The 144,179-nt window shown below is 38.3% G+C and overlaps 6 protein-coding genes across 7 annotated transcripts; all 6 read left to right on the top strand.

Moving 5' to 3' along the window:
• Positions 1 to 10,346: 10,346 nt before the first annotated feature.
• Positions 10,347 to 32,997, top strand: slc30a5.L (solute carrier family 30 (zinc transporter), member 5 L homeolog). Its single transcript, XM_018245195.2, has 16 exons — positions 10,347 to 10,678; positions 13,163 to 13,285; positions 14,286 to 14,352; positions 15,236 to 15,321; positions 17,145 to 17,232; positions 17,709 to 17,796; positions 18,622 to 18,698; positions 19,744 to 19,914; positions 21,171 to 21,459; positions 24,800 to 25,008; positions 26,250 to 26,407; positions 26,786 to 26,915; positions 28,967 to 29,210; positions 30,123 to 30,349; positions 30,502 to 30,630; positions 32,718 to 32,997. The coding sequence occupies exons 1-16, from the start codon at positions 10,608 to 10,610 to the stop codon at positions 32,886 to 32,888; spliced, it is 2,328 nt and encodes a 775-aa protein (XP_018100684.1). The 5' UTR covers positions 10,347 to 10,607; the 3' UTR covers positions 32,889 to 32,997.
• A 10,827-nt stretch (positions 32,998 to 43,824) lies between these two features.
• Positions 43,825 to 48,841, top strand: ccnb1.L (cyclin B1 L homeolog). The gene is made up of 9 exons (XM_018265649.2): positions 43,825 to 43,961; positions 45,496 to 45,633; positions 45,716 to 45,802; positions 45,983 to 46,159; positions 47,065 to 47,223; positions 47,296 to 47,532; positions 47,665 to 47,805; positions 48,237 to 48,347; positions 48,654 to 48,841. The coding sequence occupies exons 1-9, from the start codon at positions 43,941 to 43,943 to the stop codon at positions 48,753 to 48,755; spliced, it is 1,173 nt and encodes a 390-aa protein (XP_018121138.1). The 5' UTR covers positions 43,825 to 43,940; the 3' UTR covers positions 48,756 to 48,841.
• A 22,567-nt stretch (positions 48,842 to 71,408) lies between these two features.
• On the top strand, positions 71,409 to 72,077 carry LOC108718053. The gene is made up of 2 exons (XM_018265629.2): positions 71,409 to 71,530; positions 71,642 to 72,077. Exons 1-2 carry the CDS (start codon positions 71,424 to 71,426, stop codon positions 71,895 to 71,897), a joined length of 363 nt encoding a protein of 120 aa, XP_018121118.2. The 5' UTR covers positions 71,409 to 71,423; the 3' UTR covers positions 71,898 to 72,077.
• A 19,024-nt stretch (positions 72,078 to 91,101) lies between these two features.
• LOC121400939 lies at positions 91,102 to 98,173 on the top strand. The gene is made up of 5 exons (XM_041585074.1): positions 91,102 to 91,186; positions 94,156 to 94,301; positions 94,877 to 95,045; positions 96,034 to 96,169; positions 97,927 to 98,173. Exons 1-5 carry the CDS (start codon positions 91,138 to 91,140, stop codon positions 98,171 to 98,173), a joined length of 747 nt encoding a protein of 248 aa, XP_041441008.1. The 5' UTR covers positions 91,102 to 91,137.
• Positions 98,174 to 102,756: 4,583 nt separating this feature from the next.
• cenph.L (centromere protein H L homeolog) lies at positions 102,757 to 118,609 on the top strand. Of its 2 annotated transcripts, none has more exons than XM_018265556.2 (9): positions 102,757 to 103,321; positions 104,698 to 104,753; positions 105,960 to 106,011; positions 109,289 to 109,360; positions 111,857 to 111,913; positions 112,679 to 112,742; positions 114,199 to 114,250; positions 114,673 to 114,833; positions 118,024 to 118,609. In XM_018265556.2, exons 1-9 carry the CDS (start codon positions 103,188 to 103,190, stop codon positions 118,117 to 118,119), a joined length of 744 nt encoding a protein of 247 aa, XP_018121045.1. In that variant the 5' UTR covers positions 102,757 to 103,187; the 3' UTR covers positions 118,120 to 118,609. The 2 variants fall into 2 exon arrangements, with proteins under 2 accessions (XP_018121045.1, XP_018121053.1); XM_018265564.2 differs by having other exon boundaries at positions 102,763 to 103,321; positions 105,963 to 106,011.
• An 8,817-nt stretch (positions 118,610 to 127,426) lies between these two features.
• cdk7.L (cyclin-dependent kinase 7 L homeolog) lies at positions 127,427 to 141,285 on the top strand (the record flags this gene model as incomplete). Its single annotated transcript, NM_001090892.1, is given in 12 exon segments — positions 127,427 to 127,522; positions 129,266 to 129,325; positions 131,262 to 131,295; positions 131,933 to 132,000; positions 132,642 to 132,710; positions 133,898 to 134,008; positions 135,057 to 135,175; positions 135,683 to 135,782; positions 135,900 to 135,986; positions 137,054 to 137,203; positions 138,782 to 138,929; positions 139,659 to 141,285. Coding segments are annotated over 12 exon segments (1,059 nt in total). The 5' UTR covers positions 127,427 to 127,438.
• Between the last annotated feature and the right edge of the window lie 2,894 nt (positions 141,286 to 144,179).

Genomic DNA, 144,179 nt, shown 5'->3' with positions numbered 1-144,179 from the left:
GTTGAGATAGCAAACAAACTGACAGACAGATAGAAAAAAACGAAAATAGAGAAAAAGAAAATGACAACAACAGAGGGAGACAGAAAGTAAAAAAGCTTTATATATGGAATACACTGAATATTGATACATTTATTCGGAAACCCGTTATCCAGAAAGTTCCAAATTATGGGCCATCGTGGATCAAATAATCCTCTTTTTTTTCATGATTTCCTTTTTCTCTGTAGTAATAAAACAGTACCTTGTACCTGATCCTAAGTAAGATGTAATTGATCCTTATTGGAAGCCAACCCAGCCTATTGGGTTTATTTAATGCTTAAATGATTTTCTAGTAAGCTTAAGGATTAAAGATCAAAATTACAGAAAGATCCATTATCTGGAATTACCCGTACCCTGTACAGTATTATGGTTAGTGGAAAATTACAAACCCTGGGCTGAATGAATCAGCAGAAAGTCAGGACTCCCCTTACAGGAAATTCCTCTTTTACTGCAAACCCAACAACTCTCCTTCACCTCCCCAGTCAGACAGGGAACTATATCCACTACATTTTTTTTATATGCAAACTGTTCAGGATTCTAGATTTAGCAAAGACCTTGTCTGCCTTCCTTTTATCAGACAATCTGTGGTGTTTACAGTAAAGACGTGATTTCAACAATGACACACTGTGTTATCTAGATAATAGCCCTTGTTTTAACTCCTCCGCTTCCACAGCCGTATCAGGCTTTTGCACAGGAAAATTCATTACACTCACAATGGAGCAGCAAGACTGTTACACAAAGGACATATGTACTACAGCTTAAAATAACACACACCTATATTAATGATGCAAAACAATATTGCAACGCATTGTACAAACCTAAATATGCGTGGCAGGCTTTGAATTTGTGGAAATTTCCCATTTATAAACCGTTTTCATACAACTTCATACAATTTTTTATTTCAACAACAAACAATATTTCTTGCTATCATTGCCACAGACCTCAAAATTAGTTAAATGAGATGGTAGAACTTATTTATGAAGTTGGGAAATGAGCCATCTTTTTTGCCTCCAGTGCGCTATGTGTCCAGTGCTGTAACATTCAACTTTGCATTAAAAAGATTTGTCACGTAAGGTAAAGTATATGGTGCAGGGGCAGATTAATGCAAAGACTATTCTAGGCTAATGCCTAGGGGCCCAGTGTGTAGGGCCACCATCAGGGGGGCACAGGGGTGACTCTCATCCCAGGTCTGGGGTATTTCTAGTTCTCAGGGGGGCCTGGCCTTGCTGCAGAAGAAGCCACTCTAGAGAAGAATGAAGAAGCTGCTCCAGAGAAGAACAAGAAGCTGCAACTGAAAAGAATGAAAAAGCAGCGACTGAAATGACGAAGGTCACCTGCCGAACTTTAAAAGTAAGTTCTACTGAAAACCAATGTTCTTTTTTATTAACCCCCTGTCCACCAATTAACCCAGTAGGTATCCCCTGGCCCAATAGGTTTTTTTTTTTTTTGTTTTTTTTTTAATCTTATTATTTATTGTGTTTTTTCAACAAATACATACATAGTATCATCATATATTTCTCTAAGGAGTAAGATCTAGTATTTTCCATAAATCTAACAAAACAAAACAACAGACAAAACAAAAAGGGAAAAAAAAAATATATATATATAATAAAAAGGTCCAATACAATGTAGGTTTTATGTTTTGGTCTTAGATAGCCAAATATTATGTGCTTCTTGTATTATTATTTTCTCTCTTAAACCTCTTGGTACTGCTTTTTCATATTCTAGATTATTTGTTACTTCTTGTTGTATTTGGTGTATATTTGGAACATCCTCTTTTTTCCAGTTTCTAGCTATTAGGAGTTTACAGGTATTTAATATTTGGAAAGTCAGCATTTCTAGGCTCTTATTAGGAAGTTGGTCATGTAGATTTCCCAATAGGTTTTTTAAAAAAAAAAAAAACTTGCAGGGGGCTCTGGCACCAATATTTTTTTTAATGTGTAAGGGTCCTTGGCACCAGTGTTTTTTTCAGTGTGTAGGGGGCCCTGGCACCAACGATTTTTTTAACTTGTAGGGTACTCTGGCACCAGTTTTTTAACTTATAGGGAGGCCTGGCCACCAATGTTTTTTTTTAAACTTGTACAGGAACCCTGGCCACCAGTGGGGTGGGCGGGGCCCAGAAAGCTTTGTCGTTTGGGACCCAGCGTTCGGGCCCTGCCAGTGTGATCAGGGGCCCATCAAGCTTTTTTAATTATTATTTCTATTATCGTTTCTTTTAATATTTACTTTTATTTGCATTGCTGGGTCTGGTCCAGCACACATGCTAGGCAGGCACCTGAACCTGACCCAACGTAAAGAGCTTGGGTGCACATGTGCCTAGATCTGCATGCAACTGGACCTAGCAGTAGCCTAGAAGGGGGGCCTGTGTGAATGTAGCCTAGGGGGCCCACATGTCATTAGTCTGCCACTGTATGGGTGCAAAATGGACATCCCCTTGCATGTCCCTTCCTTGCACATCATTCACAGCAGCAAAGAAGGAGTGCCAGGGAACAGGCATAGTCTTAGTCATGTACCTCCCACACAAGAAAGATATTGGACCTCTGAGTCAGATTTTCTCTCCAGTGCAAGGTGCAGATAGTAGTTTGCACTGCAAAAGAGGTTGTTGCCATTGTTTAGTATTTGGGTAATGAATGATGCAATTCTGTGTCCCCTTATGGCTCTTGAATACCCCATTGCCATTATACGGTTATTTTTTTGCCAGAAGGAAAGAAAGAAAGTAGAAACTGGTAAGCTGGGGTGCCAGCTAATCAGTTCTCCAATTCTATGATAAAATGCTATGATATAAATGACAATATATATATTATTTTAAAGACTATACTCATATATTCCTCTGTATTTTGGGGGGTCAACCACTGTCATAATCGCGAGCCTTGCACATAGCAGAGCACTGCAGCATTCGTATGCAGCAGGAATGTGGGAAAGATCAATAATACACAACAAAATAATTAATTGACAGTATAAGGAGCTGCTGCATGGACCCAACTTATATCTATATCCATCACATACAGGCTAGCCAGTGTAAAAAAAAAAAAAAAAACACTTTAGTTTGGGCCCATCCGGTCTACAGCTTGTCTGCGCTAAAATGCCTTAAAATGACTTATTCCAGATTGGCTTAATGGCACGAGGAAACATTACAAGTTTTATTTACCAGCATGGCTATCTACAAAACAGCAGAAGAGGGAAGTGCAATTTTTATTTATATCTGTATAGTGACAGCAGTTTTATGTGAATATTCTTCACAGACATTAACCCTTGGAAGGGTTAACTGACCTTACAATGAAGTTTTAGTATGATATACACAGTGACCTTCTAAGACAATGTGCCGATGCTTAATTATTTTCAGGTTTTCTGAAATGAGGCTTTATTTGGCTGTTCTCCTGTTTGGAATTTCAAAAGCTATGTGGTTGCCAGGGTCCCGATTATCTTAGCAACCAGGCAGTGGTTTGAATGACAGAAAGAAAGATTAATGAGAAAAGACCTTTGTGGAATAAAGCATGCCATTATATGGAACATATATAGAAAGTACAATTAAATCATACTTATTTTCCCTTTTATATAGGCACATCCTTTTATAATAGCATTTACTAGGTGCAAATCATGGTACATAGTGCAAAAACCCCCACGCCACTTTTTTTAAAAACTTTTGAGCCCCACACTTAGCACCTTGAACTCTAGGACGGACAGCAAAGTCCCATGAATACAGTTAAGACCCACTTCTCTAATGAATACTGTGCTACATGCGTTCAGTGGTGCAGTATTTGTGGGTTGGGGTGGGGTGGCACATGGGAATCCACTATCCCACCGCCTAATTTGACATCAACAGCAAAGTTCTGTACTTACCACGTGCCTATGGCAGGGGTTAAGTACAAGGTTGTTGTACTTTCATTGGTCAGACCCTTGGGGTTGCTAAAGAGAGTTACTATCTGCCTACCCTGTCTAATTATTACGTACTGAATTAGTGATATAGTAAGATAAGTTGAAAAAAGACACATGTCCATCAAGTTCAACCTTTTAAGTCCACATATAACCTGCCTTCCCAGAGGAAGGCAAAATAAAACAATTTGAAGCCTCTCCAATTTGCCTCAGAGGGTAAAACATTCCTTCTTGACTCCAAGATGGCAATCAGACCGGTCCCTGGATCAACTTGAACTATAAGCTTTCTCCTAATCGGAATGGGTGACCTCTTGTCAGCTGAAGGACCTATTAGAAAATAAAGCATTAGAGAGATTATTATATGATCCCCTTATACTGTATATTTTTACATACTTATCATATCACTCCTTAAAAACCTCTTCTCCAGCGTGAACATCCCCAATTTGGCCAGTCTTTCCTCATAGCTAAGATTTCCCATACCTTTTACCAGCTTAGTTGCCCTTCTCTGTACCCTCTCGAATTCAATAATGTCCTGTTTAAGTGCTGGAGACCAAAACTGTACGGGATATTCTAGATTGGGCCTTACCAGCGCTTTGTACAGTGGAAGAATGACCCCCTCTTCCCGTGAATCTATAGCCATTTAAATACAGCTCAAGACCATGGTTGCCCTGGAAGCTGCTGACTGGCATTGCTTACTACAACCAAGTTTATTATCTACAAGGACTCCAAGGTCCTTTCCATTATGGATACCTATGCAGTCCCATTAAGGGTATAAGTGGCTTGCATATTTTTACATCCCAGGTGCATGACTTTACATTTATCAATATTGAATCTCATCTGTCACTTAGCTGCCCAGATTGCCAGTTTGTCAAGATCCTGCTGCAAGGGTGGATGGAATTAATTGGGCTGCATAGTTTTGCGTCATCTGCAAACACTGATACATTACTTACAATACCCTCCCCTAAGTTATTAATGAACAAGTTAAATAAAAGTGGACCCAATACTGAGCCCTGAGGGGCCCCACTAAGAACCTTACTCCAAGAAGAGAATGTTCCATTAACAACCACCCTCTGTACCTGATCCTGTAGCCAGTTTCTTATCCATGTGCAAATGACTTCATTAAGCCCAACAGACCTTAGTTTAGAAAGCAGTCGTTTGTGGGGCACAGTATCAACTCTTTGGCAAAATCCAAAAAGATCACATCAACTGTTCCCCCGCTGTCCAGCATCTTACTTACCTCATCATAAAACACAATCAAATTAGTCTGACATGACCTATCCTTCATAAAGCCATGCTGATTACTGCTCATAATGCCATTCACTAGGACAAAATTTTGAATGTGATCCCTTAACAAGCCTTCAAATAATTTGCTCACCACAGATGTCAAACTTACTGGCCTGTAATTGCCAGGCTGAGATCGTAATCCCTTTTTAAATATAGTAATGAAATTAGCTTTTCTCCAATTCATAGGTACCATACCAAATGAAAGATAGTCAGAGAAAATCAGAAGTAGGGGCCTGCCTAAAACTGAACTAAGCTTTTTTAGTACCCAGTGGTGTATTCCATCTGGCCCTGGCGCCTTGTTCACATTCATTTTTATTAAAGATTTATGAACTATATCCTGAGTCAGCCAATGACTAGGCAGTGGGCAGTGTTTTCAATTAAATAGCGGGAATTAGAATAGGAGAGGGCCTGAATAGAAAGACAAGTAATAAAAAATAGCAATAGTTTATTAGCTGCTGGGGTCAGTGACCCCCACTTGAACTGGAAAGAGCCAGAAGAGGGCAAATAATTCAAAACTATAATAAAGAAAAAATTATGGATAACTGAAAAGTTACTTAGAATTAGCCATTCTATAATATACTAAAAGTTGTTCTGAAGAACCACCCATTTAAGCTCCCCTGCATCCTTTACCCCTGGAAAACAACCACCCTTCCGGTAAGTTCTAAATCACATATAATGGGTTCATTGCGAGTGATCCTCTAAGAATCTGCAGCATCTTTTCTGTCTTTACTCAGTGTACAGTATCTTTAATTAAAGAAAATTATCGGCTCCACTGTGCCTGAAGCAGTTAAGCCATGGACCAAGTCATCTGTAAGCTCCTTCTGACCTATGGTTAGTCACTTTGTCTCTATATCTCCCTACATTGATGCACCAAAATGATATCACAAGCTCTGCTGGGCTGGAGATCAATATTGCAGAAAGCATTATGTATAACAGGTTAAAACTAGCTGAACTAAATAATCATGAAAATATTGTTGTTCTAATACCCAAATCAATCCCCCTCCTGCTGATGCTTACACATATCTCAATGAACTTTATACCTTTGATGTTGCCACTGTTATTGGCTGAATGTGAAATGACTTGGAAGTTGGAAGTAATCAATATTAGTTTTAATGCAATATTTAAAGTTTTTTTTTTATTCTGGTGACTATAGTCTTGGCGACTTTTTGTCCAAATGCATTAGTCATTGGGCGTTTTTTCTCAAGTTATTTCTCACTCAAAATGCATACCAGTAAAGTTTTTCGTTGCAGAGAATATTTTTTTGCCGCAGCTTTTTTGAGGCGAAATGCCGAATTTCATCACAAAGACAAGCCAGGGAAAATATTTGCTTATAACTAATGGCCAATTCTAAGCTATGTTTCAGTTGGTCTTTATTATTTCTTTTTCTTCATTTTTTTTAATTATTTGTCCTTTTCTTCTGACTCTTTCCAGCTTTCAAATGACCCATGTAAAAAAACAAATGCTCTTTAAGACTACAAATTATAGTTATTGCTACTTTTATTTACTCATCTTTCTAGTAAGTCCCTCTCCTAATCATATTTCAGTCTCTTATTCAAATCAGGGCATGTTACTGGGGTATTTTGGGCCCTAACAACCAGACTGCTGCAACTACAAACTGGAGGGCTGCTGAATAAAAAGCTAAATAACTCAAAAATCACCAATAATATAAAACGAAAACAATTGCAGAATATAAAAATTTCACTCTCTACATGATACTAAAAGTTAACTTGAATGTGAACAACCCCTTTAGACCAGTATATTGTACAGGTACTGTATTAGACCTATGCAATATAAGGCAACGCAGCCTTTTCTATGATATCATTAGAACATGATAAATATGTGAGGGTTTGGGAGAAGGAATGCAACGTTGAAGTAATATAATCCATGCACTGTGAGCGCCACCTAATGACAAGATTAAAAACATACAAAATCAAATATAAAATTGTGGAATCCAAAAATATTTAAAAAAAAGTCATTTACTAATTGCAGGACAGGATGAAAAGTGCAAAACAGTTGCAAATTCGCAATGCACTCGCAGCCCTGCGCTTTTTTGAACTACTACAGGACTCTGTATCGGAAGATGGGGTGCTAGATACCATGTTATAAAATGGTTTCTATGGATTACAGTACCAGTAGCAAACTATGCTCCTTTTATTACATTACCCAGTTAGGAATAAAGGATCTGCAGGGCTGCATAAAGACTGATTTACTTAGAGTCACTTTGCTAAAGCATTTGATACAGTGCCACACAGAAGGTTACTGGTTAAATTAAGGAATGTTGGCCTGGAACATTGTATTTGTACCTGATAGAGAACTGGCTAAAAGATAGACTACAAAGAGTGGTGGTAAATGGAACATTTTCTAATTGGACCAGTGTTGTTAGTGGAGTACCGCAGGGCTCTGTACTAGGTCCCTTGCTTTTCAACTTGTTTATTAATGACCTGGAGGTGGGCATTGAAAGTACTGTTTCTATTTTTGCAGATGATACTAAATTGTGCAGAACTATAGGTTCCATGCAGGATGCTGCCACTTTGCAGAGTGATTTGTCTAAACTGGAAAACTGGGCAGCAAACTGGAAAATGCGGTTCAATGTTGATAAATGCAAGGTTATGCACTTTGGCAAAAATAATATAAATGCAAGTTATACACTAAATGGCAGTGTGTTGGGAGTTTCCTTAAATGAGAAGGATCTAGGGGTCTTTGTAGATAACACGTCTAATTCTGGGCAGTGTCATTCTGTGGCTACTAAAGCAAATAAAGTTCTGTCTTGTATAAAAAAGGGCATTAACTCAAGGGATGAAAACATAATTATGCCTCTTTATAGGTCCCTGGTGAGGCCTCATCTGGAGTATGCAGTGCAGTTTTGGACTCCAGTCCTTAAGAGGGATATAAATGAGCTGGAGAGAGTGCAGAGACTAAGTGCAACTAAATTGGTTAGAGGGACGGAAGACTTAAATTATGAGGGTAGACTGTCAAGGTTGGGGTTGTTTTCTCTGGAAAAAAGGTGCTTGTGAGGGGACATGATTACACTTTACAAGAAGTGAAAAAAAGAAGACCAAATGCAAATTGTCAGAATATCACTGTCTGCATCATACTAACATTTAGGGGCATATTTATCAAAGGTCAAAGTTAAAAAAACTTCGAATTCAAAAAGACCAATCGAATGGAGGTTGAAGTTTTTTTGAGGTCGAAGTGGGCCCAATTCTGCCTACCTCGAATCGTACGATCATACTTCGATTCAAAGTCTTTTTAACTTCAAACTTCGATCTCCCAAACTCCCCCAATTGCCTCCATACAGGTTGTAGGAGGTCCCCCATAGGCTAAAACAGCACTTCGGTAACTTTTTAGGCGGCGAATGGTCGAAGTCGAAGTTTTAAAGAGAAAAATTCGACCTTCGAATTTCGAAGTATGTGGAAGTACACAAAAATAGCTCGAAATTAGTTTTTCACTTCGAAACTTCACCTTGACCTTTGATAAATCTCCCCAACCCTTAGTCAAAGTACACATATATATTAACATTGGTTGAAAAAAAGAAACACATCCATCGAGTTCAACCTTTTATGTCCATACAGAACCTGCCAAACTGTTAGTTGATCCAGAGGAAGCACCTCTCAATCATAGTAAAACATAACCCTAAACAATTCTAGGCTAGCACATAACCCCTACCCCCAGCATACTAAACATATCACTCCCATCCAATGCCCAGATAGAACTAATAAATTTCAATATGAAACAAACAAAAAAATCACACAATCACTGACACTTGTCAGTTATGGTTGTCTATTTACTGCACCTATGTGTATATACAGGATATCTTTTAAGCTCATAACAGATACTGTGCTGCCTTGATTTTTTTTTTAAAAAAAAACTTTCCAATCTGTGCCAGTCACAAAATACACATGCGTTAATAAAGGCAGAGTAAAAAAAAAGTTAAAATTTTTTTCCTCCTAAATGCACCCCCCAATGATTGCGCCCTAGGCAGGCGCCTACCCTGCATACCCCTAGTTCCGGACCTGATTTGAGAACATTATAGACAAATAGCAGGGGACCTTTTTACCCATAAAGTGGATCACCGTATCAGAGGCCTCCCCTTTAGACTAGAAGAAAAGAACTTTCATTTGAAGCAACGTAGGGGGTTCTTCACAGTCAGGACAGTGAGGTTGTGGAATGCACTGCCGGGTGATGTGATGCTGATTCAGTTAATGCCTTTAAGAATGGCTTGGATGATTTCTTGGACAGACATAATAGTTAGTATAGATATGGGTATATAGAATTTAATTAAAAGTAGGGAGGGGTGTGTGTATGGATGCTGGGTTTTCATTTGGAGGGGTTGAACTTGATGGACTTTGTCTTTTTCCAACCTGATTTAACTATGTAACTATAATGCAACTGGCAGGGTATCTGAGCGCTGGCATAACATACTGACAAGTGGACAGTAGAAACCCCATTTTACATCCCCTGATTTTAAGTTTTCCCTCGTTACAATGTTGTTTTGTGGTCCAACCTATATATTAAGCAGAATACATTTCCCTGATTTTACATTTTCCTGGATTTTACACCAGTTTTTTCTTGTCCCCTGAAAAACGTAAAATGGGGGTTCTACTGTATTTAATTGGTTTAATTTAATTTCATTTAAATTCTAAATTGAAAGATTAGATTTCCCATAAAGTGTTTATTATTATTATTATTATTCTGGTCTGCAGCTGAACATGCTATCTGATTGTCAGGGTCACTGACCCCCACAACCAAAAACACATTGACTGGATCTTCACTTCATGTTAATCCTTATTTTTTTCTTGATTATCTTTCTAGTAGTTGGTCCTATTTGTACTGTTTGTTTTTGTGCTAAGACTATCAAATTGTTTGTTAAATGCTGGGGCCAATAAATGAAGCTTCTGTGACAATTCCATGTCACAAAATCAGGTAAAAAAATACAAACATTAAAAACAACTTAAAATTCTGATTGGTTGCAGTAGATTGCTGGGTAGATAGATCTAGCAATCTAGCTGGGTGAGATTATAGTTAGCAGATCAGAGAGTAAACTTTCCTGGCCAGTAGATGTCACTGTCACTGCACGAGTATCCTTCATGGAAATCTGAGCTATAAACACCCAAACGCAAAAGAAGCAGGTTTGGATCAAATGGCTGCCTGTAATTTGGTGACATCAGCAGGTCAGGTGACTGTGACGGGGCCTGATCGTGTGAGACCGTCTAGTTGGCTGTGCTGAAGTGTGTGTAGAAGACAGTGCAGAAGTATGTGTCCCTGTTGGCAGTGGGTGCGCTGCAGCTTGACTGGTGGTCACTTCCGGGTGTAGCCTGCCCTCCGGTGTCTGTATAGATGAAGCTGTAGCGTTGTTCTGGTGGAAGCCTTGCCCTCAGCTCCAGCTGCTGTAGGAGGGAGAGAGACTCGCAGACATGGAGGAGAAGTACAGCAACAACGTCATGAGCAGCGGCCGCCTGGGGCCAGTGGATGCCCCAGAGTCCAGGTAATGAATTGGTCTGGAGCAGACTACTCTATCTATCTGGGGGTAATAAACTGGAGCAGACTATACTATCTATCTGGGGGGTAATGAACTGGAGCAGACTACACTAACTATCTTGGGGGGGGGGTGGCACACAGTTGTTGGTGTCTGTGGCTCAAGGTAAATCATTCTAGGAGCGGATTGTAGTTATTGTTGGGGGTGAAGATTTTACTCCTTATGCTGTGCATGTTTGTGTGTAGCAGTAAATGTCCTCCCCCTGAAGTTAAAAGAGGAGGTCCTGCTTCCCCACCCGCCAGTAATACACTCAGCATTGCCCCAGGGGTACTATCAGAGGTACTTGGGATACTACAGTCTCACTTAGGATACTTAGGATACTACAGTCTCAGTTACTCTCCTCTGCAGAGGCAAATGCCCCAGACTCATTCTCTGCCTGTGGATAAACACAGGCCATCAGCTCCTATGAGACTACCCCTGTGTCTGCACACACAGCCACTGCGTCGGCATGGCCCACTAAGTGGCACAGAAACATTTGTGTAGACATTTGGGTGCTGTGTGCCTGCAATCTTGTTTGCTGCAGTGGCTTTGAGTGCAGACACAGGGGTAGGCTGATCCAACTGTAGGGGGGCGGGATTCTTGGCCTGCGTTATCCACACGCTGAGACTCAACCTGGTGTGCCCATAACTACATAAAGTAGGTTTGCCACCTCTTTGGTTTTAACAACAGTATGTTTGTGTTTCAGCCTCGTGAAACCTGAACAATAATCTGCCCAATAACCATCCTGATGATGTGGCCTTTTCCCCGCAAGGCACAAACACAAACCTATGGAAAGTATTTTAGGACATGACGCTCCTGTATGTGCTCTCCTAATGAAGAAGTATACTGACTCGTCTCTTATACTCACTCAGCCCTCCCTCTGTCCTCAGTCCTCCCTCCGTCTTCAGCCCTCCCTCCGTCCTCAGCCCTCCCTCCATCCTCAGCTCTCCCTCTGTGCTCAGACCTCAGCTCATAAGCCAGGCTGATAGCTGAGGAGGGAGGGCTGAGGACGGAGCACTTTTGTAATGAGGGCAGAGGAATGAGACACGAGAGGGGGAGAATGCAACAGCAAATGTGGGTGGCACGGAGGTGTGACTGCAGTCTCTTCGGATAAGTGAGTATAATAAGAGGCGAGTCTGCATATTTCTTCGTTAGGAGAGCGCATGCAGGAGAGTGTGTTCTCCTGATGATGTCCTAAAATACTTTCTGTATGTACGCTCCCCCAAATGTCAACTCTAAAGCCAGCCATATACCAGCAGTTCCTAACCAGTGCATGCCTATCCAGCTTGGCCACACACATGCCTGGCCAAATTGAACTGTGTGTCCTCTAGGAAAACAATTGGATCCTAACAGGTCTATCAAGAGAGGAGCATATCAACACATGCCTTCTCCAGGAGGACAGTTCGTTTGCATGTTGATCAGTCTTGCAGACTGGGTCAGAACTAGGGCTAGGCAGAAGAGTCACGTCCTCAGTGGGGAGGACACTAGCACCCTAGTCACTTACCTCTCCTGCCGCCTCTATTTCCAGTCCTGCACATCAGCAGTGATAAAAGTAAAGGGAGGGTGGAGAGAGAAGTTGCCACAAGGGGAGTGGCAGGGACCATCAGCAGTGGTGGCTGGAGGAGAGAGAATTAGCTGAGTAGTAGTATGAGTTATGGGGGGTGGCGGATGAGGCCACAGGCTTGGCATGGGCATCCTTCTAGGTTGGCCTGGCTCTGTTTGTAGACCCTTTTCAGTGAAATGTGCTGCTTAAAGGTCAAGGAAAGGGTGTGCCAATTTGTTAGACACCCCACTAATTAGAATAGCTAACCCTGAGTCAGTGCTCCTCTTCTTATTAAGACGCTTATGCCCAGGATAGTCTTCTAGTGAGCGCCATACAACAATCTTTGTTACTTTCTTAGGATACTAAGTGAAGTTTGGGCTGTCAGATTGTCAGTAGAGCAGAAGTTTAGGTTTCTTATATTAAATTCCAGATTTACTCTACTGTGCATGCGCAAGGCCGAGACCAGCTATAAGGGATCCCTGTCAAAGGCAAAAATATGGTAATCACTAGAATAGTTATCCAGGTGATTTATAAAGGGTGCTATAACCTTTTTCATCTTCTTTAAGACAAAACACAGTTTTATTGAGGAGCCATAAGTATAATAAGCTGTTACTTATCATCAAAAGCTTCAGCTGTCAGAAGGGAGGGCTTTGTTTATTCAGAGGCTTTTTAAGCAGACTGGAAATGTTACTTTAACCACCTTGTAAGAACCAGAAAGTTGAAGTGGTTCCTACTTTGCCCAATTAATTTAACTCATGCAAATTCTACAACATAAAAACGATGCTTTAGCTTTCAATTAATTGTACTTTTGTTCTCTTATACAGATTATGTATACACCTCTTGTGATATTGCTTCTGCTAGAAATCAAGTCTCACAATTGTCTTATGGTTTTGTTTCCCCCCCCCCTGCAGGTTAACCCGATACATTGTGCTCCTGTGCTTCACAAAGTTTTTGAAGGCTCTTGGAATATTTGAATCCTATGATCTATTAAAAGTGGTCCACATAGTACAGTTTATCTTTATATTAAAACTAGGGTAAGTCTGAAACCTCTATGTGTGATGAAAAAAATACCATTCTAGTTTGTTTTTTTTTGTTTTTTATTCATTTTTTTTAATAGTATTTAATCACATTGTGCTCATCTGGCATATTTACCTCATGCTGACTCTCTCTGATTACAAGTGTGCAGAGGTTCTTATTGCGGATGTATATTGGCAGTAGGGGGCTCATCCTCAGCACACAATCACTGTATATATACTAATGCAAAGACATCACAATATCTACTTATGTGTTTTGGACCTAGTTAGGGGTTTCCTTAAAGTGGTACTTCACCCTTTTAGTATGAGGTAGAACGTGATATTCTAAGACCATTTGCTATTGGTTTTCATTTTTTACTATTTGTGTTTTTTTAGTTATTTAGCTTTTTATTCAGCAGCCAAAATTACCCTAGCAACCATGCATTGATTTGATTAAGAGACTGGAATATGAATAGGAGAGGCCTGAATAGAAAGAGGAGTAATTAAAAAGTACCAATTACAATACATTTGTAGCCTTACAGAGCATTTGTAGATGGGGTCAGTGACCCCCAGATTCAGAAGAAGGCAAATAATTCAAGAACTATAATAAATAAATAATAAAGACCAATTGATAGTTGTTTATAATTATCCATTCTATAACATACTAAAAGTTGATTTAAAGGTGAACCACCCCTATAATAGTAACATCTTTCTCTGGCTTTCTTGAACCTTTCTCAGATATGTACAACTAATTAAGTTTGAGAGGTTTCGTGTTAATGACTAATATGAACATCAATTTTGTTAAGTGCTTAGAAACAGAGGTGTATGAGGATTAAATATCTGAAGACAGCTCACACAGAAATTTAGAGGTGACTGCTTGCAGTTTTGCACACAAAGTTTCAATTTGCAAATTACCCATAAGATCTTCACTAGGCTTTAGATTGCAGTCTGCTTATGTGCCGCATATGTTGTTCATTATGCTGCTTTTTTAATGGTTCATTCACTTTCTTTCCTTTCACAGTTCTACATGTTTCTTGGTTTTGTTTCAAAAGCCATTTTCGTCTGGAAAAACGATTACAAAACGGCAGGTGAGTGAGTTAGCAAAGCTGTGCAAGAAGACTCTGCCTGGTCATGTTCTTGTATGTATGTGGAACTTTATTTGTAAAGCGCTGTTAAGGATCCGGGGCACCTTACAATGCATAAAAAGTACAATATATAAAAGAACACATGGGAAGGATGTCACATAATAAATACACTACATATACACAGTACACAGAGCTCATATATAAGGATACAGAGCTTAAAGGAGAACTAAACCCATGACCCTCTCGACCCCGCCACTGCTTCACTGTCCCTGCTCCAAGCTCCCTGTCACAGTATTTATTCTTTTTAGAAGTCTCCCTTCAGCTGACCGGCTATAAATTTGTAGAGTTGTGCAGCAGAGCTCAAATGCACAATCATCTGACAGGCAAACATAATTTTCTGCTTGATGATTTGCAGTGACTCCTAAGCTTAACTTCTCAGCTGACTAAAGCACACTGAGCATGTGCAGTGCCACATACACTCCTAGCAAAGCCCAAGGTAGTGAGCTCCTGTGAACACTTTAGAGGCCTGGAATATTACTGGTATAGGGCTGCTGAACCTCTAGGTTAGTGCAGTAAGTTCAGTATATAAAATATGGCATTGCAAGTCATATTCATCGTTAGGGTTTAGTTCTCCTTTAATTCTTGAATGTGTATAATGTATATTACTGTATCTATGTTCTAATAGATAAAGGCCAATGGTGGATGGGGGCATGGCTAATTAATGTAGAGGAAAGAATGCCTTGTGACTTATACTAGCATAAATAAGGACCACTGTACTTTATAGCTCATATACACTTTAGTTTATAAAAAAAAAAGTCTTATCATATTTAGTAATACGATGCTTACGTTGCTCTAATACGATTGTTTTGTATTTTCTTTCTTTCAGTGGGTCAGTATTGTAAAACATGCTTTTGTAAGCTGCATAATCTCACTCCTGTGGTTCTTTGGTCTGACGCTCTGTGGTCCACTAAGGTAATCACTTTATAATAACGGCTTAATACTTACCAATCTTTCAAGCAACTAGTTATAGTTTATAGGGCACTCAGTGTTGCATTCCGTTTGGGTTGAACACCTCTGCCTAAGTATATCATTGGTACTGCCTATTAGCATTTTTCCTATAAATCTCTGTGTGACAGGCAGCAGTTTTTGTTCAGAACCACTTTGCCCTCGATCTAATGAGGGTAATTTTACAGCAAGGGACAAGTACAGTATTGTTTCATTCTCTTAAGATTTTAAAAAGCATTGCTATTTTTTTAAGTGCACACACAGGTGCTAAAATATCATGCATACTACCACGGATGTACCAATGAGACCCCTGGCATTCAATTAGACATACATTCATTCACACACCTGCTCATTCTTGCTTTCATGTATCCACATTCATATTGCTGTTTACATTGTTAAGTGGAACACACTCACTTCTCTCTTTTTCAAAATACCGGTAAAATTGAAATTTGCCTGCCCATTTCAGTTAGTTAGTCAGTTAGCTATTTTGTTAGTTTGTTTTCTTTTTCATTTTTCTATTTTGTTTTACTTTTTATTCTACTATATGTGTATATGCTACCGACTTGCATTCGACACCAATTGAACAGGCATTAAAAATGACATATTGGGCCTGTATATTGTTGTTTATGCATTACCGATTTGGGATAAATGATATTTTTCTTTACGATGGCAGTATCTTACTTGTGTATGTCTGGTGTTGCATATAAAACTAAAATAAAGAATTTATAAAAAAAATATCATGCATACTGATAATTTGGGAACAAATGCAATGCAAGTCATCGGTTTTGATTGTTGGGATCACTCTTGATCCGGTGATTCTAATGACAGCTGGCTAGTCTGGATTACAACTCCTAGGGCAGAGACACACGCTCAGATTCGGAGAGATTACTCACACGGTGACAAATCTCCTCTACTTTGGGGCGACCCTGAACTGCATTCCCGCCAGCTAAAATGTAAATTGCTTCCGAAGTTTTCCAAAGTTGCCCGAAGTTGCCTCACAAGGAAACTTCAGGCGACATCGGAAAAACAAAGTGATCCGAGTGCCATTCCGCCGGCGATTTACATTCTAGCCGGTGGGAAGGCAGTTCGGGGAGATTGTCGCCCCCGAAGAAGAGGAGATTTGTCACCAGGTGACTAATCTCCCCGAATCTGAGCGTGTGTCTCTGCCCTTACAGGGGTGGTTCACCTTCAAGTGAACTTTAATTAAGAGTGACCAGTTATAAGCAACTTTTCAATTAGTCTTCATTATTTATTTTTCAAAGTTTTTACTTATTTGCTTTCTTTCTAGTTTTAACATGGGGGGTCACTGACCCCACCTAAAAACAAATACTCTGTACAGCGACATATGCCTTTCTATTCAGGCCTCTCCTATTCATATTCCAGTCTCTTAATCAAACCAATGGCATTGTTGCTAGGGTAATTTGGACCCTATCAACCAGATCGCTGAAACTGCAAACCGGAGAGCTGCTGAGTGAAAAGCTAAATAACTCAAAAACCACAAATAATAAAAAATGAAAAACAATTACAAATTATCTCTGAATATCACTCTCGACATCATACTAAAAGTTGACTCAAAGGTGAACATCCCCTTTAACCTATGCATTAGCTGTTGCAGCTGACATTAGTATGATTCCACTAGTTAGGGCACCAGTGAATGGCTATTGAATCATTAATGCTGTTCTCTCTATGCCAAAAGAAGTGGGTGTGAGTAGATTTTAATGGGTGCAAGTGGTTGGTAGTGCAGGGCTTGTGACCAGTGAATAAATCTCCTTGTGTTTCTTTGTTCATAGGACCTTGCTGCTGTTTGAACATAGCGACATTGTAGTCGTTTCATTGCTCACTGTGCTTTTTACTGGATCTGGAGGAGGACCGTCAAAGGTATGTGTGTTCTCTGTAACATTTTGTATACAGGTAATGTTGCTATATGTTACTACTGTTATGAGATCCGCTATCCAGAAACCCATTTTAAAAAATGTTACTGTAATAATAAAACAGTAACTTGTACTCAATCCAAACTAAGATATAATTAATCCTTATTGGAAGCAAAGTCGTCTTATCGGGTTTATTTAATGTTTGCATGATTTTCTAGTAGACTTAAGGTAAGATCCAAATTATGGAAAGATCCGTTATCTGGAAAACCCCAGGTCCCGAGCATTCTGGATAACCGGTCCCATACCTGTACTTGCTATGAGTTATAAGACTTGGACAAATGTTGCACATGTCACTGCAGTTCTGCTGTGTTCTATTGTAGTTCCTAACACATAGAGCTGCAATTCTGATACCGAAGTAGGATCACTGACCTAAAGAGATTTTTATTGATCTCTCTCCTTCTGTTTTTTTTTTTCCCCTCACAGACTCGAGGAGCTGCATTTTTCATTATTGCTGTTATATGCTTGCTTCTTTTTGATAACGACGATCTCATGGCGAAAATAGCCGAGCACCGTATCCTTTTCAGAGTCCTTATTCTCCAAAATTGTCTCTCTAAGGATTAGCCACTATTAACTTAATTTTCTTTTCTATGATTTTTTTAAATATATATATATATATATATATATATATATATATATATATATATATATATATATATATATATATATATATATATATATATATATATATATATCCAAAAGTTGCCAGCACTCTCGAAAAAAGGAATTAATTTGACTGGGTGCAGAAACAACAAAATATCTCCAACAACTGTAGAAAGATCCGCACTCACAGGACTTATAGAGAAAAATAAATAATTTATTAGTTACACAGGACTGACGTTTCAGCCTACCCAAGCCTTTCTCACTTAGGGGCCAATTCATTAACTTCGAGTGAAGGAATAGAAGAAAAAAAACTTCGAATTTCTAAGTGTTTTTTTTAGCTACTTCGACCATCTAATGGGCTACTTCGACCTTCAACTTTGAATCGAAGGATTTGTACTAAAAATCGTTTGACTATTCGATAGTCGAAGTACTGTCTCTTTAAGAAAAAACTTCGATCCCCTAGTTCGCCACCAAAAGCTACCGAACCCAATGTTAGCCTATGGGGAAGGTCACCTAGGTTAGGTTGCCTAACTTTTTTTGGTCGAAGGATAATCCTTCGATCGTTGGATTAAAATCCTTCAAATTGTGTAAAACCTGTGAGTGCGGATCTTTCTACAGTTGTTGTGTATGATATATATATATATATATATATATATATATATATATATGTTTCTGATTGTTATTGAGGCAATGTAAAGTACTGAGCTGTTTTTTTTCCTTATAAATTCTGGATTAGCTGAAGGGCACCATGACAGTGCACTCACACACTTCATGTACCGAGCTTTTTCCCTCTTGGGAGTTGCTGACCATAAGGTAAATGTTCAGAAGAAATACTGATCTGTATAATGATGTTACTCCTGTCTCCCCTTGTATATAATCTTGGGTTTCTTTATCATGCACAAAATAAGTATGTGTAAATGGCGGAGCTCATCCTTGTGTAGTAGCGTCTCCTGGTTAGTTGCTGCTCTCGCAGGAGTTTGGCAGCTTCAATCCGAATTTGAATCAGTGTTACCCGCAACTGGCGCTGACCAACATATCCAACAGAGTCGCTGCTATTAGTATCAATGTGGCTTTATTGAAACACACAACGTGACGTTATCGTGGCAGTGGGTGTACAGATAAACTAACGCGTTTCGTGCCTTCAAACTCGGCACTTCCACAGAGTCAAGTGTTCATCACATGCTAACAACTTTATATGGGCTCACCAATACGTGTCATTCAGAGTATTAAAAGTTAAAGTGCATACATAGTGATGAGAAAAATGTTGTGTGTTTCAATAAAGCCACATTGATACTAATAGCAGTCAGTTGCGGGGTGGTACACCTTTTAGTATGTTTTAGTATGTTTTAGTATGTTATAGAATATCCAATTCTAAGCAACCTTTGAATTGGTCTTCATTATTTATTTTTTATTGTTTTTGAATTATTTGCCTTGACTCTTTCAAGCTTTTAAATGGTTGTCACTGGCCCCATCTAAAATCAAATGCTCTGTAACGCTACACATTTATTGTTATTGCTACTTTTTATTACTCATTTTTCTATTAAGGCCTCTCCTATTCATATTCTAGTCTCTTATTCAAATCAATGCATGGTTGCTAATGTAATTTGGACCCTAGAAACCAGATTGCTGAAATTGCTGGCAAAATGCTGAGTAAAACGCTAAATAACACAAAAACCACAAATAATAAAAAAATGAAAACCGATTGCATATTGTCTCAGAATATTAATATTATATCATACTAAAAGTTAACTCAAAGGTGAACAAATTGCTTTAATCTCTATTATGGGCAAGTGTTTTTGTTAATCATTTCTCTTTCCAAATGTTAATCTAACTTCATTTGTTTTCTTGTTGCTTACAGGGAGGAGTACTGTTGCTTGTGTTGGCTCTATGTTTCAATGTTGGTTTTCACACAGCTTCCAGAAAGCTCTCTTTAGATATTGGCGGTGCCAAACGTCTTCAGGCTTTGTCTCACCTTGTCTCTGTAATAATACTGTGCCCATGGGTCATCATCCTTTCTGCAACTACTGAGGTAAAACCAATATCGGCTTATATTACAGACCAACCTCATTTTCTGCTTGATAATTAGTGACGAACCCTAAGCTTAGCTTCTCCACAGCCACTCGGAGCCCACTGAGCAGACACTTTCCAACATGGTGACCCCCCCTGTGACAAGTTTGAAGTCCTGGATCATTGCTTTTATTGACAAGCTGAAACTATAGGCTGGTGCAATAAGTTCAGTATATAAAATATGGCATTTTTAGCCACATTCATTTTTAGGGTTTAGTTCTCCTTTAAATTATGGTATTCAGTTTCAAACTGTGACTTCTTTAAACAAGGCACTCACCTGCAATATAAATAGAGCTGGAGAAGAACACTAACTTCTGTTTGCTTAATAGATTGAGTAGATTGGCTCCAAATTAAGGCAGGATACTTTATTTACTTTGCCTGTTTCACTTGTGATTCTATGGTTCATTGTCTGTTGGGAAAGTAGAGGTTTCACAGAGCCTCCAAACTTCCTGCAGTTCCCTTCATTTGCTGAGAGTATGTTGTAGAATTGCCAATTCTAAGTAACTTTTCAGTTGGTCATTATTTCTTTCTTATATTTTTTTTTAATTATTTGCTGGCATCTTACTCTTTCCAGCTTTGAAATGGGGGTCACTGACCCAGTCTAAAAATCAAATGCTCTGTAAAGCTTCAAATGTATTGTTATTGTTGGGGAAGTAGTAACGCTACACACTTACTATAATTGCTACTTTTTATTACTCATTTTTCTATTAAGGCCTCTCCTATTCATATTCTGGTCTCTTATTCAAATCAGTGCATGGTTGCTAGGGTAATTTGGAGCCTAACAGCCAGATTGCTGAAATTGCAAACTGGAAATCTGCTGAATAAAAAGCTAAATAACTCCAAAACCAGAAATAAAAATTGAAAAGCAATATTTACTCAGAATATCACTCTCTACATCATACTAAAAGTTAATTTAAAGGTTAACACCTTTAAAACTATGAAGTAAAAAGGAACTGCAGCCATGCACAGTTTAGTCCTTGGGCCAGTTGGATGGTTCATATGGGAACTTTAAGACATTTGCCTATTCAGTTTGGAACCTAAACTAATGACCCTGGCAACCAGACTTTAGTAGAATGTCATAATGAAGTTCAGCAAGACAAGGCTTGAAATAAGAAATTAAAAAAAAAAATGGTATTTTTAAGTATTTGTTTAATGGTTTTCCAGTTCACTTGATGTATTGCGCCATTAATGTTGGCTTCTATCTTGTATTTATTTCAGAGCAAAGTAGAGTCCTGGTCTGCACTCATAATGCCTTTTATGACTGTCATTTTTGCTGTCATGATTATGGATTTCTATGTGGAATCTGTTTGTTCGGTTAAAATGGAGCCATCAAAATGTGCACGTTATGGGTCCTTCCTCATTTTTACTAGCGCACTGCTGTTGGGTAATTTCTGGACCCATCCAATAACTGACCAGCTTCGGGCCATGAATAAGCCTGCGCACCACCAAAGTACTGAACATGTGCTTTCTGGAGGTGTAGTGGTCAGTGCCATCTTCTTCATTCTGTGTGAGTATTACCCTTTTGTAAACTGCATCAAATGATTGTCTGTTTGTGGTGAAATATACCCTGTATATTTCATATTTGCCTCATGTGCATGTGTGAAACTCCTGCTTGAAGAAAAAAAAATCCAGCTGCCTGGGTGCAGGATTCACAAAATTATGTAAACCAAACACTGTACAAAAACCGCACTCACAGGACCTGTTAAAGGTGCAAAAAAATATTTGTTTATTTCGACATTTCGGCTCCTGTACTGGAGCCTTCCTCAGGTGGTGGAAGGCTCCACTACAGGAGCCGAAATGTCGAAATAAACATTTTTTTGCACAAATTTTTTTATACAAATAAGGTCCACACTCTCAGGACGCAGGAGAAATTAAAAAAAACGTTTTAACTATTTTAATGGGGTAGAGCAGTGATCCCCAACCAGTAGCTCGCGAGCAACATGTTGCTCCCCAACCCCTTGGATGTTGCTCCCAGTGGCCTCAAAGCAGGTGCTTATTTTTTAATTCCTGGCTTGGAAGCAAGTTTTGGTTGCATGAAAACCAGATGTACAGCCAACCAGAACCTCATGTAGGCTGCCAGTCCACATAGGGGCTACCAATAGCCAATCACAGCCCTTATTTGGCAGCACCCAGGAACATTTTTCATGCTTGTGTTGCTCCCCAACACTTTTTACATCTGAATGTTGCTCACGGGTGAAAAAGGTTGGGGACCCCTGGGGTAGAGTGTAGGAGAGGTTGCATCTAAATGTTTGTGTGCTAAGTAAGTGCTTTAAGTTACACATTTTATTGTTATAAAATATGTGTAGGTTAATTATGTGACGTATACTGATAGTCATGCTGACACGTCTATCTCAATCTCACTAATGTTCCCGCCATTATCTGTGTATTTAAAACATTTCTGTAATTGCGGTCAGTTCTTTGAGAAAGGCCTCTGAAGAGGTCGAAACGTTAGTCTCCTATGTGAAAAAAAGTTTTTTCATTTCTCCTAAGTCCTGAGAGTGCGGGCCTTATTTGTATAGAATTTAATTTGATTTTGGACACTGCACCCAGGCATCTGTGAACTTTGTGACGTGAGTGCCGACTCCTCCATTGAATATATATATATATATCTAGCATCGAGCATTTTGAATAACAGGCCCCATATCTGTGTGTATGTGTGTGTGTATGAATATATATATATATATATGTATATACACACACATAGATGCACTATGACCTGCTTACTCTACCAGGAGCCAAGATACCTGCCATAATGTTTCTGGATTATCAAATTTTGTATACTATGAGCTCAAAATACTAGGGGCGCACCAAATCCAGGATTCAGCCACGGTTCGGCCTTGTTCAACAAGATTCGGATTCTTCCGAATCCAAAAAAATCATGTGATTTTTCGTCACGCAAACGAGGTAGTCAAAAAATGTTTTACTCTTTTCTTTTTTATTTATTCTTTTTTTTTTTTTTGCTCTCTTTCCCCCTCATTTCCCAGTTTTTTATATTCAAATTAGGGTTCAGATTCAGTTCGGTATTCAGGTGAATCTTTCATAAAGGATTCAGAATCGGCTGAATCCTAAGATAGGGCATTTGGTGCATCCCTACAAAATACTATATGATATATTATGAAGCAGGAAGAGGTGGGACCTTTAGTATCCGAGGGGGGTCAGCTGGTTGATGAAAACAAAATAAAAGCGTCGATTCTGAATTCATATTTTTCATCTGTCTACACAATGAGGAACTAATGATGCATGGTTCACACATGAGGAAATTCAAAAGAGACTAGAACATGTTAAGATAAACAAAGGTCCAGGGGCCAGACGGTATTCATCCCAGGGTAATTAGCGAGCTTAGCTCTGTGATTGCCAAACCTCTTTACTTAATTTTTCAGGATTGATTGAGGTCTGGCATAGTGCCGAGATACTGGACTTTATAGCAAATCATAATACTATGAGTGTTTGCCAGCATGGTTTTATGTGTAATAGATCTTGCCAGACTAACTTAATTTCTTTTTATTGGAGGGTAAGCAGGGACCTCGATTCTGGGATGGCAGTGGATGTGATTTACTTAGACTTTGCTAAAGCATTTGATACAGTGCCACACAAAAGGTTACTGGTTAAATTAAAGAATGTTGGCCTGGAACATAGTATTTGTACCTGGATAGAGAACTGGCTAAAAGATAGACTACAAAGAGTGGTGGTAAATGGAACATTTTCTAATTGGACCAGTGTTGTTAGTGGAGTACCGCAGGGCTCTGTACTAGGTCCCTTGCTTTTCAACTTGTTTATTAATGACCTGGAGGTGGGCATTGAAAGTACTGTTTCTATTTTTGCAGATGATACTAAATTGTGCAGAACTATAGGTTCCATGCAGGATGCTGCCACTTTGCAGAGTGATTTGTCTAAACTGGAAAACTGGGCAGCAAACTGGAAAATGAGGTTCAATGTTGATAAATGCAGGTTATGCACTTTGGCTGAAATAATATAAATGCAAGTTATACACTAAATGGCAGTGTGTTGGGAGTTTCCTTAAATGAGAAGGATCTAGGGGTCTTTGTAGATAACAAGTTGTCTAATTCTGGGGAGTGTCATTCTGTGGCTACTAAAGCAAATAAAGTTCTGTCTTGCATAAAAAAGGGCATTAACTCAAGGGATGAAAACATAATTATGCCTCTTTATAGGTCCCTGGTGAGGCCTCATGTGGAGTATGCAGTGCAGTTTTGGACTCCAGTCCTTAAGAGGGATATAAATGAGCTGGAGAGAATGCAGAGACGTGCAACTAAATTGGTTAGAGGGATGAGAGACTTAAATTATGAGGGTAGACTGTCAAGGTTGGGGTTGTTTTCTCTGGAAAAAAGGCGCTTGTGAGGGGACATGATTACACTTTACAAGTACATTAGAGGACATTATAGACAAATAGCAGGGGACCTTTTTACCCATAAAGTGGATCACCGTACCAGAGGCCTCCCCTTTAGACTAGAAGAAAAGAACTTTCATTTGAAGCAACGTAGGGGGTTCTTCACAGTCAGGACAGTGAGGTTGTGGAATGCACTGCCGGGTGATGTTGTGATGGCTGATTCAGTTAATGCCTTTAAGAATGGCTTGGATGATTTTTTGGACAGACATAATATCAAAGGCTACTGTGATACTAAGCTCTATAGTTAGTATAGATATGGTTATATAGAATGTATGTGAAAGTAGGGAGGGGTGTGTGTATGGATGCTGGGTTTTCATTTGGAGGGGTTGAACTTGATGGACTTTGTCTTTTTTCAACCTGATTTAACTATGTAACTATAGAACTGTGGCAGAAACTTTTTTTTTTTTACACTTTCCCAAATACTAATGTTGAGTTTTTGCAGCTGCACAAATCTTGGCATCCTCTTCAAGGAAAGGACAGAAGGGCACGCTGGTGGGTTACTCCCCTGAGGGCACACCGCTGTATAACTTTATGGGAGATGCTTTGCACAGCACTTCCCCCTCCATGCCCAGGTTCCTGAAAGATTCACTGAAGCAAATCCTGGAAGAGTACGACTCCAGACAGATCTTCTATTTCCTGTGTCTGAATCTGGTATGTTCTTCCTCTGGTCAATGTACAGTGATGAGTCTCCTATAGATGAGGGTTCAATTGAGTAGATGGTGTAGACTCCAGTCAAGTTTGTGAAAGCAACTTTCACAGGTATACAATATAATCGAATAAATGGAAACTAATAATGCTTTAGTATGTGCTTAACAACATATAATGGTTCCTAATTGAGCCAATCATGGACCCAAGACAATGGCTTCCCGATATAATATCTGATCAAGATTTAGGCCCTTAAAGGAGCCAGCCCTACAGAATGGTAACCACTGCTCTAAGGCTATGGGCACATAGGCTGAAGGCTCCAGTTACTCCCAGCCTGCATATTTTTGCATTCTGAGAGATGTGGATCTGCTCCATTTATTTGAATCCGATCAGCCTGCATGCGAACACACAGCAGAAAGAACTCTGCTTCTTTCTGTGTGTGCACACACAGGCAGATCTGATTCAAATCAATAGAGCAGGGAGCAGTTCCACTTCTCTTAGCCTGCACATTGCACATCACAGGCTGAGAGCAGCTGGAGCCCTCCGCTTGTGTGTCTATAGCCTAAGGGCAGGTACGGGACCCGTTATCCAGAAAGCTCTGAATTACAGAAAGGCCATCTTCCATAGACTCCCATTTTATCAAAATAATCCAAATTTTTAAAAAATTTTCCTTTTTCTCTGTAATAATAAAACAGAAGCTTGTATTTCCTTATTGGAAGCAAAACCAGCCTATTGGGTTTATTTAATGTTTACATGATTTTCTAGTAGACTTAGGGTACGAAGAGCCAAATTACAGAATGATCTGTTATCCGGAAAACGTCAGGTCCCAAGCATTCTGGATAATAGGACTTACTGGGACCTACATTGGCCTACCATGGGGACTCGAGGGGATATATTTTCCCCCATACCAAGTTTGAGCTAATAGGCTCCTCATCTTATATACACAACAGACTAGTTTCACACAGATTCCATTAGTGCGTACTGCATGCATACTTCTGTGTTGCATTTAGTTTTTTCTAAAGGTGCAAGCAGTATAAAACTGCATCAGGTTAGTTGCATGTACATTAAGTTGCCGTAAGCTGTCGGTGGCATGACCAAAGCAACTATATACTTGGTCATTGTGCTATGATTCAGCCAATTAGGCTAACTGAGTCAGTAGTTTGACTGTAGAGATAATATCTACTGCCTGCGTTATGAGTCTGATACTTGTTTAGTGGTAACATTTTAATCCATTCAATGTTTTGTAGGCTTTCACGTTTGTGGAACTCTTCTATGGCGTGTGGACCAATAGTCTGGGCTTATTATCTGACGGATTCCACATGTTGTTTGACTGCTCTGCATTAGTGATGGGCCTTATTGCTGCATTAATGACTCGCTGGAAAGCAACCCGAATCTTTTCATACGGGTATGTGCATGTATACAGTGATGGCCATTAATACCTCAGTTGCCTTGGTTGCTGCTTTTGTTATAGAAGATAATTCCCTCTATTACTTGTAGGAACTCGTACAGGTATCCTTACTCTATATGTTGCATGGCATCCAGTAGTACCCTGACTTTATTTCCCTCGAATGTACATTTTCCCACATTATTTACAGATTATTCGTGTTCCCAAGCTTCCTGAATTTCCTCTCATTTCGCGGAGTCCCTTGAGTGATGTGAAAGTGGGGTTCTACTGTACTTTAAGTATTGGCTTTAATGAGTGCTGAGATGTACCTGTAACCACATAATACAAGACACCCCCTAAAAAACACTACAATGAAAGTCTTCTTTTCTATTTTTTCAGGTATGGCCGGGTAGAAATTCTGTCTGGATTTATCAATGGTCTGTTTCTGATGGTTATAGCATTTTTCGTGTTTATTGAGGCGGTGGCCAGGATATTTGACCCTCCAGATATCAATACAGACATGCTTACTGTAAGTTGAAGAAGTGATTGTATGCACCCGTGTTTTAACAAATGGGGCTGAAAGTGAAAGTGCATATATCTTGGCATTTATAACCTATTATAATAATTTATCTATAAAAGATGGTAAAGAATGGTGTACATTATCAGTGCTGTGCTGCCAACTAAAACCATTAACCTAGCCATCAAACTGGTGTTTTGGGAACTGCTTGTGGAGCTCTCTTTAAATTTTTTTTTATTACCTCTTGATAAGGCTGTTTTATAGGGATACGCCAAATCCATTTTGGTATAGTTCAGTTCAGTAGTGATTCTATAAGGGCAAGGGCACATGAAGCATAATGCTTCTCTCCACCTGCGGATTTTAATGAGAGAAGCAGATCAACTCAAAATAATGACTTCTTCTATCTGCAATGACAAGCAGGCAATTTCTAGGCTGATTCCCGCTCCATGTAACTAAACGCAGACAGAAGATGTACTTTTCAGTCCAAACAGATGAAGCCGCTGATTTGAGCTGATCTGTTCTCTCTACCTCATTAATATCCTCAGAAGGAGAAAAACATTCTATATGCTTAGTGTGCCCTTGCCTTAAAGGGGAACTATCGTGGAAATTTAAATTTGATATAAGCTTCCTCATACTGAAGTAAGAAACTTTCTTAGAAACAATCAATTAATATTTCTGCATTGTTTCTGAAATAATTAAGTTTATATTCACTATTAGGGATGGGCAAATTTGACCCGTTTCGTTTTGCCAAAAATTCGCCGCCCGTAAAATGTCGCAGACACCCATTAAAGTTTATGGGCGAAATTCTTTTCACGCAAGTCTTTTTATTTTTACGGACGATGCCATACAAGTCTATGGGCGTCATTTTTCCGGCGAAACAAGTTGAAAAAATTCACCCATCCCTATTCACTATTCCTCTCTCTGCATCTGTTTATCTTCATTCTGTCTTCATGCAGCAGTTGGGTCTCAGATGACTGACCCAAAGCGGCTTCTTTTCCTAGCAGATATATTAGAGCTCACTCAAATAACTGATTCCGGTACAAACAAAATCTAACAAAATAACTGCCTTTTGCACAAATTCTGCATGTAGAGAGACATGATGTCTGGTGATTTTAATAGAGTGAGCTCTAATACATCTTCTAGGCAAAAGGAGCCCCCTATAATACATATTGGATCATTCATTTGACAACCAATTCCTGAATGAAGACAGAATGAGGAGAAACAGATGCTGAGAGAGGAATAGTGAAGATAAACTTGATTATTTCAGAAACTGCACAGAATTTTTAACTGATTGTATTTAGAAAGTTTCTAATTTCAGTATACTGAAGCTAATATTACATTTTCACGATCCTTCCTCTTTAAGAACCCTACATACATTATTGTGCTGAATATCAAACTGAATCTAAAGCCTAATTTACATGTTCACATTTTCACTAAATACCCAAAAGGTTGCTTTTTGCCTTGTGTATGTTTGTGTGTGAGGCACAATGAAGGAGAGGGACCATGTGAAAGTTGAGGGATTGGGATGGTGATGTCCATCGGTCTGTTCTTTGTTGGATCTACAGCAGCTCATTTTGTTGTACTCTGCCTATAAAGCATAAATAACGCCTTTAGTTACTCTGTAAAGGGACAATATACTCCCTTGTTCAGTATTCGTTCAATCAACAGAGCTTGTGTTGAAAGTTACTTTCCACCTATTGTTTTAATCATGATAAATCTATGGGGTTTTTTTTGTTTCTTGATTTAAAAATGAAAATCGAAGCTACACCATGTATGATCCTTGTGGGGCAGGTCATTTAGTATATTCAGCACAAGCCCTATTGAAAGAACTCGTATTGAACAAGTCGATATAGCTTGCCATGAATTAGGGTAGCTACTGATACTTCAGGAATGTATTCAGTGGGTCATCCACTACCTACATTTGGAGCCAAAATACCATGTGTGGAAATAGCCAAAGGCAAACTTAAAAATATTTGCTTTAGACATGTAGGTACAAATCTGTATATTTGTTGCACTATTGGTATACTCTTTGTAACTATGTGCTGTCTCTTTCTTCCTGATAGCCTGTCTCAGTTGGAGGACTGATCGTAAACCTTGTCGGTATCTGTGCTTTTAGCCATGCCCATTCCCATGGGGCTTCTCGAGGAGGGTGTCCTTCTCATGATCATGGCCATTCTCACCATGGACACAGTCATGGGCACAACCACTCACATAGTGACCATGGACATGCCCATAACCATGGACATACCCACAATCATGGACACTCTCATGGGTCTGCTGGAGTTGGGATGAATGCAAATATGAGAGGTAACTAAGTGCAGTTTTTCATCTCCATTTTAATCATGCACTTCTATCTAGCCTATCTTTTTTTCAGCTGATTTTTCAACAAATCTGAGCATCCTAAGGGTAAGGTCATACTGGGTGTTTCGAGGAGATTTAGTCGCCTGGCGACTAATCGCCTCGTCTTTGCGGCGACCAATCTCCCCGAACGCCTTCCCTCACTCTTGCGCTGGCTAAAATTAAAAATCGCCGGCCCTAAGCGCACGTGGCGATTCGTTTTCTGAAGTCGGCCGAAGTTTCCTCATGAGGCAACTTCGGAAAACGAATCGCCGCGTGTGCTTAGCGCCAGCGATTTTTAATTTTAGCCAGCGCAGAGTGAAGGAAGGCGTTCGGGGAGATTGATCGCCGCAAAAACTAGGTGATTAGTAGCCAGGCGACTAAATCTCCCCGAAACGCCCAGTGTGACCTTACCCTTAGCCGATTTGTGGTCCAGGTTGTACCTGCGGCTGTGGCATAGTCTATGATAAGGCTGTGGGATAGTCTATGATAAGGCTGTGGGATAGTCTATGATAAGGCTGTGGAATAGTCTATGATAAGGCAAGGTGGGATAGTCTATGATAAGGCAAGATGGTATAATGCTAAATGAATAGTTGCACTCTGTCAGGATAACCTGGGTACTCTCGTTTACCCATATCTGAAGTGCTCCCAAATGGATTATTGACAACGCTGCACCACAAATGGTATTTTGCCATTGTCTGCCACAACTAGTTATGGCTCTGCCCATTGATAGAACCAAATGAGTGCAAATGTTTATTCAGTGTATTTTGCCCTCTCTCCCAATATGATGTTGTTGTTCAGACCCACACAAAATGGAGCAGTAGAGAAAGAAAGTGCACAATGAGAAAATAACTTCATAAAAATTCCCTTTGTTTTTCCTAGGTGTATTCTTACATGTATTGGCAGATACGCTTGGAAGCGTTGGAGTCATTGTATCCACCATCCTGATTCGACAGTTCGGCTGGCTCATTGCAGACCCCTTATGCTCACTATTCATTTCTGTATTAATATTTGCCAGTGTTCTGCCTTTGCTTAACGATGCCTGCCAGGTGATTCTTCTGAGGATACCACAAGAAACTGAAAAAGGAGTAAACATTGCCCTTGAAAAGGTTAGAGTCCTGCATACCTCATGTTTTAATGTGACAGGATTATATGAAACAGGCTCCATGATTTTACCCTGAGTCCCTGCATCACTATTGTCTGTTCTGACATATGGTAACTTTATCTATAAATACATATGTCATTTTATCTTTTGTTCTAGATTTCTAACATTGATGGTCTAATCTCCTACCGGGATCCACATTTCTGGCGCCATTCTGCCTCTCTTGTTGCAGGGACTATACATGTTCAGGTGATGTCGGATGTTGTAGAGCAGAGGATCATCCAGCAGGTAAGTGCACTTCTGTCTCTCTGCTTATTATACTTCAAAGCATTATAGAATTAGAAGAGAATTTTTAATTTGGGGCCATCTAACTAAAGTACAGACCATGAACTAACAGGGGTTTGTTTATGTTAACACACTTTAGGTTGTGCCTGACTTGTCTTCCCCCCTCCCTTCATTTCCCTGGGGTATATAGGTAAAGGTGGCCATAGACATAAAAATAACAATCTTTTCTGGAAAATATCTTTCCAAGAAACAATCGTTTGTTTCAATACACACGTGTAGAGCTGAATCATCCGATATACAGATAGAAACAATAGAATTCTACCTGTATCTGACGACTCAGCACTAACAATGGCCGATGTTCAGGTGCCTTCAAAGTTCAAAATTAGTTTAGTATGATATAATCTGTGCATCTATGGCCACCTTAACAGTAATTTGAATGAAACTTCGCTAATATCTTAATTATTTGAGTGAAATGTACTGGGCCTTATTAACTAAGAAAGGTAAAACATGCAAGTAGTAACTCTGGACGTTGAACATGTTCAATTTAGAGAGTGTTCAGCAAGGAAGCCTTGTACTTCACACCTTAACTAAGTTATTATAGGTTCAGCAGGAGTATTGACACTAGGCACTGTATGTATTTTCACACCTATGTATGTCTGTTCATGTTATTTTGCCTAACACTGTGCCCACTGTTAAAGGCCCACTCTCTCTTTACTTAATGTATATGACCTAAAGTAATTCTGGGGCAGTAAAGAGTACATTTTACCTATAGTAGGGATTTGTATCTTTTCTATACCAGATGTAATCTATTAATGAATGCAGGCTCACAGAGGCTATAGAGATGTTTTTTTTAATCTCTTGGTTTATGGGTTATAGCAAAAAAAAAAAAAATCACCAGCGATTGGCCTTGTGGGGAAATATTCTATTCATGGAAAACATGGAAATACCTATTTTTGTCTTCAGGATTATTTGTCATCAGGATCTCACGACAAGCCTCTGGGTTTGTTGCAGGGCAGGAAAACACTGCCACCAGAGGGGAAATCATTGGCATCCTAATATGCTAGTATTAAATAACAAATGTTACAGAAAGTTTAGAGACAGAGGGAAATGAGAGTGTAGGAGCGAGAGGCATTCTAGGGAAGATCAGGAAGAGGAGACTACGTATGAGGAAGACATGGATGACTAAAGGAATGAGTAATATTTAAGTGAGACATGAAGGTGCAATGACATTGTAATACAGGTAAGGGACCTGTTATCCAGAATGCCCGGGAACCGGGGTTTTTCCATAAAACAGATCTTTCCATAATTTAGATCTTAATACCTTAATCTACTAGAAAATCATGTAAATATTAAATAAACCCAGTCGGCTGGTTTTGCATCCAATAAGGATTAATTATATCTTAGATTCGATTAAGTACAAGATACTGTTTTATTATTACAGAGAAAAAGGAAATAATTTTAAAAAATCTGGATTATCTGGATAAAATGGGAGACGGACTTTCCTTAATTCGGGGCTTTCTGGATAATGGATCCCATACCTGTATATTACAACTGGATTACCAATAGGACACACTCTGTTTTATTATTACAGAGAAAAAGGAAATCCTTTTTAAAAATCTGGACTATTTGGATAAAATGGGAGTCTATGGAAGACAACCTTTCTGTAATTGGGACCTTTCTGAATAACTGGTCCCATACCTGTACCCTCAGAAACTGGAGGACAAGGGGGTACAAATGAAATTGGGAAGCTGCAGTGGGCAGTTTTGGGCACTACTCAACATAAATTGATACCAGAAACTCTCAGTGTGGCTCATTTGTAAACAATGGGCAAAATTGCACCTGGCAACCAATCACATTTTGCTTCCATTGTTCAGCCTGCAGCTGGCTGCAAAAAAAGCCAGTCACTGATTGGTTGCCATGGGTTACTGCCCATATGCAAATATGCCCAGTCTTTATAAAAGAGCCCTAGTTTGCCTAAAAGTAGATCTGCTGGGAAACCCAGTTGACCATAAGTGGTGTATATAAAAACTGAATTCTATAATATAAATGACTTTCTGCAGTGAACTCAGCTCTGTCTGTTTGAACAACAGGTAACGTCCATTCTAAAGGATGCCGGAGTCAATAACCTCACTGTACAAGTGGAGAAAGAAGCTTACTTCCAGCATATGTCTGGCCTTAGTACCGCATTCCAAGATGTCCTTGTCATGACCAAACAGATGGACACTATCACATACTACAAGGATGGGACTTATATCATGTGACCGAAATCATCCAACAGTATTCATCCGCCTTTTGTCCAGGGAATATAAACACACAGACTTGTACATAATTGTACAGATATCAGACTTTCTATAGATTTGGATTTTATAAGTCACAGTTATTCTGTCTTTTTAATATATATATATATATATATATATATATATATATATATATATATATATATATATATATATGTATGTATTCTGGTAAGGACGGCTCTTTATTTTGAATTACTGGGATTGAGAGACGTGGGCTTCAATACTGTTTTGTCTTTGTATAATAAATCTTGTGTGGCCACTCCTAGAAGAGTTGGTTGGTTTCACCATTCCTACAGAGTTCTGTTTACATAGTGGGTACTAAAAGATCATGGGTTGACTTCTTAATAAACAAAGGAAACTCCATTCATAAAGTATTTTAAATAAACCATGAAGTCTTGGGTGCTTGATTTATGCCTCAATATATCTTGCTATGATGCTGTTTTCTCTCACTGTAGGCTGATGGCACGTTGGTGTTCATTATGGACTCCTCTCCATCAAACACACAATATGCAGCTACTGTATTTGTTACATATATTTCCCATTTGGCTGTGATTTAAAGGGGCGGTTCACCTTTAAGTTCACTTTTTAGTATGTTATAAAATGCCAATTCTAAGCACCTTTTCAGTTGGTCTTCATTGTTGTCTTTTTTTTATTGTTTTTTAATTATTTGCTGCCTTCTGACTTTTGCCAGCTTTCAAATAGGGGTCACTGACCCCATCTAAATGCAAATGCTCTCTAAAGCTAAACATTTGGGGGCAGATTAATTAGGGTCAAATTGAAAAAATTCTATTTCTTTTATGGTCAAAACTGTCAAATTCGACTAGGGAATTATCCAAACTCGATTAGATTTTTTTTAAAAAATTCTAATTTGATTTACAAAATTTATCATACTCTGGCTCTTTAATAATTCGAATTCGACTATTCACTGCCTAAAACCTGCCAAATTCATGTATAAGTCAATGGGAAATTCCAGGGATCAATTCGGAGATATTTGCAGCCTTCCTGACATTCCAGTTTTTTTCGGAGAAAAAACTCGAATTGAGTATGATCGAATTTGAATCTAATTCAATTCGAGTTTTCAGGTAGTTTAAATGTTTTTTGTCACAAAACAAGGAAGTAAAAAAATGTCCCCCTTCCCATTCCTAATTTGCATATGCAAATTCGGTTCGGTATTCGGCCGAATCCAAAATAGTGGATTCGGTGCATCCCTACTTGTTAATGATCCTTTTAATTACTAATCTTTCTATTTAGGCCTCCTATTCATATTTTAGTCTCTTATTCATATCAATACATGGTTGCTAGGGTAATTTGGACCCTAACAACCAGACTGCTGGAACTGGAGAGCTGCTGAATAAAAAGTTAAATACCGCAAAAACTACAATCTCTCTCTAAATCCATACTAAAAGTTAGCTCCAAAGTGAACAACCCCTTTAATTAAAAAAAAAAATAAGAGGAAGGTTTTTTTTTGTTTTACTATTATTTTTTTAACAAATGTATGGATATTATTTCTAATGTGCAGCATTAGTCTGTTAGCATTAGAAACTCTGACAGGTTGAGGAGGGACAGTCAGGTTAGCAATGCAGGCAAGGTTTTGGAATTTCAAGCATCGATTACTGACAAAAGCAGAACTATCCGTGAAAAACAGGTTACAGTAGTTATTTGTTAGAATGGCTAATTCTAAGCAACTTTTCAAGTGGCCTTCATTATTTGTTTTTAATCATTTTTTAATTATTTCTCTTTTTCTTCTGACTTTTTCCAGCTTTCCAATGGGGGTCACTGACCCCAATGTGTAAAGCTACACATTTATTGCTACTTTTTATTACTTATCTTTCTATTCAGGCCCTCCCCTATTCATATTCCAGTCTCTTGAAAACCAATTGCAAATTGTCACAGAATATCACTCTCTACATCATACTAAACGTTAATTCAAAGGTGAACCACCTCTTTAAGGTGCCCATTTACCTGCAGATATTGGCTTCGGACATGGGACACTGCAGCACTGTGTTACGTCCAAAATGATCACTTCTCCGACTGATATATTAGGGTGTCTTCAAATAAAAACCCAGGTAAGGATTGCCAGGATTAATATCTACACTGGGTGGTTATTGGTGCACCCACAATGAGAGACTGCCCAATGAGATGTAGAATTTGCTTAAAGGGGTGGTTCGCCTTTAAGTTACCTTTTAGTATGTTGTAGAATGACCAATATATATAGTTTTTGAATGATTTGCCGCCTTCTTCTGACTGTCTCCAGCTTTCAAATGGGGGGTCACTGACCTCCATCTAAAAACAAATGCTCTGCAAGGCTACACATTTATTGTTATTGCCGCTTCCTATTACTCCTCTTTTTATTCAGACCCTCTCTGTGGTTGCTAGGGTAATTTGGACCCTAGCAACCAGATTGCTGAAATTGTAAACTGGAGAGCTGCTGAATAAAAAGCTAAATAACTCAAAAACCACCAATTATAAAAAATTAAAAGCAATGGCAAATTGACTGAGAATATCTCTACATCATACTTAAAGTTAACTTTAAAGCTACTCCAGCATAAAATGCTCTGCTAGGTTTCTGCATGTGTCCTGTCTACTTAACACCAGCTTGTACATTGCTATATGGCTGCTCAGCACTTACTGCTCCATCTGAGAGGTTCTCTCAGCATTTAGCTACACATACAATATTAAGGTGTAAATATTATGGTAACAAACAAGGAAAAGTTGTGCTCACCACTAATTTTTAATACCATTAGGCGGGGGTGCAACGAGGCTGTGACCACAAAATACATATAGACAAATACAAGAGGCCTCTGCACTCAACCCATTATCAATATATTTAAGACAGAGACATACTGTACATACTGCTAATGAAAAATGCCTTACCCTTTAAACAAAACAGGAATTGTTTGTCCATATATTGCAATATATTTAAGCAGGCCAACTACGCAGCGCCGATCCGTGCCTTTATGCCGCCTGAGGTGGCCTTCCGTTGCCGCCCCCACCCCTCCTCACGGCGCTCACATTTTCTGCACAGGAGGGGGTCGAGGCGCTGCATGACGCATTTTTGCTGCCCCTGGTAACCAGGTGGGCGCTGCTGCATGAGGCGAGTGGGTCAGCTCGCCTCATTGGTGGAGTACCCCTGCAAATACGTCAAAGTCATCGCATATCTGGCCAGTCCTACGCTCAATTTTCATCTGATTCATTAAGAATTCTATTGCTTCATTATACATTTTACAAAGGGACTTAGTTTTACCTGCAACTTACTCGCTGCTTTCAAAGTAAAACTCCCAAACTTGGCTGCCCTTTTATTAGACACCAGTGGGATCACCTGACTATATTTGGGAAGGATGGGAGCTACAACATGGAGCTGGTCCTGTATAACTATAACAAATAACGAAAAGTTGTGCTCACCACTAATTTTTAAAACCATTAGGCGGGGGTGCAACGAGGCTTTGACCACAAAATAAATGTCTCTGTCTTAAATATATTGATAATGGGTTGAGTGCAGAGCACTCTAGTATTGCAACATACCCACAAGGTCACCTTACCTTGCAACACAATGTAGAATACAGCCATGAGTACAGGTGTTTTCATCCTTTATTCCCCATCTATGAGAGAATTCACTCAAGGGTTAAAAATGGTTCCCTGGTGACGGAAGCCATGAGATGGCAGCTGGGGCTTGGCAGATATACATTGTAACTTTTTTACTGAACATAAGCAGGATAGCGCTGGTTTGCACACTGTTTTATATTTGCGATGGGGATTTGCCGTCCAATGTTGTCTGAGGGTATTCTTGTTTTCCTCACAGGCTGCTTTATGTCGACTCCACAGGTAGGGAACGCTGATCCCCTTTTCTGGTGCCAGGTAATTGCGCTTAGCGCCATCTTGTGCCATTCGTGTGGTGCCCTCAGTAGGGTTGTGGGAAGGAGAGTGCTGTGCTTTTAATGGACAAATGCTCCCACAGGATCAACAAGTGCAACGCTTTCAGCCAATTTATCGAGTCTAATACACCCATATGACATATGTATTTTGGGAGTGGGGGGTGAAGGGTGTTAAAGCCGCATCCTTCAGGGTGAACCTGTAGCAGTGGAATGGATTCTGCCGCCTAAACATATTTTAATCCTGTGCGGGTTCGCTACATTTCCCTGTATGGCTGGAGACTCGAAGAACTTTATTTCTTTTGCCCTGTATTGTGCTGCGTGTGATTCCTCCTCACCCATTTTATCTCTAAGCTGTGCAATGAGTGGCACGTTATTACAATAATGTTGCTGTAAAAGTGATATGACGCAGCCATTTTGGGTGATGTGCAAATGAGCTTCGAATGAACGAGTCTGTGTCAATAACTGCTGTAGAGCAAGGCAGGATGGGAACTGGGGCAAAGGGAACTGTGGTAAAGGGGTTCTGCAGCAGCATGTAACAATGATGGGTATTGTGCCCACTACCAGGATTCATTTACAACTGTAGCAGGGTTGCCAGGTCTAATTTTTAAAACCAGAAGTGTGCAGTGAAAAAAAAGTATTAATAATAAAAGAATAGATGTGAAAATAGGCCTTTTTCAATTTTTCACTTATTTGCACATTTTGCCATGAAGCAATATGGGAAAGATTTGCTCCCTTCACCAGTGGCGTAACTACAGAGGAGGTATAGGGGCCCCATGTGACCCTAATACAGATACAATTTAAATATTGGTAAAACAAGTCAACCTCTAGACATTTTGGCGGCCAGCAGATTTGTGCCCCAAAATTGTCTGAAATCGAGGAAAGTCATCGAAAAACGCAAGAATGAGTGTCAGGAGAATGGGGTACAGAGCCCGAAATCTCTCGACTTCTACACATTAGTCCCATTGCATGCTGGCATTGTAGTCATACATTAATTTGGCTGCAAATTGTTAAAAACTACATTACCCAACATGCACTGGAAGACGCAGGTTTGGCACATTAGGGCTAGAAACTTTGGCAGGTTTCCAAAGTAAAAACCAGCCAAAGGCCCAAAAAGTAGCCCAAATCCATACCTTGGCTAGTTTGTACTTTCAAAACCCGCCTGGGCTTTAAATTAGTAGCCCAGCCAACCTGGCAACCCTGAGCTTCAGTCCCAAAATATACAGCTGGTTCCAACTGCACCTTCTGAAATGTTTCAGCCAGAGTAGGACGCAGGGAGTTGAAGTACAGCATGGGAGCAATGTTTGCCACCGAGATTAGATATTTAAACACATTTATGGGGCTGCAGCTAATAACCTATACAATACCAATTATATTTCACAAAGCAGAGAATTTAAAAATAAATGAGCTAAAATGGTACTGGCGGATGTTTATTTTTCTAATATACAATAGTCTGATGTATGTATAATGTATACACCCACTTATTGTATAGCAACGTATAATTTGTAGGCCTTTTGTAAGTGTTGATAATAATAGCAAAAATAATTGCTTATTATTATTATTAACTTCCCTATTGCAATGTAGCACCTATGTTAGTAAACCCGGTTCACTGTTATTTTGTGGTCTTCAAATAAAAAAGTGATTTGTGCTGCTCAGGGCACTAAGGCAGATAGCCTATGGGGTATTTTCAATGCTGTTTGTAGTTCAGCCAGAAGAAAAGGGCACAAAACTGCCCCTACTGCAGTCTCCACTTTAACACAGCACCAGGATTGTGCTTTTCAGGCTGAACATCCTCAACAGTAGAGTATTACACTAGACTAGCAGTTATACAGGTGTTCCAGAACTCATGGTATTACACATAAAATGTTATACCTTTTTCCTCAATAAAAGATGGTGGCAGGACCCACATCCAAATGCTATTGTGACAATAACAGCCTGTTTAAGTGAACTATTGTAGGGAGTGTTCTGATGGTCTGTGCAAGTTCCTCTGGCCTAATGCAGGAACATGGGGCATTAGACAGGTAATGTAAATGCATTGTGCAAATACTTTATGGCAAAGTTATAAGTTGCTTTCAAGGCCAATATTATGATAGATGTAAAAAAAAAAGAGTTTTATTTCTGGTGTCCGTATCTCTTTAAAGTATTTGCTTATAATGGAATCTATGGTGAATGTAGTTTGGAGCTTTCTGGATAACAGGTTTCCAGATAAGAAAATCCCATGGCTGTATGGCATCCACGCTATATGTAAGCAATTTTGCAAGGTTTATTAGAGAGTAGAGCCACAAGTATCGTCAATTTCTATTGCCACCCGTAGAGTGTAATTATGTAAAAAAATGACACCAGAAATTTTAGAGGGTGTGATGTGATGTCAGGTTTTTAATACAACCAAAATATATGAAATCATTGATAATTATTACAGAGCTGTAGAACATATTGGCACTTTATAAATACATGTTAATAATAATAATAATAATATGTGAAAATAACTGATACTGAAATTAGTCCACTGACCATAATTACATTTATTAATACACTCATAAATTGCTAGTAATTACTATTTTATGTAAACTATTTATTACTGGAGTCATTTGAGATGGTGCTAAAAAAATCTGCAAGATTTATAATAAAAACGTGCAAATTACAAGGTTTATCATTAAAATGATCTGTTACGTTTGCGTAAATAAGGGCAGTTAGCGAAAAACACATTTGTCACATTGCACTTAAGTTGTACATGGGAGCTGTGGTAATTCTGTTATAAAAAACATTTTCAACAGTTATAGGTGATAAAGTTTTAGACAAATTAGTACATGGACGGCAAGGTGCTACAGGAACCTGTAAAGGCTCTGCCTGCTATCTTGCTACACAGACTTTTTAGTAGGCATAGAGGACAGAGTAAATGTGCAAGTGTTTGGAGCTGTCTGTGAGTTCTAGCAAAAGTGCCCCTGGTAGTAACCCAGTGAGTAAGGTCTTTGGCCAATTTCTGGAGTGTGAAATTAAATTTGCAGCTCTATAAAAATGCTGTGTATGTTCATGAGAGGAGCAAGTCACAAAACTGTAAAATCAAACGCTGTAGTAAAAGTAATGAAAGCTTATTCTGATTTGTTGTCTGAAACTGTTTTCTCAAAAGAGGTGTGAATATGGGACTTATATACAGAATAGGGGTTAAATTGCAAATACAGTATAAGGATAGGTACGGGACCTGTTATCCAGAATGCTCTGGACCTGGGGTTTTCCAGATAACAGATCTTTCCATAATTTGGATCATACCGAGTCTATCAGAAAATCATATAAATATTAAATAAACCCAATAGGATGGTTTTGCTTCCAGTAAGAATTAATTATATCAGGGGTGTCCAAACTCTTTGCAACGAGGGCCAGATTTGTGTGAGAATGTGTGTGGGGCCTGACCATTCAGCCAGACATTCTTTGACCCATTAACATCATTTAACTCATTTAAACAAGGAATCGCGTAGCCTGATCGCACTGTGCTGGCAGGCCACATTATTATTAATTGCATGATGGAGTCTGAGTGCCAGTGTAAATTTGAAAACGGGCCGCAATTGGCCCCCGGGCCTGACTTTGGACATGCCTGAATTATATCAAAGAATGTACACGCACTCCTGCAGCCAGCCGGTGAGGTAAAAATTAAGTTTTGTTCCATTATTATTATTCCATTATATCTTAGTTTGGATCAAGTACAAGATACTGTTTATTATTACAGAGAATAAATAATTTTTAAAAATATGTATTATTTGCATAAAATGGAGTCTATGGGAGACAGACTGTTCGTAATTTGGAGCTTTCTTGATAACGGGATTCCAGATAACAGATCCTGGACACGCACAGATGTAATTTATAGTAATATGATTACATTAAATGCATGTACCAATCTGTAAGTAAGAACATTAAAGGTGTGTTTAGTGAGCCAAATGTTGAATATGGGTAAAGGTCCAGGGAGGCAACCAGGGCCGCCATCAGAAATGGCAGGGCCCCATACGAAAAAATTTCCTGGGCCCCCTGGGCTGCGCCCACCACAAGCCCCACCTACAGGTCCGCCCTCCTCACCCCACAGGTCCACCCCCCACCACACACTAAAAAAAAAAAAAACATTGGTGGCTATGGTTCCCACATGTTAATAAAAAAATATTGGTGTTCAGGGCCACCCCATTGAAAAAAACATTTGTGGTCAGGGCCCCCCCCCCATTAAAAAAAACGTTTGTGGTCAGGGCCCCCATTAAAAAAATATTGGTTGCTAGGACCCATGGGGAAAAAAAATTGGTGGCCAGCCCCCCCCCCACGTTATAAGAAAATGCGTGGCCAGGGGCCCCCCTTAAATGTCCATGTAAAAAAACTTGTACCCCCAGAAGTTTAAAAAAAATATGGTGCCCAGGGCCCCACCACACAACAGGGACCACAAAGGGTTACCTTTAGGGGGGGCCCTGCCATGTTGCACTTACTTCATTAGTGTGGCCCATCTGCTGTCAGTGAGCTGCCAAATACAGAAGGGAGGAGGGGAGCACAGGTGGCTGCATCTTCTTCCAGTGACAGCATTTTCTTCCCTTATTGGTCACAGAATTTAAAGTCCTGGTAAAGCTGCATGGTGATTGGATGAGCTGGAGGAGAAGATCAAACCTCAGCTATCCAATCCCTGAGCAGCTCAACCGGGACTTAACCTCAGTGACCAATAAGGGGAAATAATGGACAGAAGATACCTCTCCTTGTGCTCCCGCCCTGCCCTCCCGAATTCAGCAGCTCTCAGAAAGCAGGGGGGCCCTGGCTAATTAAGAAAGTGTGATTAGGCAGGGCCCCCCTTACCCTCGGGGCCCCCTACAACTCTCCCCCCTGATGGCCGCTCTGGAGGCAACCCACTAGAGCAGGGGTCCCCAACATTTTTTACCCATGAGCGACATTCAAATATAAAAAGAATTGGAAGCAGCACAAGCACGAAAAATGTCCTGGGGGAGGGTGTCAAATAAAGGATATGATTGGCTATTTGGTAGTCCTATGTGGATTGTTTGGCCATAAATCCGGTCTTTATGCAACCATAGCTTGCCTCCAAGCCAGGAATTGAAAAATAAGCATCTGCTTTGAGGCCACTCACTGGAAGCAACATCCAAGGGGTTGGAAAGCAACAAGTTGCACTAGAGGAATTACTGTCAGGTCCAGGGTTCCTTAGCACCCATCTGTGACGTTACACTCAATCCATCAGCATACTGAATGGGTGCATTGCCGCTCACAGCAGGTTGCTAGGGACATGTATAGACACACATACTTTTGGGAATCACATCAATTTAAGCACTCTGTTTCGCCTCCAAACTAGCGTCACTTTCTGCAATGGATTATCCTCAAAAAAGGGATAACCTGCAGGTTGTGTGTAGGACTTGTGGATGTGGGTATGACTGCAGGTTGGCAGGACGGCTGTACTACAGGTTGTGTTGCAGGTCTTATTATAAGCAATTTACTTCTTTAATATTCCATATAAATAAAATAAATATATGCATTTTTCACATGTAAAAAAAAACACAACTGTGTAATAGAGACTTAAAGCACCCACGTGCTGGGCCGGATCCCTTGGCCCACTGTATATCAAGTTTTTGGTGAACAGGAGAATGACAAATTAATGCCAAAAAAAAAAAAAAAATGGCATTTTTGCAAGAATAGCATCCTATTGAGTGCTGTTACCCCCTGTACAGTGACTAAGTGATGTTGGGACACATAACATAGGCACATAATAAGTGAGTGCCCAATTTGTTCAATATGCAAATGTGTATTGCTGGTTCATAACTCAACAGGGTGCTATTCTTGCAAAAATAACAATACATTTGTAGCCTTATATAACATTACATTTTTTAGATGGGGTCAGCGACCCTTATCTGAAAACTGGTAAGCTTTAGAGGAAGAAGGCAAATAAAAAACTAGAAAAAATGAAGACCAATTGAAAAGTTGCATTCTAGAACATACTAAACGTTACCTTAAAGTTGAACCACACCTTTAACACCTCTGTGAATTCCCTCTAAGGGCTCTTACACATGAGCGTTTTTACCTGCGCTCCCCTGCGTTCCGTTTTTCGGCGTTCAGCCGCAGGGGAGCGCAGGAATAGACGCATTTCATAATTTCAAATGAGGCTGTACTCACACAGGCGCGTGTAGGCGCCGAACGCAGGAAAAATGCTGCATGTTGCGCCTCAACCTGCGTTCGGCGCCTACATGCGCCTGTGTGAGTACAGCCCCATTTGAAATAATGAAATGCGTCTATTCCTGCGCTCCCCTGCGGCTGAATGCCGAAAAACGGAACGCAGGGGAGCAAGGGTAAAAACGCTCATGTGTAAGAGCCCTAAATGTCCAATGTAAAAGCCTAGGAAAAAAAATAAAATCAGGGAAAGAAAGAAAGAGGCTTACCTGCGCCAGATCACAAAGAAATGATGTCATATGCTGGAAAACTCAATAACCTGGTACTTAAAAAGTAGGGTTCCACTGTAATATATATATATACACACACACACACGTACGTACGTACGTACTGGACAATTAGTTCAGTTTTGTCAAGCTAGATGCAATCGCCCCACTGCAATGTGTGTGTGTGGGGGGGAAACAGAGACTGCATGTTAAGTTACACTTTGTTCGTGAATGTGCCCTTTAAGGAAACACTAATGGCTGCTATTTGCATTTATTTGCATTAAATTGCAGCTTCAGCTATTTTTCATTTTCTGATGGAAAATAATATTTAAGAACACAACACTGGCATAAGTTATTGGGGAGGGGGGTAACAATTCACAAAAGTGGAGTAAGCTTAAACCGTAGTAACAAATACTACTGGAATTAAAAGTAAGTCAGATTTACAAAAGACTTGAGCTGTTCCGCCAGCAGTTTCATACACTGAATTTGTACAGAATTTGGAGGGCCAGGTTTTTGGCGTTAACTTCATGTTGGTGGAGTTAATATTACATTCAGAAAGATAAATTGCTTTAGGCTAATTACACATCCCTGTAATTACAGGGGAGCATAGTAGTTAATTGCTAATTTAACAACACATTAAATCAGCTGATGTGATGTTTGGAGACAATAAAAAGGAGAGGCTGAGACTTTTCTAAGCAAAGGAGTTTTACTGCAGTTTGAGCAAGTCAGGAGTGGTTGTGGTACGCTTTAAAATGGCTCTGATAATGACCAGGGTAAGATTATTTGGGTGGTGTCTTTTTTCTATATATATATATATATATCTATACCGGTATAAATTCCCAGGCCAACTGGCACAGGCAGTGTTTTAGGTACAGAAAGTAATGCTTACCTCTTATTGTTTGGCTAATTCAAGCAAGCAGTTTACAATCTTTCTTTGTTCAACTGGAGCACTAATGGGCTGTTTCACTAATGTGTTTGGCAGGTCTTATTCCATTTTTTATTTGTGGGGATAAAAAAGTTCCTAGTTTTGGTATTCTACAGTGTATGAAAACTAGCTGAAGATCAGGCTTTCTGTGTAGCACCAATATGGCTGGCAATGTTTCTAACTAAAATATGTTCAGTTGGTAACACTGAGGGATAGTTGTCTGGTAACTGAGAATCTTATTAGGCTTAGTCTTGTGTATCAGTTTTTGGGGAAGCTCTAAGCCCTGTAATCAACTTTATTATCAAATCTGTACACTGATTTGGTCAGAAACTGACTTAAAGCTGCAGTTTTAGGGCTCTTACAGACTAGCGTTTTTACCTGCGCTCCCCTGCCTTCTGTTTTTCTGTGTTCAACCGTAGGGGAGCGCAGGAATAGACTCATTACATTTTTTCCAGTGGGGCTGTACTCACGTAGGCGCTGAACGCAGGTTGCGATGCAACATGCTGCATTTTTCCTGCGTTTGGCACCTGTGAGTACAGCCCCACTGGGAAAAAATGCAATCCGTCTATCCCTGCGCTCCCCTGCGGCTGAATGCAGAAAAACGGAACGCAGGGGAGCGCAGGTAAAAACGCTCGTCTGTAAGAGCCCTTAGGATGAAGACTAGGCTACTAGTAACTGCTACTTGTCACTGCTACAATATTCCAGAAAATACCCTGCTGTAGACCATGCTGAGAAATGCCTCTGCTAAAACACTTTAGAGACACTAACTGTAAACTATCAGCATTGCCAATATTTGTAACCATGACAAGTAGCTGCTAATAGGAGCTCTGTCTTCACCCTTAAACATACCTTCTGTGAAACCCCCTGTGCCTAAACTGCTTGAACTGCATTAGCATCAGACTAGTACCTTGTTCAAAATTCTGCTTAGAGTGTGGTTTGACAACCCACACAGGGAACCACTCTTGGTCCAAAGCACCCTGCAGGGTAACATTGCATCGGAGTGGCCTACTCCTGACTAAGTTTGCCCATGCTTGGTCAAATATTGATGTTTATTGTTGGTTATTCCAGTGCACTAAAGACTAGTAACATGTGTTTGCAAAGGGCTACAACACCAGGGTAGGCTTTAGGGCAATATAAAACTGGGTGGGAATCCCGATGCTAGAACTTGTTGGGTGTAGTGCCCCCCCTTTGAATAGTAAGTATTAACAAATCTGTATATAGATGTGATCACACAACCTTCATAAAATGAAGCATACTTGTTGTTGGCTTCTAAACTGGTTTAGACCTCCGCTTTATTACATACTTCCTTTGAAAGCCCTGAGTCTGTGTAAACAACTAGTAACTAGTTTGTATAAAGCATTGCTCAATTCTCTTCTGTGCAGAGTATGCGGCTCAATGTGGAAAATGTGGCATCAGGCATGGCTGGAAAGAAAGCTGCGGTGTCCAAGCCTGTATTGAGGCCTAGAAATGCACTGGGTGATATTGGAAACCAAATAAAGTCAAAAGTTCCACTAAAGAAGGTAATGCTTTATTGTATGGAATGTCGGGTTTTGCATGTGCAGGTTTTTTCTCTCCCCCTGGTTAATTTTATCTCTTCCTTAGGCAACAAAAGCTCTTCGGAAGCCCGCTGTACAAAAATCTGAGAAACTTGTTGCACTAGAAGAGAATGTACTTAAGGAAGCGGAGGTGGTGTGTATTTTATGCAGCTATTGGTGCCATATGCATGTTGCAGCCCATGTGGGCCTCTAGTTTAGTTAGTCCTAAAATCTGTATTTCAGTAATGGGCCCTGGATTTTTTTTTTATTTTTTTTTTTATCTTGCCAGCAATTGTGTATTCTAAACATGTAACCTTCTGTTATGTATCTGTAGCTAGCACCTCATTCCCCTAGCCCCATGGAGACCTCTTTGTGTGTGACAGAAGAGATACCTCCAGCTTTCTCCAGTGCCCTGATTCCAGTGAAAGATGTTGATGCAGAAGATTCCAACAACCCAATGCTGTGCAGTGATTATGTGAAAGACATTTACTGTTACCTTAGAAACTTGGAGGTAGACCTTGATTTTATTGTATAGGATCCCTTATCCGGAAACCCGATATCCAGAAATCTCCAAATTACGGAATGGCTGTCTACCATAGACTCCATTTTATCCAAATAATCCAAATTTTTAAAAATGATTTCCTTTTTCTCTGTAATAATAAAACAGTAGCTTGTACTTGATCCCAACTAAGCTATAATTAATGCTTATTGGAAGCAAAACCAGCCTATTGGGTTTATTTAATGTTTAAATGAATTTCTAGTAGACTTAAGGCATGAAGACCCGAAATACGGAAAGATCCATTATCCGGAAAACCCCAGGTCCCAAGCATTCTGGATAACAGGTCCCATACCTGTATTTGTATCTTTGAAGTCAGATGTAGTCTAGACAACTCTACAGTTTATCTTTTTATCACTTATATTCTGGCATCAACTTTATCTCTCTAGCACAGGAGTCTCCCAACACTTATTTTGGATTTTGTTTTTTACGCAACATATTGCTCAAGAGCCACTGGTTGGGGACCACTGCTCTAGCACAACCAGGGCTTATGTAATGGACCATGGGGTCAAAATGCCTGCTAGTCTGTGCCCTCTCAGTTCAGACAAATGTCTAGTTGTGACTTGTGATAAAGACCAAATACAAATCATTCTGTATCTTTGAAGAATTATGTCCAATAGTCTATCCAGCTGTAGTTGCCCTCTGCAATTGGGTGAAAATGTGTTGACTATCTGGTTGCTGTAGGGTGCTCACTTTATTAATGCAGACAGGTGTATTGTGCTGTCCTAACTGGAGGCCCAGGGGCTAGATGTGGTCCTCCAAAGGCCTTTTTTTGTTTTCCATACTGGTTGCATGTCTTTTGGATCTATATGTATTCAGTAATATAAGTGTGTTATTAATTATGTTAAAATGTTTACCAGGCTCAACAAGCAATCAGGCCACACTATCTAGATGGGCAAGAGATCAATGGAAACATGAGGGCCATATTGGTAGACTGGCTTGTGCAAGTCCATCTGAGGTTTAAACTGCTGCAGGAGACAATGTCTATGACTGTATCTATTCTGGATCGTTTTCTGCAGGTAAAAAAAAAGTTACCAATATGTATGCCGACTAGAAAAACCACCTGGCCTTTAAACTTGTGTATCTTATAGGAAAACTCTGTACCCAAGAAACTGTTGCAGCTGGCTGGAGTGAGTGCCATGTTTGTTGCATGCAAATATGAAGAAATCTATTGTCCATCAATCGGTGACTTTGCCTTTGTCACAGACCACACTTACACAAAGTCCCAAATCAGAAACATGGAAATGCAAATCCTTAGAGTTCTCAAATTTGAAGTTGGGAGACCCCTGCCACTGCATTTCTTGAGAAGAGCATCTAAAATTGGGGAGGTGAGATTGATTTCTTATCCGAAGTGAACATAGTTGGGTGGTTGCATGAGTGTCTTTGACATTTTAGCTGCCAACTTGCTTTAAACGAGATGCCTAATCTGCAACTTTTTTTTTTTATATTAACTTCTGAAGGTTGACTCGGTACATCACACACTGGCTAAATACCTAATAGAGCTGGTTATGACAGACTATGACATGGTACATGTACCTCCATCACAGTTGGCGGCCGCAGCTTTCTGTCTGGCAATGAAGATTCTGAATAGTGGAGAATGGGTAAGCAATGCTCAAAATGTTTATAGCTGTAAATGATGTCTAAGCACTGCCTTTAGAAATGTAAAGGGGATTTTATAGTGTTAGAAAAGTTATTGTGATGCACTGCAATTTATTTTTTGGCAAATGTCTGTTAGTGGATACTAATCTGCTACACTCCAGTCTTCATTATTAATCTGTCTTGTTTTGTACTAGCAGCATTCATTTTATTTTTTTTTTTTAGCAAAAGCATACAATATAAGACTCTACACAGGAATCCATACAGAAGACTCTGTTCTGTAACTGCAGCTTAATTTCTCACCAATGCCTAGAGATTACCATCATTTGTCCCCCACCATCTAAATGTTTACCCTTTTGCTGTTCTGGTAAAAGTAGCTCTGATGGCTAGTCCATGGCAATGACTGATTAAAGTTGTTTTTTTTTTTTTTTTTAAGACTCCTACTCTTGAGCACTACATGGCATATAAAGAAAGCTCCCTTATGCCAGTCATGCAGCAAATCGCAAAGAATATTGTAAAGGTCAATGGAGGCCATACAAAGTTCCTGGTAAGATTATAATGATATTGATTTGCTACAGGTATGGGATCCCTCATCTGGAAACCTGTAATCCATGAAAATTCATAAATTAAAGCAACTCCCACTGAGTTGCACTTTAAATTTTTTTTTATTGTACTTAATGGTAACTAAACTGCATGCATTGGCTGCAAAAAACCATCGTATTGAGCATATTTTTAATGTCTTGGCAGATTTGGGTGTAACGACCCTTATCTGAAGCACTAGGTAATCCCATACCTGTACAGTAATGTGTAGGTAATGACAAATCTTTAACTGATTAACTCCATACTTTTACAGTCTGTCAAAACCAAATATACCAGCAGTCGACAGATGAAGATTAGCTGCCTGCCACATCTGAAGTCTGAGCTTGTGGAAAACCTGGCGAAAGCTGCATCATAGAACTCTTATTGAAATTAAATTGAATGTTTTAACCAATGCTCTTATACTGTTATTTTATAATTTTAATAAAGATTATTTTGTTTTAATTGGGTCTGTTTGGCTTATAGAAACACTCCTGTGTGTAGACTTTAAAGGGGCAGATTAAAATCCAAATGGGGGGGGGGGGGGTTTTGTCTACTCCTTTTTCGAGTTAGATTTTCTTAACTCAAATACTCATGATTTTATTCTAACTCAACCTGGAAATGGCTCAGATTAGAATTTGCCACCTCAAACCTCTCTAGGTCAATGCCCCCTGAGACATTTGAAGATTTTTTGGGATACGGTTAAGTTCATTCAAGGTAATAAAAAAAAAAAATCAACTTGATAAATATGCCCCTAAAGATGGAACTACTGTCTTCTTGAGATCTGATGCAATGAGCGGGTAAGAGGTAATAGAAATGTCAGACCTTGGCACTGTGTGCATCCGACTGTCTGAAGACGCAGCTTTTGCATCTGACAGTCGGATGCATGCAGTAACAAGGTCTGACCTTCTATTACCTTATTTTCATTGCATCGGTTTCCTCTTGTGTCTGATCTCAAGACTCATCATTGAGTTCCAGCCTAAATGATAGCTCAGGCCTCTTGGCATTGAAGCCAGCATCAAGTCTGTGTATAAAACAGCATAGTTAAATTTCTTACTGACCCAAATGGTGTGACAAATAAGCAGATCACAGCTATGTCAGATATAGATAAAAGCATAAAGCTGCACTGGATCTAATTGAAAGGTTTGTGGATAAAGGGTGAAAGAAAGATTCGTCTCTATAGCAAAGGAGGTCAAACATATCCCAAGGGATACATTGCTAATAGAGAAACCCAAAATAAAGGAACCAAATAGAATCCCCTTGGTTAGTACTTATGGGGCACACAGTAAGAAAGTGGGGGGGAAAAAATTGTTAAATTCTGGCCAATTGTACAGAATGACAAAACTATGTAAAACCATTACAGATATGCCATTGTTTTGTTATAATCGGGGCTACACAGTAAGAGATATACTGTGTCCAGCAGAACCAAGACAAAATCGAATGCAAAAAATCTTCAAGGGCAAACCAACTGTAGGAACATATCCATGTTTAAACTGTGTGTGTTGTTCCATTATAAAAGGGGATAAAGTACAACACCCAACGAAAGGCAATAATATCCAACTACACAGCTATGACCTGTGAAACAGAGCACGTAGTTTACATGTAAAAGTGTCCGTGTGGCATAGTATATGTGGGCCAAACCATACGAAAAGTGAAAGAAAGGATAAAAGAAATAAGGGGGACATTCGTAATTTAAAAAAAGAAACCAACACGGACACTCCAGTCTTAATACGCCACTTTTATATGAATAAACATCAAGCATCTGTTAAAATGGTTGGTGTTGGAAGTAGTAGAATCACTACATAGAGGTGGTGATGTTAGGAAAATATTGTTACAAAAAGAAGCAATAAGGATTAAGAAACTCAATAGCCTGACTCCAGCAGGTATGAATGACCAATGGAGTGTCGCATGCTTCTTATAACGAATAGATTTTGCAATGATATACCCTTAACTGTTTCTTTATTCCCTTTTAGCAAGAATTGAAGCGACTGCCCTATAGTCTGAAATTAAGATAGAAATGATTATCTACAATAGCAGAACCTCTGATTGGTAAGAACGGGGCAGCACCGCTATAAATTTATGTAAAATATTACGGTTTTATTTTTACTCATGTAATAATGTTGATTACTTATTTAAAATATGGGTTCATGTAAATGAAACGGGAAATGTTGGTTGAAGCTACTTGGACTCTTTTGTAGGCTTAATTGCAATACAAGGGGTAAAGTGTATTTGTTTTAAATGATTTTTTGGTCAATTTTTTCCTATTGGACGATTTTGGACACTATGGACTATTGGACTTTGAAGTCTTCACAGATCACAGAATCTAATGTGGGGTCAGGCTATGAAATCCCCAATGCAGAGTGCTTTTATACAGGTCATGAAACTCTGGTTACTTTTAATATCCTCATTTTCCAACAAGGAGTACTTTATTTAAAATCATGTAAACTTTAATTAAACACAATAGGCTGCTTTTGCTTCCAGTAAGGATTAATTCTTCGTTGGGATTAAGTACAAACTACTGTTTTCTTACTGAGAGAAATGTTAATTTGATTAAAATGGTTTCTGTTAGATGGCCTGTGTAATTCAAAGCTTTCTGGATAGCTGGTTTCCAGATAACGGATCATATATCTTTAGTTGAATGTTTATGTACACTTATGTCTACACAATTGACAGCAGCCCAGAGTATAAACTACACAGCAAAACATCTGAGGCACTGATCTTCATGCTAAAGAGCTGTGGTGGCCTTGGGTGGTAAAGCCCAAAACAAAATTTGTAGCATGTGTAGCCTACTCCTGTACCAATCTTTAGTTCTCTTTTAAATAATACAGACAACAGAAATGTAATCTTTACATCTGTCATTGCATTGACTTTGCGTGCTATTTATAATTTGCCCATAAATGTATTTGCCTGATGCTTTTACGTTACCTATCTTACCCCCTTGTTCCACTGAGGGGGCTGCCATATTTGTATAGCATTAGTCTGTTACCATTAGCATCTCTGACAGGCTTAGAAGAGACCGGTTGGCAAAGCAGTCAGATTTAGAAACTTCAAGTAACAAATACTTACATAAGCAGACCTCTCTGCATAAAACAATCAACGTGACCTATAGGTAACTTTTAGGGGGTTATTTACTAAGCCCCGAAATCCAAAAAATTCGTGAGATATATATATATATATATATATATATATATATATATATATATATATATATATATATATATATATATATATATATATTCGGACTTTAAAAAAAAAACTAATTAATTAATTAATTTCAATGTTTTCGGAGCTTTCTGGTGAAAATATGCACATTCAGGGCTGATATCAGTGGGAGCCAATAGTCCTGCATCCAGAGGGTTTGGGGTCTAAAGGGGGGCCCGGCCGTGCTACACTTACTTGGAAAAGCCTGACCCCCCTGCTGTAAGTAGACAGTAGAATCGGGTAGGCAGGGTAAGAGCTCAGTTCCCTGCTACTTCTTTCTCTTATCAGCTTAGCAAAAGTCTAGGTTTTTTTTTTTTTTAGGAGGAAAACTTGACTCGAGTTCGAATTAAGGTTTTCGGGACTATTTGAATTTTATATGTTCGAATTTTCCATAAATAACATACATTCGAATTGTGAATGAAATTGCATTATTAAATTCACATTACTCTAAAATTCAATAAACAACCCCCTAAATGTGATCTGACCTAGGACCACGGGTCAGGCTGCTTCGGGTTGTCATTTGGGCAACCATTGCAGTTTCGGGTTAGATGAGACTCAGGATGGGAAAGTACCCTCCTCTGGGATCCCAAAATTACATGGATCCAACAATGGCAACAATTTGGTGGGTTAGGGTCGGGTGCTACATTGAATGTGTCATAATTGTTAACTATGTATGAAAGTTTGAGTGCAAATGTTCAGATATTTGCTAGTTGACCTGAATGACATTTCAATGAACAGGAAAGGGCATAATGAAACATTAGAAATATACGGTAATTTCCAATTTGGAATAAAAAATAAGATCACAAAGATGTTTTATTATTTCAATGATAATGTTATTGCCAGTTAAATTCAACTTAACATCACTGAAGACTGAGTCAGTTAATGCCTATTTTTCTGTTTCTATCTTCCCTACACTTTTCCTGACTCCTATTGTGACATCACAGTGAAAGAATGTAAACACCTGTCTGTTTGCTCTGTTGTCACATGACATGTAATCCTATTATGACATCATAATGAAATAATGTAAACACCTGTTTGTTTGCTCAGCTGTTAGATGACATCACAATGAACAGGAAAGAGTAGTCGGAGACATTTGAAACACTGGGTCATTTACAATTCAGATGAACATGGAGAGGATTACAAAAATGTTTCTTATGATTTTCTTTTTAATTTTCTTATTTTCAACTAAACAATTCAATATCGTAGGTAAGAACTTTTTAATAACATTCCTACACTATTCCTAATCATTTTTCAATTAATTTGTAGTGTATTTATAGCTTAAAATACCTCATGGTTCCTACGTATATTTGAAAACAAACTGTTAACTATTTGATACTTTTTTTCCTCAAACAGATGCAATTGAAAATGTCAAACATATGGAAGATGCTATTACTGGTAAGATATTTCTCTCTTCTTTAATTTATATTATAAGTTATATTCTTTCATTTATATTACAGGTATGGGATCTGTTATCCAGAAAGTTCCAAATTACGGAGAGTCTCCCATAGACTACATTATAATCAAATAATCCAAATCTTTAAAAATGATTTTAAATTTTATCTGTAATAATAAAATAGTAGCTAGTACTTGATCCCAAGATATAATTAATCCTTATTGAAAGCAAAACCAGCCTATTGGGGTTATTTAATGTTTAAATGAATTTCTAGTAGACTTAAGGTATAAAGAAACAAATTACGGAAAGATCTATTATGCGAAAAGCCCCAGGTCCTGAGCATTCTGGATAACAGGTCCCATACCTGTATATTAAAGCAACTTAATGTTGTATAGGTAGATCCTTAATATTATAACATTGTATATATAAAGTAAAATGGGAAATTCCATTGTGCTAGTTCAGCACTCATGGTTTCTGCATAATACATTCTATGACTGTAAATAATGCAATCAATATCTGTTTTAAATCTTTATCATTATTTAAAAACGTTCAGTTATATTTTGTTTGCGTTAGCGGTTTATCAAGAGAATGTAATTAAAGTCACAAAGCGCAAAACCTTTTGCGCCGCTAAGACTAAAAATCCACATCTCGCAATGTACTATGGTTCCTTAAACTGTTATTGCATTGCGAATTGTAATTGCGCACTCTTAAGAAGTGCTTAAAGGTGTTCTAATCTTTTGGAGCAAACTTAACGACTTTTTCAGTAAGAAGTTTAAAGGGATACTGTCATGGGAAAAAAAAAATGTTCCAAATGAATCAGTTAATAGTGCTGTTCCAGTAGAATTCTGCACTGAAATCCATTTCTCAAAAGAGCAAACAGATTTTTTTATATTCAATTTTGAAATCTGACATGGTGCTAGACATTTTGTCAATTTCCCAGCTCTCCCTGGTCATGTGACTTGTGCCTGCACTTTAGGAGAGAAATGCTTTCTGGCAGGCTGCTGTTTTTTCTTCTCAATGTAACTGAATGTGTCTCAGTGGGACATGGGTTTTTACTATTGAGTGTTGTTCTTAGATCTACCAGGCAGCTGTTATCTTGTGTTAGGGAGCTGTTATCTTGTGTTAGGGAGCTGTTATCTGGTTACCTTCCCATTGTTCTTTTGTTTGGCTGCTGGAGGGGAAAAAGGGAGGGGGTGATATCACTCCAACTTGCAGTACAGCAGTAAAGAGTGATTGAAGTTTATCAGAGCACAAGTCACATGACTTGGGGCAGCTGGGAAATTGACAAAATGTCTAGCCCCATGTCAGATTTCAAAATTGAATATAAAAAAATCTGTTTGCTCTTTTGAGAAATGGATTTCAGTGCAGAATTCTGATGGAGCAGCACTATTAACTGATTCATTTTGAAAAAAAATGTTTTCCCATGACCGTATCCCTTTAATAACATTGACTGCGCATTGGCGCAAACTATAAAATTTGCAACCGGCCGTCCACTGTCGGAAGTGGTCGCTAAACAGTTTCCGCGCTTGCAAAAGCTATATTAAATTCGCACAAAGCAAGATTTGTTCGCGCAAAGGCATAACTTTGCGCGAACAAATAGTTTTTCTGTTAGCAACTTATATTACATTCTCCCCTTGAAGTTTTCAATGTACAAATTGTATTTGGAGATGATATTATGCCAGACTATAACACAAGGGTAATAGAATTTTTTGAGAATATTTGTCCTTTCCCTGTTATAGTGGAAACATTAGAAAGTAAAGGAAACATTATATGATTCCATATTGGCCAAAATTAGACATTACATAAGCCATACAGATGAGAAATTGTACCAGTCAATTATGTAAAACAGAATTTTTTATTAGCTTTATAATAAAGATAAGGTTTATATCACATGCAGATTATATGCTGCTGTTTATAGACTGCTGTCTCTTCAGATAAAAATAAATATACATAAAGTAAATATCATGGATGAATAACTGCAAGAAAATTGTTCAGTGAAAACTCCATTTACTTCTAAAATAACTAGCATCCAGGAACATGTAATTGTCCTCATTTACTAAGGCTATGGGCAAGTGCAAGGGATCCCAAGAATAACAAAAATCACAATTTTACTTGCACTAAATGGTTTATTCTAGTCTCTTTTAACTACATGTGCATGACCATATTGGCACGAATTAGCACAAACATCTGATTAACCGAGATGAGAATCAATTAGATCACACACGACTAATTATATAAGATAAATAATCTTAGGTTTCTATACCATTTGTTAGAGATTAAAAATTGGTTCTAATGAGATTCCTTTTTCCCAATTCAGAAGCAACAGTCACTGTAACAAATCCAGAGGTTGATGAGGATGATGATTATATTGATGATGATGATGATGGTAAGAATTATATGACATTTAGGACTCGATTATCATTTTTCTTACTAAAGTTCTTATCACATTAAATAAAGCCAATAGGATTGTCCACTAAGAATGAATTATATCTTAGTTTTGATCAAGTAAAAGATACTGTTTTATTATTATAGAGGAAAAGGAAATCATTCTTAAAAATTTGACCGGCTCACGTAGACTCCATTTTATCCAATTAGTAGAGATTTTTAGAATAATTTCCTTTTTTCTGTAATAATAAAACAGTGACTTGTACTTAATCCAAACTATGATACAAGTAATCATTATTAGACCAACCTATTGGGTTTATTTTGGGTTTACATGATTTTCTCATAGACTTAAGGTATAAAAAAAGAGACATTATCCGGAAAACCCCAGGTCCCGTGTATTCTGGATATTTGCATATCCAGTGCATATTTGATTAAAACCAGAGTTTATGGGCAGATGGCCTTTCCTTAATTCTGAGTTAAATACACACATTTATTAGTCAAATTGCCTAATGATTAAACTAAGTTTTTTTTTTTTTGTTTTTTTTAAGATGCAGTGACTAGTGTTCCTCACATAACTCCTGGCATTGATTTTATTACGGAGGAGGACATTTCAGGTAAGACTTAAATATATTTTTTATTTTAGTTGTAGCTTGTCTTTGCTGTTACTTTATATTGGCGCATATGTTCCTATTGGCTATTTTAGTTTCTCAGTATGACCTGATTTTTGCTCATTCAGTATTTGTAAATTAATTCATTTTACTATTGACATTGTGCTTATTTATAGTAAATTAGATATTACAGATATTAACTGCGTGTTTCCATAATCTCCATAAAATAGAGGTGGTGATTGAGGGTTTGGATAAAATTGTAAACTAAAATCTCACATATATCTTCACCAGTCAAACCATATGGCTTTAATTCATGTATAAATAAGTTTTTCATACACTAAAACCTAAAATTGCCCATACAGGTGAAAGGATTAAAATATAAATATATCTTTGGTATATATAATTATTCAATTTGTTCAGTGTATTAAATACATATTGGTTGACTTTTTTTAAAATGTATTAATGAGGTTTTTTTTCCAAATTTAGATAGTGAAGCAATTTTCAGGAACGCTCAGTTTATTTTTGAAGATGATGATGAGGATAATGAGAAAGAGGACAATGCAGGTGAGATTCATATTACTGCCTTGTGCACTGGCATACTGGAAACGATCAGGCCCATAGCTTTTGACCCCTGTTTACCAGTTTAAAGTAGACATTTGTATTACTAAGATAAAGGCTGGTGATGTGTCACATAATGATTGTTTAGAACCATCTTAAAGGGGCATATGGACTATGGGAACTGTATGAGAACTGAAATAACACTCACAAATGCAGGTCAATGGCTATAAAAAAGGTGTAAACTCCTAATACATACACACATAATGATGACTAACAAATGTAAGCTATGCAAACTGGGTTTTAATAAAATATTTTCCTTTTAATTAGTGACAATGAATTAATTCTACATAGTAAATTTACCTTTTCTAATTATATATATATTATTTTTTTTTTTTTCTTAATTTTAGATGAAAGTAGAAGTGCTTTTATTCCTCATGTTAATGCGACAAAAGACCTTGCACGTAAGTTTCCTTTTAACTATTAAATACAGTTAAATGATATCCTTATAAACTGTGTGTAGTGATGTCATCAGTCAGTGATTTGTGTCACATGACTCACTCAAACTTTAACCTCTATAAAAGCACTTGGCCTTTATATGGTCATGGAACTTCTCAGTGACTAATATCCTTATATTTTACAATAGGTGGTATATTATTCACTATAAATAAATACATATGTATATATACCTGTACTTGTATTTCTGATTCAATTAGTTATGTAGTGTAGTTGTTAAAGTTCTGTACAAAATGAGCCATTTAAACAAAACCATTTACCCCAGGTTATAAATACTGAAATAATGATGTGTTGGTTATTTATTTGACACAATTGTATTTATTTACAGATGATTACATTGACAAGTTTAAGAGGATGTGGAACCATCCAATCATGCAACTTGTCTTTATTGCATGTGTCGCAATTGGTGCAGTTTTGGGAGTACTCACAGTATATCTGATAAAAAGGTGCAGCTCCAAGTGGTAAGTATTGCTTTCTTTCTACCTTTCTTTACTAATTTATGTATTTTCTTTCTTTACTCTTCTGATATACACAAAGCTCAATTTTCTTCTTATTCCTTTTTTTTTTAAAGTAAAAAAGCTGGACCAAAGGAAGCTGAGGAAGGCAAAGCAGGATTTGTGCAGAATAATGGTGCACCAAAGGAAGCTGAGGAAGGCACGACAGGGTGTGTTCAGAAAGAAGTTGGACCAAAGGAAGCTGAGGAAGGCAAGGCAGGGTTTGTGCAGAATAATGGTGCCCCAAAGGAAGCTGAGAAAGGCACGACAGGGTTTGTGCAGAAGAAAGTGAAGAAGCAGCGAAAATTGAAGAAGCAGCCAGTAGTGGAGAAGACGCAAGAAGTGAAGTAGGCAAAATGGCCGGTTAAAAGCCGGTAGGCCAGCAGTCGAAAGATGAAGATCCGCTACCTGCCACATTGAAGTCTGAGCTTGTGGAAAGTCTGACAACATAGGACACCTATTTAGTTTAATATTTTTACCAATGCTTTTACTGTATTTTATCATTTCAATAAACATATTTTTTTAATTTGTGGTTCTGGGTTTCTATTTAAACTGGTAGTGGCCAGCCAGACTCCATCTCATTAATGCTGCTACTCCTGATCTCTGTAACAGATGTGCCCTAGAAAAGGGGTCCTTCCTACATATGTTGTGGAGTTGCAACAAGATCACTTTATACTGGGGATCCATCTTAGATACTTTGGATATGGTTATGCAAATTAAAATAGTTAGGTGTATTTTGGCTATTCTGCAAGATCTTAAGCTTAATCAGTACCAGTTGCTTTTCTTGCAGGAGGCATCGCCCCTCCTACATTTGCCTGCTGGAAACAAATCATGCTGGATATATGCAATATTGAACAACTGGTTTATATAAAAAGGGGGGTCCGTACTAAATTTCATAAAATTTGGGGCCCTTGGTTGGATATATTCCCCCTTACACACACTCGCCCGATAGTCGGGCAATAAGGTTAGGAAGCTATGTTACTGCTATGTTGTGATGTTTCACATTACTTGCTTTTTGATATATATGTACCACCCAGATACATGCTATTTCCCTATAAAGTCTTAAGCAGGGATATTGAAGTATAGCGTAACATCTTTGTAATAATCTATTTGATCTCTGTAACTGACATGCTGAAAAGTGATATGTCTTTTATACCTTCTGTTGTAAAAAAAGAAATTTATTTTTCAATAAACTACCTGAGTTTAAAAAAACAACAACTGTTAGTCGTGTGTATGTATAGATGGTTTATCAGAAAATGATAGCTCAAACCTTTTGGCAAGCAAGCCAGCTATCTTTTGGGTTCACTAAACGGATAACACAAAGATGCAAATTCACTAAAGCGTGAAGCGCCTAACGCTAGTGCAAATTCGCCAGCGAGACGTCATTTCGTTACTTCGCCGATTTACTAACGGGTGCTGGCTTAAATTCGCTAGCGAAGTGGACCTACTCTAGCGCTACTTTGCACCCTTACGCAGGCGAAGTTGCGCTATGGCAAAGGGACATAACTACACTAATTCATTAACTTGCGTATTTTACTGAACGTTATCTCTTGCGCCAGACTTGCCTTCGCCACCTCAGACCAGGCGAAGTGCAATAGAGCAGATAGGGATTGCTTCAAAAAAAGTTGATTTTTTTTCTAAGTGATAGGGTGATAGGCTGAAAAAGGTCGTAAATTTTTTTGGGGGTACCCTCCTTCCCCCCTACATTTCCTGGCACCTAAACTATACAGTGGGCACATGTATAGGGCAAATAACAACTCTATATTATTTTATGAAGGTTTCCCAGGCTTGTGTAGTGTAATGTATTTGCTGCTACATATACGTCCATTGTACTTTAACTTGGCGCCGTATGCAAATTAGGCATCGCTGAGAGTAACTTCGCTTTCCTTGACGAATTAACGCTAGCGCAACTCCGCAGGTTAGTGAATTTGCCCCATAGGGTTTGCCTGTATGGCAAATGCATCGTTCAGTTCCCCAGTGAAATCAATGTTTTCCTCTGACCAATATTCAGATCACAGCACAGTGACAGGTCTGATGTTGGATCTGCACCAGATAAAGGCACATCATGATGGGGCAGCAAATGATATGAGTAGGTGTGTGCAGTGTATTACTGCACCTCTTACAGCCTGTCTACCTACATTCACAAACGCAAACTGAGAAACTCTGTACAGCCAGAGAATCTTGACAGTTTACTTGCACGTACAGAAGAGGCTCTAACGAAACACAAACGAGCCATTGAGGACAAGAAGCGCAATAAATTTATGCGCGATAGTGAAGATTACCGTTTGGGCACCGTGTACAACTGGAATCCAGGAAGTGACGTCTATCAACGGCCAATCTCTCGAGAGTACCCTGGGACTGACGCGAGGAACACGCAACGCCGACTACCACGTGACCACCCAAGGGACCCGGAAGAGCCGCATTTCACTGCTACACAGCGACGCACTGACCGTGCTCCCGAGGACACGTCTACAAGTAACACAGCGGATAGTTCTGCATCCACATCCTCTTCTTTTTTAGGGGACCGCCCCACTGGTCACACCACAAGAAAACGAGACGGGGGGAACTAAGGCACCCTAGACCGAGGCAAGGACAAGGGTACCCGACATTATTCACGAAGATTGGAGACAACAGCCACAGCGGAGAGCGAGAGACAAGACTCACAAGAGACGTTAGTATACAATATTTCTGACACTATCCTCTCTCCCACACAAATGTCTGTTTTACAAAAAGGCCTCTCATTCTGTCCTACCTCACGCTGTGACACCTTTTCACTGGATATAGAACTCCAAAGGTTTTTTCGCACTTTAAGATTAAAAAGCCATTTTGCAAAAACAACAATGTCACCCAATATAACACAGTACAATACACATAGCAATGCTGGGTTGGGACATACACAACTTTCCCTTAAGAAATTGGGTTTAAGTAATCCCAGTTACTTTACACCCCCTACCACTGACATCGTAGTGGAAGCCAGGGCCGGACTGGGAGTAAAAAGCAGCCCAGGCAAAAAAATCAAAGTAGCCCACATCTAAACATGCAATGGTCTTGTACTCATCCACTCATATATTGGGGTTAAAAATTTTTGAACAAGTTTCTGCAGCCTTGTGTCTTTGTATGGTCACAGAACCCGTCAGTGACTTCTAATATCCTTATCATTTATAGTAGGGGGTACATTATCCCTTATAATACATGAGTGATACTCAGAGTTCCCTGTATAACTCAGCCTGCAGCCTTGTGCCTTTATATGGTCACAGAACAATCCCTCAGTGACTTCTAATATCCTTATCATTTACAGTAGGGGGTACATTATCCTCTATAATACATGAGTGATACTCAGAGTTCCCTGTATAACTCAGCCTGCAGCCTTGTGCCTTTATATGGTCACAGAACAACACCTCAGTGACTTCTAATATCCTTATCATTTACAGTAGGGGGTAAGTAAGAATATAGATGTGCAGGGTAATTATATAACAAGGAATGTGTATATAAACAGTGCGGAGAGTGTGTAACACCTATGTGTCTGTATTACTACATAACTATGCAGTAAGCGTGCAACACGGTAGAATGCAGATGGGGTGCACCTGTAATAAGGGGTTAACGTGTGGCTGTACACAAATGTGTAACAGTAGATGTGCATATTGTTTGTCAAATTTGCATGTAATAGGTGAGTGTGTAACAGCATGCAGACGTGTAAGGACTCTAGTTATTATTCTCATGTCAGTCAGTGTTGTAAGTGGCTGGTTCCTCAGGAATAACCCACAGAATTGCAACACTCAGCCAGCCACAGATGGTGGTTGCCGGTATTTTACAGGCCTGGCTGGTAAAAATGATGGTTGATCCCAATGTTATTAATAGGGAATAAAGATAAATATATAGGAAGGTCAGTGATCTCAATGTTATTAATAGGGAATAAAGATAAATATATAGGAAGGTCAGTGATCTCAATGTTATTAATAGGGAATAAAAATAAATATATAGGAGTAGTGATGGGCGAATTTATTCGGCAGGCGCGAATTTGCGCGATTCGCCAGTGTATAAATTCGCGAAACGCCCGCAAAAATTCTCCGGCGTCCAAAAAAAAATAAAAAATTTTTTTGACGTTTCGCAAATTTTTTGCCGTTTCGCAAATTTCGGCGAAGCGAAACAGCGCAAATTTGCCCATCACTATACATACCCCCCAGCAGTGACAGTGGACAAACAGAGGCACATGCAGGGATAGACTGTGTCCCTCACTGTCAGAGTTGTTTTTTTTTTTGAGTGGTGTGCAAAGAGGGATGATTTATTGTACTACAACTCCCAGCATTCCCTATACAGACCCTTTCCCTCTTGTACCTGAGCTTAGTCTCCCTCTGGCAGGGGCTTCTCCAGGTCCCTCTGGTCTGATGTGAGGCTCAGTCTGTCCCCAGCTGTCTCCTAGCAGATCATAAAAAAGCTAGGATGGGGCCTTTTGGCTGATTAGACCAAGCCATGATCCGTAGGCTAAAAAACTAAATGCAAGATGGCCGTGCGTTCCACAGCAGAACACACACACGGCCCTTCACCTAAATCATGAGCAGCGGTGGCAGCAGGGAGCAAAGTGGGTGGTGGAGCACTTCAGGGCTCGAGACCCCCACATTAGTTACTCCACTATGTACTCCATGCTGAGTGTGCTGGGACACACACTGCACGTCAGAGTCAGCAGGAGAAGAGGAGTGGGAGGGGCGGAGCCACAGTGCGAGATAGGGCTGAGGAGCGTTCCTAGAGGCTGCCGGATTTCCTTCAAACGGCGTTTCTAATTAGAATTATCACTTAGGACTCAGAGCGGCCCACTTCAACAAAGTATAGAGCGGCCCAACGGGCATTTGCCCGACTAGACAAATTGTCAGTCCGGGCCTGGTGGAAGCATATGTTAAATTGGTAACAAATGATATACAGAAACTGCAAAAGAAGTCACTACGTAATCCTTGTTTTGGGTGTGAATCTAATCTTATTTACCAAGAAAGGATGTGCCTTAATGAACTGATGTCTAATGATAGAACTATAATTAAACCAGTGGACAAATATTACTTGTAAGCTTTGATGTCACAAGTCTGTATACTTCAATTTCCCACTCGATAGGTCTGGAAGCAATTAAACATCACTTGGAATGTACTGAATACACTGTGTCACAACAAATGTTTTTTCTTGATTTATTAGAAATTGAACTTCATCAAAATTATTTTCTTTTTCGTGACCAGTTTTATTTACAGCTACGTGGCACCGCCATGGGAAGTAATGTAGCCCCTACCTACGCAAATCTATATATGGCACACATGGAAAACAATTATATTTATTCCAACCCACTATATTTGAAACATTGCTTGTTATATTTACGCTATATCGACGATTTGCTGGTCATATGGAGAGGCATTAGTGACACCTTACTTGAATGCCTTTCTTTTATTAACAACATTGACATTAACCTCAAATTTACCCACAATTTTGACTCAAACACATTGAGCTTTCTAGACGTTCAACTAACTAGATCTGGCTCTAAAATCAAGACAGATATTTATCGTAAAGATACGGACAGGAACAGCCTCATACATTTCAGTAGCTTTCATCCACCTGCACTTTACGCAATTTACTAGGGATAAACGCATTGTGAGCGAGTGTGTAGACAGCAATACACGACTCACTGAGATGTCCAATCGATTTATAGCAAGAGGCTACCCAATTGAACCCATACAAGCAGATATAGCCAGAGTAAGAGAGTTGGACAGGAACCAACTACTACTTAACAAGACTGCAAAAACCGCCAATAATGACAAACTTGTATTTGTAAGCAAATTTACAACTGCTAGTATCCAATATCATACGTAAACATTGGCATATTTTGCAGTCCTGTGCTCCTGATGTACCATCATTTCAGACACCTCCCATGATGGCATACAAGAGAAGCAGAAATTTGCATGATCAATTAGTAAAAGCAGACATTGCTGGTTCTCTAAACAAATCCCAACGTTTTCTTCAGACTCCAAAATATGGGACCTTTCCTTGCCTACACTGCGCCCAATGTAATTCAGTCATCAAGGGCAGTTCATTTCACCATCCCCATACTGGTAAAAAATACGACATCAAACATTATTTCACCTGTGAATCAACATATGTCATATATCTATTGAAATGTCCCTGCGGTCTACTGTATATAGGTGAAACTACACAACAAATGAAAGACAGATTTTCTAAACACAAGTCCACAATACCTAGAAACCTGACTGCTTTACCAGTACCAGCACATTTTCACCAAGCCAAACATACCATCAGCCAATTGAAATTCCAGATCATTGACACAATAGCCATACCCATGAGGGGGGGCGACAGACTTCTTCAGTCGAAACAAAGAGAAATGTTATGGATACACAAATTGGACACACTATGGCCCCGTGGACTAAACAGAGATTACACCCCAGCCATGTTCATTCATATGTAGGTGGATACTCCTTATTTTAGTTATACATCTTTGTTGTTGTCACCTGTTTTATTGATATGTTGATATAACCTTAACACTATCACTTATTTTTTAAGGTTATTAATGGAACGACAATCAATGTACTGAGTGTCATACACTGCTTCTGCACTTGTCATTGGATCGTTTTGTATGGTGCAGAGTCCACTAGACGTCTCACATATACCGTTTCCATTATCACAAACAAGTTACCAAATTGGTGTAATATGTATAACATACTAAATGTATCAAAATGTTTCAGAGCCTGGGGTTTTGTATGTTTACTTTTTATACTTTTTATCTTTTGACACTAACAATCAATGGACAATTTATCGATTGGACATTTCACCTGTTTTAAAATACTAACGATATTGGATACTGGACTTTAAATCACATACAATTGAGAATGTCATTGACATCTTAACGAGGGGGAGGGGTTCACAATCACCACCCCCCTTCTACCCCTATATAAGATGATTTTTGAATGTGACACAATAGGCTTCATAAAGGACCAGGAGGGGTCCGAAACGTTGCCCCTTTGTGATGTATACTTTGGGCTTCAAATAAATCACTGTTTGGACACAATTACAATTTACAGGTGTGCATCCAAATTTCTTTTGCATTTACCCACTGACCCTTATGCGAGGGAAGGGTCTTCCGGATTAGCACCCTTCACTGACAACAAGTGTGTTGGGATCAGGTCGAGCTCTCCATGTTCGTGTACCTACATTCACAGTGTCATTTTAAATTGCTCATGATGCTTAAAGCGATGGTTCACCTTTGAGATTTACTCCCGAAACGCGTTAGGTTTTACAGCAGTAACCCCAATAAACCTATTCCAGAAGTGCCGTCTGCCTGTTCTGAGTCTATTGGATGTTTGCAGTGGGGACACTGTTTGACAGAGCACCTGGTTATGTATATGCGGTGAGCAGTAGCGGTCCTTTTCTTTTGTTTCCTATTTTTAGTATGTTATAGAATACCCAGCTCTTAGCAATTCTGCAACTGGTCTTCATTATTTATATTTTGTCATTTTTGAGTTATTGGTTTTGCGCTTTCCAGCTATCAGATGGGGTTCACTGACCTTATCTAAAAAAAACAAATACTCTGTAAGGCTACAAATGTATTGTTATTGCTACTTTTCTTTTTATTACTCATGTTTCTATTCAGACCCTCCCCTATTCATATTGCAGTTTCCTATTCAAATCAATGCATAGTTGCTAGGGTCATTTGGACTCTAGCAAAAAGCTGAAATCGCAAACTAGAGAGCTGCTGAATAAAAATCTAAATAACCACAAATCAAAAATGAAAACCAGTCACAAATTGTCTCAGAATATCACTCTTTACATCATACAAAAAGTTAATTTCAAGGTAAACTACCCCTTTAAACTATGATCTGAGTGTTTGCAGGGTACATCCAAAGATCAGCCAAAATTAAGTTGGACGTATATGTGGAGACATATTTTCTTTTAGCAACCTAGCCAAATCTTACTGATGTGCCCACCTGCATGCTTAGCAATATTAGGCAGGTGTAATGTGCTGGGCTGGGGGTCAGTGAATGGATCATGGTATGGGGGCCTATTGGCTGAGGAAGCATCAACATGCTTATATGATCCAGCTAGGCTTTAAATCCTGCCAGATACTGGACGGCAAGGCAGTCCTATCCCATAGGTGGCACAGTGAGTTGCTGACTTAAAGTGATACTGACACTAAAAGTTTTCTTTTCAAAATATTAATCTACTTCAAAAGTTACTGTACCTATAGGTCATGTTGATTGTTTTTCTCTGATAGTTCTGCTTTTGTAATTGTCACTTTAAGTTCCTAAACCTGATTGTTTAGCCAACCTGACTGTCCCTTTTCGGCCGGTCAGAGTCTCTAATGTTAACGGACTCCTGCTGCACAAATATGGCAGCCCCCTCATAGAGGAACAGGGTAGTAAGAAAGGTAATACAAAAACACAAGGCAAATACTTTTATGGCAAAATTATAAATAGCATTCAAAGACAGTTATATAGATAATAAAAAATTTATTTTTAACTGGAGGGGCCAGTTTGGGGAACAAAGCAGGTACTAACGGCACAATAGTAATATATGGCAAACTACAGGGCATGTAGTTTAAAACAAATAGCCTCTTTCCCCCGGGGGCCATTTTCCCTCTGACACATCATCAGTAACATTGACATGTACAAACAGGACATGTATGCTGGAAAGTTCATGCAAAGCAGAATGCAGGTTACACAGACACAACATACTTTGATAAAAACTTCTGCTGGGGTTGAGCACTGTAATGGTTAAACTGAGCTCAGGAGAGATGGTTAGGAGAAAAAAATAGGATCAGACAGCTAGAGTTTCTATGGGAACCAGCATGTCTGTATACAAAACGGCATAGTTACATTTCTTACTGACCCAAATGGTATCATGTGACAAATAAGCAGATCACAGCTATGTCAGATATACATAAAAGCATATCTTGAGGCCACAAATAAAATTAATGTGGTTGATCACAACTACAAAACACTGGTTATTTAAAATGGCTGAATATACACTTTCAGTTGACAAGACCTATTATCTGGGTGTTGCAGACTGTATCCCAAGATCAGTAAACACTACTGGAGGGCAGGGCTGGAACTAGGGGTAGGCAGAGTAGGCACGTGCCTAGGGCGCAAAGCTGGGAGAGCGCCAAGCACATACCTCCTCTGTTACCTACCCCTTCTCTGCCCGACTCTATGTATCTTTCGCACTTTGTGCGAATTTGTACTCGCGTGCGCATGAATGAATTTGCGCATGCGCAGAATCGCACAAAGCACGAAAGATACATAGAGTCGGGCAGAGAAGGGGTAGGTGACAGAGGAGGTACGTGCCTGGCGCCCTCCCGAATTAAGTTTTCGGGACTATTAGATCTATTTTATATGTTCGAATTTTCCAATAAATAACCTACTATTTGAATTCTGAATTCAATTGCATTATTACAGTTTAAAAAAATTCACATTACTCTAAAATTCGACCTTTGATAAACAACCCCCTAAATGTGATTTGACCCGGGACCCTCGGGTCAGGCTGCTTCGGGTGGTCATTTGGGCAACCATTCCTGTTTCGGGTTAGATGAGACTCAGGATGGGAAAGTACCCTCCTCTGGGATCCCAAAATTACATGGATTCAACAATGGCAACAATTTGGTGGGTTAGGGTCGGGTGCTACATTGAATGTGTTATAATTGTTAAATATGTATGAAAGTTTGAGTGCAAATGTTCAGATATTTGCTAGTTGACCTGAATGACATTTCAATGAACAGGAAAGGGCATAATGAGACATTAGAAATATATGGTAATTTCCAATTTGGAATAAAAATAAGATCACAAAAATGTTTATGATTTCAATGATAATGTTATTGCCAGATAAATCCAATATTAACTTAACATCACTGAAGACTGAATCAGTTAATGCCTATTTTTCTGTTTCTGTCTTCCCTATACTTAGTCTGTACCTCCTTGCTTTTCCTGTACTCTTATTGTGACATCACAGTGAAAGAATGCAAAAGTTCAGCTGTGTTAGCTCTGTTGTCACATGACATGTACTCCATTATGACATCATAGTGAAAGAATGTAAACAACTGTTTGTTTGCTCAGCTGTTAGATGACATCACAATGAACAGGAAAGAGTTGTAGGAGACATTTGAAACACTGGGTCATTTCCAATTCAGATGAACATGGAGAGAATTACAAAAATGTTTCTTGTGATTTTCTTTATATTTTTCTTATTTTCAACTAAACAATTCAATATCGTAGGTAAGAACTTTTTAATAACATTTTTACACTATTACTAATCCTTTTGAAATTAATTTCTGGTGTATTTTTTGCTTACATATATTTGAAAATGTCACAGCAAACTGTTAACTATTTAATACTTTTTTTCCCCAAACAGATGCAATTGAAAATGCCAAACATATGGAAGATGCTACTACTGGTAAGATATTTTTCTCTTCTTTAATTTATATTATAAACCATGTTCTTTAATTTACATTACAAGTATGGGATCCGTTATCCAGAAACCCGTTATCCAGATTACCAAATTACAGAAAGGCTTTCTCCCATAGACTCCATTATAATCAAATAATCCAAATAAAGATAATTATTTCCTTTTACTCTGTAATAGTTACACTGTACCTTGTACATGATCCCAACTAAGATATAATTAATCCTTATTGGAAGCAAAACCAGCCTATTTGGTTTATTTAATGTTTAAATACATTTCTAGTAGACTTAAGGTATGAAGATCCAAATTATGGAAAGATCTGTTATCTGGAAAAACCCAGGTCCCGAGCATTCTAAATAACAGGTCCCATACCTGTATATTTAAGCAACTTAATGTTGCATAGGTATATCCTTAATATTATAACATTGTATATATAAAGTAAATCTATTTTATACATATAATATACCTAATATTTATTTGGAGCCTTTTGCCTTGTTGTGACTAAAGATTTTTAAACAGAAATAAAACAAATGTGAATTTTTTTGCCTATCAATTTGAATTTATGCTTGATTAATATTGAATACAAGGTGTATCACTATATATATTCGGAAATTAGTCAAAAATAATTGATTTAAGTAAGAGATAATGGGAAATGCCATAATGCTAGTTCAGCACTCATGGTTTCTGTATAATAGATAAGTGGTAAGTATAATAGATTCCATTGCTGTAAATAATGCAATCAATATCTGTTTTAAATCTCTATTGTTATTTGAAAACGTTCAATTATATCTTGTTTGCGTTAGAGGTTTATACGTTTTTAATGTACAAAATGTATTTGGAGATGATATTGTGCCAGACTATAACACGAGGGTTATAGAATTGTTTTGGGAATATTTGCCCTTTCCCTGTTATAGTGGAAACATTACAAAGTAAAGGAAACATTATATGATTCCACTTGCCCACACAGACATCACATAAGCCATACAGATGAGAAATTGTACTGGTCAAATATAGAAAACAGCAGAATTTTTTATTAGCTTTATAATTTCCGATAAACATAGCTAGTCTAGTCTCCTGTATGTGAGATACTTTTATAAATATAAGGTTTATATCACATGCAGATTATATGATGCTGTTTATAGACTGCTGTCTCTTCAGATAAAAATAACTAGCATCCAGGAACATGTAATTGTCCTCATTTACTAAAGGCTATGGGCAAGTGCAAGGGATCCCATGAATAACAAAAATCACAATTGAACATGCACTAATGGGTTGATTCTCCTCTCTATCAACTAGATGTGCATGACCATATTGGCACGAATTAGCACAAACATCTCATTAACCGAGATGAGAATCAATTAGATCACACACGAATAATTATATAAGATAAATAATCTTAGGTTTCTATACCATTTGTTAGAGATTAAAAATTGGTTCTAATGAGATTCCTTTTTCCCAATTCAGAAGCAACAGTCACTGTAACAACTCCAGAGGTTGATGAGGATGATGATTATATCGATGATGATGGTAAGAATTATATGACATTTAGGACTCGATTATCATTTTTCTTACTAAAGTTCTTATCACATTAAAGAAAGCGAATAGGATTGTCCACTAAGAATGAATTATATCTTAGTTTTGATCAAGTACAAGATACTGTTTAAAGAGATTTTTAAAATAATTTCATTTTTTCTGTAATAATAAAACAGTAATTTGTACTTGATCCAAACTATGATACAAGTAATCCTTATTAGACCAGCATATTGGGTTTATTTCGGGTTTACATGATTTTCTAGTAGACTTAAGGTATAAAGAAAGAGCCATTATCCGGAAAACCCCAGGTCCCGTGCATTCTGGATATATCCAGTGTATATTTGATTAAAACCAGAGTTTATGGGCAGATGTCCTTTCCTTAATTCTGAGTTAAATACACATATTTATTAGTCGAATTGCCTAATGATTAAACTACGTTTTTTTTTTGTTTTTTTTAGATGCAGTGACTAGTGTTCCTCACTTAACTCCTGGCATTGGTTTTATTACGGAGGAGGACATTTCAGGTAAGACTTAAATATATTTTTTATTTTAGTTGTAGCTTGTCTTTGCTGTTACTTTATATTGGCACATATGTTCCTATTGGCTATTTTAGTTTCTCAGTATGACCTGATTTTTGCTCATTCAGTATTAATTCAGTAAATTAATTCATTTTACTGTTGACATTGTGCTTATTTATAGTAAATTAGATATTACAGATATTAACTGCAGGTTCCCATAATCTACATTTTTCAAGTCTAAATAAAATAGAGGTGGTGATTATGAGGGTTTGGATAAAATTCTGGACTCAAATCTCACATATATCTTCACCAGTCAAACAATATGGCTTTAATTCATGTATAAATAAGTTTTTCATACACTAAAACCTAAAACTGTCCATACAGGATTAAAATATAAATATATCTTTGGTATATATAATTATTCCATTTGTTCAGTGTATTCAATACATATTGGTTGACTTTTTTAAAATGTATTAATGAGGAGTTTTCTTTCCAAATTTAGATAGTGAAGCAATTTTCAGGAATGCTCAGTTTATTTTTGAAGATGATGATGATGAGGATAATGAGAAAGAGGACAATGCAGGTGAGATTCATATTACTGCCTTGTGCACTGGCATACTGGAAACGATCAGGCCCATAGCCTTTGACCTCTGTTTACCAGTTTAAAGTAGACATTTGTATTACTAAGATAAAGGACGGTGATGTGTCACATAATGATTGTTTAGAACCATCTTAAAGGGGCATATGGACTATGGGAACTGTATGAGAACTGAAATAACACTCACAAATGCAGGTGAATGGCTATAAATAGGTGTAAACTACTAATACATAAACATCTAACAAATGTAAGCTATGCAAAATGGGTTTTAATAAAACATTTGCCTTTTAGTTAGTGACAATGAATTAATTCTGCATAGTGAATTTACTATTTTTTTCCTCAATTTTAGATGAAAGTAGAAGTGCTTTTATCCCTCCTGTGAATGCGACAAAAGACCTTGCACGTAAGTTTCCTTTAACTATTAAATACAGTTAAATGATATCCTTATAAACTGTGTGTAGTGATGTCATCAGTCAGTGATTTGTGTCACATGACTCACTGAAACCTCGGAGTTCCACAACCAAACTTGGCCTTGCGCCTTTATATGGTCATATGACTTATAATATCCTTATATTTTACAATAGGTGGTACATTATTCACTATAAATAAATTCATATGTATATATACCTGTACTTGTACTTCTGATTCAATTAGTTATGTAGTGGAGTTGTTAAAGTTCGGTACAAAATGAGCCATTTAAACAAAAACATTTTACCCCAGGTTATAAATACTGAAATAATGACGTGTTGGTTATTTATTTGACACAATTGTATTTATTTACAGATGATTACATTGTCAAGTTTAAGAGGATGTGGAACCATCCAATCATGCAACTTGTCTTTATTGCATGTGTCACAATTGGTGCAGTTTTTGGAGTACTCACAGTATATCTGATAAAAAGGTGCAGCTCCAAGTGGTAAGTATTGCTTTCTTTCTACCTTTCTTTACTGATTTATGTATTTTCTTTCTTTACTCTTCTGATATACACAAAGCTCAATTTTCTTCTTATTCCTTTCTTTTTTTAAAGTAAAAAAGCTGGACCAAAGGAAGCTGAGGAAGGCAAAGCAGGATTTGTGCAGAATAATGGTGCACCAAAAGAAGCTGAGGAAGGCACGACAGGGTGTGTTCAGAAAGAAGTTGGACCAAAGGAAGCTGAGGAAGGCAAAGCAGGTTTAGTGCAGAATGAAGTTGGACCAAAGGAAACTGAGGAAGGCAAGGCAGGGTTTGTGCAGAAGAAAGTGAAGAAGCAGAGAAAAGTGAAGAAGCAGCAAGAAGTGAAGTAGTCACATTGGCCGGTCAAAAGCCGGTAGGCCAGCAGTGGAAAGATGAAGATCAGCTACCTGCCACATTGAAGTCTGAGCTTGTGGAAAGTCTGACAACATAGGACACCTTTTTAGTTTAACATTTTTACCAAAGCTTTTACTGTGTTTTATCATTTTAATAAACATTATATTTTTTTTAAATTGTGGTTCTGGGTTTCTATTTAAACTTGTAGTGGTGTGTGTATGTGCATGTATAGATGGTTTATCAGATAATGATAGCTCAAACCTCTTGGCAAGCCAGACAACTACCTTTTGGGTTCACTAAATGGATAACACAAAAGTTTGCCTGTATGGCAAATGCATCGTTCAGTTCCCCAGTGAAATCAATGTTTTCCTCTGACCAATATTCAGATCACAGCACAGTGACAGGTCTGATGTTGGATCTGCACCAGATAAAGGCACATCATGATGGGGCAGCAAATGATATGAGTAGGTGTGTGACAACTTAAGAGGGGAAAATGTATTACTTTACCTCCCCTCACTCTACAGCTTGTATACCTACATTCATAATGTAATTTTATGTTGCTGATGATGCTTAAAACAGTGGTTCATCTTTGAGATAACTTTTAGTATGTTATAGAAAACCCAGCTCTTAGCAATTCTGCAACTGGTCTTCATTATTTATATTTTATCGTTTTTGAGTTATTGGCTTTGCTCTTTTGCCTCTTTCATTCTTTTAAATGGGATTCACTGACCCCATTGAAAAAACAAATACTCTGTAAGGCTACAAATTGTTATTGCTATTTTTCTTTTTATTACTCCTGTTTCTATTCAGACCCTCCCCTATTCATATTGCAGTTTCTTATTTAAATTAGTGAATGGTTGCTAGGGTAATTTGGACTCTAGCAACAAGATTGCTGAAATTGCAAACTGGAGAGCTGCTGAATAAAAAACTAAATAACTCGAAAACCACAAATTAAAAATAAAAAAGAGTCACAAATTGTCACAGAATATCACTCTTTACATCATACAAAAATTTAATTTCAAGGTGAACTACCCCTTTAAACTATGATCTGAGTGTTTGCAGGGTACATCCAAAGATCAGCCAAAATTAAGTTGGATGTATATGTGGAGACTTATTTTCTTTTAGCAACCTAGCCAAATCTTACTGATGTGCCCACCTGCATGCTTAGCAATATTAGGCAGGTGTAATTTGCTGGGGGTCAGTGAATGGATCATGGTATGGGGGCCTATTGGCTGAGGAAGCATCAACATGCTTATATGATCCAGCTAGGCTTTAAATCCTGCCAGATACTGGACAGCAAGGCAGTCCTATCCCATAGGTGGCACAGTGAGTTGCTGACTTAAAGTGATACTGACACTAAAAGTTTACTTTTCAAAATATTAATCTACATCAAAAGTTACCTATAGGTCATATTGATCGTTTTTCTCTGATAGTTCTGCTTTTGTAATTGTCACTTTAAGTTCCTAAACCTGATTGTTTTGCCAACCTGACTGTCCCTTTTCAGCCGGTCAGAGTCTCTAATGTTAACGGACTCCTGCTGCACAAATATGGCAGCCCCCTCATAGAGGAACAGGGTAGTAAGAAAGGTAATGTAAAAACATTAGGCAAATACTTTTATTGCAAAATTATAAATAGCGTTCAAAGACAATGTTATATAGATAATAAAAAAAGTTATTTTCTGATGTCAGTATCTTTAAGCTGGAGGGGCCAGTTTGGGAAACAAAGCAGGCACTAACGGGCTCAATAGTAATATATGGCAAACTACAGGGCATGTAGTGTGCTTTAAAGGACATGTAAATCCTACATTCTACTACCATGTATATAAGTTGGGCATATCTTCCCCACCCAAAGCCACATCATTTGTACTACATATACCCCCTCCGTTTGCCAGCACCATCACATTTTCCTAAAACAAATAGCAGCTTTCCCCCGGCGGCCATTTTCCCTCTGACGCATCATCAGTAACATTGACATGTACAAACAGGACATGTATGCTGGAAAGTTCATGCAAAGCAGAATGCAGGTTACACAGACACAACATACTTTGATAAAAACTTCTGCTGGGGTTGAGCACTGTAATGGTTAAACTGAGCTCAGGAGAGATGGTTAGGAGAAAAAAATAGGATCAGACAGCTAGAGTTTCTATGGGAACCAGCATGTCTGTATACAAAACGGCATAGTTACATTTCTTACTGACCCAAATGGTATCATGTGACAAATAAGCAGATCACAGCTATGTCAGATATACATAAAAGCATATCTTGAGGCCACAAATAAGATTAATGTGGTTGATCACAACTACAAAACACTGGTTATTTAAAATGGCTGAATATAAACTTTCCGTTGACAAGACCTATTATCTGGGTGTTGCAGACTGTATCCCAAGATCAGTAAACACTACTGGAGGGACACTTGTTTGATGATCTGGCCACCTCCATGCTTGGGTATCCAAATTGGGCAGAATGGTTGTGGGGCCAGCACATGAATATAGTATAGGGACCTGTAGGGTGAGGACTGCATCAACCAGCTGATAGGGCCCTTGTACTTTCAATTCTGCAGCTATTGGGCAGGCAGTCCCAAGCACCCCCATACCTGGGCCAACAAATGGCAACCAAACATGAAAGGGGTTGATAGTTTTGGGGGGGAAACATAATTCCTGACAAAATCCTAGGTGTATTTGTGTGCTAAGTCTTGAAGTAGCGAACCATGACACCATGTGTGCAGAGATTTCTTAACCCCTATGCCACTGCTGGTATAAGCTGTCTGGGCTTTTTTTTATCCAGTGTAAATATGAATTTGGATTTGAAAAAATCCAGGCTTAATAGGGTTGACCCTCTTATAGGGTGTAAATGCTTCCTACAATAGCTAAATGACATAATATATATACATTTAAGATAGGGCAGGTTAGCCCCTCCTTAGATCCATGCCTTCAAATATTTTAACAGGAGTAATGCATTTGTTTAGGTTATAATTTGTCAGTTACAGTGCACATGCTCAGTGTCCCTTGGGCTGCTTTTTGAGTGTTAGGGATTGTCAGATACCATGCAGCAGAACATGAGGTGTGTGCACCTCAGAAGCCAAGATTAATTCATGTGCTGGTTACTGAGCTGCCAAGTAATGAGAATATCTAAACTGATTTGTCTTGTACAGGTATAGGACCTGTTATCCAGAATGCTCAGGACCTGGGGGTTTCCCAGTTGCAGGGATTTTTCTGTAATTTGAACCCCCATGCCTTAAAGGGGTGGTTCACCTTCATGTTAAATTTTATTATGTTATAGAATGGGCAATTCTGAGCAACTTTTCAATTGGTCTTCATTATTTATTTTATAGTTTAAGAATTATTTGCCTTCTCCTCCTGGCTCTGTCTAGCTTTCAAAAGGGGGTCACAGACCCCTCTAAAAAAATCATTTGTAAAGCTACACATAAAGGGTTATTTACTAAACTTCGAATGCAAAAATCATGAATTTTTTGTGAATTTTTTTTTATAAAATCTGACTTTTAAAAAATCAAATTTTTCGGAATTTATTAAACCCCGAGGATGGAAAAGTTTGAATCTGAAAATTTGGCATCTCAGACCTGTCGAGGTTGCATATAAGTCAATGGGAGAAGTCCCAATGATTTTTTGATGTGTGCTGGGTTTCTTGCAATACCCTGAAGTTTCGGGTGAAAATTACGAAAAAATAGTGAAAAATCGGATGAAAAATTCAGAAAATTCAGTGAAAATCGGAAAGCAAATTTTCTGATAATAAAAAAGCGTAAAAAACTGAGCGGTTTTGATCGAGTTTGTAGCAGAAAATATTGAGATAAATTCGGACTTTGATAAATAATCCCCTTATTCTTATTGCTACTTTTTATTACTCATATTTCAGTTCTGACCCTCCCCTATTAATATTCCATATTCTCATTCAAATCAATGCATGGTTTCTAGGGTACTTTGGATCCTAGCAACCAGATTGCTGACACTGCAAACTGGAGAGCTGCTGAATAAAAAGCTAAATAACTCAAAAACCACATATAATAAATAATGAAAAGAATCAGGTAGGCAGGGTAGGAGCTCGGTTCCCTGCAACTTCTTTCTCTTATCAGTTTAGCAAAAGTCAAGGTTTTGTTTTTTTTAGGAGGAAAACTTGACTCGAGTTCGAATTAAGTTTTCGGGACTATTAAATTGAATTTTATGTGTTCAAATTTTCCCATAAATAACACACCATTTGAATTCTGAATACAATTGCATTATTACAGTTTAAAAAAAATCACATTACTCTAAAATTCGACCTTTGATAAACAACCCCCTAAATGTGATTTGACCCAGGACCCACGGGTCAGGCTGCTTCGGGTTGTCATTTGGGCAACCATTGCAGTTTCAGGTTAGATGAGACTCAGGATGGGAAAGTACCCTCCTCTGGGATCCCAAAATTACATGGATCCAACAATGGCAACAATTTAGTGGGTTAGGGTCAGGTGCTACATTGAATGTGTCATAATTGTTAACTATGTATGAAAGTTTGAGTGCAAATGTTCAGATATTTGCTAGTTGACCTGAATGACATTTCAATGAACAGGAAAGGGCTTAATGAGACATTAGAAATATATGGTAATTTCCAATTTGGAATAAAAAATAAGATCACAAAAATGTTTATTATGATTTCAATGATAATGTTATTGCCAGTTAAATGCAATATTAACTTAACATCACTGAAGACTGAGTCAGTTAATGCCTATTTTTCTGTTTCTGTCTTCCCTATACTTAGTCTGTACCTCCTTGCTTTTCCTGTACTCTTATTGTGACATCACAGTGAAAGAATGCAAAAGTTCAGCTGTGTTAGCTCCGTTGTCACATGACATGTACTCCTATTATGACATCATAGTGAAAGAATGTAAACAACTGTTTGTTTACTCAGCTGTTAGATGACATCACAATGAACAGGAAAGAGTAGAAGGAGACATTTGAAACATTGGGTCATTTCAAATTCAGATGAACATGGAGAGGATTACAAAGATATTTCTTGTGATTTTCTTTATATTTTTCTTATTTTCAACAAAACAATTCAATATCGTAGGTAAGAACATATTAATAACATTGTTACACTATTCCTAATCCTTTTGAAATTTATTTGTAGTGTATTTTTTTGCTTAAAATGCTAAAATGTCTCATGGTTCCTACATATATTTGAAATTGTCACAGCAAACTGTTAACTATTTAATCCTTTTTCCCCCCAAACAGATGCAAATGAAAATGTCACACATATGGAAGATGCTATTACTGGTAAGATATTTTTATATTCTTTAATTTACATTACAGGTATGGGATCGCTTATCCAGGAACCAGTTATCCAGAAAGTTCCAAATTAAGGAAAGGCTGTCTCCCATAGACTCCATTATAATCAAATAAACCAAATCCAAATAAAAATAATTTCCTTTTACTCTGTAATAGTTACACAGTACCTTGTACATGATCCCAATTAAGATATGATTAATCCTATTGGAAGCAAAACCAGCCTATTTGGTTTATTTAATGTTTAAATTAATTTCTAGTAGACTTAAGGTATGAAGATCCAAATTATGGAAAGATCTGTTTTCTGGAAAAACCCAGGTCCTGAGCATTCTGGATAACAGGTCCCAAACCTGTATATTTAAGCAACTTAATGTTATATAGGTATATCCTTAATATTATAACATTGTATATATAAAGTAAATCTATTTTATATTTATAATATACCTAATATTTATTTGGAGCCTTTTGCCTTGTTGTGACTAAAGATTTTTAAACAGAAATAAAACAAAGGTGAATTTTTTTGCCTATCAATGTGAATTTATGCTTGATTAATATTGAATACAAGGTGCAGCACTAGATATATTCAGAAAATAGTCAAAAATAATTGATTTAAGTAAGAGATAATGGGAAATTCCATACTGCTAGTTCAGCACTCATGGTTTCTGCATAATAGATTCCATTGCTGTAAATAATGCAATATTCAATATTTGTTTTAAATCTATATTGTTATTTTAAAACATTCAATTATATCTTGTTTGCGTTAGAGGTTTATATGTTTTTAATGTACAAAATGTATTTGGAGATGATATTGTGCCAGACTATAACACAAGGGTAATAGAATTGTTTTGGGAATATTTGCCCTTTCCCTGTTATAGTGGAAACATTAGAAAGTAAAGGAAACATTATATGATTCCACTTGCCCACACAGACATCATATAAGCCATACAGATGAGAAATTGTACTGTTCAAATATATAAAACAGCAGAATTTTTTATTAGCTTTATAATTTCAGATAAACATAGCTAGTCTAGTCTCCTGTATGTGAGATACTTTTATAAATATAAGGTTTATATCACAGTGACATCACAGTGAAATAATGCAAAAGTTCAGCTCTGTTAGCTCTGTTGTCACATGACATCACAAATAGTTTTTCCAGTACTCGTATTGTGACATCAAAGTGAAAAAATGTAAACACCTGTTTGTTAGCTCAGCTGTCAGATGACATCACAAAGAACAGGAAAGAGTAGTAGGAAACGTTTGAAACACTGGGTCATTTCCAATTCAGATGAACATGGAAAGGATTACAAAAATGTTTCTTATGATTTTCTTTATATTTTTCTTATTTTCAACTAAACAATTTAATATCGTAGGTACGATCTTTTTAATAACATTCTTACCCTATTCCTAATCCTTTTGCAATTAATATGTAGTCTATTTTTAGCATAAAATGCGAAAAAAAATGTTTTGGTTTCTACATATATTTGAAAATGTCACAGCAAACTGTTAACTATTTAATACTTTTTTTCTCCAAACAGATGCAATTGAAAATGTCACACATATGGAAGATGCTATTACTGGTAAGATATTTCTCTTCTCTTAAACTTATATTATAAATCATGTTCTTTAATTTATATTATATTAAAGCAACTTAGGGGCACATTTACTAAGCTCCAGTGAAGGATTTGAATGAAAAAAACTTCAAATTTCGAAGTATTTTTTTGGGTACTTCGACCATCGAATAGGCTACTACGACCTTCAACTTCGATTTGAACGAAAAATCGTTAAGACTATTCGATAGTCGAAGTATTGTCTCTTTAAAAAATACTTTGACTACATACTTCGGCGGTTTAAACCTACCGAGGAACAATGTTAGCCTATGGGGACCTTCCACAGCACTTTTCTAACCTTTTTTTGATCGAAGAAAAATCCTTCGATTGATCACTTAAAATCGTTCGAATGATTTGCGCTAAATTCGAGGGTCGAGATATTCGACCCTTGATAAATGTGCCCCCTAATGTTGTATAGGTAGATCCTTATATTATAACATTGTATATATAAAGTAAATCTATTTTATATTTATAACATATCTAATATTTATTTTGCCTTTTTGTTACTAAACATTTTAATCAATATCAATCAATCAATATCTGTTTCAAATCTCTATTGTTATTCAAAAACTTTAATTTACATTTTGTTTGCGTTAGCGGTTTATACGTTTTTACAAAATGTATTTGGAGTTTATATTGTGCCAAATTATAACACAAGGGTAATAGAATTTTTTTGGGAATATTTGCCCTTTCCCTGTTATAGTGGAAACATTACAGAGTAAAGGAAACATTATATGATTCCACGTTGCCCACACTGAGACATCACATAATCCATACAGATGAGAAATTGTACCTGTCAATTATGACAACAGAATTTTTTATTAGGTTTATAATTTCAGCTAAACAAAGCTAGTGTAGTCTCCTGTATGTGGGATACTTTTATAAAAGAAAAGGTTTATATCACATGCAGATTATATGCTGCTGTTTATAGACTGCTGTCTCTTCAGATAAAAATAAATATACATAAAGTAAATATCATGGATGAATAACTGCAAGAAAATTGTTCAGTGAAAACTCCATTTACTTCTAAAATAACTAGCATCCAGGAACATGTAATTGTCCTCATTTACTAAGGCTATGGCAAGTGCAAGGGATCCCAAAAATAACAAAAACCTAAATTTTACATGCACTAAATGGTTGATTCTCGTCTCTTTCAAATAGATGTGCAGGACCATATTGCCATGAATTAGATCACACAAACATCTGATTAACGAATATGAGAATCAATTAGATCACACACACATGACTAATTAATTATATAAGATAAATAATCTTAGGTTTCTATACCATTTGCTAGAGATTAAAATTGGTTCTAATGAGATTCCTTTTTCCCAATTCAGAAGCAACAGTCACTGTAACAACTCCAGAGGTTGATGAGGATGATGATTATATCGATGATGATGGTAAGAATTATATGACATTTGGGACTCGATTACCATTTTTCTTACTAAAGTTCTTTTCACATTAAAGAAAGCCAATAGGATTGTCCACTAAGAAAGAATTATATCTTAGTTTTGATCAAGTACAAGGTACTGTTTTATTATTACAGAGGAAAAGGAAATCATTCTTAAAAATTTGACTGGCTCGCGTAGACTCCATTTTTTCCAATTAGTAGAGATTTTTTAAAATGATTTCCTTTGTTCTGTAATAATAAAACAGTGACTTGTACTTGATCCAAACTATGATACAAGTAATCATTATTAGACCAGCCTATTGGGTTTATTTGGGGTTTACATGATTTTCTCATAGACTTAAGGTATAAAAAAGAGACATTATCCGGAAAACCCCAGGTCCCGTGCATTCTGGATATATCCAGTGCATATTTAATTAAAACCAGAGTTTATGGGCAGATGGCCTTTCCTTAATTCTGCGTTAAATACACACATTTATTAGTTGAATTGCCTAATGATTAAACTACGTTTTTTTTTTGTTTGTTTTTTTAGATGCAGTGACTAGTGTTCCTCACATAACTCCTGGCATTGATTTTATTACGGAGGAGGACATTTCAGGTAAGACTTAAATATATTTTTTATTTTAGTTGTAGCTTGTCTTTGCTGTTACTTTATATTGGCGCATATGTTCCTATTGGCTATTTTAGTTTCTCAGTATGACCTGATTTTTGCTCATTCAGTATTTGTAAATTAATTCATTTTACTATTGACATTGTGCTTATTTATAGTAAATTAGATACTACAGATATTAACTGCGTGTTTCCATAATCTCCATTATGGGTGGTGATTATGAGGGTTTGGTTAAAATTCTAAACTAAAATCTGACATATATCTTCACCAGTCAAACCATATGGCTTTAATTCATGTATAAATAAGTTTTTCATACACTAAAACCTAAAACTGTCCATACAGGTGAAAGGATTAAAATATAAATATATCTTTGATATATATAATTATTCCATTTGTTCAGTGTATTCAATACATATTGGTTGACTTTTTTAAAATGTATTAATGAGGAGTTTTCTTTCCAAATTTAGATAGTGAAGCAATTTTCAGGAACGCTCAGTTTATTTTTGAAGATGATGATGAGGATAATGAGAAAGAGGACAATGCAGGTGAGATTCATATTACTGCCTTGTGCACTGGCATACTGGAAACGATCAGGCCCATAGCTTTTGACCCCTGTTTATCAGTTTAAAGTAGACATTTGTATTACTAAGATAAAGGATGGTGATGTGTCACATAATGATTGTTTAGAACCATTTTAAAGGGGCATATGGACTATGGGAACTGTATGAGAACTGAAATAACACTCACAAATGCAGGTCAACAGCTATAAATAGGTGTTAACTACTAACACATAAAGATCTAATGATAACTAACAAATTAAGCTATGCAAACAATGAGTTAATTCTGCATAGTGAATTTACATTTTCAAAAAAATATATATCTATATATATATATATTAATAGATATTAATTTTTGTCATTTTTTTTCTTAATTTTAGATGAAAGTAGAAGTGCTTTTATCCCTCATGTGAATGCGACAAAAGACCTTGCACGTAAGTTTCCTTTAACTATTAAATACAGTTAAATGATATCCTTATAAACTGTGTGTAGTGATATCATCAGTCAGTGATTTGTGTCACATGACTCACTGAAACCTCGGAGTTCCACAACCAAACTTGGCCTTGCGCCTTTATATGGTCATATGACTTATAATATCCTTATATTTTACAATAGGTGGTACATTATTGACTATAAATAAATACATATGTAAATATACCTGTACTTGTACTTCTGATTCAATTAGTTATGTAGTGGAGTTGTTAAAGATCTGTACAAAATGAGCCATTTAAACAAAACCATTTTACCCCAGGTTATAAATACTGAAATAATGATGTGTTGGTTATTTATTTGACACAATCTTATTTATTTACAGATGATTATATTGTCAAGTTTAAGAGGATGTGGAACCATCCAATCATGCAACTTGTCTTTATTGCATGTGTCACAATTGGTGCAGTTTTTGGAGTACTCACAGTATATCTGATAAAAAGGTGCAGCTCCAAGTGGTAAGTATTGCTTTCTTTCTACCTTTCTTTACCGATTTATGTATTTTCTTTCTTTACTCTTCTGATATACACAAAGCTCAATTTTCTTCTTATTTTTTTTTTTAAAGTAAAAAAGCTGGACCAAAGGAAGCTGAGGAAGGCAAAGCAGGGTTTGTGCAGAATAATGGTGCACCAAAAGAAGCTGAGAAAGGCACGACAGGGTGTGTTCAGAAAGAAGTTGGACCAAAGGAAGCTGAGGAAGGCAAAGCAGGTTTAGTGCAGAATGAAGTTGGACCAAAGGAAGCTGAGGAAGGCACGACAGGGTTTGTGCAGAAGAAAGTGAAAAAGCAACGAAAAGTTAAGAGGCAGCAAGAAGTGAAGTAGGCACATTGGCCGGTCAAAAGCCGGTAGGCCAGCAGTGGAAAGATGAAGATCAGCTACCTGCCACATTGAAGTCTGAGCTTGTGGAAAGTCTGACAACATAGGACACCTATTTAGTTTAACATTTTTACCAAAGCTTTTACTGTATTTTATAATTTCAATAAACATATATTTTTTTAATTTGTGGTTCTGGGTTTCTATTTAAACTTATAGTGGTGTGTGTATATGTGCATGTAAAGATGGTTTATCAGAAAATGATAGCTCAAACCTCTTGGCAAGCAAGAATCTTTTGGGTTCACTAAATGGATAACACAAAAGTTTGCCTGTATGGCAAATGTATAGTTCAGTTCCCCAGTGAAATCAATGTTTTCCTCTGACCAATATTCAGATCACAGCACAGTGACAGGTCTGATGTTGGATCTGCACCAGATAAAGGCACATCATGATGGGGCAGCAAATTATATGAGATAACTTTTAGTATGTTATAGAATACCCAGCTCTTAGCAATTCTGCAACTGGTCTTCATTATTTATATTTTATCTTTTTTGAGTTATTGGCTTGGCTCTTTTGCGTCTTTCAAGCTTTCAAATGGGATTCACTGACCCCATTGAAAAAGCAAATGCTCTGTAAGGCTACAAATTGTTACTCATGTTTCTATTCAGACCCTCCCCTGTTCATATTGCAGTTTCTTATTTAAATTAGTGAATGGTTGCTAGGGTAATTTGGACTCTAGCAAAAAGATTGCTGAAATCGCAAACTGGAGATCTGCTGAATAAAAAGCTAAATAACTCAAAAACCACAAATCAAAAATGAAAACCACTCACAAATTGTCTCTGAATATCACTCATTACATCATACAAACAGTTAATTTCAAGATGAACTAACCCTTTAAACTATGATCTGAGTGTTTGCAGGGTACATCCAAAGATCAGCCAAAATTAAGTTGGATGTATATGTGGAGACATATTTTCTTTTAGCAACCTAGCCAAATCTTACTGATGTGCCCACCTGCATGCTTAGCCATATTAGGCAGGTATAATGTGCTGGGGGTCAGTGAATGGATCATGGTATGGGGGCCTATTGGCTGAGGAAGCATCAACATGCTTATATGATCCAGCTAGGCTTTAAATCCTGCCGGATACTGGACGGCCAGGCAGTCCTATCCCATAGGTGGCACAGTGAGTTGCTGACTTAAAGTGATACTGACACTAAAAGTTTTCTTTTCAAAATAATAATCTACATCAAAAGTTACCTATAGGTCATGTTGATCGTTTTTCTCTGATAGTTCTGCTTTTGTAATTGTCACTTTAAGTTCCTAAACCTGATTGTTTAGCCAACCTGTCCCTTCTTAGGCTCTGGCCACATGGGCAGATTCTGGGAGATTAGTCGCTAGGTGACAAATTTCCTCTTCTTTGTAGCGACTAATCTCCCCCATCTGCCTTCTCCTGCCTTCCACCGGCTAAAATGAAAATCGCCTGGGGGCAGGCACTCGGAGTGCTTTATTTTCCGAAGTCGCCCAAAGTTTCCTCTTGAGGCAATTACGGGCGACTACGGAAAAGAAAGCGCTCTGAGTTCCTGCCCCCAGTCGATATCCATTTGAGCCGGTGGAAGGCAGGAGAAGGCAGATGGGGTAGATTAGTTTCTAATGCTAACAGACTATTGCTGCACTAATAGGGTAGCCCCCTCATAAAGGAACATGGCAGTAAGAAGGGTAATGTAAAAGCATCAGGCAAATACTTTTATGGCAAAATTATAAATAGCATTCAAAGACAGTGTTATGATAATAAAACAAGTTATTTTCTGATGTCAGTATCTCTTTAAAGGGGAAGTAAAGTCTAAAATAGAATAAGGCTAGAAATGCTGTATTTTGTATACTAAACATAAACATGAACTTACTGCACCGCAAGCCTAATAAAACAAATGAATATGCTTTCGAAGTTGGCCACAGGGGGTAGCCATTTTGTAATACATCTTTGCAAGACCATGCACATGCTCAGTGTGGTCTGGGCGGCTTAGGGATCATCATAAATTATCAAAACAGCACAAGTCAAATAATATCTACCAGAAGCAGATACAGCAAGACTAGGCAGAATGCACTGGGTCCTGTGTTCTCATGTAATCTATGTGGATTTTATATTTTTTGTATTGTTTAATACAAACTTTCTCCAACTCTGCAGAACCAGTGTCTGTAGCAAAATAATCCTTCAAATAGAATCCCAGTTTATCTGTTTAAATCTGGCTCCATGATCTTTGTCCCTGCAGCTGGAGTTGGAAACAGTAAAGGGGATGTAAAGGCAAAAATAACATTCAATGCAAATCTCTTAATAGTAGCCGACTGCTCTACAGGGAAACAAACAAAGCTGCTTGAGTTATGCATGGCTGGGAAGTAAGGCGGGGCCACCCCTGCTGTTCATAAGTATGATTGTTTCCCTGCTGAGCAGTTAGGGACCATCTGACAATTCCTATCCACAGCAGTAAATGAAGGGAGAATTTCACTGCATACAGTCAGGTTTCTTATAAAAACAGTACACATTTTTTAATTAAAGTATATTGGAGATAGGTTTCTTTTTCATTAAAGAAAGTAAAAATGGGATTTTATTTTATTTTGCCTTTACATGCCCTTTAAGCTGGAGGGATCAGTTTGGGAAACAAAGTAAGCACTAACAGGCAGAATAGTAATACATGGCAAACTACAGGGCATGTAGTGCGCTTTAAAGAAAATGTAAATCCTACATTTTCCTACCATGTAAATAAGTTGGGCATATCTTCCACACCCAAAGTCACATCATTTGTACTGCATATACCCCCTTCATTTTCCAGCACCATCACATTTTCCTAAAACAAATAGCAGCTTTCACCCGGTGGCCATTTTCCCTCTGACGCATCATCAGTAACATTGACATGTACAAACAGGACATGTATGCTGGAAAGTTCATGCAAAGCAGAATGCATGAATGTTCTGCTGGGGTTGAGCACTGTAATGGTTAAGCTGAGCTCAGGAGTGGTGGTTAGGAGAAAAAAGTAGGATCAGACAGCTAGAGTTTCTATGGGAACGAGCATGCCTTCTTTGAAATTCCCATGAGTTGACCTGGTGAAAGTCTTTGCCATTCCACTGCGTTTTTTTCCTCATGGAATGAAGTGTGCCTACATAGAGTGGATTATTCATTGAAGATGCGCTGGTATCCGTTCCACATGAATGGCTTTTCTCCAGTATGGATGCAATGGTGTTGCGGTAACACGTTCAGTTGGGTGAATTTCTTCCCACATTTATCACAGCAATACGGCTGTTCTCCTGTATGGACTTTAATGTGCTGGTAAAGTACATTCCATATTCTAGACAAATATTATTTATTCTAAATATATCTATATTTATATTCAATACCATTGCAATGACGTACGTTGTGAACCTGTAAAATGTCTCTGCCAAGCAGAAGCAGTATGTTCGCATTCTTGTATATTGCTGGTATCTGGCCAGATATGTGCATGAAGTGGGTATGGAGACTTGCAGCTTCACGTGTTGGAATCTCATCTCTATTGTTTGGTAATTGATTACATACAATTAAAGTCAGCAATGGCGACTTCAAAGTGCTGTTAAGTGATGCTAACATGAAGCCATTTGCTCTTCTTCCCATTGTCTCTGTAACACCAGTGCACAATACCTGTAGCAAATGCCATATTTTTGAAGAAGCTCTTTGCGTTCCTTCAGGGTTTTGCCCCTGAACCTTCTACACTTCTTAAGAGCATGTGGTTTTTTATGAAGTGGACATTGTCTGTCTGGATTCTCAACCTTCTCTCTTTGAATAAAATCTGTTTTCTGAACAAATACTGGTCTTGGGTTAGTGTATATGAAGCTTGGGTCATTCTTGGCTCTGGCTATATCCTTGATGAACTTACAGAAGAAAGAGAAAGGTGGAAAGGAGACATTGTGCTCCTGTTTGTATTTTGAACATAAAAATATCCACTTATCTTGAAGGTTGAAAGGCAGCTTCTCAACCACTGGAGTAACTCCATGTGCAGTATCAAGATAACTGAGGCCTGGTAAGGATGGGTCTTCTTTAGCCAGTTGTAATTCTTGAAGAAGATGACTCAGTTCTTAAAATTCAAGATTGTCCCTGTTAGCGATTTTGGGAAAATCCTCTATTCTTTTGAACAGGGCATTTTTTATAACTTCTGAGCTGCCATATGTCTGCTCTAAAATTTCCCAAGCAGCATTGTTGAATTGTGCACATGCAACAACATGTTTAGAAGACTTGGAGCCTAAAAATTTTACCAAAAGGTGAAGTTTTTCTTTTGCAGTGATACCCAAATCTTCTATTATTGGTTTGAAAGTTAACTTCCAAACTCTGTAGTTTTCAGGAAGATCATCAAAGTTCGTAAGACCGGTGCATATAATTTCATGGCGGATCATGTACTTGACAAAATCAGACATCTCTGCCCTTTCCATATTAATGATCTGAGGAGCATGTTGCAGCCTGGTATCTGGTATTGTTACACTTGAGGTTGCAGGAATGTATGGAGGTGCAAATGTGTTCAGTCCTGGAGTGAGTGTTGTTCTCACTTGTTGCTGAGAGGGAGCCATATCACAATCGTTTGTCCTAGGGAAAAGGCCTTTGTGTCCTGTGGTGTATCCAAACTTGTGATGCCAGCCTGTTGTAGTGCAACCAGCTGTGTGGGTTGAGCACTATAAAGGCTTCTAGCATTAATAGTTGAATCCACAGTAATTTGATCTTTGTTACTGGACAAAATGCATGCTTCCTGTTGGGACTGCACCTGAACACATGATCCTCTGAGGCATTTCCTTGTCTACTGCTCAGACTCGTAAGATAGTCTCTAGTACGCTTCAGTGGATCCTCTGAGGCAAGTGAAGCAGCAATACTTTTTGCTTCCTCTCCACTTTGCCCTTCTACATCGTTCTCATATACTCTCAGCCTTACTAAAGCTGCAGCCTCATTTCTTTCCAGCTAAAGAATTTCTGCTTCAGCTTGTTTAAATGCAGGTTCTGTTTGGATCTGTGCTCGTCTTTGAGGTTGTTTTGCCTGCACCCGTGCTTGTTCTGCTTGCATTTGTGCCTGCATCTCTGTTTGAGCTGCTTTAAAGGAGTTGTTCACCTTCAAACAACTAGTTTTTTTCAGATAGATCACCATAAATAACGACTTTTTCCAATTACTTTCTATTTTCTACTGTATGTCTAAAGTTTCTATAATATGGACGTGTAAAGTGTAATTTTTCCCCTTTTAAATCAGCTCGGGAGGGGGTCGCCGACCCTGTGAACTGTTCTAAATTGATATTTAGTTGATATATTTCTTATCTTTGTCCCTGCTGATCAGAATCCCTCAGTTTCATGGCAGCTGTTATAATTGATACAATAGTTACTAATACTCCAGAGATGCTGCTGAGAAATGTATCAACTAAATGTTGCAAAATTGTAACAGTTCAGAATCTGCACGTGAATTACTGAGCTGCCAGACACAAACACCAGAGACAGGGACATTCAACTTTAAACTTGGATTTTAGAAAAACAGTAAAAAAATAAATAATGGAAAGTAATTGAAAAAAGTCTTTATTTCTGGGGAACAATCTGAAAGCAACTGAACTGAAAAAAAGTGTTTGGAAGGTGAACAACCCCTTTAAGCATATCCTCTATTACAGATAACTTTGATAATAATTTTGCCACTTCTGCATCTGTCGTGCTTAAAAAAGTCACTACCTGTGGAATGATTTGTACAGGCAGATCTGGAAGATTTGGAGGACGTGGATGTGTTTTGAAGATGCACTCATTTGTGATCTGACTTCATGTAAATCTGAAATACTATACCCAATCATCATTACTACATCAAGAACAGTGTTTATTAATGAGATAAAATCTATTCTTCTCGTCGGATGAACCTTCAACATTTGATTTGTTTAAAAATGCAAGATATCTCTCAGAAAGTGTTTGAAAACAGTCAAAGGCATTTCCTAAACGTTTCAGTACACCATTCAGCTCATAGGATATATCAGAATCAGCATTAAAAAGTGACATACAATGCACATTCTTGTTCTAAATATCATCCAGCTTCCCTAAAAGTAGATCCTTTTCAGTCTCATGGATTTCTATGACCTTTTGGGAAGGTTTGGTTGCACGCTTTGTCGTAATAGACATTTCATCTAAATCTTTTGCAGATGCCATTTCTTGAATATTAGCATAGCTTGAATATTCAGATCCCTGTAAAGACATTATGTTAATCTACAACTGATTAGCCTTAAACAAAGAAAGCTGGGTGTGATGAAAATTGGTACCACCTTGCAGGCAAAGAGAGTCCAACATAATACAATAACTTGATCCTCTCAGTAAGAGCAAATAAGATGTAATCCTTAAACTGAGACAAATTCAAGACACTAAACTTCTATAGATAAATGAAATCCACAGATGTATGCCATGTATAGTAATTATATCTGTCTCTGAAGATATTGTAGGGATGCAAAAATCCTGTTACCCAAAGTTCAGTTTAGCACAGGTTTGAATAGCAGGCTTAGCAACAGCTGTCAACAGCATTTGTTTCAGCAACAGTCCCACATTAGCAAAGCATAACAGGCAGGCAATGCTCAATTCAATTTTTCTGTACAACAAGAAACAAGTCTAAACTTTACTTCCAAGTAAAATGCAATCTTTACTAGCACCGGGTGCAAGAAGTCTGTTTTACTGGCCTCCAGTAAGTCATGGTAGAAATTGAATTGAACTTACGTTTAGCAGTAGCTTACTCACAAGAACACAGCCTTTAGATGAGCATTAATTCCTTGACCTTTATTGATGAATTGATGCAAGAAATCGTAATCCAAAAGATGAATCCTTGAGCTAAAGACAGAATACCTTCTTAAGATGAACAAGGTATAAAATGGCTGCCACTCTGAAGGGAAGATCACATGACTCACTTGAAATTAGTGGTAGTGAGGTATTGGCTAGCAAGATATACATGCTGCAAAGCAATGTAAACTGTGGGCTATCAATAGTAAAATAAAGAGCTATGTGCCCAGTGGGCAGCACAATATGGACAGACAATCCCTGTTTAAAGGGTAAGGCATTTTTTTAGTAGCTTAAGGCACAAAATATTTCAATTGGGCATGTTTACTAACATTGGAGATAAATATCTGGAGGGATTGCTGGAGATGTTGCCTATAGCAACCAATCAGATCTTTGCTTTTGTTTTCTAACTTATAGGTGGTTGTTTAAATCTAATTTCTAAATTGGTTGCCATGGGCAACATCTCCAGAAATCTCTCCAGATATTTATCTCCAATGTTAGTAAACATGCCTCAATGTCTTTAATATATTGATAATGGGTTGAGTAGAGGACCTCTTGTATTTGTCTATGTGAATTTTGCACCCCTGCTGAAATAGTGAGCACTTTCCCTTGTGTGTATGTATATAATATATATATATATATATATATATATATATATATAATATATATATATATATATATATATATATATATATATATATATATATATATATATGAATAGTTCCATGAGCTGAAAAGCAGGAAGTATTCTTTTATGTTGTATATAGTGACATAGTAAGTTAGATTTAAAAAAAAGTTTTTAGTCTATATAACCTGCCTAACTGCTAGTTGATCCAGAGACTAAAGTAAACATTTGAAGCCTCTCAAATTTGCCTCAGAGGGAGAAAAATCCTTCCTGACTCCAAGATGGCAATTGGACCAGTCCCTGGATCAACTTGTACTATGAGCTATCTTCCATAACCCTGTATTCCCCTCACTTGCTAAAAAGCCATCCAACCCCTTCTTAAAGCCATCTAATGTATCAGCCTGTACAACAGGGAGAGAATCAGGGAGAGATCCAGTGACACCAGTCTTTATTCATTATGTTTTTGGCAAACTAACTGTATTATATTTATTTTGCACAGCCTATTTACCCAATTTTCATACTGAGCTGTTTCTTTAAAGTTGCATGCTTTCTTCTTGCATTTTTAAATGAGCTCTTTTATGTTTAGGATTTAAACTTTAGGCTTTATTGCTGTAAAGGAAATAATATCTAAGAAGGAGTAATCAAATGTGGAATGTATTCACTAAGCACATGTCTTTATGCTGTTACACAGGCTCAGATGAATGTTAATAGTAGGGTATAAGAGCAAATAAAGAAAAGTACATTATATCTCAAGTACAAAGGATTACACTGTTCAAGATAAGAGTGCTAAGCAACTTTTCATTTACCAGTAGGAGGGACTTTTTTCCCTCATAGCAACCAAGCATAGGAACTCAAACAACTTTTAGAAAAAAAATATAACATGCCTTACTCACAGAAGGCAGCATCTACCCTTAGTGGTTCACTTTCCATATACATGGTGCAGTGCCATATTCACAGCTGATAAAGCAAGGGACCACAAATTGAAGATGGCGTTACAACCTCTGGAAGCTCCTGGGTTGAAAAAGTATTGACCTGTTGTTGCTAATGTTATTGGGGGGCATGCACAATGAACCTATCCAAAAAGAAGGTGACATTCAGTAAGGCTCCTGTGGTTTGTAAGTAGCACTATGATTTATTGTTGACTTCATCTGATCTGTGGTTGACTTTTGAGTTGATGATTACATTTGGAAAAACGTTTTGTGAGAAAACAATGGACAGCCCTAGATACTGTAGTGGCTTTCTGTGGATTATTTAGCATCACAATGCAGCTCTAAAAGCAAAAATATGTGCAAAATTATCAAATATAAAAAGGTTACATGTAGGCAGGAGTAGCTGCTCAAACATATTATCTACAATGCCAGCTATAAAAGCGGTTGTGCTTTCATATTATTGCTCAAACACAGGCCCAGACAATTTGTGGCTATTTTGCAAATGCCAGAGGGACTGCTATAAGTTGCCATAGACAATCACTATTTACTGGGCTAGTGGGGGCTGTTAGGGTACCTGAAATGTCAGTGCCTATTTTGATTCTCAGACCTGGGCAAATGCCATTGTGTCCTTCCTGTCTCTTCTGCTAACTTCTGTACAAGTGTGCCTATTGGAACCACCACCACCCTGAATATGCAGCAATCTCATGGCGCCCGCAGTGGGTTGTGTCAATAGGTGGGTGCAACAGACTTGCTTCAAAAGAATCACACACAAATACAAATTTACTGCCAAGCACCAAAATTAGCTAATTTTCAGATTCAATACCAATATGCTTCTCATTCATAAAAAATGCTCACATACAATTGCGTTCATTTTGATGCATCAGATGCATTAATGTCAGCCTTCTATTAACCCACGGCCGCAGTTATGCTGGAATTTAAGTTTATTTGGAAAAATACATTTTGATTTTAGCTTGCTCTTTGTCAGGTGTACATTCAAAGCAATCGTCAGAAGACACAACTACTGTTATTTACCAGTTCACCCAGTGTTACATAGTTCATAATTGTCCAAAAAGGTGACGTGTCCAAGAAATGTCCATAATGGCGCAATGAATGTGTAATAAAGTGGAATGACATAGGGAATAAGTATTGAACACATGAAAAAACGGAGGTGCAAAAAGGCATGGAAAGCCAAGAAACCTGCTGAAATTAGTCAGTATTTAGAAAGCAATCCTGCCCCCTATCAGTGCAAATCAATATCAGCTGGTTTAGTCCTAATTGATGGCCTTCCTAATTGATGGTAATTAGGCTTCTCAATACCAAGGCATCACACAAGAAACATCTAATGATGGGTAAAAGCAAAGAGCTCTCTCAAAACCTTTGCAAAATTATTGTTGGGAAACATACTGATGGCATTGGTATTTCTAAGATTCTGAATTTTCCAGTGAGCACTGTTGGTGCCATAATCCAGAAGTGGAAAGAACATCATTCCACCCTAAACTGGCAACGATCAGGTGCTCCTTGCAAGATTTCTAACAGAAGAGTCAAAAGAATAATCAAAAGAGTTGTCCTAGAGTCAAGGATCACTCGGTGAGAGCTTCAGAAAGACCTTGAATTAGCAGGTACAATTGTTTCAAAGAAAACAATATATAATGCACTCAACGGACACGGCCTCTATGTATGCTCACTGCGCGATACTCCACTGCTGAAGAAAAAGCATGTTGAAGCTTGTTTAAAGTTTGCTGCACAACATTTGGATAAGACAGTGAAATTCTGGGAGAATATAATCTGGTCAGTTGAGACCAAAACTGAACTAAAGATCTGAGTTCATATAAGAGGCCCCCGGAACCTTCAAGATTTGAAGAATGGACCAAAATCACACCTGAACAATGCATGCGACTAGTTTCTCCATACAAGAGGCATCTTGAAGCTGTCATTACCAACAGAGGTTTTTCTACTAAGTATTAAATACATTTCAGTAAGTGTCTGACTCTTTCCAGCTGACCCCTATCTAAAAAACAATGCTCTGTAAGGCTACAAATTTATTGTTGTTATTATTATTCCTGGCAGGCTTATTGGTGCGTCTTTGATGGATTTGCACCTCGTGATTAACTATATGGGTGTGGGCTATATATAACCAATGCTTACATGTTTTATTACTCAACTGTCTATTCAGGCCAGTCTTGTTCATAATTCAATCCTTTATTCATATCAACGCACAGGTTGCTAGGGTAATTTGGACCCTGACAACCAGATTGCTGGAAAAAAATGTTGGGGACTCATGACGTAGAAGCTCAGAAATACTTACTGTAATAATTACAGTATGAAAGAAAATCAAAGCAAATAAAAATAGTACTAAACACTTTCTATGCTATGAAATGTTTTGTTTAGAGTACAGGTAATCCTTGTTTGGTTGTTATAGCTATTTATTGTGTGTTAGTGCTATCTGGACAACCTCCCTACTAAATAAACAGCAGAGTTATTTAAGCTATGAATGTTGGCTTAGAGGAGCTACAAAAAGAGACTCCAGACAAATGTAAGAATTATACAGGCCACAGCTTATCTTCTTATAGCCAGTGTTATAGGGGTTAACTGCATTGCATTACTGTACTGTTGGGTTTGATCCTGACCAGGACTGTGTTGGTATTTGTGTGGTTCTCCTCCAGGTACTTTGAGTCCCAAAATATAAAAGTATGGTTTTTGAAAAAACCAAAAACCTGACCACTCTGAGCGTGTGGGTATATGGTAGGGAAATTAGATTTTAAGTCAAAATGCTGCTCTTCAACATGTTGATACTGTATAAAACAGTCCCAGATTGGCAATCCGTGGATATTAGCAAATGCCAGAGTTGCTGCTGTAAGATGCCATAGACAGTCAAAATGTATTGGTCTGACGGGGGCCTGTTTATTCCTCCTTGTTATTGAAATGCCAGGGCCTATTTTAATATCCCAGTTTGTGCCTGGTATAAGCCATGAGTATCCATAGGATCCCATTCATATTTTTGACAGGGTTCCTACCATATCCATGACCTAAGGGTACTGGTTGGTTCAAGAATAGTGCAGGTTTGAAAACAACCACTCCAAAAGACAAACACAAATATTGCACAAATTTTGTATATGGTGGTATGGTATAATTTCTAAAATGAAATGTTATTCCAGTAGGTTCTGCTGGCAAACATGTCCATTCTGGGATCCTACAACATTACCATCAGATCTTTGTCAAACACCTATCTCTTACATCTCATCTGTATAGAAAGCTGAAGGAACATGGAATTCTAACTACTGAACAAATTGGTTTGCTCGAGGTAATACATTTCTGATTGTTATTTTACATACAGTGTAATCGTTTGTATCAGTCCTCACCTACTCAAGAGATAATGTCAGGTAGAATATCTGCACAAGACTATAAACACATAAATGGACTTTATAGAAAAAACTGCATAACTGAAACAAAAGAAACAAGTTTTGGTTGTATGAAAACCAGGTGTACTGCCAAATAGAGCCTCCAGTAGGCAGCCAGCTTCCCAAATGGCCAATCACAGCACTTATTTTGCTGCCCAACTCTTTACATCTGAATGTTCCAGGAGAACGAAGCCTGTCACGTTTGGTGTCACCACAGACATTCAGTTGTCAAGAACATAATGTAAACTGTAGCCTTGCTACAGGTTTGATTTCAATGACACCAAAAGCTCTAACCCAAACTATGAAAACTTCTCCACAACCAAACTTAAACATCAACATGTAGTTGAAATATTAAATATAATAATGCTAGGTTTGTTTGCTTCTGGTGAGTCTTTTAATATGGAGTGTCTAGATACTTTTGGCCATATAGTTATTGTACCCTTTTTCCACTACCGGTAACTTCTTTTGCATCTTACAGCTAGAAGAGTCTCCGGATAAGAGGATATCCAAACTGCTAGAGATTTTAAAAAGTGCCAGCAATCATACATTCACAATGTTTTGTGCTATTCTTCATGAAACAGGTCAACATCATCTAGCACAAACATTGCAAAAGGCAACACATGACAATGGATCAGTGTTACCCAACAGTAAGTCTCTTCAGCTTTGTATAAACAGTTTTGGAAGCACAAGGATTAAATGAGAGTAAATATTAGCCTAGCTGCTGATTACTAAGTGCAAACTAAGGTTTGGAACAGAACATTCTTGCGCATATAAATTGTATTAGAAGATGAAAGTTCTTAATAACCCAGATCTTTATGTGAGAACATACGTTGTAGATCAGAGGTTACAGAACTGTAGGGTCAGCCTTTCTACGGGTTCCTGAAAGAAGTGGCTGGGTGGTTAAATGTGTTGCAACTGCGCCTAAAATATTGTTGTCACACGGTATTATGCAAAATTAATATGGACGCACAGCTTTTTATTTTACTCAGAAAACTGGAGGGTTGTCTGGCTGCTATGTGATATAATACTGTATGTGCAATAGATCAATGCAGCTTACAGTATCCCAGTTGCCTTTACTGTTAAGAACATATTAGAGAGTGCTGTATTTACTGTAAATGCACTTAAAGTGGTCAATTCTAAGCAACGTTTAAATTGGCCTTCATTATTAATTTTTATCGTTTATTAATTATTTGCCTATTTCTTTCTGACTCTTTACAGCTTTCAAACTAGGGTTCACTGGGCTCCGTAAGGCTTCAAATTAATTGTTATTGCTACTTTTTATTACTCTTCTTTCTATTCAGGCCTCTCCTATTCATATTCCAGTCTCTTATTCAAATCAGTGCATTGTTGCTAGGGTAATATGGACCATAGCAACCAGATTTCTGAAACTGCAAACTGAAGAGCTAAAGCAAAGGCTAAATAACTCAAAAATCACAAATGAAAACCAATTGCAAATTGTCTCAGAATATCACTCTCTACGTCATACTAAAAGTTAACTCAAAGGTGAACAACCCCTTTAAAAAGGTTTGTGTTGGTGTCTAAGCATCATATAAACCTGTATTTACTTTACTAGGCAATAACAGCACATACTTTACTGTGAAAAAGGGTAAATATGCTGCCCTATTTATTTTTTAGTATCTTTGGTACTGCAACCAAAACAAGTCCTAAATGAAACCTTGTCATGGCATCATGGATATGACCGAGCAATAAAGGTGGAAAATATACAAAAGAGGAGAAAAATGCAAGGCATGAGGAGCAAATATTTGGCTAAGTATGTATGTGGTACTGATATATTGCTGATGAAATTCTGAAAATGAATGAAATTCTGAAAATGTGAAGTTACTAAACACATAGGAGAATCACCTCTCAGCCAAATTAAGGTTAGAGATAATAGAAACAGAGGAACTAATACCAAGATGTTCTGATTTTTCCCATTTATGGTATAAATCCTCCATCTTTTTTACATTGCAGCTGATACTTAAAGAGTAATAGCACCATAGGGATGGAGTATAAGTTGATGCCCATCAAAAATATTCTTTTTCGGCATGTGCAAGAGTAAACCTGGCAAGTTTTATTCTACTTTGCAGAATGCTCAGTAGTCAATGGACCAAAGATCTAAATGTAAGAAAACGGCAGAGCAGGGAGTTTTTACCGGCACAAGGAAAAATGTCTATTTTACTTGGGGTTGACTAACATTTCAGTACCACCCAGCGAATCAGACTTTACATGTCCATTAATATGTCCACTGATCTTGGTTGCATATGCTTTACTAAATCAGAAGCTTATTGGCCAGTATTAGGTAGGGGCCCAGAACATTGATTGGGATAGCTGGAATAATCCCATGGGGGTAAGGACTAGGCCGATGCAGATATTGTTTGCATATACTTTACTGAATCAGAATCTTAATGGCAAATATCAGGTAGGGGCCTGGATCATTGATTGGGGCAGCTGGATAATCCTGTGTGATACCTCCCATTTTCATCAGGTCCCCTTGTGATCTGATGGCTAAACTCCACAGAAGATTCTGTAGGATGGTGTCAGATGGGCACAACACAACAAGTCACATAGGTCAAAATATAATGGGACTGATACAAAAATCTGATGTGTAAACTACATGGAAAGTTTTCCATCCAATGCAACTGTTAGATGGGTATGCAGCATGCTTTTTTCCATTAAAATACATTTAGGGCAGAAACACATGCACAGATTCGGAGAGATTAGTCGCCCAGCGACATATCTCTTCTTCTTCGGGCCGACTAATCTCCCCGAACTGCCTCCTGCCAGCTAGAATGTAAATTGCCGGCAGGATGGCAATCGAAACGCTTCATTTTCCAAAGTCACCCAAAGTTGCCTCACGAGGAAACTTTGGCCGACTTTGGAAAACGAAGTGCTTAGAGTGCCATCCTGACGTCGATTTGCATTCTTGCCGAATGCAAATCGTAGATAAGATTTGTCGCTGGGCGACTAATTTCCCCGACTTTGAGCGTGTGTCTCTGCCCTAAGGGGGTTAATTATTAAAGGTCAAGTTTGTGAGGTTTTTTTTATACCTCGAATAAACATACAACTTGAATGTTTGCTTATTTATGAAAAAAGCCGAATGTAAAAAAACTCTATCAAATGCAATCAGAGGAAAAAACTTGAATAATTATTGAATTATAGGTTAAAAACCTCCAATACATAGAATTGATTTAAGTTTTTGAGCACAAACCACCGTAAAAAAAAAAAATTCATGAAGGCAAAAGACGTTTAAATGGTTAAAGGAACATCTGCCATTGACTTCTACATGACCTTGACAGGTTTTTAGCTGGAGAGTTTTCACATTTGGGCTTTTAGCAGCTTCGGGGCATAATAAATCCTGAAAAATGTTTTTTTTTAATGAAACTTACCCTCAAAAAATTTGATTTTACCCTTAAAAATTTAGATAAAATCTGAGCCACAAAACCTGACGGAAATCTCCTGTAGACTTTAGCCCTAACTGTTTGAATTACATTTCTTTCATTATGATAATTTCCTTCATTTTTTTTACAGCTTGCAAGAACTTGAAGAAAGAATATCATTAGCAAAATGGGAAAGGGACATTGCTATAAGAGAGAGGAACATTATCTGGAATGAGAACCAAGCCCTGCAAAACCTGAACACTGAGCTACAGTCACTGATCGTGAAACTTAGGGAAACAACTCTCCATTCAAAGACAAAGAACCTGAGAATTACTGCTGACTATATAGACAGAAGAGCTAACAAGCTTCAACCATTGACACATTTAAACTTAACTTGAACATGATTCAAATCATTGCACTTAAAATATATGTAAATATCACATTGAGTTAGAATGTTCATGTATATATGTCATTATTAACTATATCTATTTCATTTACCATCTTTAAAAAAAAACTGCCGTCATACTTGTTACATAAAGCAGTTTAGTTTAGGATGTGTGAATACTGTATATTGGTGGGGAATATTTGAAATAGAACTGTTTCTATGGTCGAGTTGTGATAAATCTCACATTCAGATTTACACATTCAATGTTTGATTTTGAAACTCGTAAATTCAAATTCACTATACGACACTTGATAAATCTGCCCCTCTAATGTGTGAAACCTTATGAAATCTTAAAGTGATACTAACAAGGCAGTATTGAATTTCTACTAATGCAGAAGTTTTCTTGGGAAGGCCCCTACTTTTGTCACGTATAACATTATAGGTGTTGTTCACCTTTGAGTTAACTTTTAGTATGATGTAGAGAGTGATATTCTGAGACAATTTGCAACTGGATTTAATTTTTTTATTATTTGTGTCTTTTGAGTTATTTAGCAGCTCTCCGGTTTGCAGTTTCAGCAATCTGGTTGCTAGGGACCAAAGAGACTAGCATATGAAAACAAGCGGCCCTAAATAGAAAGATAAGTAATAGAAAATAGCAATAACAATACATGTGTAGCCTTACAGAGCATTTGTTTTTTTTCCATTTGAAACCTGTAAAGAGTCAGAAGAAGCATGCAAATAATTCAAAAACTATAAAGAATGGAGGCAAATTGAAAAGTTGCTTAGAATTAGCCATTCTATAACATACTAAAAGTTAATTTAAAGGTGAACCACCCCTTTAATTCACCAGTGTATTTTCCCAAACAACTTTATGGGAACGGTATGTAAGTATTTACACCAGCAAAATTGCAGGACATTTACTTAGGGTCGAATATCGAGGGTTAATTAACCCTCGATTTTCGACCTTCTAAGTCAAATCCTTTGACTTCGAATATCGAAGTCGAAGGATTTAGCGATATTCGTTTCATCGAAGGAATAATCGTTTGTTCGAACCATTAAATCATTCGAATCGAACGATTCGAAGGATTTTAATCCATCGATCGAACGATTTTCCTTCGATCAGAAATTGGCTAGAAAGCCTATGGGGACCTTCCCCATAGGCTAACATTGATGCTCAGTAGGTTTTAGGTGGCGAATTAGGTGATCAAAGTTTTTTTTAAAGAGACAGTACTTCGACTATCGAATGGTCGACCGATTTTTAGTTCAATTTGAAGTCGAAGTAGCCAATTCGATGGTCGAAGTAGCCAAAAAAATACTTCGAAATTCGAAGTATTTTTTATTCTATTCCTTCACTCGACCTAAGTAAATGTGCCCCTACATGTAGTAGCAGCATTATTATGATTTTAAGCAAGCGATGTGGCAGCAAAAATAAGACAAACTTTGAGATAAATATGCATAAAATTCATACCTTAGTAAATATGCCCCAAAGAGTATGCTAAATAATAATAGTAAATATAAAAGGAAAGCCTTATTCACTGGGGGATACCACTGTTTTAAGCACTGTCCCATGAATTGAATTGTTTTTCTTTTCTGGAAAATGCACTGGCCCAGGTGTCCCTAGCTTAGAATTAGATTTACGCACGCACCATAAAGATCCAAAATTGTTACCGTGCATGCATGAGTGTAAAGTCTGAAGGAAAATTATTTTAGGATTAGTGTCGGTGCGTAATTTTCTTTATAATGCTTTGTTCTGTTTTTGAGACTATCGACACATACAATGCACAGATTTTATAACCATGTTATGATTACAGTGTCCTCTGGCTGAAATGAATGGAATTCCAGCTGAATTGGACAATGCTGCATAGATAGCACACATAAATTTAGTTTACATTCCTTGTTATGCTATATATGTCTCGCAGCAAATTTCAAACAATACAGAATATGAATTTGAATCCATCTCTGTGTATATTAGGGATGCACCAAATTCATAATTTTTCAATTCAAATGAATACCAAAAACCTTCACAAAAGATTCAGCCAAATCCTGAACCAAACCTGAGCCCTTATTAACATATTCAGATATAAGGATAAATAAAAAAATATGCATCTATTGTGTGTATTGAGTTGCCCAGAGCTTTAAAAATCTCATGACTTTATGGGTTAGAATAAATTCAAATCTTGAACCAAATCCTCCATTCAGTGCATCCCTGGTGTACTGTATATATTGCACAGGGAATTACTACTAATTAAGTTTTAGTTAAAGGGGTTGTTCACATTTACTTTTAATATGATGTAGATATTGTTATTCTAAGTCAACCTGCAATTGCTCTTAATTGTTATGTTTTTTCAGTAATTTAGCTTTTTGTTCAGCAGCTCTCTAGTTGCTTCTTACCCTAGCAACCAGGCAGCATCTTGAATGAGAGGCTGGAATAGGAGGAGGCTGCATAGAAAGCTGTGGTTCGGTGATGCTCTTTATGGGTAAAAAGGTCCCCTGCTATTTGTCTATAATGTCCTCTAATGTACTTGTAAAGGGGACATGATTACACTTTACAAGTATATTAGAGGACATTATAGAAAAATAGCAGGGAACCTTTTTACCCATAAAGAGGATCACTGTACCAGAGGCCACCCCTTTAGACTAGAAGAAAAGAACTTTCATTTGAAGCAACTTAGGGGGTTCTTCGCAGTCAGGACAGTGAGGTTGTGGAATGCACTGCCGGGTGATGTTGTGATGCTGATTCAGTTAATGCCTTTTGAGTGGCTTGGATGATTTTTTGGACGGACATAATATAAAAGGCTATTGTGATACTAAACTCTATAGTTAGTATAGGTATGGGTATATAGAATTTAATTAAAAGTAGGGAGGGGTGTGTGTATGGATGCTGGGTTTTCATTTGGAAGGGTTGAACTATGTAACTAAATAAAACAGAGCTATAGTTTTTGGCTACTGTGGTCAGTGACCCCCATGTGAAAACCGGAAAGAGGCAGAAGTTGGCAAATATTTTAAAAAACAAAACAATAAAGCATATATAACATACTAAAAGGTGAACCACCCCTTTAACTTTTACAATTTTGGGGAAATGGGCTAATGTCACAGAGGGACATGAATGGAGAGTGTACCACATAATTTGTCTCTTCAGTAAAACTGTCCAAGAGCACCGGATTTGTTCTAGTGTGCACTATATATATATATATATATATATATATATATATATATATATATATATATATATATGCATAGAATGGACCAGCACACCGTTTTCTTCAATCAAACGTGTTTATTCAATACACACTGTGCATCCAACGTTTCGGCCCGCATCCGGGCCTTTATCAAGGCCCGGATGCGGGCCGAAACGTTGGATGCACAGTGTGTATTGAATAAACACGTTTGATTGAAGAAAACGGTGTGCTGGTCCATTCTATGCATATATAAAGACTTTGACCGAGCACCCGGCCTGGAGAAAAAAGTGGACAGAGTGCAGGTGTTTGTACTATAATATATATATATATATATATATTTATAAGTGTGTGTAAATTGTCTTTATATGTTATAGCAGTGGTGTTGGTTAGAGTAATGCTGATAATGGCAGTGCAATATACCTGTTTTTTTATACAGCACAGACATGTTTGGTGTTTTGTGTAAGTTATAATTTGACAATAATAATAATAATACTTCTCAACAAACCATTAGGTGCAGCTATATATGCAATGATTTACTCTTTTGGAAGGGGACAGTAGAACTGTTATATGCTGCTACACCTATATATTTTTTTATTCATTGATTGTACACATTTGTATTGATATAGTCATTGAACGTCTCCATCACAATCACTAGAGCAAATATTTATCAGGAGGCAATTCAGTGCCTGTATGTTTTGGAGTGTGGGAGGAAACTGGAGTACCCAGGAGAAACCCACTGAATATACAGTCTCACCAGCCTGTCTCTCCAAGTGTAGTTCCTTATTTCCCCCACCAGCTCATTCCCAGTAGACTATACCCAGGGCTGCCATCAGGGGGGGACAGGGGGAGAGTTGTAGGGGGCAAGGAGGGCCCTGCCACACAGCACTTTCTTGATTAGCCGGGCCCCTGCTTTCTGAGAGCTGCCGACTTTGGGAAGGCAGGACGGAAGAACAGGGGGAGGTATCTTCTGTCCATTACTTTCCCTTATTGTCACAGGTCCCGGTTCAGCTGCTCAGGGATTGGATAGTTGAGGTTTGAACTTCCCCTCCAGCTCATCCAATCACCATGCAGCTTTACCAGGACTTCAAATTTTGTGACCGATAAGGGAAGAAAATGCTGCGCCCCTCCTCCCTTGTGTTGTTGACAGCTCACTGACAGCAGGTGGGCCACACACACTAATAAAGTAAGTGCAAAGGTAACCCTTTGTGGTCCCTGTTGTGTGGTGGGGCCCTGGGCATCAATTTTTTTTAAGCTTCTGGGGGGGGGAGTTTTTTTTTACATGGACAATTAAGGGGGGGTCCTGGCCACCAATTTTTTTTAATGGGGGGGCCCTGACCACAAATGTTTTTCTTTAAATGGGGCCCTGACCACAAATGTTTTTTTTTAATGGGGAACCCCTGTAGGTGGGGCTTGTGGTAGGCGCAGCCCAGGAAATGTTGTCGTATGGGGCCCTGCAATTTCTGATGGCGGCCCTGACTATACCATTGGAGCTCTGACTATACCATTGCAGCTCGTTCCCACCTGCCAGGCTCCCCCAGTGCAGTTGATTTTTCAGCAGTCCATAGCTCACCAATTGCAGCTCATTCCCACCCCAGTGCAGCTCTGTCTCACCAGGCCGTCTCTCTCCCCAGTGCAGCTCATTCTCAGTAACAACTATTCAAATTTCCCGCTCTAGCAGTTCCCCCTCAGCACCTAACCCCTCCCCTTCCTGCTGCCCAGCAGTCTCACTGAGAAGTCGCAGAAGTTCCGTGTTATCGGAATGCGGGCGCTACTATAATCGCACGGGAGGGGTGTCTTTTCCTCTCTAGTGCACCGTGTGTGTGAGCGGCGGCGTCTCTTGCAGCTGCCATGGATCTCCCGGGGCCACTGGGGGACATGCAGGCACTGAGCTCGGAGCTACAGAGGGTGTGTTTATTAGGAGCCTGCGGGCAGGAGCCGCCAGAGGAGGAACCCCCGGAGCCGCACTTACTTAGACTACTGCGGTGAGTGTGGGGATTTGTATTGTATCACAGCCCGCCTTTCCTCCTCTCTGCTCCTATACAGCGTAACATTATTCTGCTGGGCTTCCCAATAACCTAAACCAAGTCAATGGCTTCACTGAGGCAACTGGCCAACATCAGCCGACCGTGGGGGATGCTGGGAGTTGTAGTAGGAACCACTGGAGCTCTATAGGCTTTAGCGAGTTGTAGCGGTTATGGCTGGCGCTGAATGTGTTTCTATTAAGAGAATAACAAGCAGCACTCCTTAGTCATCTGTTCCAGTGAGTGTCTGCAGAGTAGTGACAGTACAACTAGAATATACATTAAAGGGCTTGTTCACCTTTGACATAACTTTTAGTATGATGTAGAGAGTGATATTCTGAGACCATTTACAATTGGTTTTCATTTTTTATTATTTGTGGTTTTTGAGTTATTTAGCTTTTTATTCAGCAGCTCTCCAGTTTGCAATTTCATCAATCTGGTTGCTAGAGTCCAAGTTACCCTAGCAACCATGCAGTGATTTGAATAAGAGACTGGAATATAAATAGGAGAGGCCTGAATACAAAAACGAGTAATAAATAATAGCAATAAATGTGTTGATTTACATCGTGTTTGTTTTATAGATGGGTCAGTGACAGAAAAAAGCAAATAAGAATAAGAATAAAACTTTAAAAAAAATGAAATAATGAAGATCAATTGCAAAGTTGCTTGGCCATTCCATAACACACTTAAACGTTTTTAAAGGAAAAGGAAAGCTACAGAGGCATTTTATTGCCAATAAATGAGCTGCAATAGTGCAAGAATGCTATATTTATACTGTAGAATGTTTTACCATACCGAAGTAAAACACTCTAGAAGCTGTTTGTTTAGGATAGCAGCTGTAGTATTAGCTTGATGTGACATCACTTCCTGCCTTAGTCTCCCTGCTCACTTATAGTTCTGGGCTCAGATTACAGCAGAGAAGGGGGGAGAGAAGCAAACTGAGCATGCTCATGCCCGGGGCAAGGAGGTTTAAGCTGAAGGCAGGAAGTCTGATACAGAAGCCCATGTGTACACAATAGAAGGAAAGAAATGCTGTGTTTCTTTTGATAGAGGACTCAGAGCAGCATTACTTTGAGGGTTTACTGGTATATTTAGGTGGACCTTTCTGATAAGGCTTACTTACTTATAACCTTTCCTTCTCCTTTAAAGATGAACCACCCCTTTAAGCCTTAGGCCTTGCATATTTATGTGGTCATGAAATATTTTACAGTAGGGGCACATTATTCTCCATATACAGGATATTCTTGGCTCTTACTTATTCTGATGTGATACTACACACTTGTCTGCTGAACTGCATCTCACCCCCTCCTGCCCATATGGGCGTTCTCTTTCTGCAGGTTACGAGAACAAGTGAAACACCAGAGCCTTGAGGTCCAGACTGTGGCTGAAGCGAGTGAGTCCTCTCAATTACTGTGCAAGTTATTATATATGAGATATATAACACAGTATTTGTATTCTGACTGGGGCAAAATAATGCTAAAAATACATGTACATTGACAGCATTAGGTTTTATAAATCCTAATCGCTAAAATGAACTTACATTTTGTGCGTATTTATAACATTTATCAAAAGTACTAGCCAAGTAGAAACCTTGCAATTCTGTGTAGTTGCGCTAGGCAACATTACATCTGTCCTGCATCTTTCGCTGAATAGTGGAGCTGCGCTAATCAACATCCTGGCACTGTCAGTAATTCTAGGTTTTCTGATGCAGGTTCGGGTAGGGTCAGGCCACATGAGCAGATTCAGGGACATTAATCTCCCCGGCGACAAATCTATTCTTCTTCGGGGCGACAATCTCCCCAAACTGCCTTCCTCCTGCCCATCCGGCGGCTAAAATGAAAATCGCCTGGGGGAAGGCACACGCAGCGCTTCGTTTTCTGAAGTCGCCCGAAGTTGCCTCACAAGGAAACTTCGGGTGACTTTGGAAAATGAAGCGCCATGTGTGCCTTCCCCCAGGCGATTTTCATTTTAGAAGGGGGAAGGCAGTTCGGGGAGATTGTCGCCCGAAGAAGAGGAGATTTGTCGATGGGGTGACTAATCTCCCGAATCTGCTAGTGTGGCCAGACCCTTAATTGGTAATTTTTTTTTTTCGTGTAATCACATTTACATAGTAAATTCTTCAGTTATGAGTCAATTTACACTTAACCATATGTTCGGTATCAGACAAGGGTGGTTTCATAAAAGTATATCTTTATAGAGTTAATGTGGCAATTGCAGCAATGTAATTACAGAAAAACATCAATATACAGGGTATTGGTGCATTAGAACAAATATACATAGCAACCAATTGTCTATACAGAGTAAAGCAAGGCAACAAGAAGCGGATACACCTGCCAAAAAATGAGAATGGCCCCAACGTTTGGGCATTGAATCCCAAGAATCCCCTTTACAAAGGCCTTGGTGCCCAAACTTGGGGCAATTCTCATTTTTTTGCAGGTGTAGCCGCTTCTTGTTGTATTATTGAATATAATTGTGGATAAGTAATTTTGCAGTTACCTTTAAAAAACACGGCAATTACCATTTTATTTTTGGTTTGAAGCTCTGGTTTCTCTCTGTGTGAGCATGTCTCTCTCAAAAGATACATTTTTATTTGTGTCGGCAGGTGAAGAAGTTTCCTCAGAAGCCCTATCATCAGAGAAATTAACCGAAATGTAAGTAGTTGCGCTTCTCTCTATATGTTCACTGTCAATTCTTTTACAATGAACAGGAAGCGCTTCCACCACTTCTCATTATAGTGACATTTGGCTTGGTGTGCTGTTTAAGCAAAAGTGACAATACTGTATATCCCGTCTGTCCTTCGGCCTTATTTCATCCAGTGCAAGCGTCAAATACATGCCGCTGGCACATCATGTGATTTGAATGGGGAAAAATGCAGGAGAAGGCAATTTCCTGTTCTGATGCTGTTCAAAAGTTTTACAGGTATGGGACTTGTTATCCAGAAAGCTCTTAATTACGGAAAAGCTGTCTCTTGTAGACTCCATTTTATCCAAATAAGCCAATTTTTTTTTTCTTTGTGATAAACTAACAAATAATTAATCATTACTGGAAAGCCAGTCACCCTATTTGGTTAATTTAATGTCTCTATGATTTTCTAGTAGACTTATAGTGGACCTGTCACCCAGACATAAAAAGCTGTATAATAAATGTCCTTTTCAAATTAAACATGAAACCCAAATATTCTTTTTCTATTAAAGCATTCATAGCTGTTGTAAACTCATTTAAAAATCTCAGCTTTCAATCAAATATTGTCTGCCCTTCCTCTATGCCTTAGGCATAGAGGCGGGACAGACAATTACTTTCACTTTCCATTCAGCACTTCCTAGATGTCACTGCTCTCCACACATTCCCTCTGTTCTCTTCACCATTTAATTGTGTAGCCAGGGCATGGGGATGGAAACTACGTCCCCAATTCTGGTGCACAAACAAGATTCTGAGATGATGCAAGGCTTGCCTTAATAACAGTGTCCTCAAAATCGTTTCTGCCTACTTGCTATAATTATTAATAGGGATGCACCGAATCCACTATTTTGGATTCGGCCGAACCCCTGAATCCTTCGTGAAAGATTCGGCCGAATACCGAACCGAATAATTTTTTACTTCCTTGTTTTGTGTCAAAAAGTTGCGCATTTTCCCTCCCCGCCCCTAATTTGCATATGCAAATTCGGGTTCGGCCAGGCAGAAGGATTCGGCCTGAATCCTGCTGAAAAAGACTGAATCCTGGATTTGGTGCATCCCTAATTATTAATTACTAGATGGAAGGAAATCGACTCAAATAATTTATACAGTGTAATTAAATTAATTTTGCTTGACTAATATAATAAAATAGGATTTGGAATCATTTTTTTGCATGCTGGGGGCCCCCTTTAAGGGGGAAAGATCTGTGTTACTCCAGAAAACTCCAGGTCCCAGGCATTCTGGATAACCCGTTTCATACATGTATCAGCAAAATTTCTAACTGACATCAATGCATAGTTATCGGATGTTTTGTCATCCGAGCTGGAGGAGATTTATCTTGGGCGAGTCTGCCCCATTCATAAGGGTAATAACATGGTTCAGATCAAATGGCACAATGCTTGCAAATGAGAGCACCTTTTTACCTGCCAACAAAGGAGGTACTACATCATAGGCAAGAGTCAACATAGTGCCTACCTTTGCAGGTTTCAGTTTTTTCTATGAAAAAAAGCATGTTGCAAGATGCAATTCCCAAAATAGGAAACTTCACAGCAGATAAAGAGTGAAAGTATTCCATAAGTGCCTGTCAGCAGGCTTGTCCTGCTAAATGAAGTACTAATTAAGAGCAATAATAATGAAAATGTCCCACAGATAGGGGGTTATTTATCAAATGTCAAATTTATGTGAATTGTTTTACTCTAATAAATGTACTCACAACTCGAATGGGAGGCTATTTATGAAAAAACTCAAAACGTCTCATATTTAATCAAATAGTCTTGTTCCCTAAAATTCTAATAAAATTTGAATCAAGTTTTCCTCTGGAAAAAAAAAAAAAAGCTCGAATGTCAGGAAGGCATTCAACATATTCAAATGGACCAACGCACCTCTGCCATTGACTTGTAAATGAACTCAGCAGGTTTTAGGTGGCGAATATTTCAATTAAAACTGTTTCCGTGGTTGAGGTGTGATTCATCTCGCATTCAAAGTTATAGTCGAGTTTGTTCTTTTTAAATTAGAATTGGTGAGTTTTGACACACACAAAAGTCGAGAATTCAAATTTACCATTTGAACCATTTGAAGGGATACTGTCATGGGAAAAAAATATTTTTTCAAAATAAATAAGTTAATAATGCTGCTCCGGCAGAATTCTGCACTGAAATCCATTTCTCAAAAGAGCAAACAGATTTTTTTATATTCAATTTTGAAATCTGACATGGGGCTAGACATATTGTAAATTTCCCAGCTGCCCCAAGTCATGTGACTTGTGCTCTGATAAACTTCAATCACTCTTTACTGCTGTACTGCAAGTTGGAGTGATATCACCCCCTCCCTTTTTCCCCTCCAGCAGCCAAACAAAAGAACAATGGGAAGGTAACCAGATAACAGCTCCCTAACACAAAATAACAGCTGCCTGCTAGATCTAAGAACAGCACCCAATAGTTAAAACCCATGTCCCACTGAGACACATTGTTACATTGAGAAGGAAAAACAGCAGCCTGCCAGAAAGCATTTCTCTCCTAAAGTGCAGGCACAAGTCACACGACCAGGGGCAGCTGGGAAATTGACAAAATGTCTAGCCCCATGTCAGATTTCAAAATTGAATATAAAAAAATCTGTTTGCTCTTTTGAGAAATGGATTTTACTGCAGAATTCTGCTGGAGTAGCACTATTAACTGATGCGTTTTGAAAAAAAAAAACATGTTTTCCCATGACAGCATCCCTTTAATAAATCTGCCCTGTAGTGTTGCACCCTCTCCTCTCACTGCTGGTGCGCTTATAGGTCAAGCCCTCGGAGTATATCATATAGATTGCAGAGGTCTGACTATGTTATGTATTAACTATAATACAGGTGTGGGATCCATTATCCGAAAACTCGTTATCCAGAAAGCTCCAAATTACGGAGAAGCCGTCTCCTATAGACACCATTATAATTAAATTATCCAAATTTTTTAAACTTATTTCCTTTTTCTCTGTAATAATAAAACAGTAGCTTGTACTTGATCCCAACTAAGATATAATTAATCCTTATTGGAATCAAAACCAGTATATTGTGTTTATTTAATGAATCAGTTATTTTTTAGTAGACTTAAGGTATGAAGATGCAAATTACAGAAAGATCCCTTATCTGGAAAATTCCAGGTCCCGAGCATTCTGGATAACAGGTCCCATACATGTGCATGGTTGCATGTAGCCATGAAGACTATCTGGCATTAAAGATTCCCTTCAAGTTTAATATATATTTTTTTTTAACGACAGAGCAAAAGAATTATTAAAAGATATTGAAGACCTTAAAGTTTCCTACCAAAATAAAACAATGGTGCTGCAGAGGTAAGGTGTGTGTTGTGGTTTGATTATTTTATTACTAATGTATTAACTGTGTTGATATATACAGCCCTGTTTCCTTAAAAGTTGGGACTCTGTGTAAAATGTACTATTGCAGATTGCATTGTTTTCTGAAAAGTATCTGCTCATTTTGAATTTGATGCCATCAAAACGTTTCAGAAAAGATTTGACAAGGACATGTTTCCCATTGTGTTGCATCACTTTTTCTTTTAACAACACACCATTTTGCTGTAGTTTCTTGCCTAATCCAGGATTTTGGCTGCTCAACAGGTCAGGGACTGCAGACAGGTGAGTTTAGCACTTGGACTCTCTCACTACAGGGTCATGCTGTTGTAATACATGCAGAATGTGGTTTGGCATTGTCTTGCTGAAATAAGCAAGGCAAGATGTTGTCTGTATGATACCATATGCATTATTCAACATTAATAGTGCTTTCCCAGATATGCAAACTACCCATGTCATGTGGACTAATGCACCCTCATACCATCACTGATGGTGTGTTATCAGCACACAGTTAAAAAACACACATTATTATTAAATGTTTTGATTCATTAAGCTACGGGACAGTTTTCCACTTCACCTCAGTCCACTTTAAAGGAACAGTAACACCAATGTTTTTTTTTTATGCCTAATTCCCCCAAAACAGCAATAATAGGTAAGTTTACTTCCCCTTGATTTTTTTCAAATCTTCAGCTTGAATTTGACTTTCAAAGTGCCCCATAGGAGAAAGGCAAAAAGGCAATGTCCGCTTGAATTCTTCTGAGAGCTGAACTGAAAGTCCGCCTTGCACTGTTGACCTAAAGCACCTAAGCTTTTTCTCCCTCTTCTAGGGGGACACAGGGTCCCACCCATCAGGAGGAGGACACTGATGACATCAGAACTGACACCCTTCCCACTCTCCATTAATCCCCTGTCATGTCCAGGGGGGTCAGTTTTTTTCCAGTGTCCTTCATTCAGGAGGCTGGCATAGAACCAGTCACGGCAATTCTTGTGGCTCCACTTTGGCTCAGGAGATGTATTCAGATCTCCTCAACCTGTCTTTGGAACCTCCGGTAACACTTCCTCTGTTTCCTCAGCTATTATGTCAATGACCAGAATTTTACCACAATCCCCAGCTCTTTGCCTTAACGGGATGGGTCTTGAGGTGGCAGTGCTGATGCAAAAAGGGTTCTCTGAAGATGTCATCCAGACTATGATCAAGGCGCACAAGCTGGTCACTTCCAAGGTTTACCACAGGGCGTGGGAGACGTACCGTTCCTGGTGTAGCTCAGAGGAGGTTCCCTTTGGGAAATTCAGACTTCCATGTGTTCGAGCTCCATCTGGAAGACAGACGCTCTTTTTGTTGTACCCTCAGGGGCCCGAAAAGGCCTTCTGGCCTCCAAAACCACCATTACACGTTGGATTAAGGAGACGGTGAGATGAGCCTACCGGGCACCTCCCATTAAACTTAGGGCGCATTCCACCATAGCCCTTGGGACTTCCTGGGCTCAAAGAAATTCTGCTTTGGCTGAGCAGGTGTGTAGGGCAGCTACATAGTCCTCCCTACATACATTCATAAAATTCTACCACTTCAATACCTACATGTCTGAAGAGGCAGCCTTCGTAAGGAAGGTTCTGCAGGCAGTAGTTTCTTAGACCATTGCATTTTCCCTCCCTGCTGTGGGGGTGCTTTGGTATGTCCCCACAGTTCCTGTGTCCCCCTAGACGTGATAGAAAAGGAGATTTATGTGCTTACCGTTAAATCCTTTTCTCTCCAGTCGTAAGGGGGACACAGGGCTCCCCCCCCCCCCGAACTCTTGTTCATATGATGATTCTGCTATGTGTGAGAGTTTGTTCTTCAGTTAAGTTACTGTTTTCTTGGTTGCAAACTGATGCCCACTGTCAAATTCAAGCAGAAGATTTTAAAAAAACAAAAACAAGTGAAAGTAAGCCTTGCCTATCATTATAGCTTTTTTCTGGTGAAATAAGTTTAAAAAAAATGATTTGATGTTACTGATCCTGGGATTCTTATTAGCATTACGCAACTTTTCCAGACTTTATTCAACCTGTCCCAATTCTTTTCATATGTGTTTCTTGTTCAAAATCGGCATATATATATTTCAGAAAAAATATTTTTCAATTTTGATATATCTTTGTGCTACAATTAAATATAGTTTACATGATTTGCAAATGATCCCATTCTCTTCTTTTTATTTCCATTTTACACAATGTCCCAACTTCTTTGAAAATGGAATTGTAGATGAATATCGTTAAGAGACAAGGTACCTGTGCAGATTGCTATTGATTTAGAAACTGAGGTTTGGGGGGTTATCTTTGTTATTTAAGTGGGTAAGGCCTGGTTACTGATAATATTGGGAACTCTTTTGAGAACCTAAACTATTTCTTACACATTATGAAGACAGACTTGCATGGCTCTTTTATATATTTATCTCTCTCTGTAGACACACCACTGTTTAGTTACGCTGTCATTTCCCTTTACAGAATGCAGTTTGTGAATGCTCTTCTCAATAAGATACAAGATAACAACAATGAATCAAGGTAAGATTTTAAAGCACTAGCCTCAATATCTCTTATTTACCAACAGTGGCGTAACTAGTTGTTACTGGGCCCCATAGCAAATTCAATTTAGGGCCCCAAAATATTTATAAGTTGGCCTATTTTTCCAAGATATATTAAAATTGCTAATTAATTAGGGTCTCACTGGGCCCCCTACACTCCTGTGCCCCCCTGCAACCGCAGGGTCTGCTTCCTCTATAGTTACGCCCCTGTATACCAATTTACTTGTTTTTTACACATTATGTTATATAAGGTTTACATAGAGTTACATTATCAGAGTTACCATTGCAGGACTACTGAGTCTTAAAGTAAAACAAATCGACTCAGCCACATAATTAATGAGGTATATTTCATTCAAGATATAAATGTTGTCAATACTGTTATAAAGGCACAGTTATGTGATCGTTTGGCAGGCGTATCTTCAAATTTAGACAAAATATTTAAATTGCAAAAGTGCTTAGAAGACCACTCTGATCATTTTTACATTCACTTCTCTCTGATTCATTACATTTACATCTTAATTAAATAAACGCCACTGCTATGGAGTTCCATGAGACCGGTTTTAATTTTGAGGTTCCTTTGTTCACAAATTATATAACTTATATCCTTAAATTGTGTTGAACTTTTATATGAAAATGTACTGCAAGTCTAAGTGAGGAAATCCCTTGATTTCTGATATGGACATGCATTGGCTAGATTTATTAAGAGACTGGTAATGAAATGACAACTTGTGTTGGTATTTTGTAGGTTAATCCAAGAGAAATTCACTCACATTTCGACACTCTCCTCTGCAGTAATTAACTCACAGCAGGCAAGTGCAATTAGGCTTTTCTATGAATCGTCACTGCTGTTTGAAGCATGCCTCAACTCTGTCTCTGTCTGTCTGTGTGTATGTGTATATCTATATCTATTGTATGTATTCATGCAGACTTCCTTTTGGAAGGTTATATCGTGAATGTAATAAATAGCAAATGTGCTAAAAATGTTGAACCTGCTTATAATGCTGTTGAGTGCTGGTAGAGTATTTTTGTTTGCCATTTGGTCAGTAGAAATGCTTGCATTCAGCACTCCTTGACTGCAAGGTAAATATCTATATACTCTTGTGTACATCCCCATAAAGTGAGATCTTGGTGGCATTCTCTGACAGGAAAGTTTTGGATTTTCCAAGCCATTAGTACTGGTGTTACTTATCATTTTTCTGCTGCAACTCGCCTTAAATCTCAGCACTGAGGGGATGCTATGTTATATTAGGTATTTAAAGTGAACCTTAATCTTGCTCAAAGTAATAGAGCTGCCAAGATTGCATGGCAGTGTAGAATTAATTTAATTGTAGGATTAATTTAAGTGTAATAATATATAGCGTAATGGTATTGTTTTGTCTCGGCTGTACATATTGCCATTACTGTATATTAATGAAGATTATGGGGCAGATTTACCAAAAGGCGAAGTGGCAGTCACTAGCGAAAATTCTCCAGAAATCTCATCCGCAGGGACATCGTCAATTTCCCAGGTAGCGTAGAGGACAATTCGCTAGTGAAAGAGACCCTCAGTAGCGTAGTTTCACGCCCTATCGCCAGGTGAATTTTCTCTCAGGCAAACAACCGTTTCTCTGCAATTCACTAAAGTGTGAATTTTACAGAACGTTGCTTTTTTTGCCAGAGTTTCCTTTCCCACCTTAGACCTGGCAAAGTGATTAAATGAAGCTACATCCTCCTCAATCTTATGTCAGTGACATCATATCCTGTATGACACTAGCGTTTCTTTTAAGCAGGATTGTCTTCAAAAGTTACTTTTTAATATTTTTAGGTTAACATTTTTTTTCCTACCATTTGAGGGGCATGCCACATTTGTTTTAGGGTGGGCTCATGTCTAGGGCATTAGAGAATCTGTTTTATCTTTATTTTGCTTCCTTTGACATGTGTAATAATAAGTGGCCATCTCAAGCAATTTCCCCAACATCACTAAAAAAAGACATATATATTTATATATATATATATATATATATATATATAACCTATATGTACCCGCCCTATTCAAACTGACGAAGTTTCGATAGGCAGAAACGTATGCTAACGAAAGTTTGCTATGACATGCTCACAATGACAAATTTATGCTAGCGAAATTTCGCCAGCGTTCGGCTACAGAGACGCAACTTGGCGAATTTACACCAGGCAAAGTGTCTGAGCCTTCGCTGCCGAAAATTCGCCCTTTAGCGAATTTGCCCCTATGTGTTTTAGGATGGGAATAACAAAACTGATACTTTACAGGAGACACGAGAATTGGAGGACAGATTGTATGACATCAGAAAGAAGAGATTAGGTAAATTTTTACCTTTTATATCTGTTTGTGTCCAGCTGCTGTGTAAATATTGTCAAATAATCTTTGATTTTAAACAAAAAAAGCAGGAAAAGATTTGTTTGTTTTTTAAATTGTTTTGCTACCAATATGGATTCAGGCAGCTTAGTTACGATCAGTATAAGGTACTGCTTTATTACAGAGAAACATTTTTTAATTTGAATTATTTGCTTAAAATGGACTGGTGAGAGATTGTAAGCTTTCTGAATAATGGGTTTCTTGATAGGAGATACCATAATTGTACTCTAATTGGTTTTGGAGGCTTACCTCACACCCTTGTATGTCCACTGAAACCCATCTCTAAATCTGTGCTAATTTTGCTTAAAACACACACACAATCCTTAATGAAATATTGTTTTTCCATGTTTATATTTTATGTCTGATAGTGCTAAAGGAACTTGGCTCTGCTAAAATGTTAGAAATTCAAACCCTGAAAAGCAACTGGAAAGCCAATAGAGAAGAAACGCAAAATGAGAAAATAAAGAGACTGAATAAAATCCTTAAAGACGAAATAGACAGCACAACAGTATTACAGAATGTGTTTCAGGTAATTACTTCTCAAAGCCAGTGATCCCCAACCAGTGGCTCGCAAGCAACATGTTGCTTTCCAACCCCTTAGATGTTGCTCTCAGTGGCCTCAAAGCAGGTGCTTATTTTTTTAATTCCAGGCTTGGAAGCAAGTTTTTATTGCATTAAAAACTAGGTGTACAATCAAGTAGAGCCTCCTGTAGGCTGCCAGTCCACATAGGGTCTACCAAATCGCCAATCACGGCCATTATTTGACATTCCCTAGGCGTTCTTCATGCTTGTGTTGCTCACCAACTTTTTTTTTTTACATGTGATTATAGCTTGCTATTAAAAAAGATTGGGGACCCCTGCTCTAAGCAAAGGAAAATGACCATGTAATGTGCATAAGTGCATGGAACTTGGGGAGATTTGTCACCTGCAGGAAAGCTGGACAGATAACAAATCTGAACAAGCCTTTCCCTATACTAACATTCACATGCAGCCATCTGGTGTTATTGCTGGAAAATTACTTCACACAAATTTTTCATCATTATCGGGAAAAATGGTTGTTATGGGAAAGGCAATTTTGGGAGGTTTGTCGCTGGTAGCGCAGATTTCTGGTGGGCAACAAATCTTCCTGTGTGCCTTTTCCCTAATGGTATATGGGGTAATTTTGGAATCTTTCTACATTTTTTTTATAGCCTGAAACAGCTTGGCCAGAAAACAGAGAGAAGTGATTTCTTTTTTTCTCATGATATCGGATGCAGAGGCTTTTCATTCTTGGTAAAAATCATTACACAGATGCAATGGCAGATGGGGAGATTGCAAGTGTTTTGCTGCCTGTGTAATTTCCAGCTCTGCAGGCAGATGTAACATACTCACTTTGACCCTCAATTGATTTTAATGAATAATCTCTTGGTCCTTAAGTACAGTCGTATTTCAGACAATTAATTCTCTGAAATACTCGCTGTCACATTTTTGAGCAATAATTGCCTGCCCTGCAATTGCATCAAGAGAGCAATTACCATGCAGAGTTATGAAGAGACAATTGTGTTTTGTCAGGCTGGTAATGGTATGGGCAGCAATACGCACTATCACGGTGTGTGCCATTGGCATAAGGCAAACATCAAATCAAGCCTGATGAGGCCCAGTGTCAAGTTAAAATCCACTCTGTCTGAGCAGACACAGGGTGTTTACTCCACTGACAGTGACGGCTGTATTTTGATCCAGGCTGCCTCAGGCACTGGACCAGTGACTTCCAGTGCATGCACAGTACAGGTTTCATACTGAGCATGCTTCAATTTTCACAAGTATATGTATTCTCTACACCCTCCCATGGGATCCACGGTCCCCTCCTAAGGCGGCCCCCCTAGGAACGGGTTGGCAATCTTTCCCTCCATACACTGCTTTTCCAGTGTCCTGAGTAAGTTCTGTTAAAGGACTAGCAACATTAAAAAGGGGAAATTATTGTTCAGCGAGCAACTACAAATAAACTATTATTCTGTAGTCCTGTAGAGAACCGTGAATGCTCTTTAAACCTCTATCTTCCTCTGTAGGAATTAAACCCGGTATATTCTGCTATCTGATGGCACACTTGAATTTTTGCCCTATTCTGCTTAAAGGGATACTGTCATAGGGAAAAATTAATAGTGCTGCTCCAGCAGAATTCTGTACTGAAATCCATTTCACAAACATGCAAACTGATTTTTTTTTTATATTTCATTTTGAAATCTGACATAGGGCTAGATATATTGTCGGTTCCTCTGCTGCCATAGTCATGTGATAAACCTCAATCATTCTTTACTGCTGTACTGCAAGTTGGAGTGATATCACCCCCTCCCTTTCCCCCCCCAGCAGCCCATCAGCAGAACAATGCGAAGGTAACCAGATAACGGCTCCCTCAATACTAAAATCCAGGTCCCACTGGGACACATTCAGTTACATTAGGAACAGGAGGAACAGCAGCCTGTCAGAAAGCCGTTCCATCCTAAAGTGCTGGCTCTTTCTGAAGCACATGACCAGGTAAAATGACCTGAGATGGCGCCTACACACCAATATTACATCTATAAAAAAAATACACTTGCTGGTTCAGGAATTCAATTTTATATTGTGAATTATTTGCAGTGTAAACAGTGTAATTTAGAAATAAAATCATAAAAAGCATGACAGAATCCCTTAAATTTGCTCTCTCCGTGGCTACAGAGCAGCTTTTCTATATCAATTTTACTAGTGTTTGGGGAGCAAACAAAATATAACACTACATGATGTTTAAATGCATATAAAGCACTTGTGGTGTTATTGGCATTGCTGGTCCTGTAAGGTCTCTGATGTCTTTGTTTGATACTGTGACTAGAGCCAGAAAGTTCTAGATTTGATGGTAAAGCTCAGCAAGATTGACAAGAAGTAACCTGGTTACAGTAACTTGGGGCTTTGTATAGTGAGAGAAGGACCCGTTGTGCATAAGGTAGAATGTAGATGAGCATATAAGAGGCAGCTTGTAACAATACACACAGTCATCATTCAACACTTTCCAGCATTGTGCCTGTCTGTTGGACTGTAGTAAAGATACATAGGTGCCTAGGGTGAAATACAAATGGGAAGCTAGTGGGATCCAACTGGATCCCAACGACTGGGAAGAAATTACAGACCTCTGGTATCAACCCTTAGTAAGCACCAGAGATAAGCTCATACAATTTAAAATTATTCATCCGACCTACCTCACACCCCAAAAATCACACCTCATGGGTAAACGTGACTCCCCAAGTTGCCCGAGACTCTTAACAGCTACCTTCATGCACTTAATGTGGGGTTTCCCCAAGGTGCAGAAGTTTTAGCAACATGCACACACTTTATTGTCACAGAACTGACCCTACCGCAAGTGAACCCACATGTCTGCTAGACCTCCTAGATTCCATGGTGCCCAGAACAAGTACTAGACAGCTAATCAGACAGCTCATGTTTTATACAAATAAACTATAGCATTGCACTGGATGGGCCCACTATGCATAAATGGATCATACTTAATTCACAGCTAGAACTATATAAGCTCAGCTACCAGGCAAGAGGTTGGACTCACCTGCAACATCAATGTAATGGCTCTTGCACTCTCCAGCTTACACTCTCTCCTTCTAAACAAACTACTACAAGATACATAGGAATATCGCTACTTTGCTTTTTTTGATTTGCATTACTTGGGATTCAAATTTGACTTTTTTTTTTTTCCTTTTCAGAACATCATTCTTGCCAGTCACGTTGATTGGGCAAAGGATCCACAACTAACAGATATTGTTCTAAAGTTAGAAACAAACGCAAGCTCATACACATAACCGTTTTCCTATTGTTAAAGAATTTCTCAATCAAGGAAAGAGTGGCGTCGATTCCTCTATGTGGAATTCTATCCAGCTCTATAGTTTTATGTATGTTGATTTTAATTGTGCATATTTTATTTGTATTTTTAATTGATTTAAGAATTTTTTTTTTTTTAAATATATGTACATAGAGTGATGTCTGTATATACTTCCTTTTTTAGCACTAGGATATTTGTATAATTTTTTCCATATTTTGTGTATGAGCAGATAATATTTAACTAGCCTGACTGGCCTGTAGTTAAAAGAAGAGTAGGTTCCTGCTATCCTCACAATACACATTTAGGGCATCGGGCCTAGTTTTCACTTTCTACCTGAAGAGCAGCGTAATGAGTAAATCTAACTGGTGGGTTATTGCCATGTAGACCTTCAGAAAATGATGACATTTACTGGAGTACTGGTCAGGATAAGGTAATTATTCATCACAAAATAAAGTATCATTAGTCTGTTAGTTCCATTTTGCAACGGCAAAGGTTAGAGTAGTGGTTCTTTAAGGGGAACTATCGAGAAAATGAAAAGGTAATATAATCTTCATCATACTGAAATAAGTTTTCTAAATATAATCAATTAAAAATTCTGTACTGATTCTAAAATAATCACGTTTATGTTTGCTATCCCTCTCTCAGCATCTGTTTCTCTTCATTCTGTCTTCATACAGGAGTTGGGCGTAAGATATACATTGCCCGATAGATCCAATATATCTTATAGGGGGGCTCCTTTTGCCTAGATGATACAGTAGAGCTCACCCTATTAAAATCACCAGAAATCCTGTCTCTCTACATGCAGAATTTGTGCAAAAGGCAGTTATTTTGTTAGACTTTGTTTGTACTGGAATCAGTTATTTGAGTGAGCTCTAATACATCTGCTAGGAAAGGGAGCCCCCCTATAAGATATATTGGATCTAACTGTCAATGAATATCTGACACCCAACTGCTGCAAAAAGACAGACTGAGGAGAAACAGATGCTGAGAGACAGATAGTGAGGATGAACTTGATTATTTCAGAAACTATGCAGAATATTTAATTGATTGTATTTAGAAAGTTCATAATAAAGAAGCTCATATTAAATGTAAAATTTTGCTATAGCTCCCCTTTAAGTTATAGGTCAGGACTCAAAATGACAAGCAGTAGGTGCATATGTAACCAGGTCTTGTCCCACTAAGCTGATTCCCAGACCTAATCTTCTTCCCTAAGAAACCCTGAGGGATGGCAATGGCACCTAGGGTGATTGTGAGCATTTGTGCACTTTCCAACTTGAAGGGCAGAAATGTTTGAAATTCATCATCCTCTGCCTTGAAGGGCAAATTGTGATTGCTCCATGTGCCATTGTACTAGTGTTGCAGCTGGCTGCCTCTTTCTTGGAGAACTACTACTTTGGGTAATTTTTGTTTACCAGCATTTTATTCAATAGGATTGTAATGAAATGCAATATTTTATGTTTTGTTGCTGCCCTGGTAATCCGTAGGGATGGGCGAATTTGACCCGTTTCGTTTTGCCAAAAAATTTTTTTTTTTTAGGCATGACAACATGCAAGTCAATGGGTGTCATTTTTGCGGCAAAACAAGGCAAAAAAATTGGCCCATCCCTAGTAATCAGGTTGCTGCTATTCAAAGAAGTAATGTTGCAGCCATGCGTAGGTGCAGATTCTTGCTTGTGAAGTTCAGAACTGGTGTGTTTATTGTTACAACTGTCCATTGTCTGACGCATACATTGGCAGGAAAAAAGGAATGCAATGTTTCTACACCTAATCGCTATGATTATGCCAGATGCAATAAAGAATTTGTGAACCAAATGCAAGTAATGATAAAATAATGTGATTATTATCTCTACATCTAACACTCCACTAGAGACATGCTAAAAAAAAGTGTTGCATTACAAACACCTGTGCTCTCAATGAGAACTGTAGTGGTCTCTATATGCTCTTCTCAGACTCCAGCCACTTCCCATTAAAATGAATGAGAAATGCTTTACTCTCTATCTTCTGTTTTTGACATGCCACAGACCAACATATACTATGGGGGTGCAGTGCTGTAAAGATGAGCAGGTATTGCAAGTTTACAACACTTAATTTTATGGCTGCTTGTCCATAGACACCATTAATTAAGGTACAACATGTGGCCAAATGTATCAAGACATCTGCTTGTTTAACATTTCACTCCTAAACTCAGGATTTTAAAGGAGAACGAAACCCTTAAAATGAATGAGGCTAAAATGCCATATTTTATATACTGAACATATTGCACCTGCCCAAAGTTTCAGCTTGTCAATAGCAGCAATGATCCAGGACTTCAAACTTTTCACAGGGGGTCACAATTTTGGAAAGTGTCTGTGACACTCACATGCTCAGTGGGCTCTGAGCAGCTGTTGAGAAGCTAAGCTTAGGGGTCCACCAATGACCAAGCAGAAAATTAGGTGTGTCTGTAAAATAAGCTGATTATTAAATTCTGATGCTAATTGCACTGGTTTCTGTGCTGACAGTAATTTTCTGAACTAATTACTAATCAGCCTTATACTGTGATATTTATATTCTATGTGTACTGTATATTGTGAGTGGGTAAGTGATAGCAGCACAGAACATGTGCAGTGAATCAGCAGAAAAGATGGGGAGCTACTGGGGCATCTTTGGAGACACAGATCTTTACTGCTAAATGGCTGTGGTTGCCTTGGGCTGTACAGAAGCCCAAAACATAATGAACAGCATTTCTAACTACTGTACTTCTTTAGTTAAGCTTTAGTTCTCCTTTAATATGAAGTTAGTCCGGCTTGCTAGACAGCCAGATGTGCAGCACAATCTACCTCTTTACAGAACCCATTTCCACTTCTCTACTGTCCAGTGCCACCTTCTATCAACCACTGCTGCCAACTCATGGCATTCTGTGTAGCTGCTCATCCATGAAAAATATCTTGTTTCTTTCAGACACAATGTGGAACTTAGTAGTAAGCGTTAAAACTGAAATAATGTGATTTTAGGAGGGTTGAGTAAATACTTTTGACCATAAATCCTCTGCACTCATATAAAACCAAATACATATAGTAGGGATATTACCTGTACAGGTATGGAACCTGTTATCCAGAATGCTCATGACCTGGTATTTTAAGGATAACTATATTTCCATAATTTAGATCTTCATCCTGTCATGATTTTATGGTGTCGTTTTTATTTCTAAATTACACTGTTTACACTGCAAATAGTTCACTCTACAATATAAAATATCATTCCTGAACCAGCAAGTGTATTTTTTTAGTTGTAATATTGGTGTGTAGGAGCCATCTCAGGTCATTTTGCCTGGTCATGTGCTTTCAGAAAGATCCAGCACTTTAGGGTGGAACTGCTTTCTGGCAGGCTGTTGTTTCTCCTACTCAATGTAACTGAATGTATCACAGTGGGACCTGGTTTTTACTATTGAGTGTTCTTAGATCTACCAGGGAGCTGTTATCTTGTGGCCATAGATGTAAAGATTTTTAAAAGATCCAATCGTTGTCGTGAGACCACAATTATTTCAAAATAATCGTTTAAATGTACAATGTCCATCAAATAAAAAGACAATTTCAGGCAATATTGCCAGCAAAACTGAAGGGTAGCTGCCTGCTTTGCTCTGCAAACATAGATAGATTGCACTGGGACTGATAAAGATTTTTAAACATGGCCGATCAATTTTCTGACAGATGTCGGATGGGAGCTGTTATCTGGTTTCTTTCCCGTTGCTCTGTTGTTAGGCTGCTGGGGGAAAGGGAGGGGTGATATCACTCCAACTTGCAGTAAAGACTGACTGAAGTTTATTAGAGCACAAGTCACATGACTGGGGGCTCCTGGGAAACTGACAATATGTCTGCCCCAAGTCAGATTTCAAAACTAAATATAAAAAAAAAACGTATGCTATTTTAAAAAATAGATTTAAGTGCAGAATTCTGCTGGAGCAGCACTATTAACTGATGCATTTTGGGAAAAAAACATTTCCCTAAGTCTGCTAGAAAATCATGTAAACATTACATAAATCCAAAAGGCTGGTTTTGCTTCCAATAAGGATTAATAATATCTTAGTTTGGAAGTACAAGCTATTGTTTTATTATAACAGAAAAAAAGGATATTTTTAAAAATCTGCATTATATGGTTAAAATGGAGTCTATGGGAGATGGCCTTTCCATAATTCTGAGCATTCTGGATAACTGATTTCATACCTGTACAGTATGTGCAGCTATCGGTTTCTTGCAGTTACAATGCCTACAGTCAGGATCTAATCATTGCTGCCTCGTAAGGTTCCCAATGTGCTCAGCCAACTGCTAACTGAGGATAAATAGGAGTTGTCAGTGTTCACAACTGGATTCTTCTTCTTGTAGTGAGACAGATACTGGAAATCATTCATGAAGGAAAGCCACTGTGTTGAGTAATTTCTCTGCAATGAGAGCCTTTGCCCCTGAGAGAGCAGATTTCATTGCCCTCTGTACACCAGGGGGTGCTGTGCCATTGTTTATGCCCATGGCAGCTCCTGTTTAAAGGAATTGTTCAGTATAAAAATAAAAACTGGGTAAATAGGCTGTGCAAAATAAAAAATGTTTCTAATATAGTAATGTGTAAAGTCTGGGGTAACTGGATGTCTAAAAAATGTTTCTAATATAGTAATGTGTAAAGTTGGGTAACTGGATGTCTAACATAATAGCCACAACACTACTTCCTGCTTTATAGCTCTCTTTGTTCCACTGATTGGTTACTAGGCATTAACCAATCAGTGACTTGAGGGGGGCCAGATGGGTCAGAACTGTTGCTTGAATCTGAGCTGAATGCTAAGGATCAATTGCAAACTCACTGAACAGTTTTGTCCCATGTGGCCCCCCTTCAAGTCACTGATTAGCTCAGAGTTATAGAGCTGCAAAACAGGAAGAAGTGTTCTGGCTATTATTTTAGACATCCAGTCACTCCAGCCTTTATACATTACATTTTTGGCTAACTAACTATATTAGAAACATTTTTATTTAACCCAGTTTTTATTTTTACACTGAACTCTTCCTTTAAAGAACAATATCTGGGCACAAGGGGTTCTGACATTAGCAAAAGTGAATCCGTCTGGCACTGACTGATCTGCTGGAGTCCACACAGGGAGCACTTCACAAATCTCAGAGGTTTCCTGAATGCAGCAAGCGCAGCGTTTGTTAGTGATTGGTGACCCATTTGGGCACCCCTTAAAGGAGAAGGAATGGTGCAATCACTGAAATTAGGCACCCCGCAGTAATTATATTTACATACCCAATACTATATGCTAGTACTAGTATATATTATAGTATTGGCCCAGGGTTCAACTCAGCTTTCTTCAATATCCCAGGGCTGTGCATGTACAGTAGAGTGAAAAAGACAGAGTTTTTGTTAAAGTTTGGGTTTTCACTCTACTGTGCAAACGAAGAAGAAGCAGGAATAAGAAACTCGCTCCATGGTACTCGCTGGCAGGACCCTGAGCCAGTGCAGTTTTCTGCTAACAGCAGCACCGGGGTATTAGGTAAGTAAATACAATCACTGGGGGTGCCTAACTTTTGTTAACCTCCAGTGATTTCATCTTTACTTCTTCCATTATTCTACTCCCATCCATGTTACATGTCATTTAATTCCTTTATTATCCCCTTCTCTTATTGACCTTTTATCCCCACCTTTACAATGTTTTTATTTCCAGCCTCTTTCCTTCTCCATTTTCTGCCTATCCCCCAGCATCACTATTTCCAATCCTCTATTTTCCCAATTTTTTTCTTCTTGTCAATCCTTACTATGATACCCGCCATTTTCCCCACCTCTGACCTACTAAGCTTTGCTTCTACAATGGTATTATTTGCCTGCATTGCTATAAACGAACCCTCTACTGCATTACAGTCATTTTATTTATTCTGTGCAGCATTATTTTTTTCATAGCACTACATTACTGGTCAGACACATGCAGACTTTTCAATAGGACCTGGAATATAATCTTTTATATCCTCTGTACAAAAATGATATTGACCTATCCCATGAGTAATTAGCATCTGATTAATCACAGTCAACTTTATTTTAAATATATTTCTTAAAATTATTGCCCAGACTGAGAGCGATCGTCCTAGGTATTATTCAGAACGCAGTGTCGAACCAGGTCCACTATAAATAATGTACTTTGGGCCCAGAACTAGGTGAGCAGTGATGGTTTAGACCTAATATGCATACCCACTGCCTGTGACGCACTAACAGCTTGTAACTATTGCAGTAATTAAATGTAGTGACAACTTTTATGGGACCATGTGATTCTTAAGTCGTAATGGTGCCCTACATCTCAACTAAGATTACCTTATTCAATGCTAAAACCCCTTTGTACAGACATGATCAGCTGATATGGTAGCTGTAGTTCAGAAAGACCAAGTACAACATACAGAAACACAGTTGTGATTCTCACTCAGTTTTATTTTATTTGCTATTCTTACCTAGATCTCTTTGTGTTAGGGATGCACCAAATCCACTATTTGGGATTCGGCAGAATCCCCGAATCCGGCAGAGTCCGAATACCGAACCGAATCCTAATTTGCATATGCAAATTAGGGTCAGGAAAGGAAAAAGTGTAAAAAAAATCTTCTTTTGTGATGAAAAGTCACATGATTTCCCTACCCACCCCTAATTTACATATGCAAATTAGGATTCGGTTCAGCCAGGCAGAAGGATTCGGCCGAATCCTGGATTCGGTGCATCCCTACTTTGTGTTATGTTTTACTTTTGACTCTTTTGCTTTTATATCTGTTTATACCTGTAATTTAAATGTTTCTTAATCTTATTTTATGTGATGGATCTGCACAAAATAGTCTAAATTGGTGAAGTGAAATGAGAAAAATATATTTAAAAAAAAAAAAAAATTGGCATGTGCCTATGTATTCACCCCCTTTGCCATGAAGCCCCTAAAAAATCCTGGTGCAACCAATTACCTTCAAAAGTCACATAATTAGTGAAATTAAGTCCACCTGTGTGCAATCTAAGTGTCATGTGATCTGTCAGTATAAACACCTTTTCTGACATGGTACCACAACAATGGTACCACAGCAAACCTGCTAAGAGAAACTCACAGACCGGGCAAGAAGGGTATTAATCGGAGAGGCAGCGCAGAGACCAATGGTAACTCTGAAGGAGTTGGAGAGTTCCACAGCAGAGACTGGAGTATCTGTCCATAGGACCACAATAACCCGTACACTCCATAGAGCTGGGCTTTATAGAAGAGTGGCCAAAAAACAGCCATTACTTAAAGTTAAAAACAAGAAGGCACGTTTTGTTTGCCAAAAGGCATGTGGGCGACTCCCCAAATGTATGGAGGAAGGTGCTCTGGTCAGATGAGACTAAAATCTAACTTTTCAGCCACCAAGGAAAATGCTATGTCTGATGCAAACACATCCCATCACCCCAAGAACACCATCGCCACAGTGAAACATGGTGGTGGCAGCATCATACTTTGGGGATGTTTTTCAGCAGTAGGGACTGGGAAACTGGTCCGAGTCGAGGGAAAGATGGATGGTACCAAATACAGGGATATTCATGAGCAAAACCTGTGTCAGTCTGCCTGTGATTTGAGACAGGGATGGAGGTTCACCTTCCAGCAGGACATTGAGCCGAAGCATACTGCTAAAGAAACACTCGAGTGGTGAAACAGGGGAAAGCTTTAAATGTGTTGGAATGGACTAGTCAATGTCCAGACCTCAAAACAATTGAGAATCTGTGGTCAGACTTGAAGATTGAAGTTAAAACCATCCAACATGAAGGAGCTGGAGCAGTTTTGCCTTGAGGAATGGGCAAAAATCCCAATGGCAAGCTCATAGAGACTTATCCAAAGCGACTTGCAGCTGTAATTGCCGCAAAAGGTAGCTCTACAAAGTACTGACTTTGGGGGGGGGAGGTGCACAGTTATGCACAATGAAGATTTCTGTAATTTTACCCTATTTGTTGTTTGCTTCACAATAAAAAAAAAAACATCTTCAAGTTGTAGGTATGTTCTGTAAATGAAATGGTGCAAACTCTCAAACAAACCATTTTAATTCCAGGTAGTGAGGCAGCAAAATATGAAAATGCCAATGGGGGGGGGGGGGGGTGAAGACTTTTGCAAGGCACTGTATGTAGCCAGTGCCATTTATTATTTTTTCAAGCTTGAATGGCTGCCTCATGCCTGCACAGCAGCTTGTTGTTTATATAAACTAAAGTAGAGTTTCTAAAGTAAACACACCAGTTTTACCAGTGCAGGGCAACTGTACACAGGGCAGGATTTACATAGGTGGTGCCCCTAGACCCGCTGCTGTTCATCACCCCTGTCCCCCCCCCCTTCGTTTCTGCATTTGCACAAGTTTTCATCTTCAGGTTGGGAGCACTGGGGGATTGGCACATGGGGAGTTTAAAAAACAATTATAGCTCATGATCAGCGCCAGAACTTCCAATCCAATGCGGGTGTGGTTGGGCTTCATGCCGCTCCCTAAAATCCTACCGTCCTAGGCCACGGCCTTAGTGGCCTTTCTACAAATCCAGGGCAGGCCCGACTGTACATTATATTTTCGTTACTTTAAAAACACTTTGTTTTTTTTAGTGTTTCTGTTCCTCTCCAAAGAAACAAAAGATGTTCTGAAAACCCCTGCCATGAAGTAATTTTAATTACAAAATGGGGTGTGAAATCAAATTGTTGTGATTACTGGTGTGGATGTTTTCATTGGCAGAGACAGACGGTTACCTTTGTATAAATTGTATGGATAACACACCATGTCCCTCATGGTTACATTTATTAGTGTCTCAATGTTTTTCACTAAGTCATGACTGGGCTGTGAGCTCCACACAAAACGACTTCTTTGTCCAAAACATGTGCCGTAGTAGTGTTCTCCTTTATTACATTCTGGAGAGTATAACTACTGTATTTTACAGAAGTCCCTTATGGTGGGATCACTGCCTTCAAGTTGATGTTAGCGCGGGAACCAAAGAAAAAAAGGGGCAATAACGTCTATCTGTTGCAGGACTAATGACTAAGGGTGGCAGGGGTCTGCGTTCCACTCAGGAGCAGTTTTGTATCACACTAAAACCGTTACCCTCGAGGGAAGGAATTAAAAAAAACAACCGTTAGTTTCCACGGAGACATATTTCCCGCGCCCCCTGTGTGGTAAGAATATCCATAGCAACGGACTCTTCTAGGAAGCCAGATGGCCTCTTACGTCACATTCGCGCTCCCGTCGCGCCGGTAGTAGCGTGAAGTGGGTGTGGCCAAAGTGTTAAAGGTAGATGTTGGCAATAGACTGTGGGAAAGGGGCTGCAGGGAGAATGGAAGGTATAGCGGCGAGAGGGGTGGACGTGCGGTCCCGTGCCAAGCAGTATGAGAAGCTGGATTTCCTAGGCGAAGGGCAGGTGAGTTGTATTGCGCGGGGTTCATTTTTCCGTGTCTCCCTGCGGCGCACGTGGAGTTTTAATGCAGCTCAGAGATGCGCCGTGACGTAACTGCGTGTATCCTGGAATAAGATAGAGCTGTACCTGCGATATCCTAGTATTAAATAGCGCGCTGTGTGTGTTATATCCTGGCATTCCATACCATTGCACTGATCTGTGGTACCCAGCTATCAGATAACACCGTATATATAGTATATACCCCTGGTATCCTGGCATTACATAGCCCTGTATCTGTGGTACCCTGCCATTAGCCTGTACCCCTGATATCCTGGTATGAACTATTGCTGTATCTGTGGCATCCTGGTAGCCCTGTATCTGTGGTATCCTGGCATTAGATTACCCTGTATCTGTGGTATTATTCTGGCATTAGATATTGCTGTATATGGGAAAAACCCGACCCTCACATCACTATTGTGCAGCCTTGTGCCTTTATATGGTCAAGGAAACCCTCAGACTTCTAATATCCTTATCATTTACAGTAGGGGGTACATTATCCCTTGTAATGAATGAGTGGAATTCAGAGTTCCCTGTATAACTCAGTCTGCTGCATTGTGCCTTTATATGGTCACAGAAACCCCCCCCAGAATATCCCTTTATTAAACAGTAAAGCAACATTAATACTATAGTGTAATTTTGAATTCATGGAATTAAATGCAATGTCTCAAATGACCCCGCCTCACAAAACACAAAAATAACCGACAATGTTCAATACTGTGCAAGTCCCGGCGTATAGACAGCTAGTAGTTGTACAACAGCTGTAAAGGTAAAGCTAAGCTGCCCTTACTGACACGGAGGATCTAGATGTAAGTCATTGATACTGACACTGCACCCGGAGATTCTGAGCTGGCTGCAAGGGAACTTATTGCTTGTGGCGGCAGAACTTGCACTTGCTAATTATCCCTTTGCAAGGAGACGCTAGTGACACACAAAGTGTACACACACAGTCATGTACATACACATAGACACCATGTACATACACATAGACACCATGTACATACACATAGACACCATGTACATACACATAGACACCATGTACATACACATAGACACCATGTACATACACATAGACACCATGTACATACACATAGACACCATGTACATACACATAGACACCATGTACATACACATAGACACCATGTACATACACATAGACACCATGTACATACACATAGACACCATGTACATACACATAGACACCATGTACATACACATAGACACCATGTACATACACATAGACACCATGTACATACACATAGACACCATGTACATACACATAGACACCATGTACATACACATAGACAGCAGCCCTAGAGAATAGTGCAAGTAAAACGCGAGGTTACATTGCAGACGCTGTAACTCTCAGCTCCCTTCTCTGTGCAGCTGCCACACACGCCTTCCTCCCTGCCTGGTGACTTGAGTCCGCTTTAGTCTGCAACTTCACCTCCCGGGCTGCAGGGGCCCGTGGAAACAGTGTGGGAGAGACGCTTCCTGCCTGGCATTCTAGAAATATAATTTTTAAAATATAAATATAGAGTAGTTGATCTGTAATGTATATCTCCACAGGGATTTACCACCATGATTTATTTCATAGGTTCTCCGGTGCACTGCGGTTATTGTTCCCTCTGCTGTGACAGGTTAAATAGGTGCATAGAAATGATTATAAAACTCTTTTCATCATATTGGTTTTAATGTTTTGTTTCACAGTTTGCCACTGTTTATAAAGCCCGAGACAAGAATACTGATAGAATTGTGGCCATTAAAAAGGTATGTTTATTACTGCTTTGTTATTCACAGCTAAATATGGGAGCCTGTATCCCTCACATCAATGTAGCAGACCAAATGATTGTATTTGGAATGCAATCTGCACAGCACTGTAAATCATACGATCAACCCCTAATGGGGAAAGACTACAGTACTGGAGCTTGATATGTTCTGTAACCATAGTCCGGTGAAAATTCAGCAACCGTATTGTATAATAGGAGAGTTATCCAGGGCAACATACAAACATTCACCTGAAATCTACAGTAAATATGCACCTCTAGAACAATGTTAAATAGTTTGTTTACTTTTGAGTTAACTTTAAGTATGATTTAGAGAGGGATACTGTGAGCGAATTTGCAATTGGTTTTCATTTTTTATTATTTGTGGCTTTTTAGTTATTTAGCCTTTTGTTCAGCACCGCTCCAGTTTGCAATTTCAGCCATCTAGTTGCTAGGATCCAAATTCCCCTAGCAACCATGCATTGATTTGAACAAGAGACTGGGATATGACTAGGAGAGGGCCTGAATAGTCTGATGAGTAATAAAAAGTAGCAATAACAATACATTTGTAGCCTTAAAGCACATTTGTCTTTTAGATGGGGTCAGTGACCACCATTTAACAGCTGGCAAAAGTCCAAAGAAAAAGGAAAAAATTATAAAAATAAATAATGAAGTCCAATTGAAAAGTCACTTAGAACTGACCGTTCTATAACAAAACTAGACGTTAACTTAAAGGGATCCTGTCATCGGAAAACATGTTTTTTTTCAAAACACATCAGTTAATAGTGCTACTCCAGCAGAATTCTGCTCTGAAATCCATTTCTCAAAAGAGCAAACAGATTTTTTTATATTCAATTTTGAAATCTGACATGGGGCTAGACATTTTGTCAATTTCCCAGCTGCCCCTGGTCATGTGACTTGTGCCTGCACACAGGAGAGAAATGCTTTCTGGCAGGCTGCTGTTTTTCTTTCTCAATGTAACTGAATGTGTCTCAGTGGGACATGGGTTTTTACTATTGAGTGTTGTTCTTAGATCTGCCAGGCAGCTGTTATCTTGTGTTAGGGAGCTGTTATCTGGTTACCTTCCCATTGTTCTTTTGTTTGGCTGCGGGGGGTGTGTGGGGGGTGATATCACTCCAACTTGCTGTACAGCAGTAAAGAGTGATTACTTGGGGCAGCTGGGAAATTGACAATAGGTCTAGCCCCATGTCAGATTTCAAAATAGAATATAAAAAAAAAAATCGGTTTGCTCTTTTAAGAAATGGATTTCAGTGCAGGATTCTGCTGGATCCGCACTATTAATTGATTCATTTTGAAAAAAAAATTTTTGACAGTATCCCTTTAATAGTAAGTTAGTATTGTTTCAACATAAGAATATTAAATAAAATGTGTGTGTGTGTGTATTGGAGGCTCAGCATGTACATATGCACAATCACAACCCACACATTGGAAATGTGCTAAGGTATTACTGATGTGTCGAAATTGGGCAGGGACTGTTTTTATTCCAAATAAATGACCAAACCCACAGTTCTAGGCCTGATACATTGGTGTTCTGACACATGTAGGTAAATGTATTCCAGTGACGCTTGACTTGGCACAGTACCATCATCTGACAGGCTGCAATACTATGTACATTAGTGTATTATCACATGATGATACAGACCCTTTTCCAGCATCATTTTGCAGAATTACATATATCAGAGAAGTTATTGAAGTGTTAAAACCCCACAGCACGACTGGCTTTTCAATGGCCATCAGCTATTCTGTGTATCTCTCGCACAGAGATAAATCAAAATAGGAATCCATTTTTTAATCCTTTGCGTGTCAGGCACCACACATTAGAATAAGGAAGACAGCACCAGAAAACATAGAATCTGTGGCTCTAGTACTTTCAAGACAGCAATTAAGGCTTTAACCAAACATGTTTTTTCTTGTTGCAGATTAAACTGGGGCATAGAGCAGAAGCTAATGATGGTAAGTGCTTATTAGCCAGCTATTTGTCTACTTATTAACTAACATATTGAAATGCCCAAATAAAATTTAAAGGAAAAACATACATTTATAGAAATATGTATACATGCTATGGAGAGAGAGAGAGAGACAGATATACACAGCAATATACATATACAGGTATGTGACCTGTTATCCAGGATCCTCAGGTCCTGGGGTTTTCTGGATAATGGATCTTTCCGTAATTTGGTTCTTCATACCTAGAAAATCGTATTTATAATGAAATTCATAATAATAACTTAGTTTGGATCATGTACAAGGTACTGTTTTATTATTACAGAGAAAAAGGAAATCATTTTCAAAAACTTGGATTATTTGGATAAAATGGAGTCCAATATATAGCCTGCACATGTGCATTGTGGATGATTGCACCATAGGTAAATGGCCTAAGTGGAAATCTTTCTTGATAAATGATCAATGATAGTTTCATTTATGGGGCCAACAACAACCATCCTAATAAAATCTGATGTGTGGCAAAATTGTAGAATATCTGACCAATAATTCCACAGTCTGGTCTATGCACCTTACAGCCAGCCAGCTTAATGTACAAGAATTCGTCATTTGGATTGTGCTGCTTTGTTAAAGTTTTGTTTCATTACAGGGATAAACAGAACAGCGCTGAGAGAGATAAAGCTACTACAGGAGTTAAGCCATCCTAATATCATTGGGGTGAGTGTGAATTATTTTGAAGTATAAATACTTTAGACTGGTCACAATATTCATTTCAGAAGAACAGGTCTATGCTCACTGTATTAATATTGCTCAGCATGGTCAAAGCAGTGTTCCATTGTGAATGTATTTGATATCAGCTGCCTGGGGATGTCAATGCAGTTTAGCTGGGGTTTGTAAAGTAAGCCAGGATTTCATTGTTGCACAGCTGCTAGCTCCCTGGGCTGCTTTATATTGGCAACAACAATCGTATACAATAAATGCAACCAGCCAACACATACATTTTGTCTTTGAGCACTGAAACACAGAATGGCTATTAAAGATTAGAGTTTACTTGTTAGCACCCTGTGTTTTACTTGGGACTTTTTAGCTAAAGCAGGGTAAAAATGTAACATGTTGTAGGACTTGAGTATTATTTGGCGGGTGTAGTTTTATTTATTTTTTTTAAATATTTTAATATTTCTGTTCCTTTAAGTGTGTAACTATTGACAGCCCAGAACCCTGTTATTTTGAAGCAGCTGTTCTGTCGAAGCTTAACTTGTGTGGAAAATCTCCATTGGTTAATCACGGGTTATGTCAGTAGGGAAAATGGATATTTTTGGAAACTGCAAATTAAAATATTTTTTTGTTTTTGCTTTTAGCTACTGGATGCTTTTGGACACAAATCCAACATAAGCCTGGTGTTTGATTTTATGGAGACGGATCTTGAGGTGAGAATCCATTATTTGGGATTCGGCCGAATTCCCAAATCCTCTGTGAAAGTTTTGGCCGAATACTGAACCGAATCCTAATTTGCATATGCAAGTTAGGGGCAGGAAAGGTAAAAGTGGAAAAAATTCTTCTTTTGTACCAAAAAGTCACGTGATTTCCCTACCCGCCCCTAATTTACATATGCAAATTAGTATTTGGTTCAGCTAGACATAAGGATTCGGCCAAATCTGAATCCTGCTGAAAAAGGCCTAATCCTGGATTCGGCGCATTCCTATTTTCAAATTCTGCTAATTCTATTTCTTCTCATTTCTTATCTTTGGGTCCCCACATGTTGGACTACAGCTACCAGCATGCTTTATCCCTTCATTATATGTTAAAGAATGCTGGGAGTTGTAGTGCAGCTGCATCTTGAGTTACCAAGGTTAGTAAACTGGACTCTAAATAGAAATGTTGAACCAAAATGGCAATACTGTAATTTTTTTGTCTACTCTGTTGTTGCAGTTCGCTTTTTAGACATTATTAGTATTAAAGCTGTAGTGGATGATTTATTTTCTACTTGTACAAAGTTCATACAAGATACGCCAGTCACGTAGCGTGTGTTCCTTCATAGAGGAAATAGTGTGTGTCTCTAGTGGGATGTTTGCAACTCATTGACTTGTGTGTTTTTAATCTGAGGCCATTAAGACTAACCTTTAGATGACATATTTGAGATCTGAACCAAATACTCTTAAATATTCTGTTCAGACTAGATAAAACCTCTTATAGCTATATTATATGTATTATGCTGGATTTATCTACTAATACACTCTGGGGGGGAAATGTAATAAAACTCACAAAGAGAACAAATGTGAAGAAAAAAAAGACATTACTATGTAATATTCTTTATTAGGCTTTTTTCTTGTGCAAATCTAAATTGTCTATTGCAAACCATTAAGACCTGCTAGAAGGTGGCCTAAACTTTTGGAGCAAACGTAACAACTTTTATTACATACACTGCACGCTATTACAAACTATAAAAATCGCAGTCGCTATCCTACTGTTGTGCGCGTTGCAAAGTGTTTACAAAAGCAAAATTGTTCATTTTGCGATCATGTATTTACATTGTGAACGATTTTTGTGTTAGTGACCAATATTACATTCCTCCGTCTGTTTTTAAACAGATTCTGTGTAACGTTTGTTTTTGTAGGTCATAATAAAAGATACCAGCTTGGTATTAACTCCAGCTCATATTAAATCATACATGCTGATGACTCTTCAAGGCTTGGAATACTTACACCATCTCTGGATCCTCCATAGAGTAAGTAAATCACCTTATAATTAAAAACATTGTCAGATTGTGCAGATACAATTTGTACTGTACCTTCATTGAACACCAATTTAAAGAGTCTAGTAGAGATTACAAACATGTTTCCCTTCTGTACTCAATGTACTGCAGAACCCTGTATTTGGTAGCCATGCACTGCTGTAATTTGCTTTTTTTTGGAATATTATAGGGCTTGTTTAGCAATACTGGGGAAATTTGCCCCTGGGCAGTAACCCATAGCACCCAATCCGTTATAGGCTTTATTCAGCCAATGGTGGGTAGAGCAATGAATGCAACAATTTGTTTGGTTGCCACAGGTTATTCCCCGTGGGCAGATTTGGCCATTGTTGATCAATAACCACCTTTAAGTTATAGAAACATCAGACTTCCCCACTCACATATCGTGTACTTATGAAAAATTGTAGGAAATACTCAATTAAACCAGAACTTCTTGTCAACTTCGACAGCTTCATGGTCTGACGCGGACCAGCAGGTGGTGCTGCTGTAACAAAATACATTCATATTAAAGGAACACATCATGTACTGTTGCCCTGCACTGGTAAAACTGATGTGTTTGCTTCAGAAACTCTACTATACTTCATATAAATAAGCTGCTGTGTAGCAATGGTGGAAATTGAAGAAAGACTATATGGCACAGGTTAAATAGTGGATAACAGATAACACCATTATGTTCTACAGAGCTTATCTGCTGTTACCTGAGCTTTTCTCCTTTGAATGGCTGCCCCCATTGCTACACAGCAGCTTATTTATATAAACAATAGTAGTGTTTCTGAAGCAAACACATCAGTTTTACCAGTGCAGGGCAACACTACATTATATTTTTATTGGTTTAAAACACTTTCATTTTTTGATGTTATTGTTCCTTTAACAGCACGTGTCCCTTAATAGCTTGGTATTAAAAAAAACAGAAATATATTTGCCTCCAAGAGCTTTTTTTCTGTTATTTTCAAAAGCGTTTATTTAGCATCTTATTCAACAGATGCAAAATAACCATACATACCAATGTATCTTTTTTTCATAGGATTTAAAGCCGAATAATTTGTTGCTGGATGAAAATGGGGTCCTTAAACTTGCTGATTTTGGTCTTGCAAAGTCATTTGGGAGTCCAAACAGAATATATACTCATCAAGTGGTAACAAGGTAGAGTTTTTCTATATATGGGAGTGGCCTACAGATTATTGTGCAATATTGTATGCCAATGCAGTAATTCAGACAGGTGCATGCATGTGATTTCATTGCTTTTATGCACACTTATGGATCCTTACTTTAGTATTAAACACTGGGTGCAAACCAAGGATCTTCCTGGGCCTCTTTTTGTATTTTTAAATAACTTCTATACAAGGGCAGTATTCAGATACTAATTATAGTTTATTTTATCTGGCCAACATCTATCTATTTGTGGGGATTGGGAATCAAATGCATGCATCTCCAGGATACTGAACCCAGTCCCCAACAACCTAACTCTTTCTGTGAAAGATAATTGTAGTTACCCCAGCATATAATTATTCAGATTTAACTAAAATTCCTTGTATTTGACTTCTTCAAATGTGAAGCTTAATGTAAATTTTAATATTTTCTTTTGTCGGAAATCGGTGTCAGGGTTTCAATTTGGTGAGGCAAAAATGACCATAAGCTTGTGTTTCATAGGTGGTACCGATCTCCTGAGTTGCTGTTTGGTGCTAGAATGTATGGTGTGGGAGTTGACATGTGGGCAGTTGGCTGCATCTTAGCTGAGCTGCTACTTCGGGTGAGTCAAACCCACTTTTTTGCCATGGTTATCCCAATCATAAACCTTTTACCTGTAGATCTACAAATCCCATCACCTTGAGAACCATGGTTCAAGTTCTGCAATGTATTTAAATAGGTGCCTTTTTTACCTGGGGATTCTGATCTAGACCAGCTAACGAGAATATTTGAAACTTTGGGAACACCAACTGAAGAGCAGTGGCCGGTATGTAACTCCGTGTTAAAAGGAAATGATCTCCTTGTCTTTTTACACTGCTTTTCCACTATTTGTATGTGTCAATCTAACCCAAAATTTATAATGTCAATGTTTAGCAATATAAGGTGCATTCTGCCACAAGATGGAAACACATTGAGCAGTAACAGCAGAGGAAGTTTTCTGCTAAAATCCTTGAAAAATGGCATTGCTGCTAATGGTTCTGACCTCAATTAAACCAACCCTCATTCTTATCACTGTCCTCTAGATTAAGGAAGTCACACAGGTTGCTACTGGAAGCACTTTCTCAAGCCCACTTTTTTGTTCTTAGATATACAAGCTACTTCAATAAGGAATGAGGAAAGGGTATGTTACAAAAGGAGGATAAAATTATGGAAGAAGGATTTTATCTTAGATAATCGTCAATGGGGCTGTGATGCCAGATAAAAAGTTGGGAGTATAAAAAATAAAATTAAGAACACAATATAAAGAAAAAAAACATTTATTGAAGAAGGATACGCCTCCCGGTTGGCGCAGGCAGGATGACGCTTGGAGCCCTTTGTATTCCCAAGTTGCACGCAGTTGCCTCACAAGGCGATTTAGATTGTAGCCGCAGGGGAGGCAGTTTGGGGAGATTAGTCAACCGAAGAAAAGATGATTTGTCGCCGGGAGACTAATCTCCCCAAATCTTCTCGTCTGTCTTGGATAGAATCCAAAAGGTGGAATGACACTCGGAGTGCTTCCTTTTCCAAAGTCGCCCGAAGTTTCCTTGTGAGGTGACTTCAGAAAACGAAGCACTCCAAGTGCCATCCCACCAGCGATTTCGATTCTAGCCAGCGGGGAGGCAGTTCTGGGAGACTAGTCGCTCGAAGAAGAGGCAATTTGTCGCTGGGCGATTAATCTCCCCGAATATTCTCGTCTTTCTCTGCCCTTAAATGACAAATTAAGGGTAAATAAATAATGATAGTGTCCCATTTACTAATGAAACCTCTCAAACTTCAATGCAATTCCAATTTACTCCTGTTGAATGCATAGCCAAACAGCGGTTTAATTTAAATATATATTTTTTAATTATACAGGGCATGTCCAGCCTTCCAGACTATGTTGCCTTTAAAAGTTTTCCAGGGACACCACTGCACCTCATTTTTATTGCTGCTGGCGATGATCTTCTTGAACTCCTGCAAGGTTTATTTACCTTTAATCCGTGTGCAAGATGCACAGCATCCCAGGTATCTGAAGTTGCATCATATCCACCATAAAAATAGTTGTGTGGGTTTTTTTTGTTTTATATTTTGTATGGGGGTCTTTTCTTTTAAAAGCAATCCATTGTATCATGGGAAAATGTATTTAATTTATACAACTGTACTGCAGTCATCTTTCAGACACTGCATTGTGTCTCCATAGTCTGTTTCATGAAGCTCAGACTTTTAACCTCTTGCCTGTTCCCATGTAGAACACAGCATGGATGCAGCTGATTTAAATCATACAGCGGGTTGCCAGGCATGATTTGATTGCTGAATTGATGCCATGTTCTGTTACGTGCTCAAGGCATTGCTTTATGACTTTTTAAGATATTAGAGATGCAGGCTGGATGTAGTCCTCCAGGAGATTGCTTATGTCCCCCAGACTTGATTCATTGTTTGACGTTATTTTAATAAACTCTGGTTCTTCTATTATGTATAATTGCATATCATAGTGAAATTTGTTTATCGCTTCATTCAGCAGTCTCACATGATGGCTAGCTAATATTCCTAGCATCTTTCCTGGACAATTTCCTTTGAAATAAATATTATTGAAGAGATACGAACATCAGAAATTAAACCTTTTTTACATCTATCATAGCATCGTCTTTACATGCTATCTATAATTTTACCATAAAAGACCCATCTGATCCCTCATGTTCCTCTATTAGGGGGCTGCCATATTTGAGCTGAGGTTGGTAAAGAAGTCAGATTTAGGAACTTAAAGTAGCAATTACTTACAAAAGAAGCCTTATTCGTTAAAAAACTATCAACATGAGCTATAGGTAACTTTTGATGTTACATTAATATTTTGAATAATATTTTTTTAGAGGCCCATTTATCAAAGGTCGAATTTCGAATTCAAGTGAATTTTTTTTTCTCTCTAAAATTCAAATATACTCGAAATTCGAATGGGAGGTTATTTAAGAAAAAATTCGAACATCTAAAACACGAATATTACCAACTCGAAAACTCAAATCGAATTTGAATAGAATTCGACTAAACTCAAATCGATTTTTTTTCCTGGAAAAAACTTGAATGTCAGGAAGGCTATTAACATCTTTAAGTGGGTCACTGGACCTCTCCCATTGACTTCTTCATGAACTCGGCAGGTTTTAGGTGGCGAATAGTCAAATTCAAATTGTTCCCAGTGTAAAAGTTTGATAAATTTTGAATCCGACTCGAGTTTGGATTATTCCCAATTCGAATTTGAGAGTTTTGGGCAAAAAATACAATTCGGAAATTCAAATTTTCTATTCGACCCTTAATAAATCTGCCCAGTAGTGTCTGTATCACTTTAAGAAAACTTTTGGGTGCAGAAATATTCTGATTTCTGTGGTTCTCCATAAAAGGCTAAATTACCCATTGTGCCAACAAAAGCTAAATATTTTTCCTGCTTAGCTGCCAGTGAGGTCATTATAAATTCATTGATAATGGCCAAGGCCTCTGCTTTTCTTGCTAAAATAGTTTTTTATCGGAAAAGTTGCACATATTTGTGTGAAATTACTATTATTTATAAAGTGTGATTATATTGTCTCTGTTAATGCAATAATTATTTCCACTCAGGCACTTCGAAAAAGGTATTTTAGCAACAGACCGGCACCAACCCCAGGAAACTTGTTGCCAAGACCCAATTGTTCTATAGAAGCATTAAAGGAGCAGCAAAATCTCAACCTGGGAATAAAGAGAAAGCGGACAGAAGGCATGGATCAAAGTAAGTGTAAGGCACAGCTTGTGTGCTACTGCATGGGATTCCGATTATTTGGGCAGATTTTCCTGTGGTCTTGGATACAGTGCATTATATATGAGATGCAGGAGCCTCATGACTGACAGACAAAGAACAAGGAAAGTTATTGGCAAACAGTGGCCTTCATTGGGCACATTCCAGGGAAGCTCCAGCAAATAAAATTGTATTGTTTCACTCTGGCCTACAAAGATGTGTGTTGCACCAAAAAGGAGCCAACTTATAAACAAATTGGATACAATTACAAGTTCTCTCTGAATACATTTGCTTTTAATATAGGCATATACAATAAAAATAGGAGGGAAACTAGCCATGTTACTCCGTAGTCCGTTTTGTGCTGACATATGCCAAGATTCCATCTTCCCTGGCCTGTTTTTAGTGTATGCTATATCAAGTTTTTTTGTTTTAAATGTTTTTGAATGAAAAGCCGTGCATCCCTAGTGATAACCCAAATAACAGAGCAGACAGGCACGGAAATCTTTTGAGCCAAACTGCTTCTCGTTTCTCTCTTCTATTTTATCCAGTTTCCCAGAAATGGGGTCATTGGCACAACATATGGATATAGAAATATTTGAAAGTTAAACGTGGCAAAATCCTATGTGTTAGGCTATCCTGTCTAGCAGTGCAGACGAATGGAAGCCACTCTTGCATTCTGTAATTAATTTGGTAACAAACGTTGTCTTTTGTTTTCTCTTTTAGAAGACATTGCTAAGAAGTTGAGTTTTTGACTCCAGACAATGTAGACCATACGCCAAGCCTGAGAGAAAACTGCTGCTATAAACAGAGACGTCAGAGACCGGTCCATGAAATGAACTAAAACTTGTAATATATGTAAATACTGAGTTGCGTGATCCGTAACAGAACTAGTCATTAAAATAATACTTTCTAAAATAAGGGTTTTGTTTTGACAATTTGGTTTATTTAGGACTGTGTGAAGGCACATTCTCCCTAACCTGCAACTGTACTTGTAGAACATTTCTCAACTGATCGGAATAGATGCACAAAGGTTTAAAGGAGATGGAGACTTAAAATACACTTTGTTAGTAACATGGTGAAGAGCAGCTTTTTTCCTGTGTTTTTATATAAAATCTAATGAAGCTACAGACTTCATCGGTGGGTTGTACTAGTTAGGTATGGCCAGCCATTTCCATAACAGGGATAGGTCAGCTGATTTTCTTATCGCCTATACAGATCTATCCAGTCTACACTATCCCCCCTAGACTATGATAATTTAGGTATTCCCTTCCAATAAAAACAATTGTGCAGTGAACATGGAGGGTATAGTAGCCCTTTATTCATGCAGGAATAGCCTGTCTGTCGACGTCAATAATCCAAAATACTGATGGTTTTCTGTAGTAGCAGAATCTTACATCTGCTGAAGAGAGCTTTTAAATGTAAAAGCGGTATATACAGGTATGGGACCTGTTATCCAGAATGCTCGGCACCTGGGGTTTTCAGGATAACTGATCTTTCTGTAATTTGGATTTTTTTTTCCCACTTGAAGTGAGAGCTGCCATCATAATTGTTACTCAGAACAGGCTTTTTTCCAAATTCCTTTGTACACTCATACTATATATTTATAAACTGTAGATGAGATTGCACTCTCTTTACATTTACATTGCACTCTTTACTTTACGGGGCACATTTACCTAGGGTCGAATATCGAGGGTTAATTAACCCTCGATATTCGACCGTCGAAGTAGAATCCTTTGAAGTCGAAGGATTTACCGCTATTCCTACGATCGAAGGAATAATCCTTCGATCGAACGATTAAATCCTTCCAATCGAACGATTCGAAGGATTTCAATCCATCGATAGAAGGATATTCCTTCGATCAGGAAGTTGTTAGGATGCCTATGGGGACCTTCCCCATAGGCTAACATTGACCTCGGTAGGTTTTAGGTGGCGAACTAGGGGGTCGAAGAATTTTTTAAAGAGACAGTACTTCGACTATCGAATAGTCGAACGATTTTTATTTTGAATCGTTCGATTTGTGGTCGAAGTAACCCATTCGATGGTCGAAAGTAGCCATATTCGACCATTCGAAATTCAAACTTTTTTTCCTCTATTCCTTCACTCAAACTAAGTAAATGGGCCCCTACATTTATCGTTTACAGATTCTTTTATGATTTTATTTACATTTTTATTAATCTGTGTGCACACAGAATAAGCTGTGCCCCCTTGCTTTTTCCAGGCTCTTTTAAGGAGCAGTTGTTCTTAAAGGAATAGTTCACTTGCAAGACCGTGCACATGCTCAGTGTGGTCTGGGCGGCTTAGGGATCGCCATAAATGATCAAAACAGCACAAGTCAAATAATATCTGCCAGAAGCCGATACAGCAAGACTGATTAATAATCAGAATATACAGACTGCACTGGGTCCTGTGCTATCATGTCATCTAATGTAGATTTTATAGTTTTTGTTTAATACAAACTTTCTCCAACTCTGCAGAATTAGTGGCTGCAGCAAAATAATCCTCCAAATCGAATTCCAGTTTTATCTGTTTAAATCTGGCTCCATGATCTTTGTCCCTGCAGCTGTATTTGGAAATAGTAAAGGGGATGTAAAGGCAATAAAATCCAATACAAATCTCTACACAGTTGCCAACTGCTCTACAGGGAAACAAACAAAGCTGCTTGAGTTCTGCATGCTGTTCATAAGTATGACTGTTTCCCTGTAGAGCAGTTAGGGACCGTCTGACAATTCCTATCCACAGCTGTAAATGAAGGGAGAATTTCACTGCATACAGTCGGGTTTCTTATAAAAACGGTACACATTTTTTAAATTAAGTATATTGGAGATAGGTTTCTTTTTTTTATTAAAAAAATGGGATTTTATTTTTATTTTGCCTTTACATGCACTTTAATTACCCTAGCAACGAGTCGGTGGTGTTAGTCAAAAAGATGAAAAGATGCAGAGTAGATGGCTTAAAAGAAAAGCACAAAAAACAACCCATAGAACCAATCTGTCTCCGTCAATCTGTTTTTGATTGCTGGTGTCCATGACCCCCAACAACTAGATAGGATAGGCTACTAATTAGAACCATACAAAAACAATTCAGACCAATTGCATTGAGACTTGGAACAGGTTTCTGTACTATCCAAAAAAGGAGAACAGAAGTCTTCTAAAATGTGTGCACAAACAAGGTGTTTTTGTACTGCAGGAAATATATAGCAGGGTTAGCAATTGATTTTCTAGTTAATGATGGATGCTGTTGGCTTGGGAGATTTGTGATCTGCGCTGCAAAATCATTTGACTGGGAACTCGGTGCTTAAACTTCCCTTCTGAACATTGTTCTCTGTGCGATTACCATCTTATCGACTTGTTCTGTTGACAGTGTGCATAAGGCATTACTTTGATTTGAAACACTCTGATTTTGCCTATTTTAACCAATGTGCATGTAGTTGGGTGCCTTCAGATAAAAAGCTCGCTCACTGCTAACGTGATGCAGACTCTTTGCTTTCTTGTAGGGAATAAAGGGCATAAAGGGCTGCAATGGCCGTGCTTGTTCTACAATTAGTCACATTGGCTACAGCCATGAAGCTGTTGTTCAGCACACCAGCAAAGCCTTTTCATGGAACATTAAGCCATGTAATTGGAACCTGCAATGGATGTTAGACCTCGGATTTTATTCTGAGACTGAACTGTGAGATTCAGCAGACTCAAAAATGATTTATTTTGCATTCATCTCAACGTTGCCGGACTAAGGTATTTCTCTTCCGGATTTTCTCATATTTCTGAATTTTGTGCCACGTCTTTAGGTTACAGACAGGCCAGTATGACTTTCATTGCCTGAATTTTTGAGATATTTGCACTGATAAATGCAATACTTGAAGATTGTTTTATGTAAATAAACAAATAATTATGGAGCAGATTTAACAAGGGTCCAATAGTCCATTCAAATTCGAATTTTCGGGTTTAAAAATCCACAATAGAATTTTAATCCCCTAATTTAAATGTAAATTCTAATGTGAGATTCATCACACCTTGACCATGGAAACAGTCCTAATTCGAATATATTCGCCACATAACACCTGCCGAGTTCATGTACAAGTTAATGGCAGAGATACAATGTATAAAAATAGGGGTGTGGAAGCACTCTAAAGGCTAAGTAATAGTATATTTAAGTATAAAGGAAGTGCTAGTTTTAATGCACATTCCCTGGGCCCCTGTCTCAAAAGTAAGTTTACAAAACAGGGGTTTTTAGTTACAAAGTTATGATCATAAAGTTGAAAAGCCACCATACCACGTCAAGGTAAACCCCACATGGCGGTCCCTAACTTGTTTGCCTTTCGGCCATAGTATAAAAAGTCTTACTGCATAGTAGCATTCAGTGTAATCAGTGTCTGTTGAACCTTGGTTTCAGTGAAAATGAGATGGCAGAGATCCGTTGAGCCATTTGGAGATGTTAATAGCCTTCCTGACTTTCGTTTTTTGTTTTTTTTTCCAGTAGAAAAACTCGATTTGTATCGGATACTCAATACTTCCTTCGAGTACCGTCAACTCACCTTGGTATCTATTTATATTCGGACTGGCACCCAGGTTAAATTTGTGGCTAATAGTGTGCGCGCTGCCTCCATATATATTCCCTTTAAGGGTTTGGATTATCTCTAACCAAAGTTTTCATCTTTTTCATTTAATTTCTGTTTTTTAACTCTGTACATTTACATTCCTATGTAGTTCTGTTTTCATTGTGTGTAAAGTTTCATTGTAATACATCTTATTGCCTTACAAATACTATTAAATCTTTGAATATAAAATTATAATTTTTGCTCTGTTGTGTGTTATTGGCTACAGACATTCGCCCCATTATATTTATATAGAACCCATGTTGCCTGTTCCAATAGAATGTGTGAAAGGGACTGTATAGGGGACCAACGGCAGAAAAAAAAGTGGGAATACTGTAAAAACTGGTACCTGTTCTGGATCCCAGGAAATCCTCATCAACCTGTTTAGCAACAGGGGCACTGATCTTCTTCTTTTAGCTTTCCTTCCCCCATCCCAGGGTTTCTAAACCAAGCTGAAATGTTGGGGTGGGAAATCATGGCATATCCATGGCTAAATTTCATTATAGGTATATTACTAATCTCATTGTATTGGTCTGTCTTTTCCCCCCCCCCCATCCATGATCAATATCTTAATTCACTGTGGATTCACTTTCCAGCTCCAATATTTTAAAGGGGAATGTTATACACCATTATGCATTCCTCCATTGTATCTT

This window comes from Xenopus laevis, chromosome 1L (assembly GCF_017654675.1).
Source record: "Xenopus laevis strain J_2021 chromosome 1L, Xenopus_laevis_v10.1, whole genome shotgun sequence".
In the NCBI taxonomy this organism is placed as follows: Eukaryota; Metazoa; Chordata; class Amphibia; order Anura; family Pipidae; genus Xenopus; species Xenopus laevis.
The sequence above is the reverse complement of the archived record's forward strand: the minus strand, read 5'-3'. Positions and strand labels throughout refer to the sequence as shown.

Bases quoted from the DNA above. Each gene is read 5' to 3' on its own strand.
- ccnb1.L (XM_018265649.2), top strand. From the start codon at position 43,941: ATGGCTCTGATAATGACCAGG. The intron at 45,803-45,982 runs GTGTGTATTTTA...ATGTATCTGTAG, and splicing joins TACTTAAGGAAGCGGAGGTG to CTAGCACCTCATTCCCCTAG. The intron at 47,224-47,295 runs GTAAAAAAAAAG...TGTATCTTATAG, and splicing joins TTCTGGATCGTTTTCTGCAG to GAAAACTCTGTACCCAAGAA.
- LOC108718053 (XM_018265629.2), top strand. From the start codon at position 71,424: ATGTGGAACCATCCAATCATGCAACTTGTCTTTATTGCATGTGTCACA. The intron at 71,531-71,641 runs GTAAGTATTGCT...CTTTTTTTAAAG, and splicing joins AAAAGGTGCAGCTCCAAGTG to TAAAAAAGCTGGACCAAAGG.
- cenph.L (XM_018265556.2), top strand. From the start codon at position 103,188: ATGGATCTCCCGGGGCCACTGGGGGACATGCAGGCACTGAGCTCGGAG. The intron at 106,012-109,288 runs GTAAGTAGTTGC...TTTTAACGACAG, and splicing joins TCAGAGAAATTAACCGAAAT to AGCAAAAGAATTATTAAAAG. The intron at 114,251-114,672 runs GTAAATTTTTAC...TATGTCTGATAG, and splicing joins CATCAGAAAGAAGAGATTAG to TGCTAAAGGAACTTGGCTCT.
- slc30a5.L (XM_018245195.2), top strand. From the start codon at position 10,608: ATGGAGGAGAAGTACAGCAACAACGTCATGAGCAGCGGCCGCCTGGGG. The intron at 14,353-15,235 runs GTGAGTGAGTTA...TCTTTCTTTCAG, and splicing joins AAACGATTACAAAACGGCAG to TGGGTCAGTATTGTAAAACA. The intron at 25,009-26,249 runs GTATGTTCTTCC...AATGTTTTGTAG, and splicing joins ATTTCCTGTGTCTGAATCTG to GCTTTCACGTTTGTGGAACT.
- LOC121400939 (XM_041585074.1), top strand. From the start codon at position 91,138: ATGAACCTATCCAAAAAGAAGGTGACATTCAGTAAGGCTCCTGTGGTT. The intron at 91,187-94,155 runs GTAAGTAGCACT...ATGTTATTCCAG, and splicing joins CAGTAAGGCTCCTGTGGTTT to TAGGTTCTGCTGGCAAACAT. The intron at 96,170-97,926 runs GTATGTATGTGG...TTTTTTTTACAG, and splicing joins AGGAGCAAATATTTGGCTAA to CTTGCAAGAACTTGAAGAAA.